This window comes from Salmo trutta, chromosome 10 (assembly GCF_901001165.1).
Source record: "Salmo trutta chromosome 10, fSalTru1.1, whole genome shotgun sequence".
NCBI lineage: Eukaryota > Metazoa > Chordata > Actinopteri > Salmoniformes > Salmonidae > Salmo > Salmo trutta.
Window position 1 is genome coordinate 46,181,467 of NC_042966.1, and position 143,273 is coordinate 46,324,739.

A 143,273-nucleotide genomic window follows, 5' to 3' on the forward strand; every position below is an offset into this window, starting at 1 on the left:
AATGCAAACGTCAAATAAGGATTGGTAAAGTGTTTGGTGTCTCTCACTATGCTGTGTGTGTGTCTTTTTCTGGTGGGGCTCACAACTACCCCCTAGTGTTATAACATGGTCATTACCACCCCCTAGTGTTGTAACATGGTCATTACCACCCCCTAGTGTTGTAACATGGTCATTACCACCCCCTAGTGTTATAACATGGTCATTACCACCCCCTAGTGCTATAACATGGTCATTACCACCCCCTAGTGCTGTAACATGGTCATTACCACCCCCTAGTGTTGTAACATGGTCATTACCACCCCCTAGTGTTATAACATGGTCATTACCACCCCCTAGTGTTATAACATGGTCATTACCACCCCCTAGTGTTATAACATGGTCATTACCACCCCCTAGTGTTATAACATGGTCATTACCACCCCCTAGTGTTATAACATGGTCATTACCACCCCCTAGTGTTATAACATGGTCATTACTACCCCCTAGTGTTATAACATGGCCATTACCACCCCCTAGTGTTATAACATGGTCATTACCACCCCTAGTGTTGTAACATGGTCATTACCACTCCCTAGTGTTGTAACATGGTCATTACCACCCCCTAGTGTTATAACATGGCTATTACCACCCCCGGGGGGTAACATGGTCATTACCACCCCCTAGTGTTATAACATGGTCATTACCACCCCCTAGTGTTATAACATGGTCATTACCACCCCCTAGTGTTGTAACATGGTCATTACCACCCCCTAGTGTTGAAACATGGTCATTACCACCCCCCCCAGTGTTGTAACATGGTCATTACCACCCCCTAGTGTTGTAACATGGTCATTACCACCCGCTAGTGTTGTAACATGGTCATTACCACCCCCCAGTGTTGTAACATGGTCATTACCACCCCCTAGTGTTGTAACATGGTCATTACCACCCCCTAGTGTTGTAACATGGTCATTACCACCCCCTAGTGTTGTAACATGGTCATTACCACCCCCTAGTGTTATAACATGGTCATTACCACCCCCTAGTGTTGTAACATGGTCATTACCACCCCCTAGTGTTATAACATTGTCATTACCACCCCCTAGTGTTATAACATGGTCATTACCACCCCATAGTGTTGTAACATGGTCATTACCACCCCCTAGTGTTATAACATGGTCATTACCACCCCCTAGTGTTGTAACATGGTCATTACCACCCCCTAGTGTTATAACATGGTCATTACCACCCCCTAGTGTTGTAACATGGTCATTACCACCCCCTAGTGTTATAACATGGTCATTACCACCCCCTAGTGTTATAACATGGTCATTACCACCGCCTAGTGTTGTAACATGGTCATTACCACCCCCTAGTGTTGTAACATAGTCATTACCACCCCCTAGTGTTGTAACATGGTCATTACCACCCCCTAGTGTTGTAACATGGTCATTACCACCCCCTAGTGTTATAACATGGTCATTACCACCCCCTAGTGTTAGAACATGGTCATTACCACCCCTAGTGTTGTAACATGGTCATTACCACCCCCTAGTGTTGTAACATGGTCATTACCACCCCTAGTGTTGTAACATGGTCATTACCACCCCCTAGTGTTGTAACATGGTCATTACCACCCCCTAGTGTTAGAACATGGTCATTACCACCCCCTAGTGTTATAACATGGTCATTACCACCCCCTAGTGTTATAACATGGTCATTACCACCCCCTAGTGTTGTAACATGGTCATTACCACCCCTAGTGTTGTAACATGGTCATTACCACCCCCTAGTGTTGTAACATGGTCATTACCACCACATTTAACAATTTTATTCGTATTTACAGATGATGACATTAAGGCACATGAAAGTTCACATGTTCGAGAAGGCATTTCTGCCAAAAAACGCATTTTGATTTTTAAAAAAAAATTACGTTCAAAAGGCTCTCCTGTGAAGTCATGACTTGCGACATATGCCTAGTTTCCTGAATCGTGTCACATATAATGTCTTGACACACTTGACAGTGCATGTCAGAGCAAAAACCAAGCCATGAGGACGAAGGAATTGTCCGTAGAGCTCCAGACAGGATTGTGTCGAGGCACAGATCTGGAGAAGCGTACCAAAACATTTGTGCAGCATTGAAGGTCCCCAAGAACACAATGACCTCGATGAATCTGAAATGGAAGAAGTTTGGAACCACCAAGACTCTTCCTAGAGCTGGCCGCCCGGCCAAACTGAGCAATCGGGGGAGAAGGGCATTGGTTAGGAAGGTGACCAAGAACCCAATGGTCACGCTGACAGAGCTCTAGAGGTCCTCTGTGGAGATGGGAGAACCTTCCAGAAGGACAAACATCTCTGCAGCACTCCACCAATCAGGCCTTCATGATAAAGTAGCCAGACAGAAACCACTCCTCAGTAAAACGCACATGACAGCCCGCTTAGAGTTTGCCAAAAGGCACTTAAATGACTCTCAGACCATAATAAAGAAGATTCTCTGGTCTGATGAAACCAAGATTGAACTCTTTGGCCTGAATGCCAAGTGTCACATCTGGAGGAAACCTGGCACCATCCCTACGGTGAAGCATGGTGGTGGCAGCATCATGCTGTGGGGATGTTTTTCAGCGGTAGTGACTGGGAGACTAGTCAGGATTGAGGGAAAGCAAAGTACAGATAGCACTCAGGACCTCAGACTGGGGAGAAGGTTCACCTTCCAACAGGACCACGATCCTAAGCACACAGCCAAGATAATGCAGGAGTGGCTTCGGGACAAGTCTCTCAATGTCCTTGAGTGGCCCAGCCAGAGCCCGGACTTGAACCCGATCGAACATCTCTGGAGAGACCTGAAAATAGCTGTGCAGCGACGCTCCCCATCCAACCTGACAGAGCTTGAGAGGATCTGCAGAGAGGAATGAGAGAAATTCCCCAAATACAAGTGTGCCAAGCTTGTAGTGTCATACCCAAGGAGACTCAGGGCTGTAATTGCTGCCAAAGGTTCTTCAACAAAGTACTGAGAAAAGGGTCTGAATACTTATGTAAATGAGATTTCCAAATTTGCTAAAATGTCTAAACTTGTTTTTGCTTTGTCATTATGGGGTATTGTGATGTCATTATGGGGTATTGTGTGTAGATTGTTGAGGGAAAAAAACTATTCAATCCATTTTAGAACAATGTTGTAACGTAACCAAATGTGGAAAAAGTTGAGGGGTCTGAATACTTTCCGAATGCACTGTATAGTTAAGAAAACATTACTATGCTTGTTGTCAACCAGCACATCAAGTACATGAAGTCGGTAAGTAAGAAGTGGTTTCCATTTCCCGTGTAACATCAATATGAGTAACATTAATATTGCTACACAAAAAACAACAGATAAAATACATAAACATCCCACTCCTTAGGTCACAGTCCAATCCAAAGCTAATCCCTACACGGGCTCAGGCGCCTGGGAGGGGGGACATTTTCATTCAGTATTCCCTGCAATGTTTCGGCTGTTAAAACAACACATTTCACTGCACCTATCTGGTGTATGTGACAATAAAAACCTCTATTCATTCCTGCAGACCCAAAAACCTTTCAGACGTACCTACAATTCTGTCCAGTTTCTTAGACTTTTTGTTTGTTTGGGCAGTACAATTAATCCCCTGCGCAATAAATGCCACAAAATCAACCTTCTTTACAATCAATGTAGAGTATTAGTATCTCTCAACAGTTGAGCGACATTCTGAATCAGTTGCGGGTCATCCACTGCCATAGCTTCCTCAGCTCCTTTTGCGGGTCATCCACTGCCATAGCTTCCTCAGCTCCTCTTCCAGGTCATCCACTGCCATAGATTCCTCAGCTCCTCTTCCAGGTCATCCACTGCCATAGCTTCCTCAGCTCCTCTGGCAGGTCATCCACTGCCATAGCTTCCTCAGCTCCTGTTGCGGGTCATCCACTGCCATAGCTTCCTCAGCTCCTTTGGCAGGTCATCCACTGCCATAGCTTCCTCAGCTGCTCTGGCAGGTCATCCACTGCCATAGCTTCCTCAGCTCCTGTTGCGGGTCATCCACTGCCATAGTTTCCTCAGCTCCTCTTGCGGGTCATCCACTGCCATAGCTTCCTCAGCTCCTGTTGCAGGTCATCCACTGCCATAGTTTCCTCAGCTCCTCTTGCGGGTCATCCACTGCCATAGCTTCCTCAGCTCCTCTTCCAGGTCATCCACTCCCATAGCTTCCTCAGCTCCTCTTCCAGGTCATCCACTGCCATAGCTTCCTCAGCTCCTGTTGCAGGTCATCCACTGCCATAGCTTCCTCAGCTCTTGCTGCGGGTCATCCACTGCCATAGCTTCCTCAGCTCCTCTTGCGGGTCATCCACTGCCATAGCTTCCTCAGCTCCTCTTCCGGGTCATCCACTGCCATAGCTTCCTCAGCTCCTCTTCCAGGTCATCCACTGCCATAGCTTCCTCAGCTCCTCTTCCAGGTCATCCACTGCCATAGCTTCCTCAGCTCCTCTTCCAGGTCATCCACTGCCATAGCTTCCTCAGCTCCTGTTGCAGGTCATCCACTGCCATAGCTTCCTCAGCTCTTGTTGCGGGTCATCCACTGCCATAGCTTCCTCAGCTCCTCTTGCGGGTCATCCACTGCCATAGCTTCCTCAGCTCCTCTTCCAGGTCATCCACTGCCATAGCTTCCTCAGCTCCTCTTGCGGGTCATCCACTGCCATAGCTTCCTCAGCTCCTGTTGCAGGTCATCCACTGCCATAGCTTCCTCAGCTCCTGTTGCAGGTCATCCACTGCCATAGCTTCCTCAGCTCCTGTTGCAGGTCATCCACTGCCATAGCTTCCTCAGCTCCTGTTGCAGGTCATCCACTGCCATAGCTTCCTCAGCTCCACTTGCTCCATCAACTATTTCCTGCACCTCTGTAGGAGACCTGTTGTACATCTGGAACTGGCTCTCATGAGGACCGCCACAGGAAAGGAAGACTGCAGAGGATAAGTTCATTAGAGTCACCAGCCTTATAAATTGCAGCCCAAATAAATGCTTCACAGAGTTCAAGTAACAGACACGTCTCAACATCAACTGTTCAGAGGAGACTGTGTGAATCAGGCCTTCATGGTCGAATTGCTACAAAGAAACCACTACTAAAATACACCAATAAGAAGAAGAGACTTGCTTGGGCCAAGAAACACAAACAATGGACATTAGACCAGTGGAAACCTGTCCTTTGGTCTGATGAATCCAAATGTAAGATTTTCGGTTCCAACCGCCCTGTCTTTATGAGATGGGTAGGTGAACGGATGATCTCCGCATGTGTAGTTCCCACCATAAAGCATGGAGGAAGAGTTGTGATGGTGTGGGGGTGCATTGCTGGTGAAACTCTCGGTGATTTACTTAGAATTCAAGGCACACTTAACCAGTATAGCTACCACAGCATTCTGCAGCGATACATCATCTGGTTTGCGCTTAGTGGGACTATAATTTGTTTTTATCCAGGACAATGACCCAACACACCTCCAGGCTGCGTAAGGGCTATTTGACCAAGAAGGAGAGTGCATCAGATGACCTGGCCTCCACAATCACCAGACCACAACCCAATAGAGATGGTTTGGGATGAGTTGGACCACAGAGTGAAGGGAAATCAGCCAACAAGTGCTCAGCATATGTGGGAACTCCTTCAAGACTGTTAGAAAAGCATTCCAGGTGAAGCTAGTTGAGAGAATTCCAAGAGTGTGCAAATCTGTCATCAAGTGTGGCTACTTTGAAGAATCTAAAATATATTTTGATTTGTTTAACACTTTTTTGGTTACTACATGATTCCATATGTGTTATTTCATAGTTTTGATGTCTTCACTATTATTCTACAATGTAGAAAATAGTAAAAATATAGATAAACCCTTGAATGAGTAGGTGTGTCCAAACTTTTGACTGGTACTGTATATTCTGATAAAACTGGACAACATCCTTTTGGATTTTCATTGGGAGTATTATTGATCATTCATTTACATATGGATATAATTTCACTTGCCCATTTCTCTAAATGAAATAAATATTTTGTATTTTTCTCTCCTTCCATTCATTTTCGTGTTGATCTTCCTAACACTCCTCTGGACTTTTCCTTGTAGATACAGTCTAACTGCATTTGCAGTGATGATCACTCCAGTAATTCCTGATAGGTAGATCAGATAATCCATTATTCCCTTTATGATTTCATATTCTTTCTCTCTTGGCACAAGCAATTTCTTTTGCTATTGAAATAGACAAAAGCCTTATATCAAATTTCATCAGTTCCCAGTAACTTCCAGAAGTATTCATAACACGGGCACAGTTCTAATATTTATCAATAATTCCTGCTACTTCCACCTAAAAAAAAATATTCAGCTTCCAGTAACCTTTATTAACTATTAAAATAGCGCCACCTGCTGACCGATTAGTACCAAATGAAAACCAAATATCATTCCCCCATTGACACTTCCATAACGCAGTATCTGTGGAACAGGCATGAGTTTCTTGAATGAAGTAAAAGTTAGCATTTTTATTTTTACAATACAACAATACAGATTTTCTTTCCAAAATATTACAGATTCCCCTGGCATTAATAGAAAACACCTGAAATGTACATTTACTACCACAGTGACCATATGAAGAATATGAAACGTGTTCTCACAAAAGCAAACGTTCTTGCTAGTTGCAAATAAAAACAGTTATTTGTACCTCGCAGTTGCTAGATCTAAAGTGAAAATGATTTTTTTTTTTCCATTTGCAAATAAAATCTGATATTTGTACCATGCATTGATAACACCAATAGCCATCAAGCTACGTTAATGTTCAGTGTCAGTGTTAAGTGTCAGTGTTAATGTTCAGTGTTAATGTTGTCAGTGTTAATGTTCAGTGTTAGTGTTAATGTTCAGTGTCGGTGTTAATGTTCAGTGTCAGTGTTAATGTTCCATAAAAAAATCTCACACAAAGAATGCACTTTACTCACAAAATAAAATGTTTTACCAGTGGCAAATAAGATCAGTCCTGCACCTCACTTGGTAAATCCAGTAAATTTCAAGCTAGGCCTCAGAGTAAATTTCCCTGCCAAGAACAAAAGCCTTGACTCCCGCCAAGTATGCACTTTTCCCCTCCTTCCTTGCTCTCTCAATCATCAGTCACAGATGATTCCGAGCTTCTTTATCAAATTCTGTCACTTCCTCCTTGAACCTCAGGTTGTTGTGTTTAGATAGTCATTCTGTCACTTCCTCCTTGAACCTCAGGTTGTTGTGTTTAGATAGCCATTCTGTCACTTCTTTGCCTACCCAGGTGGTTCACCACATCCAGGGAACCTGCAACAACACTCCGCTCGGCCTCTGGGACTATTGCCCTGCAAATGTCCTTCACCTTTGCTTTGATGTTCTGGTTGGATCTTTTGGCGATTCCGTAAATTAGAAGATTCCATCTCCAACTGTACCGATCAGTCTCGTTAACATTGGACTCCATTTTCAGAGAGTTTCTTCTCCTCCTTCCTGAGCGGTGTGACGGCTGCGTGGTCCCATGGTGTTTATACTTGCGTACTATTGTTTGTACAGATGAACGTGGTACCTTCAGGCGTTTGGAAATTTCTCCCAAGCATGAACCAGACTTGTAGAGGTCTAGGCTGATTTCTTTCGATTTTCCCATGATGTCAAGCAAAGAGGCACTGAGTTTGAAGGTAGGCCTTGAAATACATCCACAGGTACACCTCCAATTGACTCAAATGATGTCAATTAGCCTATCAGAAGCTTCTAAAGCCATGACATCATTTTCTGGAATTTTCCAAGCTGTTTAAAGGCACAGTCAACTTTGTGTATGTAAACTTCTGACCCACTGGAATTGTGAAATAATCTGTCTGTAAACAATTAATGGAAAAATGACCTGTGTCATGCACAAAGTAGATGACCTAACCAACTTGCCAAAACTATAGTTTGTTAACAAGAAATTTGTGGAGTGGTTGAAAAGCGAGTTTTAATGACTCCAACCCAAGTGTATGTAAACTTCCAACTTGTCATGGTTGTCGTAGGAACGGGTTCAAGGCGCAGCGTGATTGGAGTTCCACATCTTTATTTAGTGAAACTTAAAACAAACCAAGAAACAAACAACGACCGTGCAGTACTGAGGTGCAACATGCAATCACTCAAAAACATATCCCACAAAGCAGGTGGGAAAATGGAACCCTTAAGTATGATCCCCAATTAGAGACAACGAACATCAGCTGCCTCTAATTGGGAACCATACCAAGAGCACCAACATAGAAATATATATAACCTAGAACACCCCCCTAGTCACGCCCCGACCTACTACACCATAGAGAACCAAGGGCTCTCTATGGTCAGGGAGTGACACAACTTCAACTGTAAGTCATGTCAAGCCTTATTCATACAGTTTTGTTGAATAGGAAAAACGTTATATAAAATATTTCATATTTTTATCATATTTGTACTGTGTACTTAAACTTGTGTCTTTAAAAGTGACTACACCTCAGCAATGTATAACTATTTGAACCTTTCTTGGAGTATGCAAAATTACTAGTTATTGTTTATGTCCCTGTCATTATAAATAAGTATTTTGGGGGATTACATAGATTTAATTTTTTTAAATTACATTTAGTTACATTTAATAGTTTTTTTTACGCAGAAATGAAAGGATAATGACAACGTTTAGTGTTTGAATCTCGTCACGGACAACCTTAATATTTCAGCTAATTAGCTACTTTTAAACTACTTAACTTTTTTGCTACTTTGCAACTACTTAGCATGTTAGCTAACCCTTCCCTTAACCCTAACCTTAACCCTACCCCTAACCCTAACCTTAACTCTTTAACCTAACTCCTACCCCTAACCCTAAACTTAACCCTTTAACCTAACTCCTAACCCTAACCTTAACCTTTCAGCTAACCCTTCCCCAAACCCGAACCCTAACCTTAACTCTTTAACCTAACTCCTACCCCTAACCCTAAACTTAACCCTTTAACCTAACTCCTAACCCTAACCTTAACCTTTCAGCTAACCCTTCCCCAAACCCGAACCCTAACCTTAACTCTTTAACCTAACTCCTACCCCTAACCTTAACCCTTTAACCTAACTCCTAACCCTAACCTTAACCCTTTCAGCTAACCCTTCCCTTAACCCTAACCTTAACCCTTTAACCTAACTCCTAACCCTAACCTTTCAGCTAACCCTTCCTCTTACCCTAACCTTAACCCTTTAACCTAACTCTTAACCTTAACCGATTTACGTACAGAGCAATACGAAATGCTCTGAGACTAGGTTGTGTCCTGCCATGGGTTATGAGGTCATAAGTCTAGGTCTGCTGATCAGACAGCTGGTTGGTTTGATCTGCCCGGGGACAGTAAGTGGCTCTAAACCATGTAGGACAAGGTCTTAGAACTGCATGGGCCAGCCATTTTGCCTTAATTAGACAGTCACTAGACATGGAACAGGCAGCCTTAATCCCCTGAAGGGCAACCCAGTCAGGGCACCAGAGTCCCAATACAGAGACAGAGGATAAGGTCAGTAACAAAGACCTACTGTTGTGTCGGCTGACTGACTAATTGACTGCTCTGACTGTCAAATCCCTTGTCTAGAAACACGACTGGGAGGCGGTGACCAGTGAAGCTGGGTGACAGAGGGCTCTGGGGATGGAACACAGTGAAAAGAAACTCTATGGCGGGGCAAGGAGACTTTCTCCATGGGAAGTAAAGCCTTGAAGGCAATATTTTCCGCAGTAGCCTATGTTATTCATAATGATATCGACAGAATAAAGCAACACAATTTGACAAAGTTTCCATGACAAAAATTTATTTAAAAATATCTTACCATGGAATCATTATTGGATACAGTGTTGCTTATTCTAAATGGATTTATAAGGAGTCATCGTCCAATTGGACGAATGCCTATTCCACCAACCTGGTCTCAGAGAAATTCGTATTATTCCATTTGTAAATCCGAGGCACTCCATGTTGTATGATATGCTATGTTTCGTATGGAATGTATTAATTTGTGGATGTTCATCATCTATTTCGTTACGAATTACAATTTGTATGATATGTTACAAATTGCAATTCGTACAATATGTTAGGAATTTACAAAATGTACAATATGTTACATATTTGCAAAACGTATGTTAAGTTACAAATGACAATTTGTTGTGGCTAACGTTGGCTAGGTGGCTAATGTTAGCTAGCTGGCTAACGTTAGCTTTAGGGTTTAGGGGTTAAGGTTAGGAGTTAGGTTAAAGGGTTAAGGTTAGGTTTAGATGAAGGGTTAGCTAACATGTTAGGTTTAGATGAAGGGTTAGCTAACATGTTAAGGTTAGGTGAATGGTTAGCTAACATGTTAAGGTTAGGTGAAGGGTTAGCTAACATGTTAAGGTTAGGTGAAGGGTTAGCTAACATGTTAAGGTTAGGTGAAGTGTTAGCCAACATGTTAGGGTTAGATGAAGGGTTAGCTAACATGTTAAGGTTAGATGAAGGGTTAGCTAACATGTTAGGGTTAGGTGAAGGGTTAGCTAACATGTTAGGGTTAGGTGAAGGGTTAGCTAACATGTTAAGTTTAGATGAAGGGTTAGCTAACATGTTAAGGTTAGATGAAGGGTTAGCTAACATGTTAGGGTTAGATGAAGGGTTAGCTAACATGTTAAGGTTAGATGAAGGGTTAGCTAACATGTTAAGGTTAGGTGAAGGGTTAGCTAACATGTTAAGGTTAGATGAAGGGTTAGCTAACATGTTAAGGTTAGGTGAAGGGTTAGCTAACATGTTAATTAAGGTTAGATGAATGGTTAGCTAACATGTTAAGGTTAGATGAAGGGTTAGCTAACATGTTAAGGTTAGGTGAAGGGTTAGCTAACATGTTAGGGTTAGATGAAGGGTTAGCTAACATGTTAAGGTTAGGTGAAGTGTTAGCTAACATGTTAAGGTTAGGTGAAGGGTTAGCTAACATGTTAGGGTTAGGTGAAGGGTTAGCTAACATGTTAAGGTTAGATGAATTGTTAGCTAACATGTTAAGTAGTTGCAAAGTTGCTAAAGTTGTTTGTGATGAGATTCAAACACACAACCTTTGGGTTATACACTCATCCACCCTTTTGCTTTTACCTTTTTCTTAAAACCAGTTAAATGTAATTAAATGTCATTTAAAATGTAATCTACACAATCCCCAAAAGTAATTATTTATCATGAGAGGCCATGAACAATAACTAGTAATGCTGCATACTCACAAAAAGGTAAAAATGGCACCTTTCTGGTCATTTTTTTAAATAAATTGCTGAGGTGTAGTCACTTTTGAGGACACAAGCTCAAGTACATAATACAAATATAATACAAATGTGAAAATATTAAATATATGATTATGTATTTCCAACTCATACAAAACTGTATTAGTAAGGCCTGAAATTACTGACATGCTTTCTAAATATAGTAAAATCAATGTATAAAACGACTAACTATAAGGTTTCACCTTCCTTATAACTGTAAAATAGATATTTGTTTAGTGTTGGAGAAAATTGTCATTTTTTCTAAAGGTCTCTCTTGATCAAACGTCTGCCCCCATCACTGTGAACGTCTACGTCTCACAACGCTCTAGCTTGGCTTCCTGGACCACTGTGTCGATGAGAGCCAGGGCTATCGCTCAGGGCAAGCCATTTGGATATACGGTGTCCACAGAGCTTCCTGAACCACTGTGTCAGAGAGAGCCAGGGCTATCGCTCAGGGCAAGCCATTTGGATATACGGTGTCCACAGAGCTTCCTGGACCACTGTGTCGGTGAGAGCCAGGGCTATCGCTCAGGGCAAGCCATTTGGATATACGGTGTCCACAGAGCTTCCTGAACCACTGTGTCAGAGAGAGCCAGGGCTATCGCTCAGGGCAAGCCATTTGGATATACGTGTCCACAGAGCTTCCTGAACCACTGTGTCGGTGAGAGCCAGGGCTATCGCTCAGGGCAAGCCATTTGGATATACGGTGTCCACAGATCCATTTATCGGAACCGGTAACTACGCAGGTCCCCTAAACAGGGAACTTTACGTCTAACAGGTCCTTTTATCTCATGTAACCATACCAAACATAACATATACTACGGAATTAAATGTACTATGTTATGTCTAGTCTATGAGACCAGTCTGGTTGCGCACTAGAATACATCAATAATACAGTTGGCGACAACAATATTATTAAAATGTTATTATAAGTCAATAACCATGCATTTCTGTAAACTATTATATCTCAGCATTGTCAGCTATTGGCTCTTGTCTTGCCCTTTTAAAGGCGGCCTGAAGGCGAAGGAGTCAAATTCCGTCCCACGTAGGAAGCAGCGGAGCAGCTCCTCACGTTCCTCCGTTCCTCCAACACGACACATAACGGGTCCGCGTCAACAGGCACAATAAGGGAGAGCTTTATTCCTCTTCGGGTCGGGTGGATTAGAACGGTATTGACACACGCTACGGTAATCCACTTTTATAACAATAGCGCATTTTCTAGAGTTTTATCGTTTTGAACGAGTTGTTTCCCATTTTATCTGAAAGGAACCTTTTTTTCTATGGTTGTCAAAGTTTATCTCGATGCAACGGAGTGAATTGACGCCCAAGAGGAATCAAACAGAACTTGATATTTTAACGGTTTTCGACACATAGCAGACTATTTGATTACGGACATGTAAGCATTTCACGGTAAGGTCTACACCTGTTATATTCGGCGCATGTGACAAATACAAATGGATTTGATTTGATATGAGGAACAAGCGAAGAGAGGGAGAATCGAACAGCCTGCTACTTTCCCCAGCGGAAATGAGCTCAGCCCGGGGTTTTTCCATCTTTTAGAGCATGACGGGTTTCAGCCACCTCTTGCTGCCGGTGGAACCCTGAAGCTTCTCATTTCACAACCAACATCTTTGCAGGGCTGATTCGGATGGAAGGGCAAAGTAACTGAAATGATCTACAACTACACGGACCGCAGCGACACGCAACATAATCATCACCACTGGGAAGGAGGAATGGAAGGTAACCAACCATAACAACCTACATTCATTATTATCACCTTGCCAGACTATTTATATAAGTTGTTTGCATTTATACTATGTAGTTGTAGCTTCATATACATAGGCTAACATACGGACGGACTAAGGGTAGACCACATTATACCCAGCGGTTATTTCGGTAACGACGTGACCTCATTGGAAGGTGGTGTCTCTGAATCTTAACAGCTTCTATTCATAGTGATCGATTGTTCTTGGTATCATGATATTGACATAAGGGATGGATGGATAGAAGGATGTGGTATTAGATAGGCCCGCAGTAGGAAACATTTGTCAGTGTTATGTGTTAGTATAGATCCACACTGTTATGTAGCTGTTCACTCAATGAGGAGTGATGACAGTATCAATAGTTCTGTTTCCATGACTCTTTGTCTTTCATATCCTTGATTTGTTTTACATTAATTTACCCTCCAGTCTTTCCTAATAGATTAAATACATCTCGAGTGTTGCACAATGGAGTGGTCTTGGTAGCCTATAATAAGCCAATCATTTACAATATGAATACAGGTCAGACCAAACTAAAACATAACCTATCTGTCTGTCTGTCTGTCTGTCTGTCTGTCTGTCTGTCTGTCTGTCTGTCTGTCTGTCTGTCTGTCTGTCTGTCTGTCTGTCTGTCTGTCTGTCTGTCTGTCTGTCTGTCTGTCTGTCTGTCTGAGGCCTCTGGTTAATCTGATTTGCTTTAGTCGACTAGCTATGTAGTGAGCTTTGTTGAAGCACACCATGGGGGCTACCAAAAAGACGAGAGAGAGAGGATGACAGAATGAAGATGTCTCTGAACCGTTTAGATGTGACAGATACAAATATAACGGTGACATCTTGTTAGAAAATGATCCTCACATTTCTTCAGTAAGAATGTTCTCAGGAGAAGCTGGCCCTTTGTAGTCCCAGATCTCTGAAAGAACAGGAGGCTGAGAAGTGCTTTTCAGATCAAATATTATTCCTACCCCAGCAAGGCTGCTTTGGACCGCAAATCTAACAAATAGCTGTAACCCCAGATTTTTTACTTTTGGAAAAATACTTTGTGAAAGTGTTTCTGTTCTCTGATTCTATCATAGACGGTTGTGTATTTACAGTGCATTCGGAAAGTATTCAGACCCCTTTACTTTTGGCACATTTTGTTACGTTACAGCCTTATTCTAAAATGGATTTAAAAAAACATAAGTATTCAGACCCTTTGCTATGAGACTCGAAATTGAGCTCAGGTGCATCCTGTTTCCATTGATCATCCTTGAGATGTTTCTACAACTTGATTGGAGTCCAGCTGTGATAAATTCAATTGATTGGACATGATTTGGAAAGGCACACACCTGTCTATATAAGGTCCCACAGTTGACAGTGGATGTCAGAGCAAAAACCAAACCATGAGGTTGAAGGGATTGTCCGTAGAGCTCAGAGGCAGGATTGTGTCGAGGCACAGATCTGGGGAATGGAACCAAAACATCAGGCCTTTATGGTAGAGTGGCCAAACAGAAGCCACTCCTCAGTAAAAGGCACATTACAGCACGCTTGGAGTTTAGCAAAAGTCACCTAAGACTCTCAGACCATGAGAAACAAGATTCTCTGGTCTGATGAAACCAAGATTGAACTCTTTGGCCTGAATGCCAAGCATCAAGTCTGGAGGAAACCTGGCACCGTCCCTACGGTGAAGCATGGTGGTGGCAGCATCATGCTGTGGGGATGTTTTCAGCAGGAGGGACTGGGAGACTAGTCAGGATCAAGGGAAAGATGAACTGAGCAAAGAACAGAGAGATCCTTGATGAGAACCTGCTACAGAGCGCTCAGGACCTCAGACTGGGGAGAAGGTTCACCTTCCAATAGCACAACAGCCAAGACAATGCAGGAGTGGCTTCGGGACAAGTCTCTCAATGTCCTTGAGTGGCCCAGCCAGAGCCCGGACTTGAACCCGATCGAACATCTCTGGAGAGACCTGAAAATAGCTGGGCAGCGACGCTCCCCATCCAACCTGACAGAGCTTGAGAGGATCTGCAGAGAAGAATGGGAGAAACTCCCCAAATACAGGTGTACCAAGCTTGTAGCGTCATACCCAAGAAGACTCGAGGCTGTAATCACTACCAAAGGTGCTTCAACAAAGTACTGAGTAAAGGGTCTGAATACTTATGTAAATTAGATATTTCATTTCTCCATTTTAGAAATTTGCAAAAATTTCTACAAACCAATTTTTGCTTTGTCATTATGGGGTATTGTGTGACGTTTGATGAGGTAAAAAAACAATTGACTAAATTTTAGAATAAGGCTGTAACCTAACAATATGTGTAAAAAGTCAAGGGGTCTGAATACTTTCCTAATGCACTGCATATACTGTATAAAGTTACGTTAGCCTACATGGGGAAAAACCAGATGGGAAACTACATGAGTAGCAGTGGAAGCTATTGTATGTTGTGTGGACCAGGACGCAGCACATTAGTAGTGGATGTCACTGTGTTCAGAGAGGCTTGATGGGCCACCAGGTAACAGGGGGACTAGATCAGTGGAGTGGTCATCCCCCCAGGATAACCATATCACCATGGAGTGGTCACCCCCCCCCCCCCAGGATAACCATATCACCATGGAGTGGTCATCCCCCCCCCCAGGATAACCATATCACCATGGAGTGGTCATCCCCCCTCCCCAGGATAACCATATCACCATGGAGTGGTCATCCCCCCTCCCCAGGATAACCATATCACCATGGAGTGGTCATCCCCCCTCCCCAGGATAACCATATCACCATGGAGTGGTCATCCCCCCCCCCCAGGATAACCATATCACCATGGAGTGGTCATCCCCCCTCCCCAGGATAACCATATCACCATGGAGTGGTCATCCCCCCCCCCCCAGGATAACCATATCACCATGGAGTGGTCATCCCCCCTCCCCAGGATAACCATATCACCATGGAGTGGTCATCCCCCCCCCCAGGATAACCATATCACCATGGAGTGGTCATCCCCCCAGGATGTTCATCGTTACATTACTGACCCATGTGACAACATGTACACAGCAGCAACCCAGATGAGATGGTGTGTGTGTGTCAGCATGCATGTGTGTGCGAGTGTGCGTGAGTGTGTGCTTTTCTAGTGTGTGTGTGCGTTTCTAGTGTGTGTGAGTATCATTATTTTCAGCTGGTTTATGTGTCCCATGTGACAGTACAGGAAGTGTGTGTCTGGGCCAACCCTACCTCGACTGCTGCTGTTAAATTTCATATGATGCAGTTTCAGGAACAGTTTCAGATGCAGTTTCAGGAACAGTTTCAGATGCAGTTTCAGGAACAGTTTCAGGAACAGTTTCAGATGCAGTTTCAGATGCAGATTCAGATGCAGTTTCAGATGCAGTTTCAGGAACAGTTTCAGATGCAGTTTCAGGAACAGTTTCTCAACAATCCTCACAGGCATAGCAATGTCTGTCCATTAGGATGTGAGAGCTAAATGTAATTCCCTTCCACAAAAGCCAAGATTGAATGAGATTCTGAATAGAGGCCAAAATGGTAAAAGCAACATTAGGAGAGAGCTACTGTTCACCCGGTGCCTTTGTTAATGTTTTTGTTTTGTTCATGAAACAGAGGAGAGGAGAGGAGGAGGAAGAGGGAGAGGAGAGGAGGAGGAGAGGAGAAGGAGGAGAGGAGGAGGAGAGGAGAGGAGAGGGGAGCAGAGGAGGAGAGGAGGAGGAGGAGAGGGGAGCAGAGGAGAGGAGAGGAGGAGAAGAGAGGAGAGGAGCAGGAGAGGAGAGAAAATGCAGTCCATATTCTGCTGTTCTATCACGAGCGCAATGATGTCAGAGAGAAAAAACTGTGTTTGTTGTTTACAGTAACTTCTTTGTTGTAATATTACAAACAGATGTGGCAATTTCACCAATTAAGGATTCTAACTTTAAGTTATGTATTTTTTCCACTTCGTTTTGTCTCATTCACCGCACTCCAGTGTAATTTAGACAAACAGAGGATCTATTCTGGAGTGGAATTAGATGAAATAAACAGTTATGTTGCTGACTGTTTAGAGTGATGAACACGTCTGGAGAGGCTGAAAGTTGACTTTCACTTCCTCTAATGTTCTGTGGAATCTGTGGTCAGTCAGTCAGAGTCACTGTGGCAGATCCTAGCTGTCTCTGGGAGAGATTAGCTCTGCAGCTCCCCAAACCTTTGTTTTTATGACATTCTCTGCATTCCTGTTCGCCTCCCTCAACCAATGGAAAGCTGTGTTTAACATCCTGAACTGAAGTGAGCCAATGGGAACTGTGTTTAACATGAGGGGGTCGCCGACAGACATGGAAGCTCTGCTTCTAGCTTCTAAGACATGACAGACATGGAAGCTCTGCTTCTAGCTCCCAAGACATGACAGACATGGAAGCTCTGCAACTAGCTCCCAAGACATGATAGACATGGAAGCTCTGCTTCTAGCTCCTAAGACATGACAGACATGGAAGCTCTGCAACTAGCTCCTAAGACATGACAAACATGGAAACTGTTTGCTGGACCCTAGGAAGAGTAGCTGCTGCATTGGCAGGAACTAATAGGGATCCATAATAAACCCCAGGAAGAGTAGCTGCTGCCTTGGCAGGAACTAATGGGGATCCATAATAAACCCAAGGAAGAGTAGCTGCTGCCTTGGCAGGAACTAATGGGGATCCATAATAAATACAAATACTGGGGCCAAGCTTCCTGCCATCCAGGACCTATATACTAGGCAGTGTCAGAGGAAAGCCCAAAGAATTGTCAAAGATTCCAGTCACCCAAGTCATAGACTCTTCTCTCTGCTACCGCAGGACCAAGCCTTAATAAGACTGCTGAACAATTAATCGAATTACTATTTACATTGACACCCCACCACCCGTTTGCTTTTACTCTGCTGCTACTCTCTGTTTATTATCTATGCATAGTCACTTCACGCATGTGACAAAGTTTGATTTGATTTGCTACTCTGTTTATTTTCTATCCTGATTGCCTAGTCACTTTTACCCCTACCTACAGTGGAAGTCGAAGAACACCATCCCAACTGTGAAGCATGGGGGTGGCAGCATCATGTTGTGGGGGTGCTTTGCTGCAGGAGGGACTGGTGCACTTCACAAAATAAATGGCATCACGAGGGGGGGAAATTATGTGGATATATTGAAGCAACATCTCAAGACATCAGTCAGGAAGTTAAAGCTTGGTCGCAAATGGGTCTTCCAAATGGACAATGACCCCAAGCATACTTCCAAAGTTGTGACAAAATGGCTTAAGGACAACAAAGTCAAGGTATTGGAGTGGCCATCACAAAGCCCTGACCTCATTCCTATAGAAAATGTGTGGGCAGAACTGAAAAAGTGTGTGTGAGCAAGGAGGCCAACAAACCTGACTCAGTTACACCAGCTCTGACAGGAGGAATGGGCCAACATTCACCTAACTTATTGTGGGATAAACATTAACAAAGGCACCGGGTGAACAGTAGCTCTGTTTTCCCTAATGTTGCTTTTACCATTTTGGGCTCTATTCTGAATCTCATTCACCACCTTCCGGAGACACCTGAAACCCCACCTCTTTAAGGAATACCTGGGATAGGATAAAGTAATCCTTCTAACCCCCCCCCCAAAAGATTTAGATGCACTATTGTAAAGTGGTTGTTCCACTGGATATCATATGGTGAATGCACCAATTTGTAAGTCGCTCTGGATAAGAGCGTCTGCTAAATGACTTAAATGTAAATGTACATGTGGGAAGCTTGTGGAAGGCGACCCGAAACGTTTGACCCAAGTTAAACAATTTGAAGGCAATACTACCACATACTAATTGAGTGTATTTAAACTTCTGATCCACTGGGAATGTGATGAAAGAAATAAAAGCGGAAATAAATCATTCTCTCTACTATTATTCTGACATTTCACATTCTTAAAATAAAGTGGTGATCCTAACTGACCTAAAACAGGGAATTTTTACTAGGATTAAATGTCAGCAATTGTGAAAACTGAGTTTAAATGTATTTAGCTAAGGTGTATGTAAACTTCTGACTTCAACTGTACATACTATATTACCGTAATTACCTCAACTCCCTGGTACCTCTGCACATTGACTCAGTAATGGTCCCCCTTGTACAGCTGGTGTGTGATATCTATGGAAGTCTCAAGGTTTTGCTCGCCTGAGGTAGAGTATCTCATGATAAGCTGTAGACCACACTACCTACCTAGAGAGTTTTCATCTGTATTTTTCGTAGTTGTCTACATTCCACCACAGACCGATGTTGGCATTAAGACCGCACTCAATGAGCTGTATACCGCCATAAGCAAACAGGAAAACGCTCATCCAGAGGCAGCGCTCCTAGTGGCCGGGGACTTTAATGCAGGGAAACTTAAATCCGTACAAAGCACTCCCTCGCCCTTCATTTGGCAAATCTGAACATAATTCTATCCTCCTGATTCCTGCTTACAAGCAAAAATTAAAGCAGGAAGCACCAGTGACTCTGTCTATAAAAAAGTGATCAGATGAAGCAGATGCTAAACTACAGGACTGTTTTGCTCAGACTGGAACATGTTCTGGGATTCTTCCGATGGCATTGAGGAGTACAACACATCAGTCACTGGCTTCATCAATGTGTATCGATGACGTCATCCCCACAGTGACTGCACGTACATACCCCAACCAGAAGCCATGTATTACAGGCAACATCCGCACTGAGCTAAAGGGTATAGCTGCCCCTTTCAAGGAGCGGGACTCTAACTCTGTACCGGTACCCCCTGTATATAGCCTCCACATTGACTCTGTACCGGTACCCCCTGTATATTGCCTCCACATTGACTCTGTACCGGTACCCCCTGTATATAGCCTCCACATTGACTCTGTACCGGTACCCCCCTGTATATAGCCTCCACATTGACTCTGTACCGGTACCCCTTGTATATCGCCTCCACATTGACTCTGTACCGGTACCCCCTGTATATAGCCTCCACATTGACTCTGTACCGTAATACCCTGTATATAGCCTCCACATTGACTCTGTACCGGTACCCCCTGTATATAGCCTCCACATTGACTCTGTACCGGTACCCCCTGTATATAGCCTCTACATTGACTCTGTACCGGTACACCCTGTATATAGCCTCCACATTGACTCTGAACCGGTACCCCCTGTATATAGCCTCCACATTGACTCTGTACCGGTACCCCCTGTATATAGCCTCCACATTGACTCTGTACCGGTACCCCCTGTATATAGCCTCCACATTGACTCTGTACCGGTACCCCCTGTATATAGCCTCCACATTGACTCTGTACCGGTACCCCCTGTATAAAGCCTCCACATTGACTCTGTACCGGTACCCCCTGTATATAGCCTCCACATTGACTCTGTACTGGTACCCCCTGTATATAGCCTCCACATTGACTCTGTACCGGTACCCCCTGTATAAAGCCCCGTTATTGTTATTTATGGCTGCTCTTTAATTTTTTGTTACTTTCATTTCATTATTCTTATTTTCTTACGTTTTTTTTTTAAACTGCATTGTTGGTTAAGTGCTTGTAAGTAAGCGTTTCACTGTAAATTCTACAATTGTTGTATTCGGCGGATGTGACTAATAACATTTGATTTGATTATATAGCCTCATTGTTGTTTTTATTGTGTTACTATTCCTTTTTATTTAGCAAATATTTTTCTTACTTTTTAACTCTGCGATGTTTAGAATGGGCTCGTAAGCCTTTAATTGTAAAGTATACACCTGTTGCTTTCAGCGCATGTGACAAATAAAAGTAGATTTTGATTTGATGGTCCTGAAACATGCTCTCTGCTACTGCTAACAGCCTGTCTGTCCTCTCAGCCGTCCACATGGTCCTGAAATATGCTCTCTGCTACCGCTAACAGCCCGCCTGTCCTCTCTAGCCCCCCACATGGTCCTGAAACATGCTCTCTGCTACCGCTAACAGCCCGCCTGTCGTCTCTAGCCCCCCACATGGTCCTGAAACATGCTCTCTGCTACCGCTAACAGCCTGTCTGTCGTCTCTAGCCGTCCACATGGTCCTGAAACATGCTCTCTGCTACCGCTAACAGCCCGTCTGTCCTCTCTAGCCGTCCACATGGTCCTGAAACATGCTCTCTGCTACCGCTAACAGCCCGCCTGTCTTCTCTAGCCGTATACATGGTCCTGAAACATGCTCTCTGCTCTCTGCTACCGCTAACAGCCTGTCCTCTCTAGCCGTCCACATGGTCCTGAAACATGCTCTCTGCTCTCTGCTACCGCTAACAGCCTGTCGTCTCTAGCCCCCCACATGGTCCTGAAACATGCTCTCTGCTACCGCTAACAGCCTGTCTGTCCTCTCAGCCGTCCACATGGTCCTGAAATATGCTCTCTGCTACCGCTAACAGCCCGCCTGTCCTCTCTAGCCGTCCACATGGTCCTGAAACATGCTCTCTGCTACCGCTAACAGCCTGTCTGTCCTCTCTAGCCGTCCACATGGTCCTGAAACATGCTCTCTGCTACCGCTAACAGCCTGCCTGTCTTCTCTAGCCGTCCACATGGTCCTGAAACATGCTCTCTGCTACTGCTAACAGCCCGCCTGTCCTCTCAAGCCGTCCACATGGTCCTAAAGCCACCCCTGTAAAAGGCTAAACTGCATTTGCCTGTTAATGGGGATTGGAATGATTTTAGAAGCCTATTTTAAATTGTTCGTGTGGAAGTAGGGTATGGTGCCATTTATTTATTTTTATTGAACCTTTATTTAACTAGGCAAGTCAGTTAAGAACAAATTGTTATTTACAATTAAAGAGCCATATTCTCAAACTGGACAATTTTATCTCAATCTCTTCATTCAAAGACTCAATCATGGACACTCTTACTGACAGTTGTGGCTGTTTTGTGTGATGTATTGTTGTCTCTACCTTCTTGCCCTTTGTGCTGTTGTCTCTGCCCAATAATGGTTGTACCCTGTGCTGCTGTCATGTTGTGTTGCTACCATGCTGTGTTGTCATGTGTTGCTACCATGCTATGTTGTTGTCTTAGGTCTCTCTTTATGTGGTGTTGTCTCTCTTGTGTTTTGTCCTATATTTTAATGTAATTTATTTTTTATTTTTAATCCCAGCCCCCCGTCATTGTAAATAAGAATTTGTTCTTAACTGACTTGCCTAGTTAAATAAAGGTTAAATTCTGCCATACTCTGCCGTACCCAATTGACGCCCCTTGTGTTGAGACTTTGCTCTGTTTCGTTTCTTCCTGATTTCCTGCTGAACTATTTTAGCCGGCTGCTAACAGGAAGTTGTATGAACATAGTTTAAGTGCTGCAAGCAGCCACAGTGTGTGTGTGTTATTCTGCCTCACAATGGAGCTACTGGGGGGTGTTTCCTTCTCCTTTCAGAAGAGTCTTTCCTTTCTGTGTCCAATCATAGGAGATATTACTATCAGCCTCCTATCGGCCACCTATCGGCCACCTATCGGCCACCTATCGGCCTCCTATCGGCCACCTATCGGCCACCTATCGGCCTCCTATCGGCCTCCTATCAGCCTCCTATCAGCCTCCTATCAGACACCTGTCATCCAAAATATGATTTGCTAAGTATCATATGGACTTACTGTACAACCTGGGAGTAACCTTTAGTAACCCCCTCTACACAGGGCCTTTAATCACCCCCTCCATACAGGTCCTTTAATCACCCCCTCCATACAGGGCCTTTAATCACCCCCTCCATACAGGGCCTTTAATCACCCCTCCATACAGGGCTTTTAATCACCCCCTCCATACAGGGCCTTTAATCACCCCCTCCATACAGGGCCTTTAATCACCCCCTCCATACAGGGCCTTTAATCACCCCCTCCATACAGGGCCTTTAATCACCCCCTCCATACAGGGCCTTTAATCACCCCCTCCATACAGGGCCTTTAATCACCCCCTCCATACAGGGCCTTTAATCACCCCCTCCATACAGGGCCTTTAATCACCCCCTCCATACAGGGCCTTTAATCACCCCCTCCATACAGGGCCTTTAATCACCCCCTCCATACAGGGCCTTTAATCACCCCCTCCATACAGGGCCTTTAATCACCCCCTCCATACAGGGCCTTTAGTAACCCCCTCTACACAGGGTCTTTAATCACCCCTCCATACAGGACCTCACCCTGTCTCTCCCCTAATCTATGTCTTTCTGTCTCTCCCCTAATCTATGTCTTTCTGTCCTTTAAGTATTCTCTCCATCTTTCCTCTTTAATGTCCTTCCTTCTCTCTGTCTCTGCAACATGTTTGTGCCATGAGAGCATCTGAGCTGAGGGTCATGAAGGTTAGTTTGGTAATGTGGAAGCTTTGTGAGACGGACTGGTCTTGCGTGCCTTGGAGAAAGGGAGAGAGAGACAGAAGAGAGAGATATGGAAGAGAGAGAGAGACGGAAGAGAGCGACATAAATCCAATGAAAGGGCTGAAGTATTTTCCTATACCAAAAGCCTTTTCAATATGAATACAAGGAAATAAGTTGTCAAATGATGATATGTAAAAAGATGGGTTGTGTGAAGGACTTTCTAAACAGATATAACCATCTCTGTGAGCTATCCTTTCTAGTGCCAGCTCTTCTGAATGAACCCACTGTGTGGTAGGCCTCTTGTCTTCCAGTACAACTGACAGCGAAGAGAGAGAGAGTGAGCAGCACAGCTGTGCACAAAGGATCTGTTGAAGGCTTCAGATTTCCATGCACTCCTCTCGCCCTTGGTTGGGTCTAATTGTGTTGCTCTCCTGGGGCTCTGTGGGGTCTGTTTGTGTTTGTGAACAGAGCACCAGGACCAGATTGCTTAGGGGGCTCTTCTCCAGGTTCATCTCTCTGTATGTGATGGCTTTGTTATGGAAGGTTTGGGAATCGCTTCTTTTTAGGTGGTTGTAGATTTGGTGTTTGTTCTTCCATTCTTAAATGGAAGAAGTTTGGAACCACCAAGACTCTTCCTCGAGCTGGCCCCCCGTCGAAACTGAGAAATCGGGGAGAAGGGCCTTGGTCAGGGAGGTCAGGGACCAAGAAGGCGATGGTCACTCTAACAGAGCTCTAGAGTTTCTGTGTGGAGATTGGAGAACCTTCCAGAAGGACAACCATCTCTGCAGCACTCCACTAATCAGGCCTTTATGGTAGAGTGGCCAGACGGAAGCCACTCCTCAGTAAAAGGCACATTACAGCCCGCTTGGAGTTTGCCAAAAGGCACCTAAAGACTCTCAGACCATGAGAAACAAGATTCTCTGGTCTGATGAAACCAAGATTGAACTCTTTGGCCTGGTTTCCTCATCTGGAGGAAACCTGGCACCATCCCTACGTTGAAGCATGGTAGTGGCAGCATCATGCTGTGGGGGATGTTTTTCACTGGCAGGGACTGGGAGACTAGTCAGGATCGAGGCAAAGACAAACGGAGCAAAGTATAGAGAGGTCCATGATGAAAACCTGCTCCAGAGCGCTCAGGACCTCAGACTGGGGCGAAGGTTCACCTTCCAACAGGACAACGACCCTAAGCACACAGCCAGACAATACAGAAGTGGCTTCGGGACAAGTCTCTGAATGTCCTTGACTGGCCCAGCCAGAGCCTGGACTTGAACCCGATCAAACATCTCTGGAGAGACCTGAAAATAGCTGTGCAGCAATGCTCCCAATCCAACCTGACAGAGCTTGAGAGGATCTGCAGAGAAGAATGGGAGAAACTCCCCAAATACAGGTGTGCCAAGCTGGCTGTTTTTGCTTTGTCATTATGGGGTATTGTGTGTAGATTGATGAGGGGGAAAAAAACAATTTAATACATTTTAGAATAAGGCTGTAACCTAACAGAATGTGGAAAAAGTCAAGGGGTCTGAATTCTTTCCGAAGGCACTGCACGTGATACTCAAATGTTCCCTATACCCATCATGAGGTTGCTACAACCTAGCCTATTAATTAAAGTATAAAATGTAGGTGCACAGGTCGAGACGAGCGCAGACGGCCGCGACCGGGAGACCCATGGGGCGGTGCACAATTGGCCCAGCGTTGTCCGGGTTAGTGGAGGGTTTGGCCGGCAGGGATGTCCTTATCCCATCGTGCACTAGCGACTCCTGTGGCGGGCCGGGCGCCGTGCACGCTGACACGGTCGCCAGGTGTACGGTGTTTCCTCCGACACATTGGTGCGGCTGGCTTCCGGGTTAAGTGGGCATTGTGTCAAGAAGCAGTGCAACTTGGTTGGGTTGTGTTTCGGAGGACGCACTGCTCTCAACCTTCGCCTCTCCCGAGTCCGTACGGGAGTTGCAGCGATGAGACAATACTGTAACTACCAATTGGATGCCACAAAATTGGGGAGAAAAAGGGGGGAAAAAAGATTCAGCGTAATGAGTACACCCCTGATCCAGTGCTTCATCTGAGCCGGAACCTGCCGGAACAGGATCCGACAGCTCTGTGTTTTGGACCGTTTTGTGTGCGGAACCTATTTGGCCGGATCCGGTACCTCTCGTGGCATGAAAATGGGGTATGTGTTCCGGTACCTCGGAGCTCACAAGGTCACCCCACTCTAGTGCTCACTGTTTGTTCCGGCACCTCCCGATTTACAAATTAAGCACTGGCCGGGTCACACGCAAACACAGTTTACTTTCATAGCAGCCACATACAAACAGCATGATCCCTTTCATAGCAGCCACATACAAACAGCATGATCACTTTCATAGCAGCTACATACAAACAACATGATCCCTTTCATAGCAGCCACATACAAACAGCATGATCACTTTCATAGCAGCTACATACAAACAACATGATCACTTTCATAGCAGCCACATACAAACAGCATATATCATTTCAAATATCATTTCAATTCAAAGGGCTTTATTGGCATGGAAAACATATGTGAAATAAACAATAAAAAATTAACAGTAAACATTACACTCTCGAAAGTTCCAGTGTTGTAACGATGTTAAAATAATTAAAGTACAAAAGGGAAAATAATAAACATAAATATGAGTTGTATTTACAATGGTGTTTGTTCTTCACTGGTTGACCTTTTCTTGTGGCAACAGGTCACACATCTTGCTGCTGTGATGGCACACTGTGGTATTTCACCCAATAGATATGGGAGTTAATCAAAATTGGATTTGTTTTCAAATTCTTTGTGGGTCTGTGTAATGTGAGGGAAATATGTGTCTCTAATATGGTCATACATTTGGCAGGAGGTTAAAAGTTCAGCTCAGTTTCCACCTCATTTTGTGGGCAATGTGCACATAGCCTGTCACATAGACCTTCCAATTACTATGGAAGGTGCTGAGAACCATGAGCCTCCTAGGTTTTGTATTGAAGTCAATGTACCCAGAGGAGGACGGAAGCTAGCTGTCCTCCGGCTACACCATGGTGCTGCCCTAAACAGGGCTGTTCAGGCTACTGTAGAACTTCACTGCGAAAATGTATTTTAATAAATGATTTGGTCATGTGAATATATTTAGTATAGTTTTATGTAAAAAGGATAACTTTTTAAGTGTTTTACTTTTTTTATTTGTATGAAATTCACTGAGGAGGATGGTTCTCCCATTCCTCCACTGCTGCAGAGTCTTTGTGTTGCCCCCTACAGGACAGGAGGAGTGGGAGCACAGACCTTCACACTAACTAGCCTTATCTGGAAATACCACTTAGTTTTAACGTCTCTGTTAGTTGACCCTGCTTATTTTATTTTATTGCTGTGTGCTTACACCAATGTTGATAATTTCATTCAATCATTTGGTATTTAATTTCTTAGTTCTGTAAAGTTTATCATACTGTAATCTAAAATGAATCTATTCAAACCCCAGATTAAACCTGCAGCATTTGTTGTCTTGGCAGTTTGTATGCATAAACAGCTGTGATGGATTCTAGCATAGAGCTGGAGGTGACAGCCCTGCTCTCGCCCTTATCCTGGGATATCAGACCTCCACATGGTCGTTACATCAGACCTCCACATGGTCATTACATCAGACCTCCACATGGTCATTACATCAGACCTCCACATGGTCATTACATCAGACCTCCACATGGTCGTTACATCAGACCTCCACATGGTCGTTACATCAGACCTCCACATGGTCGTTACATCAGACCTCCACATGGTCGTTACATCAGACCTCCACATGGTCGTTACATCAGACCTCCACATGGTCATTACATCAGACCTCCACATGGTCATTACATCAGACCTCCACATGGTCGTTACATCAGACCTCCACATGGTCGTTACATCAGACCTCCACATGGTCGTTACATCAGACACACTGACAGACGTCAATGCAGTGTAACAATAGTGATGTCCTAGTTACTCTGTATTGTGTTGTGTTACTCTGTGTTGTGTTGTGTTACTCTGTGTTGTGTTACTCTGTATTGTGTTGCTCTGTGTTGTATTGTGTTGCTCTGTATTGTGTTACTCTGTGTTGTGTTACTCTGTGTTGTGTTGTGTTACTCTGTATTGTGTTACTCTGTGTTGTGTTTCTCTGTATTGTGTTACTCTGTATTGTGTTACTCTGTGTTGTATTGTGTTACTCTGTGTTGTTACTCTGTGTTGTTACTCTGTGTTGTGTTGCTCTGTGTTGTGTTGCTCTGTGTTGTGTTACTCTGTGTTGTGTTGTGTTGCTCTGTGTTGTATTGTGTTACTCTGTATTGTGTTACTCTGTGTTGTTACTCTGTGTTGTGTTGTGTTACTCTGTGTTGTGTTACTCTGTGTTGTTGCTCTGTGTTGTATTGTGTTACTCTGTATTGTGTTGCTCTGTGTTGTGTTACTCTGTGTTGTGTTACTCTGTGTTGTATTGTGTTACTCTGTTGTGTTGTGTTACTCTGTGTTGTTACTCTGTATTGTGTTGTGTTACTCTGTGTTGTTACTCTGTATTGTGTTGCTCTGTGTTGTGTTGCTCTGTGTTGTGTTACTCTGTGTTGTGTTGTGTTACTCTGTGTTGTGTTGTGTTACTCTGTATTGTGTTACTCTGTGTTGTTACTCTGTGTTGTGTTGTGTTACTCTGTGTTGTGTTACTCTGTGTTGTGTTACTCTGTGTTGTTGCTCTGTGTTGCTCTGTGTTACTCTGTGTTGTATTGTGTTACTCTGTGTTGTATTGTGTTACTCTGTGTTGTATTGTGATGCTCTGTGTTGTGTTACTCTGTGTTGTTACTCTGTGTTGTTACTCTGTGTTGTATTGTGTTGCTCTGTGTTGTGTTGCTCTGTATTTTGTTACTCTGTGTGGTGTTGTTGCCAACCTGCAGCCTAGTTTAATGGCTAATCTAATCTCCCTCTCGACAGGTGGCTTGGGCAAACCCACGTCATCAGCTGGCAGCTCCACCTGCAAGAGGCTCCAGCAGCACCGTCGGCCAGAGTACCTGAGGACAGAGTTACCCAGGCTACAGAGCACCCTGGCTGGGGAGGAGGGGAGGACAGCCTGCCTGACCAACGGAGCATCTGGACGTCATGGGATGAACAGGCAGAACGGTCACAGTGATGTCATGAATACGAGCACCACCCTGAGACGACATGTACCACCAGCTGGCTCAGTCAGCCAGCTGCTCTCTCCTCTGGACACATACAGCTCAGAAGCATACAAACCATCCCTAAGTTACCAAAACAACCACTTAATTTCCTCCTCTCCCACTCTTCCTCTCCTCTCCTCCTCTCCTCCTCTTCTCCTCTCCTCTCCCACCCCTCCTCTCCTCTCCTCCTCTCCCACTCCTCCTCTCCTCTCCTCCTCCTCTCCCACTCTTCCTCTCCTCTCCTCCTCCTCTCCCACTCTTCCTCTCCTCTCATCCTCTCCTCCTCCTCTCTCACAGGAAGAGGGGTGTTGTGTCACTAAGTTTAAATCATCCGACCCTCAGGCCAGTTTCCCCAGCCCTCAGAGTGACTTCAGGTTGACCCCAGGGTCAATCCCCCTACAGCCCTGCCTCTTGAGCCCTAACCCCAGGTCTAGTTCTGCTGCCTCTGCCACTCAGTTCTGCCCTCCTAACTCCAGACCCAGGTCCCCTAACTCCAGGACCTGTCCTTCTGGTTCCACTGGATCCAGGTCCCCCCAGCCTACCTGCCACTCCACGCCACCTCCTTCAGGGGACACCCCCTTCAGCTCCTCTTTCAGCTTCATCCAACAGTCACTGAGCCTTGATTCACTGAGCTCCAGTCACAGGACAGATACAGACACTGCATCTGGTGAGAGGCCCCCAGGCCTAAACCCAGACCCACAACCACTGAACAGCTCCCCTGGCCTAAACCCAGACCCACAACCACTGAACAGCTCCCCTGGCCTAAACCCAGACCCAGACCCACTGAACAGCTCCCCTGGCCTAAACCCAGACCCACAACCACTGAACAGCTCCCCTGGCCTAAACCCAGACCCAGACACAGTGAACAGCTCCCCTGGCCTAAACCCAGACCCACAACCACTGAACAGCTCCCCTGGCCTAAACCCAGACCCACAACCACTGAACAGCTCCCCTGGCCTAAACCCAGACCCAGACCCACTGAACAGCTCCCCTGGCCTAAACCCAGACCCAGACCCAGTGAACAGCTCCCCTGGCCTAAACCCAGACCCACAACCACTGAACAGCTCCACTAGTCTAGACCGACACCCGCTGGATCAGTCCTCAGCAAGGTCGTTAAGAACTGGATCTGTCCCATCCCACTCAGAACCACTGGAGTGGTCTGGGTCCGTTCCACCCTGCCAACTGGTATCAGCCCCCCATGACCAATTATTATCTGGCTCCAGCTCCAACCAATCACGACTAGGAGTTTTGGGTCTCTCTTTGGGGCTTTCTGTTTCAAAACTGTCAACTCCGAGTCGTGTTCAATCAGAGCCAGGCTCCGTCCCTCACAGCCAATCAGACGGAGTACGGGACCGGCTCTCACCTTGGGTGTGGCAGGACCGCCACTGGGAGGGCCGGGAGAGGGCCGGACCAGGTCTGCAGGCGGAGTTACCTTCCTCTGTGACCTCTGACATGGCGGAGGTGGAGCCTGACTGTGACTCCTCCTCTCTGGACACAGAAGCCTCCTCCTCCCTGTCAGTAGCGGAGGACTCTGACGCTGCCACTGCCTCGTCCCTCACCTCAGGGTATGAGAGTGCCACGCCCACTACTGCCACTGCCTCGTCCCTCACCTCAGGGTATGAGAGTGCCACGCCCACTACTGCCACTGCCTCGTCCCTCACCTCAGGGTACGAGAGTGCCACGCCCACTACTGCCACTGCCTCGTCCCTCACCTCAGGGTACGAGAGTGCCACGCCCACTACTGCCACTGCCTGGAACGGCTGCGTTCCAGACCAGGACCAGGGCTGGGACCAACTGGTCAAGAAGTACGAGGGTGTCCTTCAAGACTGCCTGCACAACAACCGTACTAATACTAAAGTATGTCTTGGACCATAGACGTCTTATTACTGTCAGTGATGTAAAGCAACACTGGTATCAGTCTTATTACTGTCAGTAATGTAAAGCAACACTGGTATCAGTCTTATTACTGTCAGTAATGTAAAGCAACACTGGTATCAGTCTTATTACTGTCAGTGATGTAAAGCAACACTGGTATCAGTCTTATTACTGTCAGTAATGTAAAGCAACACGTTGACCTGGTATCAGTCTTATTACTGTCAGTGATGTAAAGCAACACTGGTATCAGTCTTATTACTGTCAGTGATGTAAAGCAACACTGGTATCAGTCTTATTACTGTCAGTAATGTAAAGCAACACTGGTATCAGTCTTATTACTGTCAGTAATGTAAAGCAACACGTTGACCTGGTATCAGTCTTATTACTGTCAGTAATGTAAAGCAACACGTTGACCTGGTATCAGTCTTATTACTGTCAGTAATGTAAAGCAACACTGGTATCAGTCTTATTACTGTCAGTAATGTAAAGCAACACTGGTATCAGTCTTATTACTGTCAGTAATGTAAAGTAACACTGGTATCAGTCTTATTACTGTCAGTAATGTAAAGCAACACTGGTATCAGTCTTATTACTGTCAGTAATGTAAAGCAACACGTTGACCTGGTATCAGTCTTATTACTGTCAGTAATGTAAAGCAACACTGGTATCAGTCTTATTACTGTCAGTGATGTAAAGCAACACGTTGACCTGGTATCAGTCTTATTACTGTCAGTGATGTAAAGCAACACTGGTATCAGTCTTATTACTGTCAGTAATGTAAAGCAACACTGGTATCAGTCTTATTACTGTCAGTAATGTAAAGCAACACTGGTATCAGTCTTATTACTGTCAGTAATGTAAAGCAACACTGGTATCAGTCTTATTACTGTCAGTGATGTAAAGCAACACTGGTATCAGTCTTATTACTGTCAGTAATGTAAAGCAACACTGGTATCAGTCTTATTACTGTCAGTGATGTAAAGCAACACTGGTATCAGTCTTATTACTGTCAGTAATGTAAAGCAACACTGGTATCAGTCTTATTACTGTCAGTAATGTAAAGCAACATGTTGACCTGGTATCAGTCTTATTACTGTCAGTAATGTAAAGCAACACTGGTATCAGTCTTATTACTGTCAGTAATGTAAAGCAACACTGGTATCAGTCTTATTACTGTCAGTAATGTAAAGCAACACGTTGACCTGGTATCAGTCTTATTACTGTCAGTAATGTAAAGCAACACTGGTATCAGTCTTATTACTGTCAGTGATGTAAAGCAACACTGGTATCAGTCTTATTACTGTCAGTAATGTAAAGCAACACTGGTATCAGTCTTATTACTGTCAGTAATGTAAAGCAACACTGGTATCAGTCTTATTACTGTCAGTAATGTAAAGCAACACTGGTATCAGTCTTATTACTGTCAGTGATGTAAAGCAACACTGGTATCAGTCTTATTACTGTCAGTGATGTAAAGCAACACTGGTATCAGTCTTATTACTGTCAGTAATGTAAAGCAACACTGGTATCAGTCTTATTACTGTCAGTAATGTAAAGCAACATGTTGACCTGGTATCAGTCTTATTACTGTCAGTAATGTAAAGCAACACTGGTATCAGTCTTATTACTGTCAGTGATGTAAAGCAACACTGGTATCAGTCTTATTACTGTCAGTAATGTAAAGCAACACGTTGACCTGGTATCAGTCTTATTACTGTCAGTAATGTAAAGCAACACTGGTATCAGTCTTATTACTGTCTGTGGCAGATGTTTCACAGTGCTTTGACTACTGAACTACTGTATTTTGTCATGTCTCTCTGTTCCCGTCTCAGATTGAGTCCATGATGGTGAAGCTGCAGAGACTAAAGCAGAAGGCTATCCTGGAGGATGAGTATGATTCAGGTGAGGGAACATTGAGATAAAGGCTTTGTGTGACACGAAGACATTTGCTCATTTTATGTTGTCTCAGGGCCGGTGTTATAGGTGGCCTTAGGTGGCCCGCCCTACCGTACCTCCTTACCCATCTGATGCTGTCTGGACAGTGAAACAGCACCTCTCTGTCTCAGTATGTGTAGACCATGTATCTGATGCTGTCTGGACAGTGAAACAGCTCCTCTCTGTCTCAGTATGTGTAGACCATGTATCTGATGCTGTCTGGACAGTGAAACAGCACCCCTCTGTCTCAGTATGTGTAGACCATGTATCTGATGCTGTCTGGACAGTGAAACAGCTCCTCTCTGTCTCAGTATGTGTAGACCATGTATCTGTCGTGCCCTCTTCACGACTGTCTTGGTGTGTTTGGACCATTCTAGTTTGTTGTTGATGTGGACACCAAGGAACTTGAAGCTCTCAACCTGCTCCACTACAGCCCCGTCGATGAGAATCACGGATGCCATGATTGCCCTTAGTTTGAAGATGTAATCCAGAGACAGTTGTTTTATACAACAGCCTCCTGTGTGTTCTCTTTTCGATTCTGTCCGCATATTTGCAATCAAAAGCCAGAATTTTCTCCATCTCCTTAGCTATCATACTCTCCTTCCACAGGACATTCCACTGATTGTAAAACTCGGTCCTCCAGAAAGTGGAGAGCGTTAGCAAAACTTTTTTAATTCTTCTTTAATAAAAGCAGTGTTAGAAAAGATGACCTACACATACTGAGCTGCTCATGTTATAGACAGAAGCATGCTACAACAGGTTCCTGCCTTTTTCCAAGGCTAAACCAACTGGGCTTGTAATTTAACAATTGTATTCATATTTACAAATGGCATACAAGATTGTTATTAAGGCACATGAAAGTTCACATGTTCCATAAAAAACACATTTTGATAAAAAAAATGTATGTTTACGTACAAATGCCTCTCCTGTGAAGTAGTGACGTGCGCTTAGTTTCCTGAAACGAGTCACAAATGGTAGAGGGAGCAAACTAGCTAGCTAATGTTAGTAAGGTCTAGAACATTACATCACTGCTAGCTAGCTCACACAGCAATCATTTCATTGTTACCTCTCTTTATGGGACTTCATATTTCTAACAACGTTGAGGCTGTTGTAATTGCATCAGTGATTTTAGACATGTATTACAAATTGCAGCCCTTTTTCCCCAACCACCACATAGTCTTTGAAACAGAAATCGCTGATTTTTGGGACTGATCCAGATGATGTCATGAATTGACTAACTAATGTCAGAGAAACAAATCAATCAGATTGGTCACATACACATGGTTAGCAGATGTTATTGGTCACATACACATGGTTAGCAGATGTTATTGGTCACATACACATGGTTAGCAGATGTTATTGGTCACATGGTTATCAGATGTTATTGGTCACATACACATGGTTAGCAGATGTTATTGGTCACATACACATGGTTAGCAGATGTTATTGGTCACATACACATGGTTAGCAGATGTTAATGTGAGTGTAGAGAAATGCTTGAGCTAACAAGTAATCTACCAATTCCCCAACAACTACCTAATACACACAAATCTAAAGGGGTGAATGAGTATATGTGCATGTAAGTGTATGGATGAGTAATGGCTGAGCAGCATTGGCAAGGTGCAATAGATGGTATAAAATACAGTATATACATACAGTGGCTTGCGAAAGTATTCACCCCCCTTGACATTTTTCCTATTTTGTTGCCTTACAACCTGGAAGTAAAATAAATTTTTTGGGGGTTTATATCATTTGATTTACACAACATGCCTACCACTCTGAAGATGAAAAATCATTTTTATTGTGAAACAAACAAGAAATAAGACAAAACAACTGAAAACTTGAGCGTGCATAACTATTGACCCCCCCCCCCCATTCTTCAAGGCAAAACTGCTCCAGTTCCTTCAAGTTGGATGGGTTCCGCTGGTGTACAGAAATCTTTAAGTTATACCACAGATTCTCAATTGGATTGAGGTCTGGGCTTTGACTAGGCCATTCCAAGACATTTAAATGTTTCCCCTTAAACCACTCAAATGTTGCTTTAGCAGTATGCTTAGGGTCATTGTCCTGCTGGAAGGTGAACCTCCGTCCCAGTCTCAAATCTCTAGAAGACTGAAGCAGGTTTCCCTCAAGAATTTCCCTGTATTTAGCGCCATCCATCATTCCTTCAATTCTGACCAGTTTCCCAGTCCCTGCCGATGAAAAACACCCCCACAGCATGATGCTGCTGTGGAGATGAGAGGTGTTGGGTTTGCCCCAGACATAGCGTTTTCCTTAATGGCCAAAAAGCTCAATTTTAGTCTCATCTGACCAGAGTACCTTCCTCCATATGTTTGGGGAGTCTCCCACATGCCTTTTTGTGAACACCAAACATGTTTGCTTATTTATTTCTTTAAGCAATGGCTTTTTTGGCCACTCTTCCATAAAGCCCAGCACTGTGGAGTGTACGGCTTAAAGTGGTCCTATGGACAGATACTCCAATCTCCGCTGTGGAGCTTTGCAGCTCCTTTGGATGGCCCTCTCTTGGCAGGTTTGTTGTAGTGCCATATTCTTTCCATTTTTTAATAATGGATTTAATGGTGCTCCATGGGATGTTCAAAGTTCCGGATATTTTTTTATAACCAAACCCTCATCTGTACTTCTCCACAACTTTGTCCCTGACGTGTTTGGAGAGCTCCTTGGTCTTCATGGTGCCGCTTGCTTGGTGGTGGCCCTTGCTTTGTGGTGTTGCAGGCTCTGGGGCCTTTCAGAACAGGTGTATATATACACTGAGATCATGTGACAGATCATGTGACACTTAGTTGCAAACAGGTGGACTTTATTTAACTAATTATGTGACTTTTGAAGGTAATTGGTTGCACCAGATCTTATTTAGGGGCTTCATAGAAAAGGGGGTGAATACATATGCACGCACCACTTTTCCATTTGTAATATTTTTACATTTTTTGAAACAAGTAATTTTTTTTATTTCACTTCACCAATTTGGACTATTTTGTGTTTGTCCATTACATGAAATCCAAATAAAAATCAATTTAAATTACAGGTTGTAATGCAACAAAATAGGAAAAATGCCAAGGAGGATGAATACTTTTGCAAGGCACCGTATGATATGAGTAATGTACAATGTGTAAACATTATTTAAAGTGGCATTATTTAAAGTGGCATTGTTTAAAGTGACCAGTGATCCATTTATTAAAGTGATTGGGTCTCAATGTAGGTAGCAGCAGTTAGTGATGGCTGTTTATCAGTCTGATGGCCTGGAGATAGAAGCTGTTTAATAGTCTGATGGCCTGGAGATAGAAGCTGTTTATCAGTCTGATGGCCTGGAGATAGAAGCTGTTTAATAGTCTGATGGCCTGGAGATAGAAGCTGTTTATCAGTCTGATGGCCTGGAGATAGAAGCTGTTTACCAGTCTGATGGCCTGGAGATAGAAGCTGTTTATCAGTCTGATGGCCTGGAGATAGAAGCTGTTTATCAGTCTGATGGTCTGGAGATAGAAGCTGTTTAACAGTCTGATGGTCTGGAGATAGAAGCTGTTTAACAGTCTGATGGCCTGGAGATAGAAGCTGTTTAACAGTCTGATGGCCTGGAGATAGAAGCTTTTTTTCAGTCTCTCGGTCCCAGCTTTGATGCTTTGATGCACTGACGAGATGATCTCCACTCTTAACAATAGTAGTTGTTGTTCCAAAGGTGAGACGGCAGGTGGTCTGCTCATCATTCTGCTCATCACTGTACTCCCGCATGGACAGATTTTGACAGGAGTGGACCCTCTCGCCTCTTTCTGTCTGCTAGCGTTGACAGATACAGTTTGAGTGACATCGAGAAATGTTGTTTTTCCCCAACTCCGCCCACTGGTTGAGATCTGTGGAGGTTGGTTGGCGAATAACAGAAGGTGCTGTGAGAGGACAGGAGGTGACAGGATGAGAGGAGGGTGATGCCTTTTGGGAAATCTTAACAAGTCTCTAGAGTCTCTCGAGTCATACAGCTCAAGTCCATGACGGGGGCAAGTCTTTTTAATTTTGTCAAGTCTCAAGTCGCAAAATGTGCGACTGGCGTAGTAGTCGAGTCCAAGTCACTTGACTCGAGTCCACCTTTCTGAATACTGTAGTATTTAACCATAGTATACTGTAGTATTTAACCATAGTATACTGTAGTATTTAACCACAGTATACCGTAGTATTTAACCATAGTATACTGTAGTATTTAACCATAGTATACTGTAATATTTAACCATAGAATACCATAGTATTTAACCATAGAATACCGTAGTATTTAATCATAGTATACTGTAGTATTTAACCATAGTATACTGTAATATTTAACCATAGTATACTGTAGTATTTAACCATAGTATACTGTAGTATTTAACCATAGTATACTGTAGTATTTAACCATAGAATACTGTAATATTTAACCATAGAATACCGTAATATTTAACCATAGAATACCGTAGTTTTTAACAACAGTATACCGTAGTATTTAAACATAGTATACTGTAATATTTAACCATAGTATACTGTAGTATTTAACCATAGTATACTGTAGTATTTAACCATAGTATACTGTAGTATTTATTCATGTTGGCTGACCTAATGCAACTTCCTGTCTGACTTTCGGCCATATGGAGATCATTTTGGTAATGTAGTGTATGTGGACAGCTGCTAGTTGAGCATCTCATTCCAAAATCATTGGTATTAATATGGAGTTGGTCCCCCTTTGCTGCTATAACAGCCTCCACTCTTCTGGGAAGGATTTCATATAGAGTTGGTCCCCCCTTTACTGCTATAACAGCCTCCACTCTTCTGGGAAGGATTTAATATAGAGTTGGTCCCCCCTTTACTGCTATAACAGCCTCCACTCTTCTGGGAAGGATTTAATATAGAGTTGGTCCCCCCTTTACTGCTATAACAGCCTCCACTCTTCTGGGAAGAATTCATATGGAGTTGGTCCCCCCTTTACTGCTATAACAGCCTCCACTCTTCTGGGAAGGATTTAATATAGAGTTGGTCCCCCCCTTTACTGTTATAACAGCCTCCACTCTTCTGGGAAGTCATTAATATGGAGTTGGTCCCCCTTTGCTGCTATTACAGCCTCCACTCTTCTGGGAAGGATTTAATATAGAGTTGGTCCCCCCTTTACTGATATAACAGCCTCCACTCTTCTGGGAAAGATTTAATATTGAGTCGGTCCCCCCTTTGCTGTGATAACAGCCTCCACTCTTCTGGGAAGGCTTTAATATGGAGTTGGTCCCCCCTTTACTGCTATAACAGCCTCCACTCTTCTGGGAAGGCTTTCCACTAGATCTTGGAACGTTGCTTCCATTCAACCAAGAGTTGGACGATTAGGCCTGGCTCGCAGTCGGCGTTCCAATTCATCCCAAAGGTGTTCGATGGGGTTGAGGTCAGGGCTCTATGCAGGCCAGTCAAGTTCTTCCACACCGATCTCGACAATCCATTTCTGTATGGACCTCGCTTTGTGCACGGGGGCATTGTCATGCTGAAACAGGAAAGGGCCACAAAGTTTGAAGCACAGAATTGTTTAGAATGTCCTTGTATGTTGTAGCGTTAAGATTTCCCTTCACTGGAACTAAGGGGCCTAGACCATTATTCCTCCTCCACCAAACTTTACAGTTGGCACGATGCATTGGGGCAGGTAGCGTTCTCCTGGGATCTGCCAAACGCAGATTCGTCCATCGGACTGCCAGATGGTGAAGCGTGATTCATCACTCCAGAGAACGCCTTTCCACTGCTCCATAGTCCAATGGCGGCGAGCTTTACACTACTCCAACCAACGCTTGGCATTGCGCATGGTGATGTGTGCGGCTGCTCGGCCATGGAAACCCATTTCATGAAGGATCCGGCGAACAGTTCTTACGCTGATGTTGCTTCCAGAGGAAGTTTGGAAGTGAGTATTGCAACTGAGGACAGGCTATTTTTACGTGCTATGCATATCAGCACTCTGCATTCCCGTTCTGTTAGCTTGTTTGGCCACTTTGAGTAGTTGTTGCTTCTAGACGTTTCCACTTCACAATAACAGCACTTACAGTTGACCGGGGCAGCACTATCGGGGCAGACATTTGATGAACTAACTTGTTGGAAAGGTGGCATCCTATGTTGAAAGTCACTGAGCTCTTCAGTAAGTCCATTCTACTGCCAATGTTTCCCTATGGAGATTGCATGGCTGTGTGCTCAATTTTATAAATAGCTGATTCTACCAATTTGAAGGGGTGTCCATATACTTTTGTATATATAGTGTGTCTCTCCTCCTGAATGTTGATGTTGTCTCAGACAGACTAAGGCTGTCTGTCCTCCTGTATGTTGATGTTGTCTTAGACAGACTAAGGCTGTCCCTCCTCCTGGATGGTAATGTTGTCTCAGACAGACTAAGGCTGTCTCTCCTCCTGGATGGTAATGTTGTCTCAGACAGACTAAGGCTGTCCCTCCTCCTGGATGGTAATGTTGTCTCAGACAGACTAAGGCTGTACCCTGACCTGTTTCCATGCCAGGGCTGTGTGACTGAAAACTAGCACCAACTAGTGCTGCTCTAATCTCCAGTTATTTATGTTCACTGTGTGTGAATACCTTAAGTGGGTCAGTAAGAGCTGTTCTGTGAATACTTTGTGTGGGTCAGTAAGGGCTGTTCTGTGAATACTTCATGGGAGAGGCCAGTAGTAGGGGAGAGGCCCGTAGTAGTGGAGAGGCCCGTAGTAGTGGAGAGGCCCGTAGTAGTGGAGAGGCCCGTAGTAGTGGAGAGGCCCGTAGTAGTGGAGAGGCCCGTAGTAGTGGAGAGGCCCGTAGTAGAGGAGAGGCCCGTAGTAGAGGAGAGGCCCGTAGTAGAGGAGAGGCCCGTAGTAGAGGAGAGGCCCGTTGTAGAGGAGAGGCCAGTTGTAGAGGAGAGGCCAGTTGTAGAGGAGAAGCCAGTTGTAGAGGAGAAGCCAGTTGTAGAGGAGAGGCCAGTTGTAGAGGAGAGGCCAGTTGTAGAGGAGAGGCCAGTAGTAGTGGAGAGGCCAGTAGTAGTGGAGAGGCCAGTAGTAGTGGAGAGGCCAGTAGTAGTGGAGAGGCCAGTATTAGTGGAGAGGCCAGTATTAGTGGAGAGGCCAGTAGTAGCGGAGGAGAGGCCAGTAGTAGCGGAGGAGAGGCCAGTAGTAGCGGAGGAGAGGACAGTAGTAGCGGAGGAGAGGACAGTAGTAGCGGAGGAGAGGACAGTAGTAGCGGAGGAGAGGACAGTAGTAGCGGAGGAGAGGACAGTAGTAGCGGAGGAGAGGACAGTAGTAGCGGAGGAGAGGCCAGTATTAGTGGAGAGGCCAGTATTAGCGGAGGAGAGGACAGTAGTAGCGGAGGAGAGGACAGTAGTAGCGGAGGAGAGGACAGTAGTAGCGGAGGAGAGGCCAGTAGTAGTGGAGAGGCCAGTAGTAGTGGAGAGGCCAGTAGTAGTGGAGAGGCCAGTAGTAGTGGAGAGGCCAGTAGTAGGGGAGAGGCCCGTAGTAGTGGAGAGGCCCGTAGTAGTGGAGAGGCCCGTAGTAGTGGAGAGGCCCGTAGTAGTGGAGAGGCCCGTAGTAGAGGAGAGGCCCGTAGTAGAGGAGAGGCCCGTAGTAGAGGAGAGGCCCGTAGTAGAGGAGAGGCCCGTAGTAGAGGAGAGGCCAGTTGTAGAGGAGAGGCCAGTTGTAGAGGAGAGGCCAGTTGTAGAGGAGAGGCCAGTAGTAGTGGAGAGGCCAGTAGTAGTGGAGAGGCCAGTAGTAGTGGAGAGGCCAGTAGTAGTGGAGAGGCCAGTAGTAGTGGAGAGGCCAGTAGTAGTGGAGAGGCCAGTATTAGTGGAGAGGCCAGTAGTAGTGGAGGAGAGGCCAGTAGTAGCGGAGGAGAGGCCAGTAGTAGCGGAGGAGAGGCCAGTAGTAGCGGAGGAGAGGCCAGTAGTAGCGGAGGAGAGGCCAGTAGTAGCGGAGGAGAGGACAGTAGTAGCGGAGGAGAGGCCAGTATTAGTGGAGAGGCCAGTATTAGTGGAGGAGAGGACAGTAGTAGCGGAGGAGAGGACAGTAGTAGCGGAGGAGAGGCCAGTAGTAGCGGAGGAGAGGCCAGTAGTAGCGGAGGAGAGGCCAGTAGTAGCGGAGGAGAGGCCAGTAGTAGCGGAGGAGAGGCCAGTAGTAGCGGAGGAGAGGACAGTAGTAGCGGAGGAGAGGCCAGTAGTAGCGGAGGAGAGGACAGTAGTAGCGGAGGAGAGGCCAGTAGTAGCGGAGGAGAGGACAGTAGTAGCGAAGGAGAGGCCAGTAGTAGCGGAGGAGAGGCCAGTAGTAGCGGAGGAGAGGACAGTAGTAGCGGAGGAGAGGACAGTAGTAGTGGATTGTTTCTGGTCTGTGACCCAGATATGTGTGCTGTTGTTTCAGCTGAGCATTTTGGTAAGAAGTTGGAGGAGCTGGGTAGAGAGAGGAGTTCACTGAGGCTGGGTCTCCCCTCCAGACAGCCCAGCGTGGCTCTGTTCCTCCAGAGACTCAGAGAGGCAGTACACAGCGCCCTCGCCAGGATGGAGGACCATAGGTTAGTACCATTACCACACCACACCACCCCACAACACACCACACCACAACACACCACCACAACACACCACACCACAACACACCACACACCACACCACACCACACCACAACACAACACACCACACACCCCACACCACACCACACCACACACCACAACACACCACACCACACCACCACACCACAACACACCACAACACAACACACCACACCACACCACAACAGACCACACCACAACAGACCACACCACAACACACCACACACCACAACACACCACACCACACCACAACACAACACAACACAGCACACCACACCACACCACCCCACACCACACCACCCCACCTGAGTAACAGAACAGCGCTGCTACAGTGAGGGAAAAAAGTATTTGATCCCCTGCAGATTTTGTACGTTTGCCCACTGACAAAGAAATGATCAGTCTATAATTTTAATGGTAGGTTTATTTGAACAGTGAGAGACAGAATAACAACAAAAAAATCCAGAAAAACACATGTCAAAAATGTTATAAATTGATTTGCATTTTAATGAGGGAAATAAGTATTTGACCCCTCTGCAAAACATGACTTAGTACTTGGTGGCAAAACCCTTGTTGGCAATCACAGAGGTCAGACGTTTCTTGTAGTTTGCCACCAGGTTTGCACACATCTCAGGAGGGATTTTGTCCCACTCCTCTTTGCAGAGCTTCTCCAAGTCATTAAGGTTTCGAGGCTGACGTTTGGCAACTAGAACCTTCAGCTCCCTCCACAGATTTTCTATGGGATTAAGGTCTGGACACTGGCTAGGCCACTCCAGGACCTTAATGTGCTTCTTCTTGAGCCACTCCTTTGTTAGTCTTGGCCGTGTGTTTTGGGTCATTGTCATGCTGGAATACCCATCCACGACCCATTTTCAATGCCCTGGCTGAGGGAAGGAGCTTCTCACCCAAGATTTGATGGTACATGGCCCCGTCCATCGTTCCTTTGATGCGGTGAAGTTGTCCTGTCCCCTTAGCAGAAAAACACCCCCAAAGCATAATGTTTCCACCTCCATGTTTGACGGTGGGGATGGTGTTCTTGGGGTCATAGGCAGCATTCCTCCTCCTCCAAACACGGCAAGTTGAGTTGATGCCAAAGAGCTCCATTTTGGTCTCATCTGACCACAACACTTTCACCCAGTTGTCCTCTGAATCATTCAGATGTTCATTGGCAAACTTCAGACGGGCATGTATATGTGCTTTCTTGAGCAGGGGGACCTTGCGGGCGCTGCAGGATTTCAGTCCTTCACGACGTACTGTGTTACCAATTGTTTTCTTGGTGACTATGGTCCCAGCTGCCTTGAGATCATTGACAAGATCCTCCCGTGTAGTTCTGGGCTGATTCCTCACCGTTCTCATGATCATTGCAACTCCATGAGGTGAGATCTTGCATGGAGCCCCAGGCCGAGGGAGATTGACAGTTCTTTTGTGTTTCTTCCATTTGCGAATAATCGCACCAACTGTTGTCACCTCACCAAGCTGCTTGGCGATGGTCTTGTAGCCCATTCCAGCCTTGTGTAGGTCTACAATCTTGTCCCTGACATCCTTGGAGAGCTCTTTGGTCTTGGCCATGGTGGAGAGTTTGGAATCTGATTGATTGATTGCTTCTGTGGACAGGTGTCTTTTATACAGGTAACAAGGTGAGATTAGGAGCACTCCCCTTAAGAGTGTGCTCCTAATCTCAGCTCGTTACCTGTATAAAAGACACCTGGGAGCCAGAAATCTTTCTGATTGAGAGGGGGTCAAATACTTATTTCCCTCATTAAAATGCAAATCAATTTATAACATTTTTGACATGCATTTTTCTGGATTTTATTATAGACTGATAATTTCTTTGTCAGTTGGCAAACGTACAAAATCAGCAGGGGATCAAATACTTTTTTCCCTCACTGTAGGATCCCAACATAACTGTTATTGTCTTTTATTCTTTCTGGTTTTGACGTGTTAAAGGGATGAGGTGGAGAGTGATGGAGGGGAAGTGGCTGAAACCGTCCAGGGTCCACTGCAAAGGAGAGAGTGTTTGCTGCAGGAGAAACGCATGGTGGAGGTGAGTAGATTTAGTTAGGTAGCGATTACTGAAAATAACAAGGGCTTTTGGACACTTTTGGCCTGTTTGAATTCATCACATCGATTTGTGCAATGCCCCCAATACATTCCCATTGTGTACACTCAACAATTAGTATTGTAGAATGAAGTAGTTAGATAGGCCTGCAACAGAAATACTACAGGAAATACCCAGTTGTGCCCATGAAGATCCTGTCATACACTGGTTGAATGAAGAAATGTCCCATGCCCTGTAAAATGTTGAATGGAGATCCAGTAGAAGTGCTGCTCTCAGATCAGGTCTCCTGTCTGTATAATCATATTTATTATTATCTAGAAGTCAGAACTGATCCTAGATCAGCACTCCTACTCTGAGACTACTCTTTACGAATGCTCTCTGCCCCCAGGCGGAGATGGCAGAGCTGCAGTGGAGACTAGGAGAGCTGCAGTCTCGGAGTTGCAGCCTGGAGCACCAGATCCAGCAGGAAGAGGAGGATCTACAGACAGAGGAGGTTGAAGGACCTGCCCTGCGCAGCTGTAGCCACACCCAGCTCAGAGACATGGGCAATGCCCTCAACGACCTGGTGACATCACAGAGCAGGACCAGGATTCGTGTCTCTCCCCCTGAAGCCATACTCAGGTCAGTACTAATCCTAACTTCTCCAGGATCACTGTCTCTCCCCCTGAAGCCATATTCAGGTCAGTACTAATCCTAATCCTAATTTCTCCTGGATTCGTGTCTCTCCCCCTGAAGCCATATTCAGGTCAGTACTAATCCTAATCCTAATTTCTCCAGTGTCACTGTCTCTCCCCCTGAAGCCATATTCAGGTCAGTACTAATCCTAATCCTAATTTCTCCAGTGTCACTGTCTCTCCCCCTGAAGCCATATTCAGGTCAGTACTAATCCTAATCCTAACTTCTCCAGGATCACTGTCTCTCCCCCTGAAGCCATATTCAGGTCAGTACTAATCCTAATCCTAACAGTACTAATCCTAATCCTAACTCCAGGATCACTGTCTCTCCACCTGAGAAAATCTGTACTAATCTTATCAAACCAAGGTAGGAATAAAAAATAAAAAAAGAAGATATGTTTCAATATAACATCTCCACAGGACCTATCTTCCCTATCGGCCGACAATAAAATACAACCACTAGATGTTTCAATATAACATCTCCACAGGACCTATCACTGAGTCTGTCCATAACATTCGTCCTGTCTTCCTCTTCCCTTGCAGGAACACTGAGTCTGTCCATAACATTCGTCCTGTCTTCCTCTTCCCTTGTAGACTCCAGGATCAGGAACAAACACTGAGTCTGTCCATTAAAGATGCTACGGCTAAAGTAAGGTTATTTTTATATTGACATTTAGCAAACACTCTAATACAGAGTGACACAGTTTCAGTTGCAGTCACCACGACCCGTCCTTTGTGGCATGGCAACTCAACCATTCCTCCCAGAGCAGTCCATATTTACAGATTGCTTTATGAACGCTGTGTGAACGCTGTGTGAACGCTGTGTGAACGCTGTGTGAACGCTGTCTGAACGCTGTCTGAACGCTGTGTGAACGCTGTCTGAACGCTGTCTGAACGCTGTCTGAATGTAAATTGTTTCTGAATAGTTGTCACGGCTGTCGAAAGGAGCGGACCTAGGTGCAGCGTGTTTGTAGTTCCACATTTTATTAAATCCGTGAAACCTTGCAAAACATAAATAACTGAATTTGACAAAACAACAAACCGTGACACAGAGAGAAACAAACACTACTCAAAATATATATTAACCCACAAAAACCCAGGTAGAAAAACCCCTACTTAAATATGATCTCCAATCAGAGACAACGAGGAACAGCTGCCTCCAATTGGAGATCAACCCAAAAAACCCAACATAGAAATAGAAACCTAGAACATAAACATAGAAATAGAAAACATAGAAAACCACCCAAAACACCTCCTGTCACGCCCTGACCTACTCTACTATAGAAAATGACATCTTACTAGGGTCAGGACGTGACAATAGTGAATTAACACAGAGATGTGAACTGACTGATCTTGGCTCCAGAGTACTAGAGAAGGCTTGCCGGCTAGATACAGTACAGTAACACTACAGTACTACTGGGTCAGTCAGTCTCTGTTTCTCAACTAGATACAGTACAGTAACACTACAGTACTAATGGGTCTGTCATCCTATTCTCTGTTTCATCCTATTCTCTGTTTCATCCTATTCTCTATTCTCTATTCTCTGTTTCATCCTATTCTCTATTTCATCCTATTCTCTATTCTCTATTTCATCCTATTCTCTATTTCATCCTATTCTCTATTCTCTATTTCATCCTATTCTCTATTTCATCCTATTCTCTATTCTCTATTTCATCCTATTCTCTATTTCATCCTATTCTCTATTCTCTATTTCATCCTATTCTCTATTTCATCCTATTCTCTATTTCATCCTATTCTCTATTCTCTATTCTCTATTTCATCCTATTCTCTATTCTCTATTCTCTATTTCATCCTATTCTCTGTTTCATCCTATTCTCTGTTTCATCCTATTCTCTATTCTCTATTCTCTGTTTCATCCTATTCTCTATTCTCTATTCTCTATTTCATCCTATTCTCTATTTCATCCTATTCTCTATTTCATCCTATTCTCTATTCTCTATTCTCTGTTTCATCCTATTCTCTATTCTCTATTTCATCCTATTCTCTATTCTCTATTCTCTATTTCATCCTATTCTCTATTCTCTATTTCATCCTATTCTCTGTTTCATCCTATTCTCTATTCTCTATTCTCTGTTTCATCCTATTCTCTATTCTCTATTCTCTGTTTCATCCTATTCTCTATTCTCTATTTCATCCTATTCTCTATTCTCTATTCTCTATTTCATCCTATTCTCTATTCTCTATTTCATCCTATTCTCTGTTTCATCCTATTCTCTATTCTCTATTCTCTATTTCATCCTATTCTCTATTCTCTATTCTCTATTTCATCCTATTCTCTATTCTCTGTTTCATCCTATTCTCTATTCTCTATTCTCTATTCTCTATTTCATCCTATTCTCTATTCTCTATTTCATCCTATTCTCTATTTCATCCTATTCTCTGTTTCATCCTATTCTCTATTCTCTGTTTCATCCTATTCTCTATTTCATCCTATTCTCTATTCTCTATTTCATCCTATTCTCTATTCTCTATTCTCTATTTCATCCTATTCTCTATTTCATCCTATTCTCTATTCTCTATTCTCTATTTCATCCTATTCTCTATTCTCTATTCTCTATTTCATCCTATTCTCTATTCTCTATTCTCTATTTCATCCTATTCTCTATTCTCTATTTCATCCTATTCTCTATTCTCTGTTTCATCCTATTCTCTATTCTCTGTTTCATCCTATTCTCTATTCTCTATTCTCTATTTCATCCTATTCTCTATTCTCTATTCTCTATTTCATCCTATTCTCTATTCTCTATTTCATCCTATTCTCTATTCTCTATTCTCTATTCTCTATTTCATCCTATTCTCTATTTCATCCTATTCTCTGTTTCATCCTATTCTCTATTCTCTATTTCATCCTATTCTCTATTCTCTATTCTCTATTTCATCCTATTCTCTATTTCATCCTATTCTCTGTTTCATCCTATTCTCTATTCTCTATTCTCTATTCTCTATTTCTATGTAGGAAAGTAGGAAAGTAAAGTAAAGTACAGCAGAGGAGGGAGAACAGTTACACAGAAACAGGAAGTGAAGTGCGTGTTGGAAATGTTCCTTCCTGCATTCAAAGTGAATCAGTTCTAATGATCACACAACACGGTATTCAGGAATGGATATGAAGAATATCACGAGAATAGAATAGCAAACAATAAGAACATGAAAGGGGATTGTAAATCTGTTCCTAGTGTCCAAAGCAGCAGAGCTTCTACATATATCATACACCTCTACACATATCATACACCTCTACACATATCATACACCTCTACAGATATCATACACCTCTACACATATCATACACCTCTACACATATCATACACCTCTACACATATCATACACCTCTACACATATCATACACCTCTACACATATCATACACCTCTTACTCTACATATATCATACACCTCTACATATATCATACACCTCTACATATATCATACACCTCTACCTCTACATATATCATACACCTCTACATATATCATACACCTCTACATATATCATACACCTCTACCTCTACATATATCATACACCTCTACATATATCATACACCTCTACTTCTACATATCATATACCTCTACATATATCATACACCTCTACCTCTACATATATCATACACCTCTACTTCTACATATATCATACACATCTACTTCTACATATATCATACACCTCTACCTCTACATATATCATACACCTCTACCTCTACAGATATCATACACCTCTACATATATCATACACCTCTACTTCTACATATATCATACACCTCTACTTCTACATATATCATACACCTCTACCTCTACATATATCATACACCTCTACTTCTACATATATCATACACCTCTACCTCTACATATATCATACACCTCTACCTCTACAGATATCATACACCTCTACATATATCATACACCTCTACCTCTACAGATATCATACACCTCTACATATATCATACACCTCTACTTCTACATATATCATACACCTCTACTTCTACATATATCATACACCTCTACCTCTACATATATCATACACCTCTACCTGTACATATATCTTACACCTCTACATATATCATACACCTCTACATATATCATACACCTCTACATATATCATACACCTCTACCTCTACATATATCATACACCTCTACTTCTACATATATCATACACCTCTACCTCTACATATATCATACACCTCTACCTCTACAGATATCATACACCTCTACATATATCATACACCTCTACTTCTACATATATCATACACCTCTACTTCTACATATATCATACACCTCTACCTCTACATATATCATACACCTCTACCTGTACATATATCTTACACCTCTACATATATCATACACCTCTACATATATCATACACCTCTACATATATCATACACCTCTACCTCTACATATATCATACACCTCTACATATATCATACACCTCTACCTCTACATATATCATACACCTCTACCTCTACATATATCATACATCTCTACATATATCATACACCTCTACATATATCATACACCTCTACCTCTACATATATCATACACCTCTACCTCTACATATATCATACACCTCTACATATATCATACACCTCTACTTCTACATATCATACACCTCTACATATATCATAAACCTCTACTTCTACATATATCATACACCTCTACCTCTACATATATCATACACCTCCACCTCTATCATACACCTCTACATATATCATACACCTCTACATATATCATACACCTCTACATATATCATACACCTCTACCTCTACATATATCATACACCTCTACACATATCATACAACTCTACACATATCATACACCTCTACACATATCATACACCTCTACACATATCATACACCTCTACACATATCATACACCTCTACAGATATCATACACCTCTACACATATCATACACCTCTTACTCTACATATATCATACACCTCTACATATATCATACACCTCTACATATATCATACACCTCTACCTCTACATATATCATACACCTCTACATATATCATACACCTCTACATATATCATACACCTCTACATATATCATACACCTCTACATATATCATACACCTCTACTTCTACATATCATACACCTCTACATATATCATACACCTCTACTTCTACATATATCATACACCTCTACCTCTACATATATCATACACCTCTACCTCTACATATATCATACACCTCTACCTCTACATATATCATACACCTCTACTTCTACAAATTTCATACACCTCTACCTCTACATATATCATACACCTCTACATATATCATACACCTCTACTTCTACATATCATACACCTCTACATATATCATACACCTCTACTTCTACATATATCATACACCTCTACCTCTACATATATCATACAGCTCTACCTCTTACATATATCATACACCTCTACCTCTACAGATATCATACACCTCTACCGCTACATATATCATACACCTCTACATATATCATACACCTCTACTTCTACATATATCATACACCTCTACATATATCATACACCTCTACCTCTACATATATCATACACCTCTACAGATATCATACACCTCTACATATATCATACACCTCTACTTCTACATATATCATACACCTCTACTTCTACATATATCATGCACCTCTACTTCTACATATATCATGCACCTCTACTTCTACATATATCATGCACCTCTACCTCTACATATATCATACACCTCTACCTCTACATATATCATACACCTCTACCTCTACATATATCATACAGCTCTACCTCTACATATATCATACACCTCTACTTCTACATATCATACACCTCTACATATATCATACACCTCTACCTCTACATATATCATACACCTCTACATATATCATACACCTCTACTTCTACATATATCATACACCTCTACATATATCATACACCTCTACATCTACATATATCATACACCTCTACATATATCATACACCTCTACTTCTACATATATCATACACCTCTACATATATCATACACCTCTACTTCTACATATATCTTACACCTCTACCTCTACATATATCTTACACCTCTACCTCTACATATATCTTACACCTCTACCTCTACATATATCATACACCTCTACCTCTACAAATATCATACACCTCTACTTCTACATATATCATACACCTCTACATATATCATACACCTCTACCTCTACATATATCATACACCTCTACCTCTACATATATCTTACACCTCTACCTCTACATATATCTTACACCTCTACCTCTACATATATCATACACCTCTACATATATCATACACCTCTACCTCTACATATATCATACACCTCTACCTCTACATATATCTTACACCTCTACCTCTACATATATCATACACCTCTACTTCTACATATATCTCTACATATATCATACACCTCTACCTCTACATATATCATGCACCTCTACATATATCATACACCTCTACTTCTACATATATCATACACCTCTACATATATCATACACCTCTACCTCTACATATATCATACACCTCTACATATATCATACACCTCTACCTCTACATATATCTTACACCTCTACCTCTACATATATCATACACCTCTACTTCTACATATATCATACACCTCTACATATATCATACACCTCTACCTCTACATATATATTCCACCTCTACCTCTACATATATCATACACCTCTACCTCTACATATATCTTACACCTCTACTTCTACATATATCATACACCTCTACATATATCATACACCTCTACATATATCATACACCTCTACACATATCATACACCTCTACACATATCATACACCTCTACCTCTACTTATATCTTACACCTCTACATATATCATACACCTCTACATATATCATACACCTCTACCTCTACATATATCATACACCTCTACCTCTACAGATATCTTACACCTCTGCATATATCATACACCTCTACACATATCATACACCTCTACAGATATCATACACCTCTACCTCTACATATATCTTACACCTCTACATATATCATACACCTCTACCTCTACATATATCTTACACCTCTACATATATCATACACCTCTACATATATCTTACAGCTCTACTTCTACATATATCATACACCTCTACATATATCATACACCTCTACACATATCATACACCTCTACCTCTACTTATATCTTACACCGCTACATATATCATACACCTCTACATATATCATACACCTCTACCTCTACATATATCATACACCTCTACATATATCATACACCTCTACCTCTACATATATCATACACCTCTACCTCTACAGATATCTTACACCTCTACATATATCATACACCACTACACATATCATACACCTCTACAGATATCATACACCTCTACCTCTACATATATCTTACACCTCTACATATATCATACACCTCTACATATATCTTACAGCTCTACTTCTACATATATCATACACCTCTACATATATCATACACCTCTACTTCTACATATATCTTACACCTCATCAACCTGTTTCTAATGTCCAAAGCAGCAGAGCTGGTTTTAAAAGGCTGTATTGGTTTGTTCTCAACCACTAGTCCTTCCTCCTCTGAGTAAAATCTGTATAGTGAACTCTCTATAAGGAGTGTATAAAACATTAAGAAAACCTGCTCTTTCCATGACAGACTGACCAGGTGAATCCAGGTGAAAGCTATGATCCCTTGTTGATGTCACCTGTTAAATCCACTTCAATCAGTGCAGATGAAGGGGAGGAGTCAGGTTAAATAATCCTTTTTAAGCCTTTTGATAATTGAGACATGGATTGTATGAGTGTGCCATTCAGAGGGTGAATGGGCAATACAAAAGATTTAAGTGCCTTTGAACTGGGTACGGTAGTAGGTGCCAGGCTCACCGGTTTGTGTCAAGAACTGCAAAGCTGCTGGATTTTTCACACTAAACAGTTTCCCGTGTGTATCAAGAATGGTCCACAACCCAAAAGACATCCAGTCAACTTGGCACAATTGTGACCGACCGCCTTGATTCGGTCTTACGTAGCAAAATTAGAAATTGTGTTTTTTACATTGGATAAAAGCAGAGACACAGCTTCAAATTGTATATCACACACTGCATTTAAGGAACAATGGGAAATTAATTATGCTTTGAAAGGTGATAAACTTGTTACCTCACTTTTGAGAAAATGGCCTTTGAATGTTTTGGTACCTACTGGAGACCTCTCCTTTGTCTACACCCAATCAGCATCGTTCACACCATCTTAAGCCCCACCCATCTCGTTACATTTACATTTACATTTAAGTCATTTAGCAGACGCTCTTATCCAGAGCGACTTACAAATTGGAAGGTTGATCCGAGCGTTCTGCCTTAACAACAGCAGTCAAGCACCCAAACTAACTGGCTAACGTTGGTTAGCTTGCTAGCTAATTCCAAACCATAATGAGAGAACACCCCACTCTGACCATTTTACTCTCCCTAGCAGAGCTGGTTAGGCTGTTTTCATGTTATTCAGAGTTTTTTTAATGTTTACTGACACCGGCCATGTTGAGCGTTTGTAAATGTGTCAGTTATTCTGCACACTCAGATAAGATCATACACGCAATGTTAGCTAGGGAGCCAGCCAGCTAACGTTAGCTAGCTAGCTAACAGTACACTTTAGCTTGAAATTAAACCACTTTGTCAAAATTAGAAACAGATAATATCTGAAAACGTAGCTAGCTAACGCTAGACTATCTTACCTGTATACATCATCATACATCATGGACGCGTCTCCCTGTCAGGGACGCCATGCCATGGTTGCCCTTAGTTTGAAGATGTAATCCAGAGACAGGTGTTTTCTCCATCTCTTTAGCTATCATACTCTAATTCCACTGATTTCAAAACTCAGTCCTCCAGAAAGTGGAGAGCAACACTTATGCAGTTCTACTATGTGATATATATTTTTAAAAGTCGTGTTAGACAGGATTACCTAGACATACTAACCAGCTCAAATAGATAGAAGCCCTCTATATGGCAGACCAATCCGAACTCATCTCTCGGCATGTCCAGCCCACTCATTATCTCAGCCATTCATGGCTAGCGAGAAGGTTGCTGACTTTTTCTTTAGCTAAACCAACTAGAACTGTAATATAACAATTGTATTTGTATTTACAGATGGTGTACAAGTTTGTAATTAAGGCACATGAAAGCTCACATGTTCCAGAAGGCATTTCTGCCAAAAAAATGAATTTTGATAAAAATAAAGTTTACATTCAATTAGCTCTCCTGTGAAGTAGTGACATGCTCCTAGTTTCCTGAAACGAGTCACAAATGTGGGAAGCATTGGAGTCAACATGGACCAGCATTCCTCTAGAATGCTTTCAAACAACTTGTAGAGTCCACGCCATGGCAAATTGAGTCTGTTCTGAGGTTAAAAAGAGGTGCAACTCAATATTAAGAAGGTGTTATATACTGTACTATAATGAAAGGTGTGTCATTTGACCCTCCCTCTCTTCTTTCCTTCATCCCTCTCTAGGTAGTGATGAGTCAGAGGTTGGGAGGAAGTCTGAGAAGGAAAGTCAGTGAGACAGAGACTCAGCTCCTGGCTCTACATGAAGCCAAGCTAGCCGCCATCTCAGGTACCTGGCTATACAGATATCATACACCTCTACCTCTATATATATCACACACCTCTACATATATCATACACCTCTACATATATCATACACCTCTACAGATATCATACACCTCTACAGATATCATACACCTCTACATATATCATACACCTCTACAGATATCATACCTCTACATATATCATACACCTCTACCTCTACAGATATCATACACCTCTACATATATCATACACCTCTACCTCTACATATATCATACACCTCTACATATATCATACACCTCTACCTCTACATATATCATACACCTCTACATATATCATACACCTCTACCTCTACATATATCACACACCTCTACCTCTACATATATCATACACCTCTACATATATCATACACCTCTACATATATCATACACCTCTACAGATATCATACACCTCTACAGATATCATACACCTCTACAGATATCATACACCTCTACCTCTACAGATATCATACACCTCTACCTCTACATATATCATACACCTCTACATATATCATACACCTCTACATATATCACACACCTCTACATATATCATACAACTCTACATATATCATACACCTCTACCTTTACAGATATCATACACCTCTACCTCTACATATATCATACACCTCTACCTCTACATATATCATACACCTCTACATATATCATACACCTCTACATATATCATACACCTCTACAGATATCATATACCTCTACCTCTACAGATATCATACACCTCTACATATATCATACACCTCTACCTCTACATATATCATACACCTCTAACTCTACAGATATCATACACCTCTACATATATCATACACCTCTACCTCTACATATATCATACACCTCTACCTCTACATATATCATACACCTCTACCTCTGCATATATCATACACCTCTACATATATCATACACCTCTACATATATCATACACCTCTACATATATCATACACCTCTACCTCTACATATATCATACACCTCTACAGATATCATACACCTCTACCTCTACATATATCATACACCTCTACATATATCATACACCTCTACCTCTGCATATATCATACACCTCTACAGATATCATACACCTCTACATATATCATACACCTCTACAGATATCATACACCTCTACATATATCATACACCTCTACCTCTACATATATCATACACCTCTACATATATCATATTGTTATACAGATATCTATATATACAGTTCTAGTCAAACATTTTGACACACCTACTCATTCCAGGGTTTTTCTTTATTTTTATTATTTTCTACATTGTATAATATTAGTGAAGACATCAAAACTATGAAATAACACATATGGAATCATTTAGTAACCAAAAAAGTGATGTTAAACACTATTATTGCACACAGTCCATGCAACTTATTATTTAACTTTTTAAGCAAATGTTTTCTCCTGAACTTATTTAGTCTTGGCATAACAAAAGGGTTGAATACTTATTGATACTAAAGCTTTTCATTTTTTATTCATTTGTTAAAATGTGTAAAAACATATTTACAGTTTGACCTCATGGGATATTGTGTATGGATGTGGGTAACAGATACACTCACTTCCTTACCGTACAGTACCATCCCCTCTAACAGATACACTCACTTCCTTACCGTACAGTACCATCCCCTCTAACAGATACACTCACTTCCTTACCGTACACTACCATCCCCTCTAATAGATAGACTCACTTCCTTACCTACACTACCATCCCCTCTAACAGATACACTCACTTCCTTACCGTAGACTACCATCCCCTCTAACAGATACTCACTTCCTTACCGTAGACTACCATCCCCTCTAACAGATACACTCACTTCCTTACCGTAGACTACCATCCCCTCTAACAGATTATGCTGAGAGCTGTGTTGTTATGTTGCAGGTAATGACTTCAGCATTATGCTGAGCTGAAGGCAGAGATGAGAGCTGTGTTGTTATGTTGCAGGTAATGACTTCAGCATTATGCTGAGCTGAAGGCAGAGATGAGAGCTGTGTTGTTATGTTGCAGGTAATGACTTCAGCATTATGCTGAGCTGAAGGTAGAGATGAGAGCTGTGTTGTTATGTTGCAGCTAGTGACTTTAGCATTATGCTGAGCTGAAGGTAGAGATGAGAGCTGTGTTGTTATGTTGCAGGTAATGCCTTCAGCATTATGCTGAGCTGAAGGTAGAGATGAGAGCTGTGTTGTTATGTTGCAGCTAGTGACTTCAGCATTATGCTGAGCTGAAGGCAGAGATGAGAGCTGTGTTGTTATGTTGCAGGTAATGACTTCAGCATTATGCTGAGCTGAAGGTAGAGATGAGAGCTGTGTTGTTATGTTGCAGGTAATGCCTTCAGCATTATGCTGAGCTGAAGGTAGAGATGAGAGCTGTGTTGTTATGTTGCAGCTAGTGACTTCAGCATAATGCTGAGCTGAAGGTAGAGATGAGAGCTGTGTTGTTATGTTGCAGCTAGTGACTTCAGCATTATGCTGAGCTGAAGGTAGAGATGAGAGCTGTGTTGTTATGTTGCAGGTAATGCCTTCAGCATTATGCTGAGCTGAAGGCAGAGATGAGAGCTGTGTTGTTATGTTGCAGGTAATGACTTCAGCATTATGCTGAGCTGAAGGCAGAGATGAGAGCTGTGTTGTTATGTTGCAGGTAATGCCTTCAGCAGTGCTAAGGAGCTGAAGGTAGAGATTAGAGCTGTGTTGTTATGTTGCAGGTAATGCCTTCAGCAGTGCTAAGGAGCTGAAGGCAGAGATGAGAGCTGTCTACGGAGAAAGAGACAGGTTGGAGCTGCTAGTGAAGAGACTCCACAGGCTGAGCTTCGGAAACAGCCAGGATCTGGCCAAGATGAAAACACAACAACAACAGCTGAAACTGGAGCTGGAGGCCAGACAGGCCCAACATGGTGAGTAGATGAGGCCAGACAGGCCCGACATGGTGAGTAGATGAGGCCAGACAGGCCCGACATGGTGAGTAGATGAGGCCAGACAGGCCCGACATGGTGAGTAGATGAGGCCAGACAGGCCCGACATGGTGAGTAGATGAGGCCAGACAGGCCCGACATGGTGAGTAGATGAGGCCAGACAGGCCCGACATGGTGAGTAGATGAGGCCAGACAGGCCCGACATGGTGAGTAGATGAGTCCAGACAGGCCCGACATGGTGAGTAGATGAGGCCAGACAGGCCCGACATGGTGAGTAGATGAGGCCAGACAGGCCCGACATGGTGAGTAGATGAGTCCAGACAGGCCCGACATGGTGAGTAGATGAGGCCAGACAGGCCCGACATGGTGAGTAGATGAGGCCAGACAGGCCCGACATGGTGAGTAGATGAGGCCAGACAGGCCCGACATGGTGAGTAGATGAGGCCAGACAGGCCCGACATGGTGAGTAGATGAGGCCAGACAGGCCCGACATGGTGAGTAGATGAGGCCAGACAGGCCCGACATGGTGAGTAGATGAGGCCAGACAGGCCCAGCATGGTGAGTAGATGAGGCCAGACAGGCCCGACATGGTGAGTAGATGAGGCCAGACAGGCCCAACATGGTGAGTAGATGAGGCCAGACAGGCCCAGCATGGTGAGTAGATGAGGCCAGACAGGCCCAGCATGGTGAGTAGATGAGGCCAGGAGGGTGGTGGTTGGTGGGGTACAACCCAGCGGAGCCTCTCTGGGATGGGAGACGAGTTTGGATGTGGATGATGGTCTTTCAGGTAACAGGGTCAACTACCTGTTCTCCACTTCCTGTTCCCCACACATACAGGACTGGGTGTGTTCTCCACTTCCTGTTCCCCACACATACAGTTGACATTGTGTTTCCGAATGACAGAGTAGATTGGAGACAGAGAGAGGGGAGGACTGAGGACAGAGTAGATAGGGGACAGAGAGAGGGGAGGACTGAGGGCAGAGTAGATAGGGGACAGAGAGAGGGGATGACTGAGGGCAGGGATATTGTAACTCTGATATGATATAAACTTTTAATAACTCTCTGTTTCTGTCTTTTCTCCACAAAAGAACGGACTCTGAAAGAGAATATTGTCAAGTACATTGAGCTACTGGAAGACAGACTGCACAGGTGAACTTTTTTTTCTCTCTCTCTCTGTTTCTCTGTCTCTCTGTCTCTCTCTGTCTCTCTCTCTCTGTCTCTCTGTCTCTGTTTCTCTCTCTGTCTGTTTCTCTCTCTGTCTCTGTCTCATAATCTCTCTCTCTGTCTCTCTGTCTCTGTCTCTCTGTCTCTGTCTCTCTGTCTCTGTGTCTGAATCTCTGTCTCTCTGTCTATGTTTCTCTCTCTGTCTCTGTCTCTGTTTCTCTCTGTGTCTGTCCGTCCGTCCGTCCGTCCGTCTCTCTCTCTCTCTCTGCCTCTCTGTCTCTCTCTCTCTCTCTCTCTCTCTCTGCCTCTCTGTCTCTCTCTCTCTCTCTCTGCCTCTCTGTCTCTCTGTCTCTCTCTCTCTGTCTCCGTCTCTCAATTCAATTCAAGGGGCTTTATTGGCATGGGAAACATATGTTAACATTGCCAAAGCAAGTGAGGTAGATAATATACAAAAGTGAAATAAACAATTACACTCACAGAAGTTTCAAAATAATAAAGACATTACAAATGTCATATTATGTCTATATACAGTGTTGTAACGATGTGCAAATAGTTAAAGTACAAAAGGGAAAATAAATAAACATAAATATGGGTTGTATTTACAATGGTGTTTGTTCTTCACTGGTTGACCTTTTCTTGTGGCAACAGGTCACACATCTTGTTGCTGTGATGGAACACTGTGGTATTTCACCCAGTAGATATGGGAGTTTATCAAATCGGGTTTGTTTTTGTATTCTTTGTGTATCTGTGTAATCTGAGGGAAATATGTGTCTCTAATATGGTCATACATTTGGCAGGAGGTTAGGAAGTGCAGCTCAGTTTCCACCTCATTTTGTGGGCAGTGTTGCACATAGCCTGTCTTCTCTTGAGAACAGTTCCTGAGAATGGAGTTAAGGTGGAGGAGATGCTGTCGTTACGGCATGGATTCAGGTGTGTTCCTGAGAATGGAGGTAAAGTAGAGGAGACGCTGTCGATACGACATGGATTCAGGTGTGTTCCTGAGAATGGAGGTAAGGTGGAGGAGATGCTGTCGTTACGACATGGATTCAGGTGTGTTCCTGAGAATGGAGGTAAGGTGGAGGAGATGCTGTCGATACGACATGGATTCAGGTGTGTTCCTGAGAATGGAGTTAAGGTGGAGGAGATGCTGTCGTTACGACATGGATTCAGGTGTGTTCCTGAGAATGGAGTTAAGGTGGAGGAGATGCTGTCGTTACGACATGGATTCAGGTGTGTTCCTGAGAATGGAGTTAAGGTGGAGGAGATGCTGTCGTTACGACATGGATTCAGGTGTGTTCCTGAGAATGGAGGTAAGGTAGAGGAGGTTCTGCTCGCGGTCGGTGAACAGGTAGGAGCTGAATTTATACATTCTGCATCTAGAATGAACAAAGCTGTTGTGGTGTTCATGAAAAGAGCAGATTTGGTTGGTAGGCTAATTGCTAGTGGAATATTTGTAAGGGATGTGTTGGTGCCAGTTTCACCTCTCTCTACCCCTTCGACCAGAGTGGTTGTTGCAAATTTGCCTCCGTTTATTACGGATGATTGAATCAGGAAAGAGCTGAGTGGTTTTGGTAAGTTTGCTAGCGGTTTTCGTGTCGGCAGGTTTTCGTGTCGGCAGGTTTTCAGGCAGATGCCGTTAAGCACGTTGTTTCGTTCCGGAGGCAAGTGTTTATGTTTCTGAGTAACAATGAGCAACAGCTAAATGTGCATTTTAAAGTGAGGCATGGGGACGGGCTCTATGCAGGGTTTGCCAGCACAGATAGTCTACGGTGTTTTGAGTGTGGGGATTTGGGGCATAAGAGCTTTGCATGCCAACATAAAGGCCGTAGACAAGGTGAGGGTACAAGCGCCAGTGGGGGAAATCGAGGTCAACGTGCAGGGGGTAATGAGATGCAGACAGCAAAGGCTGGGCCTAGTCATGCAAGAGATGGTGGTGTAGATGAGGCTGGGTCTAGTCAGGTTATAGATGGTGGTGGTGTAGATGAGGCTGGGTCTAGTCAGGTTATAGATGGTGGTGGTGTAGATGAGGCTGGGTCTAGTCAGGTTATAGATGGTGGTGGTGTAGATGAGACTGGGTCTAGTCAGGTTATAGATGGTGGGGTAGATGAGGCTGGGTCTAGTCAGGTTATAGATGGTGGTGTAGATGAGGCTGGGTCTAGTCAGGTTATAGATGGTGGTGTAGATGAGGCTGGGTCTAGTCAGGTTATAGATGGTGGTGGTGTAGATGAGGCTGGGTCTAGTTAGGCTATAGATGGTGGTGTAGATGAGGCTGGGTCTAGTCAGGTTATAGGTGGTGGTGTAGATGAGGCTGGGTCTAGTCAGGCTATGGATGGTGGGGTAGATGAGGCTGGGTCTAGTCAGGCTAGAGGTGGTGGGGTAGCTGAGGCTGGGTCTAGTCAGGCTATAGATGGTGGTGTAGATGAGGCTGGGTCTAGTCAGGTTATAGATGGTGGTGTAGATGAGGCTGGGTCTAGTCATGCAAGAGATGGTGGTGTAGATGAGGCTGGGTCTAGTCAGGTTATAGATGGTGGTGGTGTAGATGAGGCTGGGTCTAGTCAGGTTATAGATGGTGGTGGTGTAGATGAGGCTGGGTCTAGTCAGGTTATAGATGGTGGGGTAGATGAGGCTGGGTCTAGTCAGGTTATAGATGGTGGTGTAGATGAGGCTGGGTCTAGTCAGGTTATAGATGGTGGTGGTGTAGATGAGGCTGGGTCTAGTCAGGTTATAGATGGTGGTGTAGATGAGGCTGGGTCTAGTTAGGCTATAGATGGTGGTGGTGTAGATGAGGCTGGGTCTAGTCAGGCTATGGATGGTGGGGTAGATGAGGCTGGGTCTAGTCAGGCTAGAGATGGTGGGGTAGCTGAGGCTGGGTCTAGTCAGGTTATAGATGGTGGTGTAGGTGATGCTGGGCCTATCACGGACAACTTGTTCTTAATCAGGGACATGTTGGACTTGTCGAGAGGTTCTAATGTGAACTTTGGACTGGTCTCTTTAGATCAAGAGACGGCTTTTGATAGAGTGGACCATGAGTATCTGTTTAATGTGATGTCTGTGTTTGGGGTTGGGAAGAGTTTTTTGACCTGTGTGTCACGCCCTGACCTTAGAGAGCCTTTTTATTCTCTATTTTGGTTAGGTCAGGGTGTAACTAGGGTGGGTACTCTAGTTTTTTGTATTTCTATGTTGGCCTGGTATGGTTCCCAATCAGAGGCAGCTGTCTATCGTTGTCTCTGATTGGGGATCATATTTAGGCAGCCTTTTCCCACCGGTTGTTTGTGGGATCTTGATTTTGTATTGTATCTTTTAGCCCTACAAAACTGTACGTTTCGTTGGTTTGTCTTTATTGTTTTGTTTCCGGTTATCATAAATAAATATGATTAACCTATAATACTGCCCCCTACCCTAGAGAGGTTAACCTAACCCACGCTGCATCTTGGTCCGAACATCATTACAACGACGTTCGTTACACTGTGTGAAGCTGTTGTATGCTGGGGCGTCATGTATGGTCAAGGTGGGAGGGGGGCTCAGTAGGCCAATCTGGGTGAGACGGGGCATTAGACAAGGATGCCCTCTATCTGGGCAGTTATACACATTAGCCATTGAGCCTTTTTTGGGACTGCTACGCAGGAGACTGCAAGGAGTGTCCTGGACAGGCATGGATGTGGTGACAGGCATAGCAGTGTCAGCATATGCAGATGATGTTTCTGTGAAGGTCAGGGATGGTCAAGATATGCAGGCACTAGAGACCAGTCTGAAGGTGTATGAGGGAGCTTCATCAGCTAAGGTAAACTGGGGCAAGAGCAAAGCTCTGTTATGTGGGGCATGGGGGGATAGGGCTCCTCCTCTGCTTCCAGGGGGTTTGCAGTGGGGTTGTGAAGGGCTTAAAGTGTTGGGGGTGTACCTGGGCTCGGCGAAGTGGGTCAGGAAGAACTGGGAGGGGCTGTCCCAGGCAGTGGTGTCAAGACTGGCCAGGCGGAGGTGGCTCCTGTCCCATGTGTCATATAGAGGGAGGGTGCTGATAATCAACAACCTGGTGGCATCTTCCCTGTGGCATAAACTGCTCTCAGACCTGCAGCGCAAGCTGGTGGACTTTTTCTGGTCGGGTCATCACTGGCTGAGGGCGGCAGTGTTGTACATGACCGTCCACGAAGGAGGACAGGGCCTGGTGGAACTGGAGAGCAGGGTGGCTGCTTTTCGGCTAAAGGCGGTGCAGAGACTGCTGTACCATACTGATGTTGGCTGGAGGGAACCAGCATGCGCGCTGCTGAGGAGAGCTGGCGGATTAGGGTTGGACCGGCAGCTGTTCCTCATGAAGCTGGAGAGGCTGAGTACAGCAGGTCTCTCTGATTTTTACTCTGCAATGCTGAGGGCTACACGAGAAGGGGGTGTGGAGCCTGGGCTGTGGGTGTGGGAGGAGCCTATCTGGAAAGAGAGGTGGAAAACCCCGGAAGTCTTGGCACAACAAACAGGAATAACGTCTCTTAGGCTTCTGGAGAGATTCCTTCTCATGATGCCATCTATTTTGTGAAGTGAACCAGTCCCTCCTGCAGCAAAGCACCCCCACAAAATGTGCTTCACGTTTGGGATGGTGTTCTTCGGCTTGCAAGCCTCCCCCTTTTTCCTCCAAACAAAACAATGGTCATTATGGCCAAACAGTTCCATTTTTGTTTCATCAGACCAGAGGACGTTTCTCCAAAAAGTACGATCTTTGTCCACATGTGCAGTTGCAAACCGCAATCTGGCTTTTTTATGATGGTTTTGGAGCAGTGGCTTCTTCTTTGCTGAGTGGCCTTTCAGGTTATGTCGATATAGGACTGGTTTTACTGTGGATATAGATACTTTTGTACCTGTTTCCTCCAGCGTCTTCACAAGGTCCTTTGCTGTTGTTCTGGGATTGATTTGCACTTTTCGCACCAAAGTATGTTCATCTCTAGGAGACAGAACACGTCTCCTTCCTGAGCGATATGATGGCTGTGTGGTCCCATGGTGTTTATACTTGCGTACTATTGTTTGTACAGATGAACGTGATACCTTCAGGCGTTTGGAAATTGCTCCCAAGGATGAACCAGACTTGTGGAGGTCTACAATTTTTTTTCTGAAGTCTTGTCTGATGTGTGTTGATTTTCCGATGAGATCAAGCAAAGATGCACTGAGTTTGAAGGTAGGCCTTGAAATACATCCACAGATACACCTCCAATTGACTCAAATGATGTCAATTACCCTGTTTAAAGGCACAGTCAACTTAGTGTATGTAAACTTCTGACCCACTGGAATTGTGATACAGTAAATTATAAGTTAAATAATCTGTCTGTAAACAATTGTTGGAAAAAGTACTTGTGTCATGCACAAAGTAGATGTCCTAACTGACTTGCCAAAACTATAGTTTGTTAACAAGAAATTTGTGGAGTGGTTGAAAAACGAGTTTTAATGACTCCAACCTAAGTGTATGTAAACTTGACAGACCTGGGCCCTGACAGATCTGGGCCCTGACAGTAAATCTCAGTAAGACAGAAATAATAGTGTTCCAAGAAAGGTCTGAGAGACAAAGCAAGAAGAGCCTTCTATGCCATCAAAAGGAACATCAAATTTGACATACCAATTAGGATCTGGCTAAAAATACTTGAATCAGTTATAGAACCCATTGCCCTTCATGGTTGTGAGGTCTGGGGTCGCTCACTAACCAATAATTCACAAAATGGGACAAACCAAATTGAGATTCTGCATGCAGAATTCTGCAAAAACATCCTCTGTGTACAACGTAAAACACCAAATAATGCATCCAGAGCAGAATTAGGCCGATACCCGCTAATTATCAAAATCCAGAAAAGAGCCGTTAAATTCTACAACCACCTAAAAGGAAGCTATTCCCAAACCTTCCTTAACAAAGCCATTACCTACAGAGAGATGAACCTGGAGAAGAGTCCCCTAAGCAAGCTGGTCCTGGGGCTCAGTTCACAAACACAAACAGACCCCATAGAGCCCCAGGACAGCAACACAATTAGACCCAACCAAATCATGAGAAATCAAAAAGATAATTCTTTACAATGTGTCAAGTAATTAACAAAAAACTGAGCAAACTAAAATGCTATTTAGCCCTAAACAGAGAGTACACAGTGGCAGAATACCTGACCACTATGACTGACCCAAACTTAAGAAAAGCTTTGACTATGTACAGACTCATTGAGCATAGCCTTGCTATTGAGAGAGGCTGCCGTAGGCAGACCTGGCTCTCAAGAGAAGACAGGCTATGTGCAACACTGCCCACAAAATGAGGTGGAAACTGAGCTGCACTTCCTAACTTCCTGCCAAATGTATGACCATATTAGAGACACATGTTTCCCTCAGATTACACAGATCCACAAAGAATTTGAAAACAAACCCGATTTTGATAAATACCAATATATGCTATTGTTCAAAAGTTTGGGGTCACTTATAAATGTCCTTGTTTTAAAAGAAAAGCACATTTTTTGTCCATTAAAATAACATCAAATTGATCAGAAATACAGCGTAGACATTGTTAATGTTGTAAATGACTATTGTAGCTGGAAATGGCAGATTTTTTATGGAATATCTACATAGGCGTACAGAGGCCCATTATCAGCAACCATCACTCCTGTGTTCCAATGGCACGTTGTGTTAGCTAATCCAAGTTTATAATTTTAAAAGGCTAATTGATCATTAGAAAACCCTTTTGCAATTATGTTAGCACAGCTGAAAACTGTTGTTCTCATTTAAATAAGCAATAAAACTGGCCTTCTTTAGACTAGTTGAGTATCTGGAGCATCAGCATTTGTGGGTTTGATTACAGGCTCAAAATGGCCAGTCTATTCTTGTTCTGAGAAATGAAGGCTATTCCATGCGAGAAATTGCCAAGAAACTGAAGATCTCGTACAACGCTGTGTACTACTCCCTTCACAGAACAGCGCAAACTGGCTCTAACCAGAAAAGAAAGAGAAGTGGGAGGCCCTGGTGCACAACTGAACATGAGGACAAATCAAATCAAATTTATTTATATAGCCCTTCGTACATCAGCTGAAATCTCAAAGTGCTGTACAGAAACCCAGCCTAAAACCCCAAACAGCAAGCAATGCATGTGAAAGAAGCACGGTGGCTGGGAAAAACTCCCTAGGAAAAACTCCTGAGAAAGGCCAAAAACCTAGGAAGAAACCTAGAGAGGAACCAGGCTATGAGGGGTGGCCAGTCCTCTTCTGGCTGTGCCGGGTGGATATTATAACAGAACATGGTCAAGATGTTAAAATGTTCGTAAATGACCAGCATGGTCAAATAATAATAATCATAGTAATTGTCGAGGGTGCAACAAGCACGTCCGGTGAACAGGTCAGGGTTCCGTAGCCGCAGGCAGAACAGTTGAAACTGGAGCAGCAGCATGGCCAGGTGGACTGGGGACAGCAAGGAGTCATCATGCCAGGTAGTCCTAGGGCTCAGGTCCTCCGAGAGAAAGAAAGAAAGAAAGAAAGAAAGAAAGAAAGAAAGAAAGAAAGAAAGAAAGAAAGAAAGAGAGAATTAGAGAGAGCATATTTACATTCACACAGGACACCGGATAAGACAAGAGAATACTCCAGATGTAACAGACTGACCCTAGCCCCCCGACACATAAACTACTGCAGCATAAATACTGGAGGCTGAGACAGGAGGGATCAGAAGACACTGTGGCCCCATCCGATGATACCCCCGGACAGGGCCAAACAGGCAGGATATAACCCCACCCACTTTGCCAAAGCACAGCCCCCACACCACTAGAGGGATATCTACAACCACCAACTTACCGTCCGAAGACAAGGCCGAGTATAGCCCACAAAGATGTCCGCCACGGCACAACCCAAGGGGGGGGCGCCAACCCAGACAGGAAGACCACGTCAGTGGCTCAACCTACTCAAGTGACGCACCCCTCCCATGGACGGCATGGAAGAACACCAGTAAGTCAGTGACTCAGCCCCTGTAAAAGGGTTAGAGGCAGAGAATCCCAGTGGGAAGAGGGGAACCGACAAGGCAGAGACAGCAAGGGCGGTTCGTTGCTCCAGCCTTTCCGTTCACCTTCACACTCCTGGGCCAGACTATACTTAATCATAGGACCTACTGAAGAGATAAGTCTTCAGTAAAGACTTAAAGGTTGAGACTGAGTCTGCGTCTCTCACATGGGTAGGCAGACCATTCCATAAAAATGGAGCTCTATAGGAGAAAGCCCTACCTCCAGCCGTTTGCTTAGAAATTCTAGGGACAATTAGGAGGCCTGCGTCTTGTGACCGTAGCGTACGTGTAGGTATGTACGGCAGGACCAAATCGGAAAGATAGGTAGGAGCAAGCCCATGTAATGCTTTGTAGGTTAGCAGTAAAACCTTGAAATCAGCCCTTGCCTTAACAGGAAGCCAGTGTAGGGAAGCTAGCACTGGAGTAATATGATCAAATTTTTTGGTTCTAGTCAGGATTCTAGCAGCCGTATTTAGCACTAACTGAAGTTTGTTTAGTGCTTTATCCGGGTAGCCGGAAAGTAGAGCATTGCAGTAGTCGAGCCTAGAAGTAACAAAAGCATGGATTAATTTTTCTGCGTCATTTTTGGACAGAAAGTTTCTGATTTTTGCAATGTTACGTAGATGGAAAAAAGCTGTCCTTGAAGCAGTCTTGATATGTTCTTCAAAAGAGAGATCAGGGTCCAGAGTAACGCCGAGGTCCTTCACAGTTTTATTTGAGACGACTGTACAACCATCCAGATTAATTGTCAGATTCAACAGAAGATCTCTTTGTTTCTTGGGACCTAGGACAAGCATCTCTGTTTTGTCCGAGTTTAAAAGTAGAAAATTTGCAGCCATCCACTTCCTTATGTCTGAAACACAGGCTTCTAGCGAGGGCAATTTTGGGGCTTCACCATGTTTCATTGAAATGTACAGCTGTGTGTCGTCCGCATAGCAGTGAAATTTAACATTATGTTTTCGAATGACATCCCCAAGAGGTAAAATATATAGTGAAAACAATAGTGGTCCTAGAACGGAACCTTGAGGAACACCGAAATTTACAATTGATTTGTCAGAGGACGAACCATTCACAGAGACAAACTGATATCTTTCCGACAGATAAGATCTAAACCAGGCCAGAACTTGTCCATGTAGACCAATTTGGGTTTCCAATCTCTCCAAAAGAATGTGGTGATCGATGGTATCAAAAGCGGCACTAAGATCTAGGAGCACGAGGACAGATGCAGAGCCTCGGTCTGACGTCATTAAAAGGTCATTTACCACCTTCACAAGTGCAGTCTCAGTGCTATGATGGGGTCTAAAACCAGACTGAAGCGTTTCGTATACATTGTTTGTCTTCAGGAAGGCAGTGAGTTGCTGCGCAACAACTTTTTCAAAAATTTTTGAGAGGAATGGAAGATTCGATATAGGCCGATAGTTTTTTATAATTTCTGGGTCAAGATTCGGCTTTTTCAAGAGAGGCTTTATTACTGCCACTTTTAGTGAGCTTGGTACACATCCGGTGGATAGAGAGCCGTTTATTATGTACATTAGAGTGTCTAGTTTGTAGCTGGAAACTGGCAGCTTCATTAAATAGTACCCACAAAACACCAGTCTCAACGTCAACAGTGAAGAGGCGACTCCGGGATGCTGGCCTTCTAGGCAGAGTTCCTCTGTCCAGTGTCGGTGTTCTTTTGCCCATCTTAATCTTTTCTTTTTATTGGCCAGTCTGAGATATGGGTTTTTCTTTGCAACTCTGCCTAGAATGCCAGCATCCCGGAGTCGCCTCTTCACTGTTGATGTTGAGACTGGTGTTTTGGTGGAAATTTCTAAGTCACCCCAAACTTTTGTAACAGTATTTTTATTGGAGTTTCACAATTTTCACCCATATTAAGAGATACAACAACAAAGACAAAGCAAAAAACAGCACACCTGCATATATATATATGTATATATATATATATATATATATATATATATATATATATATATATATATATATATATATACATATATATATATATATATATATATATATATATATATATATATATATATATATATATATATATATATACATATATACATATATATATATATATACATATATACATACACACATGTACATACATACACACACGTACATATATATATATATATATATATATATATATATATATATATATATATATACATACATACATACATACATACATACATACATACATACATACATACATACATACATGCTATTGCTTCCAAGACTGTTCCTATCTTAACATCGATCACTTTAGTAATGTTATCCGTCATCCTTTGAATCACCAGGTCCATTGTGCCTGGATCAGCAGTGGTGTTAGCTTCGCTAACGTTAGCTAGCTCCTCCTGCACATCTACAGGGATGGTGGTTTTGGTCGAGGTCTTAGTAGTTCTGCTGGGCATGTTGGAGATTTTTGAGAAATAGCCGTCAAGACTCATTGTAGGGTAACTTATTTAGCCAATTCTACCACTTTTTCAAGCTAGGAGATTAATGTAAGAATATAAATTTACGAATGCCACGTGAGCTCGCTGAAATCAAAATCAAATCAAATCAAATCAAAATCAAATCAAATCAAAATCAACACCATGTTCTCTCTACGGCACCATTTTTCTCCCCCCACCCCAAACTTTTGAACGGTAGTGTATATTGGGTGAAAAACCACAGTGTTCCATCACAGCAGCAAGATGTGTGACCTGTTGCCACAAGAAAAGGTCAACCAGTGAAGAACAAACACCATTGTAAATACAACTCATATTTATGTTTATTTTCCCTTTTGTACTTTAACTATTTGCACATCCTTACAGGACTGTATAAAGACATAATATGACATTTGAAATGTCTTTATTCTTTTGGAACTTCTGTGAGTGTAATGTTTACTGTTAATTTTTATTGTTTATTTCACTTTTGTTTATTATTTAATTCACTTGCCAATAAAACCCCTTAAATTGAAATTGGATTGACAGAGAGCGAGAGAGACAGGAAGAGCGAGACACACAAAGAGAGAGAGAGAGACAGAGAGAGAGACAGAGATGTCTGTGTAGATGATGATGACAGAGACAGAGAGATGATGTCTGTGTAGATGATGATGACAGAGAGAGACAGAGAGATGATGTCTGTGTAGATGATGATGGCTCTCTGATGTCTGTGTAGATGATGATGTCTCTCTGTTGTCTGTGTCTCTCTCTGTAGTTGTGGCTGTCCTCCTCTGCAGCGTATCTGGGAGGCTGATCTAGAAGCCTGTCACCTCCTCCTCCGAGGCATCCAGCTGCGTACCCCATTCTGTGGTGGTCCGGCCCCTGCCACAGTGGTACTACCCAACCCCCAACTAGCCACTAAAAAAGAAGCAGATCTGCAGGAATGTGCCATGTTGACGGCTCTGGGGGGGCGCTGGTGCCCTGAGGCCAACCTACAGAACTCAGAGTTCACCAAGGTAACTAACACAACCTCATGTTCCATTTGTAGTGCACTACTTCTGCCCAGAGCCCTATGGGGAATAGGGTGCCATTTGTAGTGCACTACTTCTGCCCAGAGCTCTATGGGGAATAGGGTGCCATTTGTAGTGCACTACTTCTGCCCAGAGCCCTATGGGGAATAGGGTGCCATTTGTAGTGCACTACTTCTGCCCAGAGCTCTATGGGGAATAGGGTGCCATTTGTAGTGCACTACTTCTGCCCAGAGCCCTATGGTGAATAGTGTGCTATTTGTAGTGCACTACTTCTGCCCAGAGCCCTATGGGGAATAGGGTGCCATTTGGAACACATTGTGGTTTGTTATACATTTGGTATTTTTTTACCTTACAGATCAAATCAAATGTAATTCCTCACATGCGCTGAATACAACAGGTGTAGTAGACCTCACAGTGAAATGCTGAATACAACAGGTGTAGTAGACCTTACAGTGAAATGCTGAATACAACAGGTGTTGTAGACCTCACAGTGAAATGCTGAATACAACAGGTGTAGTAGACCTTACAGTGAAATGCTGAATACAACAGGTGTAGTAGACCTCACAGTGAAATGCTGAATACAACAGGTATAGTAGACCTTACAGTGAAATGCTGAATACAACAGGTGTAGTAGACCTCACAGTGAAATGCTGAATACAACAGGTGTAGTAGACCTCACAGTGAAATGCTGAATACAACAGGTATAGTAGACCTTACAGTGAAATGCTGAATACAACAGGTGTAGTAGACCTTACAGTGAAATGCTGAATACAACAGGTGTAGTAGACCTTACAGTGAAATGCTGAATACAACAGGTGTAGTAGACCTCAGAGTGAAATGCTGAATACAACAGGTGTAGTAGACCTTACAGTGAAATGCTGAATACAACAGGTGTAGTAGACCTTACAGTGAAATGCTGAATCCAACAGGTGTAGTAGACCTCACAGTGAAATGCTGAATCCAACAGGTGTAGTAGACCTCACAGTGAAATGCTGAATACAACAGGTGTAGTAGACCTCACAGTGAAATGCTGAATACAACAGGTGTAGTAGACCTCACAGTGAAATGCTGAATACAACAGGTGTAGTAGACCTCACAGTGAAATGCTAAATACAACAGGTGTAGTAGACTTTACAGTGAAATGCTGAATACAACAGGTATAGTAGACCTCACAGTGAAATGCTGAATACAACAGGTGTAGTAGACCTCACAGTGAAATGCTGAATACAACAGGTGTAGTAGACCTCACAGTGAAATGCTGAATACAACAGGTGTAGTAGACCTTACAGTGAAATGCTGAATACAACAGGTGTAGTAGACCTCACAGTGAAATGCTGAATACAACAGGTGTAGTAGACCTCACAGTGAAATGCTGAATACAACAGGTGTAGTAGACCTCACAGTGAAATGCTGAATACAACAGGTGTAGTAGACCTCACAGTGAAATGCTGAATACAACAGGTGTAGTAGACCTCACAGTGAAATGCTGAATACAACAGGTGTAGTAGACCTCACAGTGAAATGCTGAATACAACAGGTGTAGTAGACCTCACAGTGAAATGCTGAATACAACAGGTGTAGTAGACCTCACAGTGAAATGCTGAATACAACAGGTGTAGTAGACCTCACAGTGAAATGCTGAATACAACAGGTATAGTAGACCTTACAGTGAAATGCTGAATACAACAGGTATAGTAGACCTCACAGTGAAATGCTGAATACAACAGGTGTAGTAGACCTTACAGTGAAATGCTGAATACAACAGGTGTAGTAGACCTCACAGTGAAATGATGAATACAACAGGTATAGTAGACCTCACAGTGAAATGCTGAATACAACAGGTGTAGTAGACCTCACAGTGAAATGCTGAATACAACAGGTGTACTAGACCTCACAGTGAAATGCTGAATACAACAGGTGTAGTAGACCTCACAGTGAAATGCTGAATACAACAGGTGTAGTAGACCTTACAGTGAAATGCTGAATACAACAGGTGTAGTAGACCTCACAGTGAAATGCTGAATACAACAGGTGTAGTAGACCTCACAGTGAAATGCTGAATACAACAGGTGTAGTAGACCTCACAGTGAAATGCTCAATACAACAGGTGTAGTAGACCTCACAGTGAACCAACAGTGCAGTTCCAGAAATATAATTAATAAAATATGTATTAAATATATGGTTCCCTACCCTGACAGAAGTCTATGGGCCAGGAGAAACACACTGGGTTGCATCCCAAATGGCACTCTATTCCCTATATAGTGCACTACTTTAGACCAGAGCCCTATGGGCCCTATTCCCTATATAGTGCACTACTTTAGACCAGAGCCCTATGGCACTCTATTCTCTATATAGTGCACTACTTTAGACCAGAGCCCTATGGCACCCTATTCCCTATGTAGTGCACTACTTTAGACCAGAGTCCTATGGGCGCTGGGAAACATTTAGGACACAGCCTCCACGTCTTATTTAGGACACAGCCTCTACGTCTTATTTAGGACACAGCCTCTACGTCTTATTTAGGACACAGCCTCTACGTCTTATTTAGGACACAGCCTCTGTCTTATTTAGGACACAGCCTCTGTCTTATTTAGGACACAGCTTCTACGTCTTATTTAGGACACAGCCTCCATGTCTTATTTAGGACGCAGCCTTCATGTCTTATTTAGGACACAGCCTTCATGTCTTATTTAGGCCACAGCTTCTACGTCTTATTTTGGATGCAGACTGTCTTATTTAGGACGCAGCCTCTGTCTTATTTAGGACACAGACTCTACGTCTTATTTAGGACACAGACTCTACGTCTTATTTAGGACGCAGCCTCTGTCTTATTTAGGACGCAGACTCTACGTCTTATTTAGGACACAGACTCTACGTCTTATTTAGGACGCAGCCTCTGTCTTATTTCGGACATGTTCATGCAAACTAGAAAAACACAATCTGATGTTTACTGTCAGTGATTTAGAAGCAGTTCATGCCTTTGAATTGAAATAGTATAATGTTGATGTGGGTATATAGTTTCCACTGTGGCCTTTTTGTTTCTTCATAGTATAATATATATCATGTAGCCTGTATTTATCCAGGAAGGGCAGATTATATTAACATCTGGTCTGGTACACCTGGCGTCTTAACATGAAAACCTGACTCGACCTGAAAGTGCCTTTGCAAAACAGTGTTTTAATTCAGTCAAGTGTAGTAATTCTTGTTAGCGTTCAACAGTAGTTACATGTATTCCAAAGTTCATATAGCCCGTAATTATCCAGGAAACGTGTGGCCGGTGAAAACATGACCTGACCTCAAAGAGCCCCTCACTCACAGTCCTCTTAATATGGAGAGAAACCTGACTTTAAATCAAGCATTAATATGGAGAGAAACCTGACTTTAAATCGAGCATTAATATGGAGAGAAACCTGACTTTAAATCGAGCATTAATATGGAGAGAAACCTGACTTTAAATCAAGCATTAATATGGAGAGAAACCTGACTTTAAATCAAGCATTAATATGGAGAGAAACCTGACTTTAAATCAAGCATTAATATGGAGAGAAACCTGACTTTAAATCAAGCATTAATATGGAGAGAAACCTGACTTTAAATCAAGCATTAATATGGAGAGAAACCTGACTTTAAATCAAGCGCTGTTGGCCAGTGGTGTAGTCAGTGACACGGTGTAGTCGGTGTAGTCAGTAACACGGTGTAGTCAGTGATACGGTGTAGTCGGTGATACGGTGTAACGGTGTAGTCGGTGATACGGTGTAGTCAGTAACACGGTGTAGTCAGTGACACGGTGTAGTTGGTGATACGGTGTAGTCGGTGATACGGTGTAGTCGGTGATACGGTGTAGTCAGTGACACGGTGTAGTCGGTGTAGTCAGTGTAGTCAGTGATACGGTGTAGTCAGTGGTACGGTGTAGTCGGTGATACGGTGTAGTCGGTGTCACGGTGTAGTCGGTGTCACGGTGTAGTCAATGACACGGTGTAGTCAGTGACCAGTGTAGTCGGTGTACATTACATTTACATTTTAGTCATTTAGCAGACGCTCTTATCCAGAGCGACTTACAGTAGTGAATGCATACATTTCATACAATTTCATACATTTTTTTTTTTTTTTCCTGTGCTGGCCCCCCGTGGGAATCGAACCCACAACCCTGGTGTTGCAAACACCATGCTCTACCAACTGAGCTACAGGGAAGGCATACGGTCAGTGATACGGTGTAGTCAGTGATATGGTGTAGTCAGTGATACGGTGTAGTCAGTGACACGGTGTAGTCAGTGATATGGTGTAGTCAGTTATGCGGTGTAGTCAGTTATACGGTGTAGTCAGTGACACGGTGTAGTCAGTGATACGGTGTAGTCAGTGATACGGTGTAGTCAGTGATATGGTGTAGTCAGTTATACGGTGTAGTCAGTGACACGGTGTAGTCAGTGATACGGTGTAGTCGGTATAGTCAGTGACACGGTGTAGTCAGTGACACGGTGTAGTCGGTGTAGTCAGTGACACAGTGTAGTCAGTGACACGGTGTAGTCAGTGATACGGTGTAGTCAGTGCTAACGTAGCTAGCTAATACAGCCTGATACCAGTACTGGTGGAGGCTTAAATCAGCATGTTGCTTGTGCAACAGTATCTTCTAAATCAAAGAGGAATAGGTGAAGCATGAATATGTTGGCTTTATGAATAACGATTTAATGTAGCCACAGATTATAGGGTCCCCTAGGAAACACTGAACAACACTTTGGTTCCTACCCTGTCACAATAACTTGTCCATGGCATTTTCATTTGTTGTCATATCAAACACTGTATTCAAAGTGCCCACTATAATTTATATTCTAACTATAGAATTATAATCAACATTCTATTTCCATGATTCCAAAAGTTCAGCCCAGTGTTCTGATCTAAATTGTTATTGCAACATTTGGTTAAAAATAAAGCCTGGTATTATTGCCCATATTGTGGCAGTGTGGAAACGATCTCAAATGAGTGCAGGAAATGGATGGAAATACAGGAAAATATTTTAGGTTGAAGTTGAATTGAACAGTATAAACCAATCAGAATGGAGAAAGACCCATTGAAATAATGTAGAATATATGTGTTGCCAGCCCGGATGAAGCAAATGTAGAACTTTTTATTATTCAAAAACATAAAATACCGTCAAATACGTCATACCGTCAAATACGTCATACTGTCAAAAAATAAGAAAATACCATGCTATGATATTTTGTCCACATCGCCCAGCCCTACTCCAGGTAGGTGTTTGTCCCCCTGTGTTCTGAGGGTGTCAGGTTATTGTCCAGTTCTGGCATTTAGGTCGCCACAGACTAGTACATGACCCTGGGCCTGGAAATGATTGATTTCCCCCTCCAGGATGGAGAAGCTGTCTTCATTATAGTATGGGGATTCTAGTGGGGGGATATAGGTAGGATGGAGAAGCTGTCTTCATTAAAGTATGGGGATTCTAGTGGGGGGATATAGGTAGGATGGAGAAGCTGTCTTCATTAAAGTGTGGGGATTCTAAATCAAATCAAATCAAATTTATTTATATAGCCCTTCGTACATCAGCTGAAATCTCAAAGTGCTGTACAGAAACCCAGCCTAAAACCCCAAACAGCAAGCAATGCATGTGAAAGAAGCACGGTGGCTGGGAAAAACTCCCTAGGAAAAACTCCTGAGAAAGGCCAAAAACCTAGGAAGAAACCTAGAGAGGAACCAGGCTATGAGGGGTGGCCAGTCCTCTTCTGGCTGTGCCGGGTGGATATTATAACAGAACATGGTCAAGATGTTAAAATGTTCGTAAATGACCAGCATGGTCAAATAATAATAATCATAGTAATTGTCGAGGGTGCAACAAGCACGTCCGGTGAACAGGTCAGGGTTCCGTAGCCGCAGGCAGAACAGTTGAAACTGGAGCAGCAGCATGGCCAGGTGGACTGGGGACAGCAAGGAGTCATCATGCCAGGTAGTCCTGAGGCATGGTCCTAGGGCTCAGGTCCTCCGAGAGAAAGAAAGAAAGAGAGAAAGAGAGAATTAGAGAGAGCATATTTACATTCACACAGGACACCGGATAAGACAAGAGAATACTCCAGATGTAACAGACTGACCCTAGCCCCCCGACACATAAACTACTGCAGCATAAATACTGGAGGCTGAGACAGGAGGGATCAGAAGACACTGTGGCCCCATCCGATGATACCCCCGGACAGGGCCAAACAGGCAGGATATAACCCCACCCACTTTGCCAAAGCACAGCCCCCACACCACTAGAGGGATATCTACAACCACCAACTTACCGTCCGAAGACAAGGCCGAGTATAGCCCACAAAGATGTCCGCCACGGCACAACCCAAGGGGGGGGCGCCAACCCAGACAGGAAGACCACGTCAGTGGCTCAACCTACTCAAGTGACGCACCCCTCCCATGGACGGCATGGAAGAACACCAGTAAGTCAGTGACTCAGCCCCTGTAAAAGGGTTAGAGGCAGAGAATCCCAGTGGGAAGAGGGGAACCGACAAGGCAGAGACAGCAAGGGCGGTTCGTTGCTCCAGCCTTTCCGTTCACCTTCACACTCCTGGGCCAGACTATACTTAATCATAGGACCTACTGAAGAGATAAGTCTTCAGTAAAGACTTAAAGGTTGAGACTGAGTCTGCGTCTCTCACATGGGTAGGCAGACCATTCCATAAAAATGGAGCTCTATAGGAGAAAGCCCTACCTCCAGCCGTTTGCTTAGAAATTCTAGGGACAATTAGGAAGCCTGCGTCTTGTGACCGTAGCGTACGTGTAGGTATGTACGGCAGGACCAAATCGGAAAGATAGGTAGGAGCAAGCCCATGTAATGCTTTGTAGGTTAGCAGTAAAACCTTGAAATCAGCCCTTGCCTTAACAGGAAGCCAGTGTAGGGAGGCTAGCACTGGAGTAATATGATCACATTTTTTGGTTCTAGTCAGGATTCTAGCAGCCGTATTTAGCACTAACTGAAGTTTGTTTAGTGCTTTATCCGGGTAGCCGGAAAGTAGAGCATTGCAGTAGTCGAGCCTAGAAGTAACAAAAGCATGGATTAATTTTTCTGCGTCATTTTTGGACAGAAAGTTTCTGATTTTTGCAATGTTACGTAGATGGAAAAAAGCTGTCCTTGAAGCAGTCTTGATATGTTCTTCAAAAGAGAGATCAGGGTCCAGAGTAACGCCGAGGTCCTTCACAGTTTTATTTGAGACGACTGTACAACCATCCAGATTAATTGTCAGATTCAACAGAAGATCTCTTTGTTTCTTGGGACCTAGGACAAGCATCTCTGTTTTGTCCGAGTTTAAAAGTAGAAAATTTGCAGCCATCCACTTCCTTATGTCTGAAACACAGGCTTCTAGCGAGGGCAATTTTGGGGCTTCACCATGTTTCATTGAAATGTACAGCTGTGTGTCGTCCGCATAGCAGTGAAATTTAACATTATGTTTTTGAATGACATCCCCAAGAGGTAAAATATATAGTGAAAACAATAGTGGTCCTAAAACGGAACCTTGAGGAACACCGAAATTTACAATTGATTTGTCAGAGGACGAACCATTCACAGAGACAAACTGATATCTTTCCGACAGATAAGATCTAAACCAGGCCAGAACTTGTCCATGTAGACCAATTTGGGTTTCCAATCTCTCCAAAAGAATGTGGTGATCGATGGTATCAAAAGCGGCACTAAGATCTAGGAGCATGAGGACAGATGCAGAGCCTCGGTCTGACGTCATTAAAAGGTCATTTACCACCTTCACAAGTGCAGTCTCAGTGCTATGATGGGGTCTAAAATCAGACTGAAGCGTTTCGTATACATTGTTTGTCTTCAGGAAGGCAGTGAGTTGCTGCGCAACAACTTTTTCAAATTTTTTTGAGAGGAATGGAAGATTCGATATAGGCCGATAGTTTTTTATAATTTCTGGGTCAAGATTCGGCTTTTTCAAGAGAGGCTTTATTACTGCCACTTTTAGTGAGCTTGGTACACATCCGGTGGATAGAGAGCCGTTTATTATGTTCAACATAGGAGGGCCAAGCACAGAAAGCAGCTCTTTCAGTAGTTTAGTTGGAATAGGGTCCAGTATGCAGCTTGAGGGTTTGGAGGCCATGATTATTTTCATCATTATGTCAAGAGATATAGTACTAAAACACTTTAGTATCTCCCTTGATCCTAGGTCCTGGCAGAGTTGTGCAGACTCAGGACAATGGAGCCCTGGAGGAATACCCAGATTTAAAGAGGAGTCCGTAATTTGCTTTCTAATGATCATGATCTTTTCCTCAAAGAAGTTCATAAATTTATTACTGCTGAAGTGAAAGCCATCCTCCATTTGCGAATGCTGCTTTTTAGTTAGCTTTGCGACAGTGTCAAAAAGAAATTTCGGATTGTTCTTATTTTCCTCAATTAAGTTGGAAAAATAGGATGATCGTGCAGCAGTGAGGGCTCTTCGATACTGCACGGTACTGTCTTTCCAAGCTAGTCGGAAGACTTCCAGTTTAGTGTGGCGCCATTTCCGTTCCAATTTTCTGGAAGCTTGCTTCAGAGCTCGTGTATTTTCTGTATACCAGGGAGCTAGTTTCTTATGACAGATGTTTTTAATTTTTAGGGGTGCAACTGCATCTAGGGTATTGCGCAAGGTTAAATTGAGTTCCTCGGTTAGGTGGTTAACTGATTCTTGTCCTCTGACGTCCTTGGGTAGGCAGAGGGAGTCTGGAAGGGCATCAAGGAATCTTTGGGTTGTCTGAGAATTTATAGCACGACTTTTAATCTTCCTTGGTTGGGGTCTGAGCAGATTATTTGTTGCAATTGTAAACGCAATAAAATGGTGGTCCGATAATCCAGGATTATGAGGAAAAACATTAAGATCCACAACATTTATTCCATGGGACAAAACTAGGTCCAGAGTATGACTGTGGCAGTGAGTAGGTCCAGAGACATGTTGGACAAAACCCACTGAGTCGATGATGGCTCCGAAAGCCTTTTGGAGTGGGTCTGTGGACTTTTCCATGTGAATGTTAAAGTCACCAAAAATTAGAATATTATCTGCTATGACTACAAGATCCGATAGGAATTCAGGGAACTCAGTAAGGAACACTGCATATGGCCCAGGAGGCCTGTAAACAGTAGCTATAAAAAGTGATTGAGTAGGCTGCATAGATTTCATGACTAGAAGCTCAAAAGACGAAAACGTCATTGTTTTTTTTTTGTAAATTGAAATTTGCTATCGTAAATGTTAGCAACACCTCCGCCTTTGCCGGATGCACGGGGGGTATGGTCACTAGTGTAACCAGGGGGTGAGGCCTCATTTAACACAGTAAATTCATCAGGCTTAAGCCATGTTTCAGTCAGGCCAATCACATCAAGATTATGATCAGTGATTAGTTCATTGACTATAACTGCCTTGGAAGTGAGGGATCTAACATTAAGTAACCCAATTTTGAGATGTGAAGTATCACAATCTCTTTCAATAATGGCAGGAATGGAGGAGGTCTTTATACTAGTAAGATTACTGAAGCGAACACCGCCATTTTTAATTTTGCCCAACCTAGATCGAGGCACAGACACGGTCTCAATGGGGAAAGCTGAGCTGACTACGCTAACTGTGCTAGTGGCAGACTCCACTAAGCTGGCAGGCTGGCTAACAGCCTGTTGCCTGGCCTGCACCCTATTTCATTGTGGAGCTAGAGGAGTTAGAGCCCTGTCTATGTTCGTAGATAAGATGAGAGCACCCCTCCAGCTAGGATGGAGTCCGTCACTCCTCAGCAGGCCAGGCTTGGTCCTGTTTGTGGGTGAATCCCAGAAAGAGGGCCAGTTATCTACAAATTCTATCTTTTGGGAGGGGCAGAAAACAGTTTTCATCCAGCGATTGAGTTGTGAGACTCTGCTGTAGAGCTCATCACTCCCCCTAACTGGGAGGGGGCCAGAGACAATTAATCGATGCCGACACATCTTTCTAGCTGATTTACATGCTGAAGCTATGTTGCGCTTGGTGACCTCTGACTGTTTCATCCTAACATCGTTGGTGCCGACGTGGATAACAATATTCTAGTGGGGGGATATAGGTAGGATGGAGAAGCTGTCTTCATTAAAGTATGGGGATTCTAGTGGGGGGATATAGGTAGGATGGAGAAGCTGTCTTCATTAAAGTATGGGGATTCTAGTGGGGGGATATAGGTAGCACACAGGAGGAAATTTCTCTCTGTTGAGATAATTTCCTTTTGAATTTCTAGACAGATGTAAAATGTTTCTGTTTTGAGTTCCTTCCCTGTTTCCCACCTGGTAGTGTGGTGGATGGGACTACCAGCTCTCTGTAACCTAGAGGGCAACCAGTGGGTCCATCTCCTCTATACCACCTGGTAGTGTGGTGGATGGGACTACCAGCTCTCTGTAACCTAGAGGGCAACCAGTGGGTCCGTCTCCTCTATACCACCCACCTGGTAGTGTGGTGGATGGGACTACCAGCTCTCTGTAACCTAGAGGGCAACCAGTGGGTCCGTCTCCTCTATACCACCCACCTGGTAGTGTGGTGGATGGGACTACCAGGTCTCTGTAACCTAGAGGGCAACCAGTGGGTCCATCTCCTCTATACCACCCACCTGGTAGTGTGGTGGATGGGACTACCAGCTCTCTGTAACCTAGAGGACAACCAGTGGGTCCGTCTCCTCTATACCACCCACCTGGTAGTGTGGTGGATGGGACTACCAGCTCTCTGTAACCTAGAGGGCAACCAGTGGGTCCATCTCCTCTATACCACCCACCTGGTAGTGTGGTGGATGGGACTACCACATCTCTGTAACCTAGAGGGCAACCAGTGGGTCCGTCTCCTCTATACCACCCACCTGGTAGTGTGGTGGATGGGACTACCAGCTCTCTGTAACCTAGAGGACAACCAGTGGGTCCGTCTCCTCTATACCACCTGGTAGTGTGGTGGTGGCTGGTGGTGTTGGTTGGGGGGGTAGTGTGTATGTAGCTGGTGGTGTTGATTGGTTGGGGGGGTAGTGTGTATGTGGCTGGTGGTGTTGATTGGTTGGGGGGGGTAGTGTGTATGTAGCTGGTGGTGTTGATTGGTTGGGGGGTAGTGTGGATGTGGCTGGTGGTGTTGATTGGTTGGGGGGGTGTTGATTGGTTGGGGGGGTAGTGTGTATGTGGCTGGTGGTGTTGATTGGTTGGGGGGTAGTGTGTATGTAGCTGGTGGTGTTGATTGGTTGGGGGGTAGTGTGTATGTAGCTGGTGGTGTTGATTGGTTGGGGGGGTAGTGTGTATGTGGCTGGTGTTGTTGATTGGTTGGGGTGGGTAGTGTGTATGTGGCTGGTGGTGTTGATTGGTTGGGGGGGTAGTGTGTATGTGGCTGGTGTTGTTGATTGGTTGGGGTGGGTAGTGTGTATGTGGCTGGTGTTGTTGATTGGTTGGGGGGGTAGTGTGTATGTGGCTGGTGGTGTTGATTGGTTGGGGTGGGTAGTGTGTATGTGGCTGGTGGTGCTGATTGGTTGGGGGGGTAGTGTGGATGTGGCTGGTGGTGTTGATTGGTTGGGGTGGGTAGTGTGTATGTGGCTGGTGTTGTTGATTGGTTGGGGGGTAGTGTGTATGTGGCTGGTGGTGTTGATTGGTTGGGGTGGGTAGTGTGTATGTGGCTGGTGGTGCTGATTGGTTGGGGGGGTAGTGTGGATGTGGCTGGTGGTGTTGATTGGTTGGGGGGGTAGTGTGGATGTGGCTGGTGGTGTTGATTGGTTGGGGGGGTAGTATGTATGTGGCTGGTGGTGTTGATTGGTTGGGGGGGGTAGTGTGTATGTAGCTGGGGGTGTTGATTGGTTGGGGGGGTAGTGTGGATGTGGCTGGTGGTGTTGATTGGTTGGGGGGGTGTTGATTGGTTGGGGGGGGTAGTGTGTATGTGGCTGGTGGTGTTGATTGGTTGGGGGGTAGTGTGTATGTAGCTGGTGGTGTTGATTGGTTGGGGGGGGTAGTGTGTATGTAGCTGGTGGTGTTGATTGGTTGGGGGGGTAGTGTGTATGTGGCTGGTGGTGTTGATTGGTTGGGGGGGTAGTGTGTATGTAGCTGGTGGTGTTGATTGGTTGGGGGGGGTAGTGTGGATGTGGCTGGTGGTGTTGATTGGTTGGGGGGGTAGTGTGTATGTGGCTGGTGGTGTTGATTGGTTGGGGGGTAGTGTGTATGTAGCTGGTGGTGTTGATTGGTTGGGGGGGTAGTGTGTATGTAGCTGGTGGTGTTGATTGGTTGGGGGGTAGTGTGTATGTGGCTGGTGGTGTTGATTGGTTGGGGGGGTAGTGTGTATGTAGCTGGTGGTGTTGATTGGTTGGGGGGGTAGTGTGTATGTGGCTGGTGTTGTTGATTGGTTGGGGTGGGTAGTGTGTATGTGGCTGGTGGTGTTGATTGGTTGGGGTGGGTAGTGTGTATGTGGCTGGTGGTGTTGATTGGTTGGGGTGGGTAGTGTGTATGTGGCTGGTGGTGTTGATTGGTTGGGGGGGGTAGTATGTATGTGGCTGGTGGTGTTGATTGGTTTGGGGGGTAATGTGGCTGGTGGTGTTGATTGGTTGGGGGGGTAGTGTGTATATGTGGCTGGTGGTGTTGTGGTCTGGATGTAGGTCCGGTGTTCTGCAGGTCTGTTGCCTTCTGTGTGTGTTATTGGGGCTGCGGTTCAGGGCACTGTCCTTCAGGGTTCGTGCCAAGGTGGGCACTGCTGCCTGGTGTAGGTGGACCTGGTCATAAAGGCTGTTCAAGTCCAGGGTGGAGTGGTGGGCCAGGTAAACATTTGGTTTTGAGGCACAGTCACGGGAAATACTTGCGTTTACCCGCTGTATGGTAGCAGGGTGGAAGTCTTTTCGTGGTAGCAGGGTGGAGATAAACACTTGTGCGTTGGGGAAAGTAGAAGAAGCTTTTCCAATCACTCCCTTCAGTGCTGTGGCCACCCTTTCCTGATGTGTTCTCAGGTCATTGGTGCCTGTGTGTATTATTATGTGGCTGGGTGACCCTAGTTGGTCCTCAGACAGAAGGTCTAGGGTGGGCTGGGTGAACCTAGTTGGTCCTCAGACAGAAGGTCTAGGGCGCTGGGTGACCCTAGTTGGTCCTCAGACAGAAGGTCTAGGGTGCTGGGTGAACCTAGTTGGTCCTCAGACAGAAGGTCTAGGGCGCGCTGGGTGTTTGGACACTGTGTGTGGGAAAAAGTAAATTTTCTTGCCTATATTTCCTGTTTGAGTCCATAAGGAGTACAATCTGTGGCTTGTTAATGTCCTCAGTGGGTGTGGGGGGGGGGTCCTCAGAGGGGGTGAGAGCCCCTGGGCTTGGGGTTCTTCATTTGTCTGTTCTGCTGTGGTGTTGAGGCTATGGTCTGGGTCTGAGATGGACTGTTCTGCTGTGGTCTGGGTCTGAGATGGACTGTTCTGCTGTGGTGTCGAGGCTATGGTCTGGGTCTGTTCTGCTGTGGTGTTGAGGCTATGGTCTGGGTCTGTTCTGCTGTGGTGTCGAGGCTATGGTCTGGGTCTGTTCTGCTGTGGTGTTGAGGCTATGGTCTGGGTCTGTTCTGCTGTGGTGTCGAGGCTATGGTCTGGGTCTGAGATGGACTGTTCTGCTGTGGTGTCGAGGCTATGGTCTGGGTCTGTTCTGCTGTGGTCAGGTTCTGTTCTGCTGTGGTGTTGAGGCTATGGTCTGGGTCTGTTCTGCTGTGGTGTTGAGGCTATGGTCTGGGTCTGTTCTGCTGTGGTGTTGAGGCTATGGTCTGGGTCTGTTCTGCTGTGGTGTTGAGGCTATGGTCATGTTCTGGGGTGGACTGTTCTGCTGGCTTCACTGCGGGGGTGGGCACCTCTCTAGTGGGTCGTTCTCTGTCACACGCCATCCCCCCTCACCCTCTCCTCCAGCAGTCTGATCCTCTCCTCTATGGCTCTGTTCTTCTCCTGCTCTTTCTCCTGTTGATGTTGTCTCACCACAGTCCAGATATGTCTCTCTCCACCTCCAGCACTCCAGGTCTGGTTAAGGGGGTGTTGTTGTGCTGGACTGTTGTCTGGGTCTGGTTAAGGGGGTGTTGTTGTGCTGGACTGTTGTCTGGTTAAGGGGGTGTTGTTGTGCTGGACTGTTGTCTGGGTCTGGTTAAAGGGGTGTTGTTGTGCTGGACTGTTGTCTGGGTCTGTCCTGACTGGAGTGTAATCACCTGCTGTTCCAGCTCCACCTGCCTTACCTCCAGCTGGGTGAATTTATCCTTCATTTCAATGAGGGAGTAGTACTCTGTGCTGGGAGGTTGAATTTCTGCTTGGGGTTGCTCGTCTGTGGGGTTGTGTAATGAAGACGTCTGGTCTGACCCACTCGGGGTGGGGTTATCTTTCCTGCTGAGCTATCTCTTTGCTGAGCTAAAACTGTTTGGGGAATTGTACCATTACTGTTCCAGATTTGTATACGTTCACATTGGCTGACTCAAAGTCCTCGTTGTCTAGTATCCTGAGATTCCACTCATCGCTAACACCCCCCCCCCCACCCCCCCACCCTCTTAACTTCTTGAGGATTAGTGGGACGCTACCGTCCCATTTCGACAATTTCCGGTGAAATTGCAGAGCGCCAAATTCAAATTAAATTACTATAAATATTACACTTTCATGAAATCACAAGTGCAATACATCAACATAAAGCTTAACTTGTTGTTAATCCAGCCGCCGTGTCAGATTTCAAAAAGGCTTTACGGCGAAAGCAAACTATGCGATTATCTGAGGACAGCGCCCAGCACACAAATGCATAACAAATCATTTTCAACCAGGGAGTTGCGACACGAAAGTCAGAAATAGCGATATAATATATGCCTTACCTTTGAAGATCTTCTTCTGTTGGCACTCCAAAAGGTCCCAGTTACATTACAAATTGTCCTTTTGTTGGATAATGTCCTTCTTTATATCCATAAAAACTCAGTTTAGCTGGCGCGCTTCAGTCAATAATCCACACGGTTTCCCTCCTTCAAAATGCATACAAAATGAATCCCAAACGTTACCAATAAACTTATCCAAACAAGTCAAGCAACGTTTATAATCAAACAATAGGTACCCTAATACGCAAATAAACGATAAAATTTAAGACGGAGAATCGTTACTGTCTTTACCGGAGAAAAATACCGAAGAACACGCTCTCATTTACACGCTTGGAAACACTACAGCCAAAATGGGAGCCATCTAGAAAAACTACAATTTCTGGCTCATTTTTCCAAAAAACAGCCTGAAACTCTTTCTAAAGACTGTTGACATCTAGTGGAAGCCCTAGGAACTGTATTCGGCACGATTTCGCCCTATTATAAAAGTGCCAGCCATTGAATTCAGTGGTAGGGTGATTATTTTTTTGGGGGGGATGGTTTGTCCTCGGGGTTTCGCCTGCCATTTCAGTTCTGTTATACTCACAGACATTATTTTAACAGTTGTAGAAACGTTAGAGTGTTTTCTATCCAAATCTACCAATTATATGCATATCCTAGCTTCTGGGCCTGAGTAACAGGCAGTTTACTTTGGGCACGCTTTTCATCCGGACGTCAAAGTACCGCCCCCTATCCCAAAGAAGTTAACAGAGGGGTAGTGTATTAATATAGCACTGTGCCATGCCAGGGGATGGTCTGTGTGGAAGATTAAGTTGCTTATGTTCCCATTTTTATATTAGTCAGCAAAAAGTGTCTCTTGATTTTATATAAGGAGCTTATTTTGTACTCTTTTCATGCCTTATATTTTTTTACATCCAGGTGGTACTGTATTGTAATGACCTCTGAACAGAGGGAGGGGGCTTCAAAGGCCTCTGCATTGGGAGGGGTAGCATGTTTGATTCTCCTGTCATTGTTGTCAAGGGCTTTGACACCTCTCAGGTCACACCTCAGTGCTAATTGAAGTTGTATCTGTTCTGTCCTAGCAAGCTTGGTAGCCTTAACTTAGCATTCAGTCCTTATAAGCTTCCTGTCATCCAGGACCTATATACTAGGCGATGTCAGAGGAAAGCCCCAAAAATTGTCAGAGACTCCAGTCACCCAAGTCATAGACTGTTTTCTTTGCTACCGCACGGCAAGCGGTACCAGAGTGCCAAGTCTAGGACCAAAAGTCTCCTTAACAGCTTCAACCCTCAAGCCATTAGACTGCTGAACAATTAATCAAATGGCCACCAGACTATTTACATTGACCCCCCCACCCCATTTGTTTTGTCCACTGCTGCTACTCTCTGTTTATTATCTATGCATAGTCACTTCACCCCTACCTACATGTACAAATTACCTCAACTAACCTGTACCCCCGCACATTGACTCGGTACCGGTACCCCCTGTATTTAACCTCATTATTGTTATATTATTGTGCTACTTTTTATAATTTTTTACTTTAGTTTATTTGGAAAAGATTTTAAATATATTAAATAAATATTAAATTGACATAGTGTTGTAGAGGGTAGTATCCTGTATATGTCCTGGTGACATAGTGTTGTGGAGGGTAGTATCCTGTATATGTCCTGGTGACATAGTGTTGTAGAGGGTAGTATCCTGTATACGTCCTGGTGACATTGTGTTGTGGAGGGTAGTATCCTGTATATGCCCTGGTGACATAGTGTTGTAGAGGGTAATATCCTGTATATGTCCTGGTGACATAGTGTTGTGGAGGGTAATATCCTGTATATGTCCTGGTGACATAGTGTTGTGGAGGGTAGTATCCTGTATATGTCCTGGTGACATAGTGTTGTAGAGGGTAGTATCCTGTATATGTCCTGGTGACATAGTGTTGTAGAGGGTAGTATCCTGTATATGTCCTGGTGACATAGTGAAGGGTAGTATCCTGTATATGTCCTGGTGACATAGTGTTGTAGAGGGTTGTATCCTGTATATGTCCTGGTGACATAGTGTTGTGGAGGGTAGTATCCTGTATATGTCCTGATGACATAGTGTTGTAGAGGGTAGTATCCTGTATATGTCCTGGTGACATAGTGTTGTGGAGGGTAGTATCCTGTATATGTCCTGGGGACATAGTGTTGTAGAGGGTAGTATCCTGTATATGTCCTGGTGACATAGTGTTGTGGAGGGTAGTATCCTGTATATGTCCTGGTGACATAGTGTTGTAGAGGGTAGTATCCTGTATATGTCCTGGTGACATAGTGTTGTAGAGGGTAGTATCCTGTATATGTCCTGGTGACATAGTGTTGTAGAGGGTAGTATCCTGTATATGTCCTGGTGACATAGTGTTGTAGAGGGTAGTATCCTGTATATGTCCTGGTGACATAGTGTTGTAGAGGGTAGTATCCTGTATATGTCCTGGTGACATAGTGTTGTGGAGGGTAGTATCCTGTATATGTCCTGGTGACATAGTGTTGTGGAGGGTAGTATCCTGTATATGTCCTCGTGACATAGTGTTGTAGAGGGTAGTATCCTGTATATGTCCTGGTGACATAGTGTTGTGGAGGGTAGTATCCTGTATATGTCCTGGTGACATAGTGTTGTGGAGGGTAGTATCCTGTATATGTCCTCGTGACATAGTGTTGTAGAGGGTAGTATCCTGTATATGTCCTGGTGACATAGTGTTGTGGAGGGTAGTATCCTGTATATGTCCTCGTGACATAGTGTTGTAGAGGGTAGTATCCTGTATATGTCCTGGTGACATAGTGTTGTGGAGGGTAGTATCCTGTATATGTCCTGGTGACATAGTGTTGTGGAGGGTAGTATCCTGTATATGTCCTGGTGACATAGTGTTGTAGAGGGTAGTATCCTGTATATGTCCTGGTGACATAGTGTTGTGGAGGGTAGTATCCTGTATATGTCCTCGTGACATAGTGTTGTAGAGGGTAGTATCCTGTGTAAATCTATATGTTTGTAAAAACATACTGAAAAATGTGGGAGTTCATCTGCTCATAACCTCTCTATCTCTCTGTCTGTCTCTCTCTCTATCTCTCTCTCTGGCTCTCTCTCTGTCTCTCTCTCTCTCTGGCTCTGTCTCTCTCTTTATCTCTCTCTCTGTCTCTGTCTCTCTCTTTATCTCTCTCTCTCTGCTGTTTGTCCTTTCTTTTCCTGCAGCCTGGCCTGTCCTCCTAACCTCTATTCAGGACAATGAAGGTGAGACAAGGACATCCATCTTCCCTCCCTCTCTTGTCTCTCTGCCTTGTATTCCACCTTTCTCTTCTCCCGACCAAACCCTGTCAAACCACTAACAGCGAATATCTACAGCTCTTCTAAAGACAGAGACAAAGAGGTAGTCTGTCTATACATGTAGGTAGACGTTAGTCTGTCTATACATGTAGGTAGAGGTAGTCTGTTTATACATGTGGGTAGAGGTAGTCTGTCTATACATGTAGGTAGAGGTAGTCTGTCTATACATGTAGGTAGAGGTAGTCTGTCTATACATGTAAGTTGAGGTAGTCTGTCTATACATGTAGGTAGAGGTAGTCTGTCTATACATGTAAGTTGAGGTAGTCTGTCTATACATGTAGGTAGAGGTAGTCTGTCTATACATGTAGGTAGAGGTAGTCTGTCTATACATGTAGGTAGAGGTAGTCTGTCTATACATGTAGGTAGAGGTAGTCTGTCTATACATGTAGGTAGAGGTAGTCTGTCTATACATGTGGGTAGAGGTAGTCTGTCTATACATGTAGGTAGAGGTAGTCTGTCTATACATGTAGGTAGAGGTAGTCTGTCTATACATGTAGGTAGAGGTAGTCTGTCTATACATGTAGGTAGAGGTAGTCTGTCTATACATGTAGGTAGAGGTAGTCTGTCTATACATGTAGGTAGAGGTAGTCTGTTTATACATGTGGGTAGAGGTAGTCTGTCTATACATGTGGGTAGAGGTAGTCTGTCTATACATGTAGGTAGAGGTAGTCTGTCTATACATGTGGGTAGAGGTAGTCTATACATGTAGGTAGAGGTAGTCTGTCTATACATGTAGGTAGAGGTAGTCTGTCTATACATGTAGGTAGAGGTAGTCTGTCTATACATGTAGGTAGAGGTAGTCTGTCTATACATGTTGGTAGAGGTAGTCTGTCTATACATGTAGGTAGAGGTAGTCTGTCTATACATGTGGGTAGAGGTAGTCTGTCTATACATGTAGGTAGAGGTAGTCTGTCTATACATGTAAGTTGAGGTAGTCTGTCTATACATGTAGGTAGAGGTAGTCTGTCTATACATGTAGGTAGAGGTAGTCTGTCTATACATGTAGGTAGAGGTAGTCTGTCTATACATGTGGGTAGAGGTAGTCTGTCTATACATGTAGGTAGAGGTAGTCTGTCTATACATGTAGGTAGAGGTAGTCTGTCTATACATGTAGGTAGAGGTAGTCTGTCTTTACATGTAGGTAGAGGTAGTCTGTCTATACATGTGGGTAGAGGTAGTCTATACATGTGGGTAGAGGTAGTCTGTCTATACATGTAGGTAGAGGTAGTCTGTCTATACATGTAGGTAGAGGTAGTCTGTCTATACATGTAGGTAGAGGTAGTCTGTCTATACATGTAGGTAGAGGTAGTCTGACTGAACACGTACAGAACCACAACTACAGTACTGTAGACAGACTGAACACGTACAGAACCAGAAGGTCATTCATGTTTTAATGTATTTTAATGTGTGCGTGTGTGTGTGTGTGAATCAGGTAATTTTGGATGCAGTTACACACACACACACACACACACACATACACATACAAAGCATCATTATGTTTTCAATAATTCATGAGGTTGTTATGATTGTTGCTTCAACAAAATGTTTACCTTTTGTTGCAGAAATTGGAAGAGTTTTTATTCTGCATGGAGGATGTTCTCCCGGAGGTAGGCACGAATTCTCTTTCACTCTACTCTACTGTATGCTAAAGCTAAACATTATTCTAAAGCTAACGATAAAGATCAATATTATTTTAAAGCTATTGATAAATATTATTCTAAAGCTAATGATACATTTTATTTTAAAGCTATTGATAAATATTATTCTAAAGCTAATGATAAATATTATTTTAACGATAAAGATTATTCTAAAGCTAATGATAAATATTATTTTAAAGCTAATGATAAATATTATTCTAAAGCTAATGATAAATATTATTCTAACGATAAAGATTATTCTAAAGCTAATGATAAAAATTATTCTAAAGCTAATGTTAAAAATTATTCTAAAGCTAATGCATCAGACCAGCAGGCTTGTCTTATTGTGGCATTGAGGTGGTTTGAACCCTGATCTGACCTCAGTGTAAACATGACCTAAAGATGGCACCGAAGAACATGGCTGACGTTTTTATATTTTCCCAACCAATTGTGCTATTTTTTTTGCGTTCTGTGTAACTTATTTTTTTACTTATTGTGTACATAATGTTGCTGCTACTGTCTCATTTGACCAAAAATAAATTCTGGACATCAGAAAAGCGATTATTCACATGTGGACTGGAAGGAACTTTTTCCGATAACAAGTCCGGCGAGTCCGACGGGAAGGATATCCTGCTTTCACTGAAACAGGCCCAGATCCATGCCTTTTGCGTGAAGAAAAGATGCCGGAAAAGGGGCCGCAGATCAGGCATCCTCCGAGAGAGTAAACTCCCACTGCCATCCATTCTTCTCGCTAACAGGCAATCATTGGACAATAAAATGGATGACCTATGATTAAAATTATCCTACCAACGGGACATTAAAAACTGTAACATCTTATGTTTCACCGAGACATGGCTGAACGAAGATACGGACAACATAGAGCTAGCGGGATTTTCAATGCACTGGCAGAAGAGACGCTACGTCTAGCAAGACGAGGGGTGGGTGTGTGTGTCTATTTGTCAATAACAGCTGGTGCGCGATGTCTAATATTAAATAAGTCTCGAGGTATTGCTCACCTGAGGTAGAGAACCTTATAATAACATTTAGACTGCACTATCTACCAAGTGAGTTCTCATCTATATTATTCGTAGCCGTCCATTTACCACCACAAAACGAAGCTGGCACTAAGACCCACTCAACCAGCTGTATAAGGCATAAGCAAACAAGAAAATGCTCACCCAGAAGCGACGCTCCTGGTGGCCAGGGACTTTAATGCAGGCAAACTTAAATCAGTTTTACCAAATTTTACCAAAGCTCTCCCCCACCCTCCATTTGGCAAATCTGACCATAATTCTATCCTCCTGATTCTTGCGTACAAGCAAAAACTAAAGCAGGAAGTACCAGTGACTCGCTCAATACGGAAGTGGTCAGATGACACGGATGCTACACTACAGGACTGTTTTGCTGCACAGACTGGAATATGTTCCTGGATTCATCCAATGGCATTGAGGAGTACACCACCTCAGTCATCGGCTTCATCAATAAGTGCATCGATGACATCGTCCCCACAGTGACTGTACATACATACCCCAACCAGAAGCCATGGATTACAGGCAACATCCGCATTGAGCTAAAGGCTAGAGCTGCCGCTTTCAAGGAGCGGGAGACTAATCCGGATGCTTATAAGAAATCCCGCTATGCCCTCAAGACGAACCATCAAACAAGCAAAGCGTCAATACAGGATTAAGATTAAATCCTACTACACCTGATCTGACGCTTGTCGGATGTGGCAGGGCTCAAAAACTATTACGGACTACAAAGGGAAACCCAGACGCGAACTGCCCAGTGACGCGAGCCTACCAGATGAGCTAAATGCCTTTCATGCTCACTTCGAGGCAATCAACACTGATGCATGCACGAGAGCAACAGCTGTTCTGGATGACTGTGTGATAACGCTCTTGGTAGCCGATGTGAACAAAATCTTTAAACAGGTCAACATTCACAATGCCACTGGGCCAGATGGATTACCAGGACGTGTACTGAAAGCATGCGCGGACCATTTTCAAGCTCTCCCTGACCAAGTCTGTAATACCTACATGTTTCAAGCAGACCACCATAGTCCCTGTATCCAAGGAAGCGAAGGTAACCTGCCAAAATGATTACCACCCCGTGGCACTCAAGTCGGTAGCCATGAAGGCTGGTCAGGGCTCACATCAACAGCATCCTCCCGGACACCCTAGACCCACTCCAATTCGCATACCGCCCCAACAGATCCACAGATGACGCAATCTCAATCGCACTCCACACTGCCCTTTCCCAGCTGGACAAAAGGAACACCTATGTGAGAATGCTGTTCATTGACTAGAGCTCATTGTTCAACACCATAGTGCCCACGAAGCTCATCACTAAGCTAAAGACTCTGGGACTAAACTCCTCCCTCTGCAACTGGATCCTGGACTTCCTGACGGGCCGCCCCAAGGTGGTAAGAGTAGGCAACAACATCTGCCACGCTGACCCTTAACACTGGGGCCCCTCAGGGGTTTGTACTTAGTCCCCTCCTGTATTCCCTGTTCACCCACGACTGCATGACCAAACACGACTCCAACACCATCATTAAGTTTGCTGATGACACAACAGTGGTAGGCCTGATCACCGACAACGATGAGACGGCCTATAGGGAGGAGGTCAGAGAACTGGCAGTGTGGTGCCAGGACAACAACCTCTCCCTCAATGTGAGCAAGACTAAGGAGCTGATCGTGGACTACAGGAAAAGGCAGGCCGAACACGCCAACATTAACATCGACAGGGCTGTAGTGGAGTTGGTCGAGAGTTTCAAGTTCCTTGGTGTCCACATCACCAACGAGCTATCATGGGTCAAACATACCAAGACAGTCGTGAAGAGGGCACGACAAAACCTTTTCCCCTCAGGAGACTGAAAAGATTTGGCATGGGTCCCCAGATCCTCAAAAGATTCTACAGCTGCACCATCGAGAGCATCTGGACAAGGTGTATCACCGCCTGGTATGGCAACTGCTCAGCATCTGACCACAAGGCGCTACAGAGGGTAGTGCGAATGCATCTGACCCGAATGCATCTGACCCAATACATCACTGAGGCCAAGCTTCATGCCATCCAGGACTTATATAATAGGTGGTGTCAGGGGAAAGCCCATAAAATTGTCAGAGACCCCAGTTATTGACTGTTTTCTCTGCTACCGCACGGCAAGCGGCACCGGAGCGCCAAGTCTAGGACCAAAAGGCTCCTCAACAGCTTCTACCCCCAAGCCATAAGACTGCTGAACAATTCATTAAATCGCCACCAGACGATTTACATTGACCCCCCCCTTTTGTACACTCGCTGTTTGTTTGTTAGCAATGCATAGTCACTTCGCCCCTACCTACATGTACAGATTACCTCAACTAGCCTGTACCCCTGCACTCTGACTCGGTACCGGTGCCCCCTGTATATAGCCTCATTATTGTTATTGTGTTACTTTTATTATTACTTTTATTTTATTTTATTTAAAATATTTTCTTCTTCTTGAACTGCACTGTTGGTTAAGGGCTTGTCAGTAAGCATTTCACGGTAAAGTCTACACGTATTCGGCGCATGTGACAAATATAATTTGATTTAACCTTCAATTTAACCCTGATCTGACCTCATTGTCAACATGTTCTCCTCTATAACCCTGATCTGACCTCATTGTCAACATGTTCTCCTCTATAACCCTGATCTGACCTCATTGTCAACATGTTCTCCTCTATAACCCTGATCTGACATTTACATTTACGTCATTTAGCGGACGCTCTTATCCAGAGCGACTTACAAATTGGTGCATTCACCTTATGATATCCAGTGGAACAACCACTTTACAATAGTACATCTATATCTTTTTTGGGGGAGGGTAGGGGGGGAGGGTTAGAAGGATTACTTAATCCTATCCCAGGTATTCCTTAAAGAGGTGGGGTTTCAGGTGTCTCCGGAAGGTGGTGATTGACTCCGCTGTCCTGGCATCGTGAGGGAGCTTGTTCCACCATTGGGGTGCCAGAGCAGAGAACAGTTTTGACTGGGCTGAGGGGGAACTGTGCTTCCGCAGAGGTAGGGAGGCGAGCAGGCCAGAGGTGGATAAACGCAGTGCCCTTCTTTGGGTGTAGGGACTGATCAGAGCCTGAAGGTACGGAGGTGCCGTTCCCCTCACAGCTCCGTAGGCAAGCACCATGGTCTTGTAGCAGATGCGAGCTTCAACTGGAAGCCAGTGGAGTGTGCGGAGGAGCGGGGTGACGTGAGAGAACTTGGGAAGGTTGAACACCAGACGGGCTGCGGCTTTCTGGATGAGTTGTAGGGGTTTAATGGCACAGGCAGGGAGCCCCGCCAACAGCGAGTTGCAGTAATCCAGACGGGAGATGACAAGTGCCTGGATTAGGACCTGTGCCGCTTCCTATGTGAGGCAGGGTCGTACTCTGCGAATGTTGTAGAGCATGAACCTACAGGATCGGGTCAGCGCCTTGATGTTAGCAGAGAACGACAGGGTGTTGTCCAGGGTCACGCCAAGGCTCTTAGCACTCTGGGAGGAGGACACAATGGAGTTGTCAACCGTGATGGCGAGATCATGGAACGGGCAGTCCTTCCCCGGGAGGAAGAGCAGCTCCATCTTGCCGAGGTTCAGCTTGAGGTGGTGATTCGTCATCCACACTGATATGTCTGCCAGACATGCAGAGATGCGATTCGCCACCTGGTTATCAGAAGGGGGAAAGGAGAAGATGAATTGTGTGTCGTCTGCGTAGCAATGATAGGAGAGACCATGTGAGGATATGACAGAGCCAAGTGACTTGGTGTATAGCGAGAATAGGAGAGGGCCTAGAACTGAGCCCTGGGGGACACCAGTGGTGAGAGCACGTGGTGCGGAGACGGATTCTTGCCACGCCACCTGGTAGGAGCGACCTGTCAGGTAGGACGCAATCCAAGAGTGAGCCACGTCGGAGATGCCCAACTCGGAGAGTGTGGAGAGGAGGATCTGATGGTTCACAGTATCAAAGGCAGCAGATAAGTCTAGATGGATGAGAGCAGAGGAGAGAGAGTTAGCTTTAGCAGTGCGGAGAGCCTCCGTGACACAGAGAAGAGCAGTCTCAGTTGAATGACCAGTCTTGAATCCTGACTGATTTGGATCAAGAAGGTCATTCTGAGAGAGATAGCAAGAGAGCTGGCCAAGGACGGCACGCTCAAGAGTTTTGGAGAGAAAAGAAAGAAGGGATACCTGTCTAGTTGTTGACATCGGAGGGATCGAGTGTAGGTTTTTTGAGAAGGGGTGCAACTCTCGCTCTCTTAAAGATGGAAGGGACGTAGCCAGCGGTCAAGGATGAGTTGATGAGCGAGGTGAGGTAAGGGAGAAGGTCTCCGGAAATGGTCTGGAGAAGAGAGGAGGGGATAGGGTCAAGCGGGCAGGTTGTTGGGCGGCCGGCCGTCACAAGTCGCAAGATTTCATCTGGAGAGAGAGGGGAGAAAGAGGTCAAAGCACAGGGTAGGGCAATGTGAGCAGGACCAGCGGTGTCGTTTGACTTAACAAACGAGGATCGGATGTCGTCAACGTTCTTTTCAAAATGGTTGACAAAGTCATCCGCAGAGAGGGAGGAGGGGGGGAGGAGGATTCAGGAGGGAGGAGAAGGTGGCAAAGAGCTTCCTAGGGTTAGAGGCAGATGCTTGGAATTTGGAGTGGTATAAAGTGGCTTTAGCAGCAGAAACAGAGGAAGAAAATGTGGAGAGGAGGGAGTGAAAAGATGCCAGGTCCGCAGGGAGGCTAGTTTTCCTCCATTTCCACTTGGCTGCCCGGAGCCCTGTTCTGTGAGCTCGCAATGAGTCGTCAAGCCACGGAGCAGGAGGGGAGGACCGAGCCGACCGGGAGGATAGGGGACATAGAGAGTCAAAGGATGCAGAAAGGGAGGAGAGGAGGGTTGAGGAGGCAGAATCAGGAGATTGGTTGGAGAAGGATTGAGCAGAGGGAAGAGATGATAGGATGGAAGAGGAGAGAGTAGCAGGAGAGAGAGAGCGAAGGTTGCGACAGCGCAATACCATCTGAGTAGGGGCAGAGTGAGTAGTGTTGGAGGAGAGCGAGAGGGAAAGGATACAAGGTAGTGGTCGGAGACTTGGAGGGGAGTTGCAGTGAGATTAGTAGAAGAACAGCATGAGGTCAAGCGTATTGCCTGCCTTGTGAGTACGGGGGGACGGTGAGAGGGTGAGGTCAAAGAGGAGAGGAGTGGAAAGAAGGAGGCAGAGAGAAATGAGTCAAAGGTAGACGTAGGGAGGTTAAAGTCACCCAGAATTGTGAGGGGTGAGCCATCCTCAGGAAAGGAACTTATCAAGGTGTCAAGCTCATTGATGAACTCTCCAAGGGAACCTGGAGGGCGATAAATGATAAGGATGTTAAGCTTGAATGGGCTAGTGACTGTGACAGCATGGAATTCAAAGGAGGAGATAGACAGATGGGTCAGGGGAGAAAGAGAGAATGTCCACTTGGGAGAGATGAGGATTCCAGTGCCACCACCCCGCTGACCAGATGCTCTCGGGGTATGCGAGAACACGTGGTCAGACGAGGAGAGAGCAGTAGGAGTAGCAGTGTTTTCTGTGGTAATCCATGTTTCCGTCAGCGCCAAGAAGTCGAGGGACTGGAGGGTAGCATAGGCTGAGATGAACTCTGCCTTGTTGGTCGCAGATCGGCAGTTCCAGAGGCTGCCGGAGACCTGGAACTCCACGTGGGTCGTGCGCGCTGGGACCACCAGGTTAGAGTGGCAGCGGCCATGTGGTGTGAAGCGTTTGTGTGGCCTGTGCAGAGAGGAGAGAACAGGCATAGACAGACACATAGTTGACAGGCTGCAGGAGAGGCTACGCTAATGCAAAGGAGATTGGAATGAAAATTAACTAAACAACTGGGAATTCGAGAGAGCAGGGCCTTCCTCACTAACCATTCACTGAAACGCTCAAATATAACTTTTCCAAATTCCTCTTTAGAAATGATAAATGATGTAAACTACAGTGGTTCAATGTTTCCAGGAATAGGCTCAAACTTAGTTTATTCAGCTAGATAACTTGGTACAGTATTCTTCTGTGAAACCCACCCAGTGCACCGTATCCTATGACGCCGTAGCTAACTAGCATGTTAGAATCCAATAACACACGGTTAGCACCAATACTTGGTTACAACAAACTACCAATGGATCATTCGTGTCCGTGTCTAGTTCCTTTCATAATGCAGAAGTAATTAAACGTTGGCTAGCTAACACAAAGTCAGTCCTGCTAGCTTCACAAGTGGACTACACAACTCGAAAGTTCAGAAAGTTAAGCTTACATTGCAAAAATCTTATTGACTAAAAATGGTACAGTACTGCTAGCTGGTAGAGTTGGCTAGCTAGCAGTGGCTGCGTTTACCTTTATCTTTTATCTTTGATACATAGACAACTATGTAGCTAGCTAACATTACACTAATCAAATCGTTCCGTTGTAATGTATTTAGTTTCTACAGTACTGCTAGTTGGTAAAGTTGGCTAGCTAGCAGTGGCTGTGGTGTTGTGGTGTTGGACGCCGTTTGGAAAACGGCGCGAATGAACGAATACAGCTGGCTAGCTAACCTTGTTAGTTTCTCAAAGTTAGTGTGGAGTTTCTCAGAGTCAGTGTGGAGGCTATATACAGGGGGTACCGGTACAGAGTCAATGTGGAGACTATACAGGGGGCACCGGTACTGAGTCAGTGTGGAGGCTATATACAGGGGGTACTGGTACAGAGTCAATGTGCGGGGGTACAGGTTAGTTGAGGTAATTTGTACATGTAGGTGGGGTGAAGTGACTATGCATAGATAATAAACAGCGAGTAGCAGCAGTGTACAAAAGGGGGGGGCAATGTAAACAGTCCGGTGGCAATTTGATTAATTGTTCAGCAGTCTTATGACTTGGGGGTAGAAGCTGTTTAGAAGCCTTTTGGTCCTAGACTTGGAGCTCTGGTACCACTTATATAGGTCCTGGATGGCAGGAAGCTTGGCCCCAGTGATGTACTGGGCCGTACGCCCTACCCTCTGTAGCACCTTACAGTCGGATACCGAGCAGTTGCCATACCAGGCAGTGATGCAGCCGGTCAGGATGCTCTCGATGGTGCAGCTGTAGAACATTTTGAGAATCTGGGGACCCATGCCAAATCTTTTCAGTCTCCTGAGGGTACTAATCATTTAGGCAGGTTACCTTCGCTTCCTTGGATACAGGGACTATGGTGGTCTGATTGAAACATGTTGGTATTACAGATTTGGGCAGGGAGAGGTTGAACATATCAGTGAAGACACTTGACAGTTGGTTCGCGCATGCTTTGAGTACACGTCCTTGTAGTCCGTCTGGCCCAGCGGCTTTGTGAATGTTGACCTGATTAAAGGTTTTGTTCACATCGGCTACCGAGAGCGTTATCACACAGTCATCCAGAACAGCTGGTGCTCTCATGCATGCTTCCGTGTTATATATTGTGTGGTCAGCGTTTGTTTGGGGTGGTCTTAGCTGGTTTGGGTGTGGCTCATGATGCTGTGTTTTGGGTGGGTTGTCTCGGTGCAGGTCCTTCAGGAGGGCGTCTTGCAGGTCTGGGAGGGTGTCTCGCTAGTCTGGGCGGGGTGTCCGTTGCTCTGTTGCTCCTCTGTGAGGTGCTGGGGCTACGGTTGATGGTGACGTCCTTCAGGGTCCTGGCAAATTTTGGGATTGCTGCCTTGTGGAGGTGGACTTGGTTGTAAAGGCTGTTCAAGTCGAGGGTAGAGTGGTGGGCCAGGTAGACATTAGGTTTTGAGGCACAGTCCCGGGAAAAGCTTGCATTCACCTGCTGTATGGTGGCAGGGTGAAAATCTTTTCGTGGTAGCAGGGTGGAGATAACCACTTGTGTGTTGGGGAAAGTGGAAGAAGATTTTTCAATCACTCCCTTGAGTGCTGTGGCCACCCTTTCCTGCTGGGCCCTCAGGTCATTTGTACCCATGTGAATTATGATGTGTCTGGGGGACCCTAGTCAGCTTCAGGGCATGCCTAGTGTTTGGGCACCAGAGTTTAGCCACTTTGTGTTTGTGAAAAAGTGTATCCTCTTGAATGTATTTGCCATTTGAGCACAATCTCTGGCTTTTGTGTGTGGGGGGGTTGTCAAGAGAGCTATCAGGTGAGCTGATATGGGGGCTGTTAGGAGGGTGGTTGGGTTGGTGGGTCCTGTGTTGTTCTGTTGGGTCGGTGGGTCCTGTGTTGTTCTGTTGGGTTGGTGGGTCCTGTGTTGTTCTGTTGGGTTGGTGGGTCCTGTGTTGTTCTGTTGGGTTGGTGGGTCCTGTGTTGTTCTGTTGGGTTGGTGGGTCCTGTGTTGTTCTGTTGGGTTGGTGGGTCCTGCGTTGTTCTGTTGGGTTGCTGGGTCCTGTGTTGTTCTGTTGGGTTGGTGGGTCCTGTGTTGTTCTGTTGGGTTGGTGGGTCCTGTGTTGTTCTGTTGGGTTGGTGGGTCCTGTGTTGTTCTGTTGGGTTGCTGGGTCCTGGTGGGTCCTGTGTTGTTCTGTTGGGTCGGTGGGTCCTGTGTTGTTCTGTTGGGTGGGTGGGTCCTGTGTTGTTCTGTTGGGTCGGTGGGTCCTGTGTTGTTCTGTTGGGTTGGTGGGTCCTGTGTTGTTCTGTTGGGTCGCTGGGTCCTGTGTTGTTCTGTTGGGTCGCTGGGTCCTGTGTTGTTCTGTTGGGTTGGTGGGTCCTGTGTTGTTCTGTTGGGTCGGTGGGTCCTGTGTTGTTCTGTTGGGTTGGTGGGTCCTGTGTTGTTCTGTTGGGTCGGTGGGTACTGTGTCGTCTGTCCCATTGTGGTGTTGAGGTCTGGGTCTGAGGTGGGCTGTTCTGCTGGCTTCTCTGGGGGAGTGTCCTGCTCTCTGTCACAACTCAGCTTTGTCCCCTCCTCCTTCAGTGCCATGTGTGCCTCTTTAAGTTCTCTCACCTCAGTCCGTAAAGCAGCCAGCTCTCTCAGACAGCCGTCCATCTCCACTTTCTGCCCTCCGGGTGTTGTTGGGGGTGGTGTTGTTGTGCTGGTCTGTTTTGTGGGTTTGTTCTGTCTGTATTGTGTGGACTAGCTGTCTGAGCTCCACCATGTCTCTCTCCAGCTCTCTGAGCTCCACCACGTCTCTCTCCAGCTCTCTGAGCTCCACCACGTCTCTCTCCAGCTCTCTGAGCTCCACCACGTCTCTCTCCAGCTCTCTGAGCTCCACCACGTCTCTCTCCAGCTCTCTGAGCTCCACCACGTCTCTCTCCAGCTCTCTGAGCTCCACCACGTCTCTCTCCAGCTCTCTGAGCTCCACCACGTCTCTCTCCAGCTCTCTGAGCTCCACCACGTCTCTCTCCAGCTCTCTGAGCTCCACCACGTCTCTCTCCAGCTCTCTGAGCTCCACCATGTCTCTCTCCAGCTCTCTGAGCTCCACCACGTCTTTCTCCATCTCTCTGAGCTCCACCACGTCTCTCTCCATCTCTCTGAGCTCCACCATGTCTCTCCCCATCTCTCTGAGCTCCACCATGTCTCTCTCCATCTCTGTGAATGTATCCCTCTCAATGATGGAGTAGCAGTGCAGTTGTGGGACCTAGGTGTGTTCATTTCCTCAATGTCTAATATTCTGAGTTTCCACCCTGGGCCAATACCCTCTCTAATGACATAGGGGTAGTGTGCTCTTATAGCATTGTGCCAGGGGATGGTCTGGTTAATATAGCACTGTGCCATGCCAGGGGATGGTCTGGTTAATATAGCACTGTGTCATGCCAGGGGATGGTCTGGTTAATATAGCACTGTGCCAGGGGATGGTCTGGTTAATATAGCACTGTGTCATGCCAGGGGATGGTCTGGTTAATATAGCACTGTGCCATGGGATGGTCTGGTTAATATAGCACTGTGCCATGCCAGGGGATGGTCTGGTTAATATAGCACTGTGTCATGCCAGGGGATGGTCTGGTTAATATAGCACTGTGCCAGGGGATGGTCTGGTTAATATAGCACTGTGTCATGCCAGGGGATGGTCTGGTTAATATAGCACTGTGCCATGGGATGGTCTGGTTAATATAGCACTGTGCCATGCCAGGGGATGGTCTGGTTAATATAGCACTGTGTCATGCCAGGGGATGGTCTGGTTAATATAGCACTGTGTCAGGAGATGGCCTGGTTAATATAGCACTGTGTCATGCCAGGGGAGGGTCTGGTTAATATAGCACTGTGCCAGGGGATGGTCTGGTTAATATAGCACTGGGTCATGCCAGGGGATGGTCTGGTTAATATAGCACTGTGCCATGCCAGGAGATGGTCTGTGTTAATATAGCACTGTGTCATGCCAGGGGATGGTCTGGTTAATATAGCACTGTGTCATGCCAGGGGATGGTCTGGTTAATATAGCACTGTGCCAGGGATGGTCTGGTTAATATAGCACTGTGCCATGCCAGGGGATGGTCTGGTTAATATAGCACTGTGTCATGCCAGGGGATGGTCTGGTTAATATAGCACTGTGCCAGGGGATGGTCTGGTTAATATAGCACTGTGTCATGCCAGGGGATGGTCTGGTTAATATAGCACTGTGCCAGGGGATGGTCTGGTTAATATAGCACTGTGCCAAGGGATGGTCTGGTTAATATAGCACTGTGCCAGGGGATGGTCTGGTTAATATAGCACTGTGCCAGGGGATGGTCTGGTTAATATAGCACTGTGCCAGGGGATGGTCTGGTTAATATAGCACTGTGCCAGGGGATGGTCTGGTTAATATAGCACTGTGTCATGCCAGGGGAGGGTCTGGTTAATATAGCACTGTGCCAGGGTATGGTCTGGTTAATATAGCACTGTGTCATGCCAGGGGATGGTCTGGTTAATATAGCACTGTGCCATGCCAGGGGATGGTCTGTGTTAATATAGCACTGTGTCATGCCAGGGGATGGTCTGGTTAATATAGCACTGTGCCATGCCAGGGGATGGTCTGGTTAATATAGCACTGTGTCATGCCAGGGGATGGTCTGGTTAATATAGCACTGTGCCAGGGATGGTCTGGTTAATATAGCACTGTGCCATGCCAGGGGATGGTCTGGTTAATATAGCACTGTGTCATGCCAGGGGATGGTCTGGTTAATATAGCACTGTGCCAGGGGATGGTCTGGTTAATATAGCACTGTGTCATGCCAGGGGATGGTCTGGTTAATATAGCACTGTGTCATGCCAGGGGATGGTCTGGTTAATATAGCACTGTGCCATGGGATGGTCTGGTTAATATAGCACTGTGCCATGCCAGGGGATGGTCTGGTTAATATAGCACTATGTCATGCCAGGGGATGGTCTGGTTAATATAGCACTGTGCCATGCCAGGGGATGGTCTGGTTAATATAGCACTGTGCCAGGGGATGGTCTGGTTAATATAGCACTGTGCCAGGGATGGTCTGGTTAATACAGCACTGTACCAGGGATGGTCTGGTTAATATAGCACTGTGCCAGGGATGGTCTGGTTAATATAGCACTGTGCCAGGGATGGTCTGGTTAATATAGCACTGTGTCATGCCAGGGGATGGTCTGGTTAATATAGCACTGTGCCATGCCAGGGGAAGGTCTGGTTAATATAGCACTGTACCAGGGGATGGTCTGGTTAATATAGCACTGTGTCATGCCAGGGGATGGTCTGGTTAATATAGCACTGTACCAGGGGATGGTCTGGTTAATATAGCACTGTGCCAGGGGATGGTCTGTTTAATATAGCACTGTACCAGGGGATGGTCTGGTTAATATAGCACTGTGTCATGCCAGGGGATGGTCTGGTTAATATAGCACTGTGCCAGGGGATGGTCTGGTTAATATAGCACTGTGTCATGCCAGGGGATGGTCTGGTTAATTTAGCACTGTGCCAGGGGATGGTCTGTTTAATATAGCACTGTGCCATGCCAGGGGAAGGTCTGGTTAATATAGCACTGTACCAGGGGATGGTCTGGTTAATATAGCACTGTACCAGGGGATGGTCTGGTTAATATAGCACTGTGCCAGGGGATGGTCTGGTTAATATAGCACTGTGTCATGCCAGGGGATGGTCTGGTTAATATAGCACTGTGCCATGCCAGGGGATGGTCTGGTTAATATAGCACTGTGCCATGCCAGGGGATGGTCTGGTTAATATAGCACTGTGTCATGCCAGGGGATGGTCTGGTTAATATAGCACTGTGCCATGCCAGGGGATGGTCTGGTTAATATAGCACTGTGTCATGCCAGGGGATGGTCTGGTTAATATAGCACTGTGCCATGCCAGGGGATGGTCTGGTTAATATAGCACTGTGCCATGCCAGGGGATGGTCTGGTTAATATAGCACTGTGCCATGGGATGGTCTGGTTAATATAGCACTGTGTCATGCCAGGGGATGGTCTGGTTAATATAGCACTGTACCAGGGGATGGTCTGGTTAATATAGCACTGTACCAGGGGATGGTCTGGTTAATATAGCACTGTGCCATGCCAGGGGATGGTCTGGTTAATATAGCACTGTGCCAGGGGATGGTCTGGTTAATATAGCACTGTGCCATGGGATGGTCTGGTTAATATATGGATTGTGGGTGGGTGGCTGTGAAACCCTTCTGCCATTGTTGGGCTCAATGATTTTCACACCTCTCACTTCACACTGAAGGTGCAGCCAGGTCAGTTCTGTCCTAGCAGCTTGGTAGCTCAGTAGTCTTAATTATTAAGCTTTATATAACAAAATTATTGTCTTTTAAAAAACTTTTTTGTTCCAAAATCAAGGTTTTAGGTATGGAATTGTGATTTTGATTGAGGGTTTTGATGATGAGGTCAGTATCCTATAGAAGACCTCTCTCTCTGATGATGAGGTCAGTATCCTATAGAAGACCTCTCTCTCTGATGATGAGGTCAGTGTCCTATAGAAGACCTCTCTCTCTCTGTCTCTCTCTCTGATGATGAGGTCAGTATCCTGTGGAAGACCTCTCTCTCTGTCTCTCTCTCTCTCTGATGATGAGGTCAGTATCCTATAGAAGACCTCTCTGTCTCTCTCTCTCTCTGATGATGAGGTCAGTATCCTATAGAAGTACTCTCTCTCTCTGATGATGAGGTCAGTATCCTATAGAATACCTCTCTCTGTCTCTCTCTCTGATGATGAGGTCAGTATCCTATAGAAGACCTCTCTCTCTCTGATGATGAGGTCAGTATCCTATAGAATACCTCTCTCTGATGATGAGGTCAGTATCCTGTGGAAGACCTTGTTAATCTACATTTATCCAAATCTATTTCTATCTTTTTGCAGAAGAACTCAGGATCCCAGGAGCTCACTATCTCTCTTTCTCTGTGTCTTTCTCTCTCAATTCAATTCAATTTGCTTTATTGGCATGACGTAACAATGTACATATTGCCAGAGCTTACTTTGGATATTTACAATATTAAAATAATAAGAATTAAAATTGTCAACGGAACAACAGTAACAACAATAACCAAGGGTCAAAATAACCGTACATTCAACAATAACAATAAGCATACAGTAGAGGACATGTGCAGGTTGATTGGTCTGTCAGACACTGTCCCTCAACTTATGGCAGGCAGCAATGTAGTGCGCTGCCAACCCACAGCTCTCTGCGTCCTACCCCAACAGGACGGGTAGCCTATCCTCATCAGAGAGGTCTTTGAAACCTTGATGTTTCCAAAACTGAATTGCTCTTTTTTGAGTTTTTATTATTAGTGGATATTGGCCTAATTCTGCCCTGCATGCATTGTTTTTAGTTTTCCTCTGGACATGTAGGAGAATCTTAAAGAACTCTGCATGCAGGGTTTCAATGGGATGTCTGTCCCATTTGGTGAAATCTTGTTTTGCAAGTGGACCCCACACCTCGCTGCCATAAAGTGCAATTGGTTCAATGACACATTGAACACACACAATTTTTATAGGTATTTTAATTTTAATTTGTTTTTTAATGGTGTAGAATGCCCTGCATGCTTTCTCTCTCAGTTCATTCACTGCCTCATTAAGGTGTCCAGTTGAGCTTATTTTTAAACCTAAGTAATTTTAGTGTGTGCAGTACTCTATATATTTTGTACCAATTGAGAACTTTGGTCTAATTCCCTGAGATCTGGATCTTCTCTGGAAAATTGTTATTTTTGTCTTTTTGGGGTTTACTGCCAGGGCCCAGGTCTGGCAGTACTGCTCTTGCGGGTCCAGGCTCTGCTGTAGGCCATGTGTTGTGGGTGACAGCAGGCATAGGTCATCTGCGAAGAGTAGGCATTTAACTTCTGAATTGTGGAGACTAACACCAGGGGCTGAGGATTTTTCTAGAATGGTGGCCAGTTCGTTGATGTAAATATTGAAGAGTGCAGGGCTCAGATTGCAACCCTGGCGAAGGCCCCGCCCCTGGTTAAAGAATTCTGTTCTTTTCTTTCCAATTTTAATGCTGCACGTATTGCCAGTATACATTGATTTCATTATCTCGTATGCTTTACCCCCTACACCACTTTCAATAACTTTGTAGAACAGTCCTGTATGCCAAATAGAATCAAATGCTTTTTGGAAGTCGATAAAGCAAGCATATATTTTGGTATTATTTTGGTGGACATGTTTATCTATCAGGGTGTGTAGGGTGTAAATATGATTGGTCATGCCATGTTTTGGTATAAATCCAATTTGTCTTTTACTCAAGACATTGTGTGTCACGTCCTGACTATAGAAAGCCTTTATTTTCTATGGTAGAGTAGGTCAAGGCGTGACTAGGGGTTTAGTCTAGTTTATATTTTCTATGTGGGGTTCTAGTTTGTTTTTTCTATGTTGGTTATTTTAGTATGATTCCCAATTGGAGGCAGCTGGCTATCGTTGTCTCTAATTGGGGATCATACTTAAGTAGCATTTTCCACCTGTGTGTTATGGGATATTGTTTTGAGTTAGTGCACGTAGCATCGCTGTAGTCACGCTTCGTTGTTTGTTTACTTGTTTTTGTCTTTGCTTAGTTTCACTTTCTAATAAATTATGTGGAACTCAACATTCGCTGTGCCTTGGTCTGACGTTTATTACAGCGAACGTGACATTGTGCTTATTCAGGAAGTTTAGAACTCTTATTTATAATACTACAGAAAACCTTCCCCAGGTTACTGTTCACACAAATGCCTCTGTAATTGTTAGGGTACATTTGGTCTCCGTTCTTAAAGATTGGGGTTATGAGTTCTTGATTCCAGCTGTCTGGGAAATAATCTACACTCAGGATCAAATTAAACAGTTTTAATATAGCCAATTTAAATTTCCCTTACTCCCTCTCTCACACTCTCTCTCTCTCTCTCTCTCTCTCTCTCTCTATCTTACCCTCTCTCTGTCCCTCTCTCTATCTTACTCCCTCTCCCGCCCTCTCTCTTGCCCTCTCTCTCTATCTTACCCCCTCTCTCTCACCCTCTCTCTCAACCCCTCTCTCTCTCTCTCTCTCTCTCTCTCTCTCTATCGTACTCCCTCTCTCACCCTCTCTCTTACCCTCTCTCTCTCTCTCTCTCTCTCTGTCCCTCTCACCCTCTCTCTCATCCTCTCTCTCTATCTTACTCCCTCTCTCACCCTCTCTCTATCTTACCCTCTCTCTATCTCTCTCCCTCTCTCTGTCCCTCTCTCTGTCCCTCTCTATCTTTGTTTCTCAGGAGGACAGTGGCAGTGAAGCAGCAGAGCTAACAGCAGATGTGACTATAGAGCTGACCGACCAGTGTGAGGAGATCAGTGATAGGCTGTTGGTTCTGGAGGATGACCTCCAGAGAGCCATACTGAACAAAGACCAGGATCTCACTCATATCCTTTACCTGTTACTGTACAGTGTGTGTGAGTTACCAGAGGGGGTGTGAGTTACCAGAGTGGGTGTGTGAGTTACCAGAGTGGGTGTGTGAGTTACCAGAGGGGGTGTGTGTTACCAGAGGGTGTGTGTGAGTTACCAGAGGGTGTGTGTGAGTTACCAGAGGGTGTGTGTGAGTTACCAGAGGGTGTGAGTGTGAGTTACCAGAGGGTGTGTGTGTGAGTTACCAGAGGGTGTGTGTGAGTTACCAGAGGGTGTATGTGAGTTACCAGAGGGTGTGTGTGAGTTACCAGAGGGTGTGTGTGAGTTACCAGAGGGGGTGTGTGAGTTACCAGAGGGGGTGTGTGAGTTACCAGAGGGTGTGTGTGAGTTACCAGAGGGTGTGTGTGAGTTACCAGAGGGGGTGTGTGAGTTACCAGAGGGGGTGTGTGAGTTACCAGAGGGGGTGTGTGTGTGTGAGTTACCAGAGGGGGTGTGTGTGTGTGAGTTACCAGAGGGTGTGTGTGTGTGTGAGAGTTACCAGAGGGGGTGTGTGTGAGTGTGTGAGTTACCAGAGGGGGTGTGTGAGTTACCAGAGGGTGTGTGTGTGTGTGTGTGTGAGTTACCAGAGTGTGTGTGTGTGAGTTACCAGAGTGTGTGTGTGAGTTACCAGAGTGTGTGTGTGAATTACCAGAGGGTGTGTGTGTGAGTTACCAGAGGGTGTGTGTGTGAGTTACCAGAGGGTGTGTGTGTGAGTTACCAGAGGGTGTGTGTGTGAGTTACCAGAGGGTGTGTGTGAGTTACCAGAGGGTGTGTGTGTGTGTGTGTGAGTTACCAGAGGGGGTGTGTGTGTGTGTGTGTGTGTGTGTGTGTGTGTGTGTGTGAGTTACCAGAGGGGGTGTGTGAGTTACCAGAGGGTGTGTGTGAGTTACCAGAGGGGGTATGTGTGTGAGTTACCAGAGGGGGTGTGTGTGTGAGTTACCAGAGGGTGTGTGTGAGTTACCAGAGTGTGTGTGTGAGTTACCAGAGGGGGTGTGTGTGTGTGAGTTACCAGAGGGGGTAAGGGAGGGAGGGAGGGAAGAAGGGAGGGAGGGGGGAAGAAGGGAGGGAGGGAGTGTTTGTGTAAGTATATCAGCTATGTTCTATTCCTTTAACCACAACACCACAGTCCCTGGAGCAGGAGGTGAGGGTGGTGAAGGCTACTCTACACACCATGCTGACACAGCTTAGTGAGGAGGAGGAGGAGGAGAAAGATAATGAGATCATGGAGGAGGAGAATGAGGAGGAGGAGGAAGAGGAGGAAGACCAGTATTTCAGTGACAGCTGGGAGATTTGATACGGGGGTCTCGGGTTTCTCTTGTGTTTTATGACCACTCCATCCCAGAGAGCCCCTCTCTGGTGGCTGTCCTCGGACCACTCCATCCCAGAGAGCCCCTCTCTGGTGGCTGTCCTCTGACAAAGCCCTGACCTCAAACCCATGAACCTGAGAGGTTGACATCAGCTCTGCAGCAGAGAGGACTCAATCATATTCATTTCCTGTAGCTCCATCTCCTGTACAATCAGACTCTGTTGTGTTGCTGGACAATATACCACTATCAGTTTTTATATCTTATGGGAAGACACTTTGATACAAATCTTGTCATTTCTAAATATGTTTATGATAGCAGTTATGTCCAAGTTTGATTTGGGAGAAAAACATAGGATATTTTTATATAAATCTTCTAAATATTTTTGACTGTTGTAGTTAGTTTAACCAGGCTGAAACACAGCAGTGCCTTAGGCAGATAACACACGTAACAAAATGTTGTAACTGCTAGAAGACATGGAGACGCTGGTTTCCTCTCAACATTTTATAGGAATCAGAACAGACTGGACAGCTTTTCATAGTAATAATGTTGAACATTCCATCCCAATAATGTTGAACGTTGATTTTGATGTATATGGGGTCTCTCCAATAAGACCTCTGCTCCATCTGTAATATGTGACAGTAAGAGAAGAACCAAATGGACCAACAGGAGAGAAGAACCAAATGGACCAACAGGAGAGAAGAACCAAATGGACCAACAGGAGAGAAGAACCAAATGGACCAACAGGAGAGAAGAACCAAATGGACCAACAGCAGAGAAGGACCAACAGGAGAGAAGAACCAAATGGACAAACAGGAGAAAAGAACCAAATGGACCAACAGGAGAAAAGAACCAAATGGACCAACAGGAGATAAGGACCAATCCCACAGTGTTTTCTGCAACAGTCTTCTAAAGATGCTAAATGCTAACCACAGTAGTGTGTGTGATGCTAATTGTTATAACTCATTATGATTGGTTTATAGAATTTTTTTGTAATTTTTCTTTTCATTTCAACCCCCTTTTTATTCCCCAATTTTGTTATTATAATCTTGTCTCATTGCTGCTGCTCCCCAACGGGCTCGGGAGAGGGTGAAGGTCAAGTCTTGCGTCCTCCGAAACATGACCCCGCCAAGCCGCGCTTCTTAACACCCGCTCGCTTAACCTGGAAACCAGCTGCACCAATGTGTCGTAGGAAACCCAGTTCAACTGAAGTCAGCCTGCAGGCATCTGGCCCTCCACAAGGAGTCGCTAGAGCGCAATGAGCCAAGTAAAGCCCCCCCCGGCCTAACATTCCCGTAACCCGGACGACGCTGGGCCAATTGTGTGCCGCCCTATGGGACTCCCGGTCATGGCCGGTTGTGACACAGACTGGGATCGAACCCCAGGCTGTAGTGATGCCGCAACACTGTGATGCAGTATCTTAAACCGCTGCGCCACTCGGGAGGCCAGAATTTTGTGTTTTAGTCGATGATATGACTTCTCCAGTGTAGTGCCACAGAGGAGAGGTGAAGCTAAATTGATACTCTGTCTGTGTCTTCAGTTAAGGAACTGGGGACGTGGTAAGATCCATAGAAATATAATGAATAGTTCAAGTAAATGAGGGCAGAATGGATGGACCGGCGACCATTACGACTGTACCCATAGGAGCAAAGCAGGAAGTAAAATATCTTCTGTGATTTGTTCATTCAACTCAACTTTGTTGTTTGTTATATGTGTTGCTTTTGACAGGAAATGTGTTGCTTTTGACAGGAAATGTGTTGCTTTTGTTTAATGAAGGATTGTTCAGACACTGAGCTACAACATGTTTATTTCACTGGGTACCACTTTGTGTGACTGTGCTCTCGGTATTTAACCATAAAGTCTTTGTCTGCATCCAAAGTGGCAATATGCCATATATTTTTATTTACATGTTTTTTTTTGTCATTCACTTTTATTTCTACAGCGTGGGGAACCATTGAGATCAGGGTCTCATTTACAAGGGAGCCCTGTAACTTAAAATAATATCTATACAATCAATACAACAAGATTAATCCAAACAAACAACTCCCCTCCCTTAATCTAAACTGTTCAATGGAGACCAGTGAGTCTAACTTCAAGGTGGCCTGAAGGCTATTCGATGAGCTGGGAGAATAGAAACTAAAAGCATTTTCCCCAGATCAGGGGAGACCTGTGGGACCCACAGAACCAGACAGTCCAGAGAGTGGGTCTGAAAATTGCTGGATCTCCAATTTAATATGTGAGCTTTTATATAAACAAGTAGCCTGTGCTGGGCCCTTCTGTTAGTCAAACACTCCCAGCCAACAGAACTATACAAAATGCAGTAATGTGTACTAAATGGTCCCCAGTGCTAGACTGAATCTAAAGGTTTTTAACAGAGCCTGCTGAATGCATGTAGATTATACAGTAACACCATAATCAAGTACTACGAGAAACATTGTTTCAACACTACTTTTTAAAATGTAATTAGGCAAGTCAGTTAAGAACAAATTCTTATTTTCAATGACAGCCTAGGAACAGTGGGTTAACTGCCTTGTTCAGGGGTGAACAACCAACTTGTACCTTGTCAGCTTGGGGATTTGAACTTGCAACCTTTCAGTTATTACCCCAACGCTCTAACCACTAGGCTACCCTGCCACCCACCAGGGCTCTGGTGTAAAGTAATGCACAATATTTATTTATTTTTTATTTAACCTTTATTTAACCAGGAAAAGCCCATTGAGACCCGGAGTCTCTTTTTCGAGGTAGACCTGGCCAAGAAGGCAGCAACAATCAATACATTACAGAATAAAAACATACAACAATACAATACAACATGATCCAGCCTAAATAAAGCATTTACACTCCTCTGTAACAGAGTCTCCCATTAATATTTTAAATGAATTCAGTGGCACTAACATATCTAGATGAAGCATGGATTGTAGACTATTCCATGCCTCTGGTCCACAAGAAGAGAAGGCAGTCTTCCCTAATACTGTGAACGTCCTGGGGACTTTAAGTAGCAACCACCTAGCAGACCGGGTATGGTAACATAGCAACCGCCTAGCAGACCGGGTATGGTAACATAGCAACCACCTAGCAGACCGGGTACGGTAACATAGCAACCACCTAGCAGATCGGGTACGGTAACATAGCAACCACCTAGCAGACCGGGTATGGTAACATAGCAACCACCTAGCAGACGGGGTACGGTAACATAGCAACCACCTAGCAGACCGAGTATGGTAACATAGCAACCACCTAGCAGACCGGGTATGGTAACATAGCAACCACCTAGCAGACCGAGTATGGTAACATAGCAACCACCTAGCAGACCGGGTATGGTAACATAGCAACCACCTAGCAGACCGGGTATGGTAACATAGCAACCACCTAGCAGACCAGGTATGGTAACCGCTGATTGTGAAGGAGACCAGAATACAGAGGGAGTTTACCTGCTGGTGGTGAAGGAGACCAGACTACAGAGGGAGTTTACCTGCTGGGGGTGAAGGAGACCAGACTACAGAGGGAGTTTACCTGCTGGTGGTGAAGGAGACCAGACTACAGAGGTAAAGAGGGAGTTTATCTGCTGGTGGTGAAGGAGACCAGACTACAGAGGGAGTTTACCTGCTGGTGGTGAAGGAGACCAGACTACAGAGGGAGTTTACCTGCTGGGGGTGAAGGAGACCAGACTACAGAGGGAGTTTACCTGCTGGTGGTGAAGGAGACCAGACTACAGAGGGAGTTTACCTGCTGGTGGTGAAGGAGACCAGACTACAGAGGGAGTTTACTTGCTGGTGGTGAAGGAGACCAGACTACAGAGGTAAAGAGGGAGTTTACCTGCTGGTGGTGAAGGAGACCAGACTACAGAGGTAAAGAGGGAGTTTACCTGCTGGTGGTGAAGGAGACCAGACTACAGAGGTAAAGAGGGAGTTGACCTGCTGGTGGTGAAGGAGACCAGACTACAGAGGTAAAGAGGGAGTTTACCTGCTGGTGGTGAAGGAGACCAGACTACAGAGGGAGTTTACCTGCTGGGGGTGAAGGAGACCAGACTACAGAGGGAGTTTACCTGCTGGTGGTGAAGGAGACCAGACTACAGAGGTAAAGAGGGAGTTTACCTGCTGGTGGTGAAGGAGACCAGACTACAGAGGGAGTTTACCTGCTGGTGGTGAAGGAGACCAGACTACAGAGGGAGTTTACCTGCTGGTGGTGAAGGAGACCAGACTACAGAGGTAAAGAGGGAGTTTACCTGCTGGTGGTGAAGGAGACCAGACTAGAGGTGAAGAGGGAGTTTACCCAAAATAGCTTTGTAGATGAACACATACACATGTATCTTTCTGCGCATATAAAGTGAGGTCCAACCTACCATTTGGTACAATGTACAATGGTGGGTGAGTGACTTGGCATTTGTAATAAAGCCCAAGGATGCATGATAAACAGAGTCCAGTCTCTGTAAGACGGAGGAGGCTGCATGCATATACAACAAGTCACCGTAATCAATTACAGAGAGAAAAGTGGCCTGAACAAACTTCTTTCTAGCCATAAGCGGGAAGCAAGCCTTATTACGAAAATAAAAACCCAATTTCAATTTAAGCTTCCTCACAAGATTATCCATATAAACTTTAAAGGACAACTTGTCATCCAACCATATATCTATTTATTTGTAGGATGTATAGGGAGTATTTGTATTTTATATTTACTATGGATCCCCATTCCTGCCAAGGCAGCAGCTACTCTTCCTGGGGTTTATTATGGATCCCCATTAGTTCCTGCCAAGGCAGCAGCTACTCTTCCTGGGGTTTATTATGGATCCCCATTAGTTCCTGCCAAGGCAGCAGCTACTCTTCCTGGGGTTTATTATGGATCCCCATTAGTTCCTGCCAAGGCAGCAGCTACTCTTCCTGGGGGTTTATTATGGGATCCCCATTAGTTCCTGCCAAGGCAGCAGCTACTCTTCCTGGGGTTTATTATGGATCCCCATTAGTTCCTGCCAAGGCAGCAGCTACTCTTCCTGGGGTCCAAACATATTTAAGCACTTACATTACATATAAAACAAGAGATAAAACAGTTCATCATATAACATTATTTCACCACTACATATCTACAATACAAAATGTTTAATACCACCATACAACAATATTGCAATGAATGCGTATGCATCTGTCTGTACCTTTGTGTTTGTCTCTTCACAGTCCCTGTTTTTCCATAAGGTGTATTTTTACCTGTTTTTTAAATCTGATTCTACTGCTGCATCAATTACCTGATGTGGAATAGAGTTCCATGTAGTCATGGCTCTATGTAGTACTGTGCAACTCACATAGTCTGTTCGGGACTTGGGGACTGTGAAGAGACCTCTGGTGGCATGTCTTGTGGGGTATGCATGGGTGTCTGAGCTGTGTGCTAGTAGTTTAAACAGACAGCTTGGTGCATTCAACATGTCAATACCTCTCATAAATAAAAGTAGTGATGAAGTCAATCTCTCCTCCACTTTAAGCCAGGAAAGATTGACATAGCCTTCCCTGTAGCTCAGTTGGTAGAGCATGGTGTTTGCAACACCAGGGTTGTGGGTTCGATTCCCACGGGGGGCCAGCACAGAAAAAAAAATGTATGATATGTATGAAATGTATGCATTCACTACTGTAAGTTGCTCTGGATAAGAGCGTCTGCTAAATGACTAAAATGTAAATGTAAAAATGTCATTAATGTTAGCTCTCCATGTACTTTTATTAAGTGCCAGCCGTACTGCCCTGTTCTGAGACAATTGTAATTTTCCCTCTTTGTGGAACCTGACCACACTACTGAACAGTAGTCCAGGTGCGACAAAACTAGGGCCTGTAGGACCTGCCTTGTTGATAGTGTTGTTAAGAAGGTAGAAACTAGGGCCTGTAGGACCTGCCTTGTTGGTAGTGTTGTTAAGAAGGTAGAAACTAGGGCCTGTAGGACCTGCCTTGTTGATAGTGCTGTTGAAAAGGCAGAGCAGCGCTTTATTATGGACAGAGCCATCGTAGCTACTGTTGTATCAATATGTTTTGACCAGGACAGTTTACAATCCAGGGTTACTCCAATCCGTTTAGTCATCTCAACTTGCTCAATTTCCACATTATTTATTAGAAGGTGTAGTTGAGGTTTAGCGTTAAGTGAATGATTTGTCCCAAATACAGTGCTTTTAGTTTTGGAAATATTTAGGGCTAACTTATTCCTTACCACCCATTACAAAACTAACTGCAGGTGTTTGTTAAGTGTTGCAGTCATTTCAGTCCCTGTAGTAGCTGACGTGTATAGTGTTGAGTCATCCGCATACATAGACACTCTGGCTTTACTCAAAGCCTGTGGCATGTCATTAGTAAAGATTGAAAAATGTAAGGGGCCTAAACAGCTGCCCTGGGGAATTCCTGCATCTACCTGGATTATGTTTGAGAGGCTTCCATTAAAGAACACCCTCTGTGTTCTGTTAGACAAGTAACTCTTGATCCACCTTATAGCAGGGGGTGTAAAGCCATAACACATACGTTTTTCCAGCAGCAGACTATGATCGATAATGTCGAAACCTGCACTGAAGTCTAACAAAACAGCCCCCACAATCACATTATCATCAATTTCTCTCAGCCAATCATCAGTTATTTGTGTAAGTGCTGTGCTTGTTGAGTGTCCTTCCCTATAAGCGTGCTGAAATTCTGTGGTCAATTTGTTTACTGTAAAATACCATTGTATCTGGTCAAACAGAAGTTTACTAAGTGTTGGTAACAGGCTGAGTAGGATGCCATTTCAATTGAATATTTATGTCGATCCTATTAACAATTGTTTTTTTGTTTTAGTTTTTTTTACAGCCCAGGTCTTTTTTTATTCTTCTTTCATATTTATTCATAATGTAGCAGCTCACTGAAGACCCCGTTAAAATCAGTACTCTGCTGTGTTCTGGTTTCTGCATGTGGGTGAGGTCAGAACAACAGGCCCGTAGTCTGGCTTCCATCTAACTTACGTCAAGAGGAATTAAATCAGACTGATATCCTCCTATCAAAAAGACTGATCTCCTGTTAGTCAGTAGTTAGTTGCATTAGTCAGAATCCACATGCTAACTTAGTCATATGTCCATCATTTCACTGAGCTAAAACACTGTTAAAACAGCTACAAGACAGGCAGACACATCTAGCGTGAAACATTTGGATCATACAGCCATAAGCAGCATGATAGCTCAGTCCTATACTGCTTACTGACAAAGTAAATTCAATCATAAATCTACCAATGTGAAAGAGTAAACCATTACATTCATTGTAGCAGACTGAAACGTGTGCGTAGGTAAAAATCTGTCTTTCTGCCCCTGAGCAAGGCAGTTAACCCACTGTTCCCAGGGTGCCGAAGACTGGTGTAGACACGTCTGAAGGCAGAGACCAGTCAGTGTGTAGGAAGGAACAGCCTAGTGGAGACGTCTGGAGGAACAGACCAGTCAGTGTGTAGGAAGGAACAGCCTAGTGGAGACGTCTGGAGGAACAGACCAGTCAGTGTGTAGGAAGGAACAGCCTAGTGGAGACGTCTGGAGGAACAGACCAGTCAGTGTGTAGGAAGGAACAGCCTAGTGGAGACGTCTGGAGGAAGAGACCAGTCAGTGTGTAGGAAGGAAAAGCCTAGTGGAGACGTCTGGAGGAACAGACCAGTCAGTGTGTAGGAAGGAAAAGCCTAGTGGAGACGTGGCTGGTCACCTTGTCATCACATTCAGCAGCATCTTTTGCGCATCACATAACCACCTGCACGTTAAGACCCGGAAGCCTTTTTCTGTTCACATACTTGAAATCGTGTGGGTGCCGTCTCTTTCTCAGTTCGTATTTTGGAAACCCATCGATGTCATCATGGCAAAGAAACCCCTCTTGACTTCACCTGTTGTGCGATGGTGTATGGAAATTGTACGTCACTGTTCATTTTGCTGATGATTGCATCCAAAAAAATTGTCTCATCGTGGGGTGTGAGATGCCGATCGGCAAGCTCCCACTGAAAAGGGCTGGTTGCCAAAAACCCAAGGGTTGATAGCACTTGGATGCCTACGTGAAGTAGGTCTTAAATCCTTGCAAAAATCCTGTAAGATTAGTTTGGGGAAATTATATCTGATCTGTACTTTCTGCAAATTGTCCCACCTGTCTCTAAAAATGTATTTTCTGCAAAATGCAGTGTGTACCAAATGTCCCACCTGTCTCTAAAAATGTCTTCTCTGCAAAATGCAGCGTGTACCAAATGTCCCACCTGTCTCTAAAATGTCTTTTCTGCAAAATGCAGCGTGTACCAAATGTCCCACCTGTCTCTAAAAATGTATTTTCTGCAAAATGCAGCGTGTACCAAATGTCCCACCTGAGCAACATCAGCCTCTCTCCGTGGATTTCCATTATCTCAGTCTTTTATAGTATTTACTCAATGGTTTCCCTTTCACACGTACCTCTAATTTACTGGACTTTATATGGATTATTGACATGCCTAATGTGGTCATAATATATATATAGCCTGTCAGGATTTCATAATGGAAATACAATGAAATTGAAGAATGATCTAATTATTAATCTCACAATTTCACACATTTTTTACATATATTTTACCCATTCACGAGGCTACGCTTGACAAGCTGTTCCCTTATTCCACCACTTGGCACTGTGCGTACATTTATGCACAGTCAAGCAAACTTTCATATTGATTAATCTCACCCTTTGCTTGGAAAATATCCCATGCATCTTTTATGCATCTTCTCTGCCTCTAGCCCTATTACAGGGGCTGAGTCACTGACTTACTTGTGTTCTTCCATGCCGTCCATGGGAGGGGTGCGTCACTTGAGTAGGTTGAGTCACTGACGTGGTCTTCCTGTCTGGGTTGGCGCCCCCCCCCTTGGGTTGTGCCATGGCGGAGATTTTTGTGGGCTATACTCGGCCTCGTCTTCGGACGGTAAGTTGGTGGTTGTAGACATCCCTCTAGTGGTGTGGGGGCTGTGCTTTGGCAAAGTGGGTGGGGTTATATCCTGCCTGTTTGGCCCTGTCCGGGGGTATCATCGGATGGGGCCACAGTGTCTTCTGATCCCTCCTGTCTCAGCCTCCAGTATTTATGCTGCAGTAGTTTATGTGCCGGGGGGCTAGGGTCAGTCTGTTTCATCTGGAGTATTCTCTTGTCTTATCCGGTGTCCTGTGTGAATTTAAATATGCTCTCTCTAATTCTCTCTTTCTTTCTTTCTCTCGGAGGACCTGAGCCCTAGGACCATGTCTCGGGACTACCTGGCATGATGACTCCTTGCTGTCCCCAGTCCACCTGGCCATGCTGCTACTCCAGTTTCAACTGTTCTGCCTGCGGCTACGGAACCCTGACCTGTTCACCGGACGTGCTTGTTGCACCCTCGACAACTACAATGATTATTATTATTTGACCATGCTGGTCATTTATGAACATTTTAACATCTTGACCATGTTCTGTTATAATATCCACCCGGCACAGCCAGAAGAGGACTGGCCACCCCTCATAGCCTGGTTCCTCTCTAGGTTTCTTCCTAGGTTTTTGGCCTTTCTAAGGAGTTTTTCCTAGGGAGTTTTTCCTAGCCACCGTGCCTCTTTCACATGCATTGCTTGCTGTTTGGGGTTTTAGGCTGGGTTTCTGTACAGCACTTTGAGATTTCAGCTGATATACGAAGGGCTATATAAATAAATTTGATTTGATTTGATGCACATTTTTGTGCCTACTCATGATTGATAAATGAGTCCCTGGCCTTCATCACGATGGTCATGAATTGTGCTACGCAAGAAGAACGCAGGTCACAGAAAATGTACATTGATGTGAAAGTGACAAACTTTCTGGAAGTTCCAGAAACATCTGCAGAGGAGCTACATGGAATGTTGGGAAAAAGTGAGTTTTGTTGTCAGTGAGACAATTGCAATGCCAAAGACACAACAGAATGGCTTTCCAAGAGGGGTTGAGTGTTCCTGAAGGCTCTAGTCTTAGTCCTTACTTAAATTTGCTTGAAAATCAGAGACAAGGTTTGAATATTGCTGTCTATCAATGATTCCCCAAAAGGTTTTCTGAGCTTGAGCAATTTTGACAAAAACTAAGGATACATGTTGCCCTAAGAGTTGTGCAAAGTTGGTAAAATCTTGTTCAAAATTAGTGTCCCCATGAGTGACAGAACACTGAGCCAATCACGGTGCAGCTAGAGAACATTACCAACCCCTACGCTCTGTATTTTCCGCTGGCTGCCCCACCACCACAGGAAGCACTGAGCTGGGCTGAAACACCTGCATTATGGAGCTGCCCCTCCACCACAGGAAGCACTGAGCTGGACTGAAACACCTGCATTTAGGAGCTGCCCCTCCACCATAGGAAGCACTGAGCTGAAACACCTGCATTATGGAGCTGCCCCTCCACCACAGGAAGCACTGAGCTGGGCTGAAACACCTGCATTATGGAGCTGCCCCTCCACCACAGGAAGCACTGAGCTGGGTTGAAACACCTGCATTTAGGAGCTGCCCCTCTACCACAGGAAGCACTGAGCTGGGCTGAAACACCTGCATTATGGAGCTGCCCCTCCACCACAGGAAGCACTGAGCTGAAACACCTGCATTATGGAGCTGCCCCACCACCACAGGAAGCACTGAGCTGGGCTGAAACACCTGCATTATGGAGCTGCCCCACCACCACAGGAAGCACTGAGCTGGGCTGAAACACCTGCATTTAGGAGCTGCCCCTGCACCACAGGAAGCACTGAGCTGAAACACCTGCATTTAGGAGCTGCCCCTCCACCACAGGAAGCACTGAGCTGGGCTGAAACACCTGCATTTAGGAGCTGCCCCTCCACCACAGGAAGCACTGAGCTGAAACACCTGCATTTAGGAGCTGCCCCTCCACCACAGGAAGCACTGAGTTGGGCTGAAACACCTGCATTATGGAGCTGCCCCTCCACCACAGGAAGCACTGAGCTGGGCTGAAACACCTGCATTTAGGAGCTGCCCCTCCACCACAGGAAGCACTGAGCTGAGCTGAAACACCTGCATTATGGAGCTGCCCCTCCACCACAGGAAGCACTGAGCTGGGCTGAAATACCTGCATTTAGGAGCTGCCCCTCCACCACAGAAAGCACTGAGCTGGGCTGAAACACCTGCATTATGGAGCTGCTTTACTCAAGAAAGAGACCATGTTTGTATACGTCTTTATTAACTTTTTTTTGTACATTGTTTGCAAACTGATATGTGATAAAATAACATTAAAAAAAAGGCAAAACATATATATTTCTTTGCTAAACAGGTGGGGCTCCAAACAGACGTGGCTCTGATGGTACATACAGCATTGAAACATTACCATACAGCGATTCACCATAGTTTAATATACATGCTAAATCAGTAACATGTAAATCTTGGTGGGGAAAACTCCCCAAAAATGTTTTAGATGCATGCCAGCAAATCCACTACACAACACAACACTAAACAATACATTAATTACACTATAATGGTGACAAACGGTGCCCACAAGCTGTTAGGGCCTCTACATAAAGCTGTTAGGGCCTCTACAGGGCCTCTACATAAAGCTGTTAGGGTCCTCTACATAAAGCTGTTAGGGCCTCTACATAAAGCTGTTAGAGCCTCTACATAAAGCTGTTAGGGCCTAAAGCTGTTAGGGCCTCTACATAAAGCTGTTAGGGCCTCTACAGGGCCTCTACATAAAGCTGTTAGGGCCTCTACAGGGTCTCTACATAAAGCTGTTAGGGCCTCTACAGGGCCTCTACATAAAGCCGTTAGGGCCTCTACAGGGCCTCTACATAAAGCTGTTAGGGCCTCTACATAAAGCTGTTAGAGCCTCTACATAAAGCTGTTAGGGCCTCTACATAAAGCTGTTAGAGCCTCTACATAAAGCTGTTAGGGCCTCTACAGGGCTTCTACATAAAGCTGTTAGGGCCTCTACAGGGCCTCTACATAAAGCTGTTAGGGCCTCTACAGGGCCTCTACATAAAGCTGTTAGGTACTCTACATAAAGCTGTTAGGGCCTCTACATAAAGCTGTTAGGGCCTCTACATAAAGCTGTTAGGGCCTCTACATAGGGCCTCTACATAAAGCTGTTAGGGCCTCTATATAAAGCTGTTAGGGCCTCTTAGGGTCTCTACATAAAGCTGTTAGAGCCTCTACATAAAGCTGTTAGGGCCTCTACATAAAGCTGTTAGGGCCTCTTAGGGCCTCTACATAAAGCTGTTAGGGCCTCTACAGGGCCTCTACATAAAGCTGTTAGGGCCTCTACATAAAGATGTTAGGGCCTCTACATAAAGCTGTTAGGGCCTCTACATAAAGCTGTTAGAGCCTCTACATAAAGCTGTTAGGGCCTCTACATAAAGCTGTTAGGCCTACATAAGCTGCTTAGGGCCTCTACATAAAGCTGTTAGGGCCTCTACATAAAGCTGTTAGGGACTCTACATAAAGCTGTTAGGGCCTCTACATAAAGCTGTTAGGGCCTCTACATAAAGCTGTTAGGGCCTCTACATAAAGCTGTTAGAGCCTACATAAAGCTGTTAGGGCCTCTACATAAAGCTGTTAGGGCCTCTACATAAAGCTGTTAGGGCCTCTACATAAAGCTGTTAGGGCCTCTATATAAAGCTGTTAGGGCCTCTACATAAAGCTGTTAGGGCCTCTACATAAAGCTGTTAGGGCCTCTACATAAAGCTGTTAGGGCCTCTGTTAGGGCCTCTACATAAAGCTGTTAGGGCCTCTACATAAAGCTGTTAGGGCCTCTACATAAAGCTGTTAGAGCCTCTACATAAAGCTGTTAGGGCCTCTACATAAAGCTGTTAGGGCCTCTACATAAAGCTGTTAGGGCCTCTACATAAAGCTGTTAGGGCCTCTACATAAAGCTGTTAGAGCCTATATAAAGCTGTTAGGGCCTCTACATAAAGCTGTTAGGGCCTCTTCATAAAGCTGTTAGGGCCTCTACATAAAGCTGTTAGGGCCTCTACATAAAGCTGTCAGGCTCTCCACATAAAGCTGTTAGGGCCTCTACATAAAGCTGTTAGGGCCTCTACATAAAGCTGTTAGGGCCTCTTAGGGCCTCTACATAAAGCTGTTAGGTTCTCTACATAAAGCTGTCCCAAGAGGCTTTGGAGCATTACCAGAGATTTACCATAATTGTTCGGCATTTGCACTTCAAGTGGTCTTAAATTAAAGCTGATTCTCGACATAAAAAGTAAATAAGATATATTATACATCTCCACAATGTCCAGGAAGTTCTTAATCACACAGCATAATTACAGTCAAATGAACTGACAACTTACACAGACATGGTGGTGTAGGAGGAACATCGGAGTCCTGTAAACTAAGCAGTTGTGAGTTCAAATCCCAGGAGAGGACATGTTGAACAATCATTTTCGGATAAATAAAAATGCACAATGTAATCATGTATGTCGAATATGTCAGTTGAAAATACTGTATGTCAAAAGAACTGTGTTTGAGTGTCCCTAACCGACAGGCAAAGAGCTATGAATGCGTCAGTGCTTTGCCAATCAGGGCCTTGATGGGCATGGCAACAGTAACAAGGTGTGATGTGTAATGAATTTTTTTTTTTGGGGGGGGTGACATTTCTTTGGGAATGGCGACAACTGATACACAGATTTGTTCTTGCAACGTTCCCATGAAACGTTTCTAGAACATAAATATTGTACATTCTGAGAACATTGTAACCATGTTCTCGATAAGTTCTGTTTTACATTAAGGGAATGTTCATGTCAAATTGTAACACCAAAACATTCTATAAAGGTTCTCAGAAGGTTTTTGTTAACATAGATAGAATGTTCCCTTAACTAACAGAGAACTGGACACTCAAACAAAAGGGGAACATTGCGGGGAACATTATAAAAATGTTATTTCTCCCTAGAATTGTTAGCTGGGTTCATGTCCATCATGGACTACTAACACCCCTTGTGGACGACTAACACCCCTTGTGGACTACTAATACCCATCATGGACTACTAATACCCATCGTGGACTACTAATACCCATCATGGACTACTAATACCCATCATGGACTACTAATACCCATCGTGGACTACTAATACCCATCATGGACTACTAATACCCATCGTGGACTACTAATACCCATCGTGGACTACTAATACCCATCATGGACTACTAATACCCATCGTGGACTACTAATACCCATCGTGGACTACTAATACCCATCGTGGACTACTAACACCCCTTGTGGACTACTAATACCCATCGTGGACTACTAATACCCATCATGGACTACTAATACCCATCGTGGACTACTAATACCCATCATGGACTACTAATACCCATCGTGGACTACTAATACCCATCATGGACTACTAATACCCATCGTGGACTACTAATACCCATCGTGGACTACTAATACCCATCATGGACTACTAATACCCATCGTGGACTACTAATACCCATCATGGACTACTAATACCCATCGTGGACTACTAATACCCATCATGGACTACTAATACCCATCGTGGACTACTAATACCCATCATGGACTACTAATACCCATCGTGGACTACTAATACCCATCGTGGACTACTAATACCCATCGTGGACTACTAATACCCATCGTGGACTACTAATACCCATCGTGGACTACTAATACCCATCATGGACTACTAATACCCATCGTGGACTACTAATACCCATCATGGACTACTAATACCCATCATGGACTACTAATACCCATCGTGGACTACTAATACCCATCATGGACTACTAATACCCATCGTGGACTACTAATACCCATCGTGGACTACTAATACCCATCATGGACTACTAATACCCATCGTGGACTACTAATACCCATCGTGGACTACTAATACCCATCGTGGACTACTAATACCCATCGTGGACTACTAACACCCCTTGTGGACTACTAACACCCCTTGTGGACTACTAATATCCATCGTGGACTACTAACACCCATCATGGACTACTAATACCCATCATGGACTACTAATACCCATCATGGACTACTAACACCCCTCGTGGACTACTAACACCCATCATGGACTACTAATATCGTAGAAATGTGGAAGTAGTAAGTGTATGAACTTATGCTCATTTTCCAAAATATGTAGCAAAATTTGATCTACACAGGCCGCTCACACTCACTCACAAACACCTTGACACCAAACCCTGCAAGCGCAACCGCATGCCTAAACAGCAGTAGTCTTGACAATGTCAAACAAATGGGAAAGCTTTACTGGTGAAATGAAATTGATTGCCCACACCACTCCAAAGTTCACATTTTCACGTCTATCACCATTTATATTCTACATATTGTTTTTTCATTCCAGTCCATATTTGAATAAAAAACAAAAGATTTTGCATTTCCTAATTATGATCCTACATATTCATGTGTTATTATACGGATTAGGTGCGTTAGGTATTGGCTAGCCTTTCTGTTTTAGCCTCTTCATGATAATAAATAAACAAGACTTAGCCCAACAATAGGCTACTTTGCGCTCTGGTGGCAATGAAACATTTTCCGACATAGAGTGAGTGTAAACCAGTGATGTTCTTTTTAACATTAACAGACACGTTTTTTGTCTCTTACCTTAAAATGTGAACTGGGTAATATTCTCACAGCTGACTCCCACTATCCTGGGAAGCTTTTATATTCTCACAGCTGACTCCCACTATCCTGGGAAACTTTTATATTCTCACAGCTGACTCCCACTATCCTGGGAAGCTTTAATATTCTAACTCCCACTATCCTGGGAAGCTTTAATATTCTAACTCCCACTATCCTGGGAAGCTTTAATATTCTAACTCCCACTATCCTGGGAAGCTTTAATATTCTAACTCCCACTATCCTGGGAAGCTGTGGCTTGGAGCTGCTGATGTTGTTGTAGTTGATGTTTTTAGATTTTTCTGGTCACTGTGACAGGGGGTCTTCCCGGTCCTGGTCCCATACTGACCACCCTGTGGTCTAACTCCTCCTGTCTCCTCCAGGAGCTGTACTCCTTCTCAATGACCACCTTGTGCTCTGAGTCCTCCTGTCTCCTCCAGGAGCTGTCCTCCTCCTCAGGGCTTCCAGAGATGGAAATCTTCCTGATGGATCTGGATGCAGTGGTGGGAGAGACAGACATGAGAGAGATGGCGTTCTGATTGGAGATGGTAGTGAGAGAGACATACACGGGAGAGAAAGACACAGGAGACACAGACATGGGAGAGAAAGACAAGACACGGGAGACACAGACACGGGAGATACAGACAAGACACGGGAGACACAGACAAGGCAAGGGAGACAGACACAGGAGACACAGACATGGGAGAGAAAGACAAGACACGGGAGACACAGACACGGGAGAGAAAGACAAGACACAGGAGACACAGACATGGGAGAGAAAGACAAGACACGGGAGACACAGACACGGGAGACACAGACAAGACATGGGAGACACAGACAAGGCAAGGGAGACAGACACGGGAGACACAGACACAGGAGAGACAAAGACACGGGAGAGACAAAGACACGGGAGGGACAGACATGGGAGAGACAGACACGGGAGAGACAGACAAACAGACACGGGAGAGACAGACAGACAGACACGGGAGAGACAAAGACACGGGAGACACAGACACGGGAGAGACAGACAGACAGACACGGGAGAGACAGACAGACAGACAGACACGGGAGAGACAGACAGACACGGGAGAGACAGACAGAGACACGGGAGAGACAGACAGACAGACACGGGAGAGACAGACAGACAGACACGGGAGAGGCAGACAGACAGACACGGGAGAGACAGACAGACAGACACGGGAGAGGCAGACAGACAGACACGGGAGAGACAGACAGACAGACAGACAGACACGGGAGAGACAGACACGGGAGAGACAGACACGGGAGAGACAGACACGGGAGAGACGGGATTCCAGTTGAGGTGTTCCTGGCCTGAGAGGTACATGTCCTCCTGCTTCCTCTGTCTGACAGGGACTGGGGTCGAGGTGGTCTGTTTGGCAAGGGGCTTGATGTACTTGTCTAGGGCCGCTAGGGGGAGGGTGGTCTGTTTGGCAAGGGGCTTGATGTACCTGTCTAGGGCCACTAGGGGGAGCGGTGGTCTGTTTGGCGAGGAGCTTGATGTACAGGGCCAGGGCCGCTAGGGGTGGGGTGGTCTGTTTGGCAAGGGGCTTGATGTACGGGGCCAGGGGCGCTGGGGCCGAGGGGCTTGATGTACAGGGCCAGGGGCGCTAGGGGCTTGATGTACAGGGCCAGGGCCGCTAGGGGCGAGGGGCGAGGGGCTTGATGTACAGGGCCAGGGGCGCTAGGGGCGAGGGGCTTGATGTACAGGGCCAGGGGCGCTTGGGGGAGGGGCTTGATGTACAGGGCCAGGGGCGCTAGGGGCGAGGGGCTTGATGTACAGGGCCAGGGGCGCTAGGGGCTTGATGTACAGGGCCAGGGCCGCTAGGGGCGAGGGGCTTGATGTACAGGGCCAGGGGCGCTAGGGGCTTGATGTACAGGGCCAGGGCCGCTAGGGGCTTGATGTACAGGGCCAGGGGCGCTAGGGGCTTGATGTACAGGGCCAGGGGCGCTAGGGGCGAGTGGCTTGATGTACAGGGCCAGGGCCGCTAGGGGCGAGGGGCTTGATGTACTGGGCCAGGGGCGCTAGGGGCGAGGGGCTTGATGTACAGGGCCAGGGGCGCTACACGAGGAGCAACCACACATACCTGCACCTGGCTGAGGTAGAGGGAGACTTGGTCGTGGAGGTTGGTCTGCAGGGTGATATTATCCAGAGTCCCAATCTGGCAGGAGGGCTTCTGGGGGAAGTCTGGACCTGGTAGCAGATCCAGAGACAGACAGCCTGGTCCCGATGGTGAAAGGTTGGACCTCCCTGACGATGCTTTCTGACGTAGTCAGCACCAGCCCAGCGGTCCGATACAGTCTCATTCACCTGAATCTGGGCGCTTTGCTCTGAGCACTCCAGTCAGAAAAATACTACAGTCCAAATGAGCTCGAATGAAAAGTCTGAAACCCTCTTTTCCTCTCTTGTTCTCTCTCTCCCTCCGGCAGTAAACAAGTGGAGGTTGAGTGAACAGAAAGGAAAGTGGAGAGAGCTCAGTAGAGAGAGCTTCCTCTCTTCCCAAGTCTCTCTTGTTCTCTCTCTTGTTCTCTCTCTCTTGTTCTCTTGTTCTCGTTCTCTCTCTTCCTCTCTCTTGTTCTCTCTCCCTCTCTCTTGTTCTCTCTCTCGTCCTTTCTCTTTTTCTTTCTGAAGAGGAAGAAAAGCCAAGAGAGTGACTCAGTGAGACTCAGCTGCTGGCTGATCCACCTTCTTGTGCATGTTAAGGAGACACAGCACACAGCCCAGGATGGCTTCTTTAGACTCCTGAGAGCTGATCCTGTCCCAGATGTATCTCAGCGCGGCTCCCACGTGGCTGAAGGTTGAGGACAAAGTTCTCCTGAGGAACTGGAGCAGGGATCCTATCATTCTACTGGAAAGGAGGGTTCTGAGCAGGAGGAACACTGCAGGCATAATGCTGCTGCCACACCCTGACACACAGAGAGAGATGAGGAGGAGGAAAACAGAGGGGAAAGAGAGGAAGAGCACGGGAATGAAGTCTCCACCTCTCTGGGAGCGTGAGCGCGTCTTACTCTTCTCTCTCTCTCTTACAGGGATTCTCTCTCTCGCAGCGATTCTCTCTCTCAGGGATTCTCTCTCTCGCAGCGATTCTCTCTCTCTCAGGGATTCTCTATCTCTTGCAGGGATTCTCTCTCTTGCAGGGATTCTCTCTCTCGTAGCGATTCTCTCTCAGGGATTCTCTCTCCCTTGCAGCGATTCTCTCTCAGGGATTCTCTCTCAGGGATTCTCTCTCAGGGATTCTCTCTCTCTCTCAGGGATTCTCTCTCTCGCAGGGATTCTCTCGCAGGGATTCTCTCTCTCGCAGGGATTCTCTCTCTCTCGCAGGGATTCTCTGGCAGGGATTCTCTCTCTCGCAGGGATTCTCTCTCTCGCAGGGATTCTCTCGCAGGGATTCTCTCTCTCGCAGGGATTCTCTCTCTCGCAGGGATTCTCTGGCAGGGATTCTCTCTCTCTCAGCGATTCTCTCTCTCTCTCTCGCAGGGATTCTCTCGCAGGGATTCTCTCTCTCGCAGTGATTCTCTGGCAGAGATTCTCTTTCTTTCACAGGATTCTCTCTCTCTGAGCGTGTTCAGGGCAGGAGGGGACAGGAGGCTGACCCAGAACAGAGAAGAAGCTCAGATAAGAGTTAAGGTTAGAGGCTGGAAGCCCTCTGTCTGATCTCAATCACTCAGAGCTTCCCTAGAATGAGGTAATTCTACCTTCGACCTAAACACACACACCACTCCTCCTAGACCTATAAATTACACCCCCCTGCCTAACGCAAATCTGCCTCACTCTTTTACTCCTGTAATGAAGGAGAGGTGAGCACAAAAAAAGGTGTCTGTCTGTCGTTCTCAGTTCCCCGCAAGGTGAAAACAGCAGTAGTGTTAAAGCTCCAGTCCAGATTGTGGTAACGACTTGTAGAACAAAAAGGCTTCAGCGTGAGAGGGTACAGTAGGTATGCGTGCCGTCCCTCCGTTCAAGAGTGAATGTGTCAACTCTAGCTCTCTGTCTCCCCACTCCTCTTTCCCAGCTGTCCCCCAGCCACAGGTCCAGGAACAGCTGTCAGGAGGCTGTAGATCTACCAGGAGGCTGTTAGTGGCAGAGACAGCTGGCACTGTGCCTCACTACTTTGTAACAGTTGGCCAACGTGAGGACATCACAGAGAGCAGTCAGCTGGGCTGTAGAACTCTAATCACAGCAGAACAGATATCATGAACTTCACTACACTAGCTAGCTAGACGGAGTATTCAGCATGGAGTGGACCGGCATTGGTAGCATCCCTGCCTTTGGTTTCATGTGGATTGATTTGAGACTGGTTCAGCCAGAAAGCAGACACTAGCTATCGAACGCAACACATTAGATACAGTACCAATTACAGTACCAACATTTCATAAATACTGATTCTACCACCACAAAACAGCTTAGCTAGATGTAGAATTAGGTAGTAAAGACTTGCTTATGAAGAGAAAACGTCAATATTAGCTACAGGTTTGTAGTTTTTGGTAAGATCAGCTCTGACTTGAGGATGGAAGGGGGTTCAGTGGTCGATGTCACCGCGGTAACGGTTTTTTAATGTTACGACAGCATTAGCATATTGTAACCAAACATCTTTTTAGCTATCCCATGAGTGTTTGTGAGTTATCAGACAAATCAGTGCAGACGCCCATCACACTGAGACAATGGGGGCTGTTAGTGGGAGGATAGTGCCGGGTCTGACCCCCTGTCCCTAGATGGTTAGATCAAATCATTGTAGGGGCTGCTGGGAGAGCCAATGGTCTGGCTATTTAGAATGACAGAAGGGGGATGGGCTGTTGAGTTGACAGCACAGCAGAGAAAACATTTACAGGGAGGAGAGGAGAGGAGAGGAGAGGAGAGGAGAGGGGAGGGGAGGGGAGGGGAGGGGAGGAGAGGAGAGGAGAGGAGAGGAGAGGAGAGGAGAGGAGAGGAGAGGAGAGGAGAGGAGAGGAGAGGAGAGGAGGGAGGAACTTTCTCACTTGGCCTTTGGCCTTTGACCTGACCTTAACACCTGGTGGCCAGGTGGATGAAAACAAGCTGCTTCAGAACCTTTTAGAAATATTGTTTTGCCATTTTGAATTCGACAATTTATGCTTTAAATTTATATGAATCATGTTGTACAGTATTACTGTACCTGTGACTTCTAGAACAAGACAACCAGTAGCAGATTGGTCCTCACCTGGTAGGAACCAGTAGCAGCTTGGTCCTCACCTGGTAGGAACCAGTAGCAGATTGGTCCTCACCTGGTAGGAACCAGTAGCAGATTGGTCCTCGCCTGGTAGGAACCAGTAGCATCTTGGTCCTCATCTGGTAGGAACCAGTAGCAGCTTGGTCATCGCCTGGTAGGAACCAGTAGCAGATTGGTCATCGCCTGGTAGGAACCAGTAGCAGATTGGTCATCGCCTGGTAGGAACCAGTAGCAGATTGGTCCTCACCTGGTAGGAACCAGTAGCAGCTTGGTCCTCGCCTGGTAGGAACCAGTAGCAGATTGGTCATCGCCTGGTAGGAACCAGTAGCAGATTGGTCATCGCCTGGTAGGAACCAGGAGCAGATTGGTCCTCGCCTGGTAGGAGACTACTCAGCCACTCAGCAGCCGACCATACGGCTGTTAGCTCCTTGGGTCTAACATGGGTAATGATGCTTTTAAAACAGGTCATCCTAGGAAGACGTTTACTGTGTTGCAGCTTGATATTAGAGATACTGTAGACTCTGAACAGTGAGGGGTAGTGGGGGGGGGGGTTCCTGGGTTTACAGCAGTGGTTCCCAAACTATGGGTCGCGACCCCATGTGGGGGATAGCAGGAGAATTTCCAAAATCCTGAAGAAAAAAAATATATATATACAAAAATATATCTATTATAATATTGTCTTTGTATCTAAAAATTATTGTAATGTGGTTAACCTTAAAAATCTAAATGAAAAGGGAATCACCCCTGCAGCAAGAGCGACATCGTTGATATATGCAGAGAAAAGAGTCGGCCCAAGAATTGAACCCTGTGGCACCCCCATAGAGACTGCCAGAGATCCGGATAACAGGCCCTCCGATTTGACACACTGAACTCTGTCAGAGAAGTAGTTGGTGAACCAGGCGAGGCAGTCATTTGAGAAACCAAGGCTGTTGAGTCTGCCGGTAAGAATACGGTGATTGACAGAGTCGAAAGCCTTGGCCAGGCCGATGAAGACGGCTGCACAGTACTGCCTTTTATCGATGGCGGTTATGATATCGTTTAGTACCTTGAGTGTGGCTGAGGTGCACCAGTGACCAGCTCAGAAACCAGATTGCACAGCGAAGGTACGGTGGGGTTCAAAATGGTCGGTGATCTGTTTGTTAACTTGGCTTTCGAAGACTTTAGAAAGGCAGCTCAGGATGGATATAGGTCTATAACAGTTTGGGTCTAGAGTGTCGCCCCCTTTGAAGAGGGGGATGACCACGGCAGCTTTCCAATCTTTGGGAATCTCAGACGATACGAGAGGTTGAACAGACAAGTAATAGGGGTTGAAACAACGGCGGCAGATAATTTTAGAAAGAGAGGGTCCATATTGTCTAGCCCAGCTGATTTGTATGGGTCCAGATTTTGCAGCTCTTTCAGAACATCAGCTATCTGGATTTGGGTGAAGGAGAACCTGGGGAGGCTTGGTCAAGTTGCTGCGGGGGGGTGCAGAGCTGTTGGCCAGGGTAGGGGTAGCCAGGAGGAAAGCATGGCCAGCCGTAGAGAAATGCTTATTGAATTTCTCAATATTGTGGATTTATCAGTGGTGGATTTATCAGTGTTTCCTAGCATCAGTGCAGTGGGCAGCTGGGAGGAGGTGCTCTTATTCTCCATGGACTTTACAGTGTCCCAGAACTTTTTGGAGTTAGAGCTACAAAATGCAAATTTCTGTTTGAAAAAGCTAGCCTTTGTTTTCCTAACTGACTGCGTGTATTGGTTCCTTACTTCCCAGAAAAGTTGTATATCGCGGGGACTATTCGATGCTATTGCAGTCCGCCACAGGATGTTTTTGTGCTGGTCGAGGGCAGTCAAGTCTGGAGTGAACCAAGGGCTATATCTGTTCTTAGTTCTACATTTTTTGAATGGGGCATGCTTACTTAATTACTTTTAAAGAACAACCAGGCATCCTCTACTGACGGGATGAGGTCAATATCCTACCAGGATACCCGGGCCAGGTCGATTAGAAAGGCCTGCTCGCAGAAGTGTTTTAGAGAGCGTTTGACAGTGATGAGGGGTGGTCGTTTGACCGCGGACCCATAACAGATGTGGACAATGAGGCAGTGATTGCTGAGATCCTGATTGAAAACAGTAGAGGTGTATTTGGAGGGCAAGTTGGTCTGGATAATATTTATTAGGGTGCCCATGGTTACGGATTTAGGGTTGTACCTGGTGGGTTCCTTGATGATTTTTGTAAGATTGAGGGCATCTAGCTTAGATTGAGAACGAACTCTGAAGATAAATTGGGGGCAATCAATTCACATATGGTGTCCAGGGCACAGCTGGGAACTGAGTGGGGTCTATAACAGGCGGCAACAGTGAGAGACTTATTTCTGGAGAGATTCATTTTTAAAATTAGAAGCTCGAACTGTTTGGGCATAGACTTGGAAAGTATGACAGAACTTTGCAGGCTATCTCTGCAGTAGATTACAACTCCTCCCCCTTTGGCAGTTCTATCTTGACGGAAAATGTTGTAGTTGGGGATGGAAATCTCTGAATTTTTGGTGGCCTTCCTAAGCCAGGATTCAGACACGGCAAGGACATCAGGGTTGGCGGAGTGTGCTAAAGCAGTGAGTAAAACAAACTTAGGGAGGAGGCTTCTGATGTTAACATGCATGAAACCAAGGCTTTAACGGTTGACAGGCTAGGATAGGCTACTGCCTTAATCACTAGCATTAACAGGCTATGTTAGGCTACTGTCTTAATCACTAGCATTAACAGGCTAGGTTAGGCTACTGTCTTAATCACTAGCATTAACAGGCTAGGTTAGGCTACTCTCTTAATCACTAGCATTAACAGGCTAAGTTAGGCTACTGTCTTAATCACTAGCATTAACAGGCTAGGTTAGGCTACTCTCTTAATCACTAGCATTAACAGGCTAAGTTAGGCTACTGTCTTAATCACTAGCATTAACAGGCTAGGTTAGGCTACTGCCTTAATCACTAGCATTAACAGGCTAGGTTAGGCTACTCTCTTAATCACTAGCATTAACAGGCTAAGTTAGGCTACTGTCTTAATCACTAGCATTAACAAGCTAGGTTAGTCTACTCTCTTAATCACTAGCATTAACAGGCTAGGTTAGGCTACTGCCTTAATCACTAGCATTAATAGGCTAAGATAGGCTACTGCAGGGGTGTCAACCTCATTTTAGCTCAGGGACCACATGGAGGAAAATCTATTCCCAAGTGGGCCGGACCGGTAAAATCATGGTATATATAACTTAAAAACAACAACTTCAGATTGTTTTCTTTGTTTTAATACGATCAACATAAAACATAAAGCTGGAGCCTGAGGACAGTGTGTCCACAATAGTACAAGCACAACATCACTATTAATCATAAAACACCTCAAGTTTATTTGAAAATTCTAAAGAAAAAGAACACACAAACACACAATGCCTCAGTGATTCACAGAAGTATATCACAGATCACAGAACTATATCAGGGTGTCTCATGCAGCACTTTAAGTGGGGTTGCATAGTTTATTTGACTCCTGATACCTGGCATCTTTTAGCTTTCACCAGCGCATCAATATCAGGCGTCACATCCTGAGTGGCAGCCAACTTCAGGATGTGATTCAAGTGCTTGTGCCTTGAGCGCAGATTTGTTTTATTTATGCTCATTACAGAGAACTTGCTCACAAAGATATGTGGTTCCAAACATGCACAACAGTTTTGCAGCGAGGGCTGTCAAGTTGGGGTAACCTGGCAAGAGATTCTGATAAAATGTGTCTAAGCCAGCTGCGGCAAATTTGCCCTTCATATCCGAGTCACACGGCAAGTCTATTATTTCAAGTTGGATGCTGACGGGCAGATCAGAGGGATTCACGGTGAATGGCGAGCAAAAAACGTTGAAGTCTTTCTCCAGTTCACCAAAAATCTGAAAGCGTTGCTCAAACTCCCGTAACAGTCCCGTTATTTTATCTTTGAACCGCTTCATGTCTGCCACATGTTGGGTCGCGCACACATTTTTCAGACAGGGGAAGTGAGCTGCATCACCACCGGCGAGTTGCGTCTCCCACAATGACAGCTTCAACTTGAAAGAACGTATGCTGTCATAATACTGCGTGACGACTTTGTTGCGCCCTTGCAGCTGTTTGTTCAAGTTATTCAGGTGCTCTGTAACATCCACCATAAATGCAAGGTCCTGCATCCATTCTGCGGAATGAAATTCTAACACTGGTTTGCCCTTTTCTTCCATGAACTGTTCAATTTCTTCTCGTAAATCAAAGAAACGCCTAAGCACAGCACCTCGGCTTAACCATCTTACCTCAGTGTGGTATGGCAGGCCATGGATGTGGTCTTTCTCTCTGAGAAGGCTGTCAAACTGACGGTGATTCAGGCTTCTGGATCGGATGAAATTAACAGTTTGGATGACCACCTTCATGACGTTATCCATCTTTAATGACTTGCAACACAAAGCCTCCTGGTGCAAAATACAGTGAAAAGTCCAAAAATCACGTCCTCCATTTGCAGATTGCACTTTCTCTCTGAACTTTGTCACAACGCCTGCTTTTTTCCCGATCATTGAGGGCGCACCATCTGTAGCCAGGCTGACAGCGCGGGACCAGTCCACTCCGATCCTGTCCAGCGCGCCGACGAGTGCGGTGAAAATATCAGCTGCTGTCGTTGTATCTGTCATCGGCACCAACTCCACGAACTCCTCGGTGACGGTCAATGTGTCATCAACTCCGTGGATGAAAATGGCCAGTTGTGCAACATCTGTAATGTCCGTGCTTTCATCAATTGCAACTGAAAACCCAATAAATGACTTTACTTTTGCTTCAACTGGCTGTCCAAATCCACTGAAAGATCGGAAATCCTGTCTGCAACTGTGTTTCTTGTCAGGCTGATATTTGCAAAAGCCTGGCGCTTTTCAGGGCACACAATCTCCGCTGCCTTCATCATGCATGTTTTTACAAATTCACCCTCACTAAATGGTTTTGAAGGCACTGCGATTTCATTAGCAATGAGGTAGCTAGCTTTCACTGCAGCGTCACTGATCTCTCGGCTGTGAGTAAACACAGACTGCTGTTTCTTCAGACCCGCCAACTGTTCATTCACCTTCTCTCTTCTCCGCTGTCCTTGAAAGTTGTCATATTTGTCGGCATGAAGACTCACATAGTGGCGACGAAGGTTATACTCTTTCAGCACTGCAACATGCTGTGAACACACCAAACATACTGCTTTCCCATTCAATTCCATGAATAAATAGGAGGATGACCATTTTTCTTGGAACACTCTGCACTCTGCGTCCACTTTTCTCTTTTTTGACAGAGACATATTGGGGCAATGAGGGTGCCAAAGCACATAATGTTAAAAGTAGAAGCCGTAATAAATATCGCGGGCAAAACAAAGTAGCTCATCCGGACTGGCTGCACTTGCTTGACCTACTTGCTCTGCTCCGGTATAAACGGTTTTCTTGCTTAACACAATTGCTATTGCGCCATCCAGTGGACGCAATTGGAACAGCAGTTTCTTTTATTGAAAAATTGCAGCTCATTTTTAAACTTTACAAAATCATCTCTCTCTTTGACACCCCTGGGCTACTGTCTTAATCACTAGCATTAACAGGCTAGGATAGGCTACTGTCTTAATCACTAGCATTAACAGGCTAGGTTAGGCTACTGCCTTAATCACTAGCATTAACAGGTTATTTTGGGTTACTGCCTTAATCACTGACTGTCTTTGTCACACACAAACATGAAAAACAATACAATCATTTGCCGCCATGAATTCAAGTGCGCCGTAAACGGCCTCAAAATCTTGCCCAATGGGAGGGCCGGCCCTGTTTTCAGTGTGCTGCGTGGCTATACTGATGAAAAACAGATTCCATGGGATCGAATGGTGGGCTTTTGCATAGACGGGTCTCCATCTATTACGGGATAGAGGACAGGCCTCTACACTATAGTTATGGATGGGTCTCCATTACGGGACGGAGGACAGGCCTCTACACTATAGTTATGGATGGGTCTCCATCTATTACGGGACGGAGGACAGGTCTCTACACTATAGTTATGGATGGGTCTCTATTACAGGACGGAGGACAGGCCTCTACACTATAGTTATGGATGGGTCTCCATCTATTACGGGACGGAGGACAGGTCTCTACACTATAGTTATGGATGGGGCTCTATTACAGGACGGAGGACAGGCCTCTACACTATAGTTATGGATGGGTCTCCATCTATTACGGGACAGAGGACAGGCCTCTACACTATAGTTATGGATGGGTCTCCATTACGGGACGGAGGACAGGCCTCTACACTATAGTTATGGATGGGTCTCCATTACGGGACGGAGGACAGGCCTCTACACTATAGTTATGGATGGGTCTCCATTACGGGACAGAGGACAGGCCATTACACTATAGTTATGGATGGGTCTCCATCTATTACAGGACAGAGGACAGGCCTCTACAATATGGTTATGGATGGGTCTCCATCTATTACGGGACGGAGGACAGGCCTCTACACTATAGTTATGGATGGGTCTCCATCTATTACGGGACGGAGGACAGGCCTCTACACTATCGTTATGGATGGGTCTCCATCTATTACAGGACGGAGGACAGGCCTCTACACTATAGTTATAGATGGGTCTCCCTCTATTACAGGACGGAGGACAGGCCTCTACACTATAGGTATGGATGGGTCTCCCTCTATTACGGGACGGAGGACAGGCCTCTACACTATAGTTATGGATGGGTCTCCATTACGGGACGGAGGACAGGCCTCTACACTATAGTTATGGATGGATCTCCATCTATTACAGGACGGAGGACAGGCCTCTACACTATAGTTATGGATGGGTCTCCATTACGGGACGAAGGACAGGCCTCTACACTATAGTTATGGATGGGTTTCCCTCTATTACGGGACGGAGGACAGTTCTCTACACTATAGTTATAGATGGGTCTCCATCTATTACTGGACGGAGGATAGGCCTCTACACTATAGTTATGGATGGGTCTCCATCTATTACTGGACGGAGGACAGGCCTCTACACTATAGTTATGGATGGGTCTCCATCTATTACGGGACGGAGGACTGGCCTCTACACTATAGTTATGGATGATTCTCCATCTATTACAGGAAGGAGGACAGGCCTCTACACTATAGTTATGGATGGGTCTCCATCTATTACAGGACGGAGGACAGGCCTCTACACTATAGTTATGGATGGGTCTCCATCTATTACAGGATGGAGGACAGGCCTCTACACTATAGTTATGGATGGGTCTCCATCTATTACAGGACAGAGGACAGGCCTCTACACTATAGTTATGGATGGGTCTCCATTACGGGACGGAGGACAGGCCTCTACACTATAGTTATGGATGGGTCTCCATCTATTACAGGACGGAGGACAGGCCTCTACACTATAGTTATGGATGGGTCTCCATTACGGGACGGAGGACAGGCCTCTACACTATAGTTATGGATGGGTCTCCATTACGGGACAGAGGACAGGCCTCTACACTATAGTTATGGATGGGTCTCCATCTATTACAGGATGGAGGACAGGCCTCTACACTATAGTTATGGATGGATCTCCGTCTATTACAGGACGTAGGACAGGCCTCTACACTATAGTTATGGATGGGTCTCCATCTATTACAGGATGGAGGACAGGCCTCTACACTATAGTTATGGATGGGTCTCCATCTAGTACAGGACGGAGGACAGGCCTCTACACTATAGTTATGGATGGATCTCCATCTATTACAGGATGGAGGACAGGCCTCTACACTATAGTTATGGATGGGTCTCCATTATGGGACGGAGGACAGGCCTCTACACTATAGTTATGGATGGGACTCCCTCTATTACGGGACGGAGGACAGGCCTCTACACTATAGTTATGGATGGGTCTCCCTTACGGGACGGAGGACAGGCCTCTACACTATAGTTATGGATGGGTCTCCATCTATTACGGGACGGAGGACAGGCCTCTACACTATAGTTATGGATGGGTCTCCCTCTATTACAGGACGGAGGACAGGCCTCTACACTATAGTTATGGATGGGTTCTCCCTCTATTACAGGACGGAGGACAGGCCTCTACACTAAAGTTATGGATGGGTCTCCATCTATTACGGGACGGAGGACAGGCCTCTACACTATAGTTATGGATGGGTCTCCATCTATTACGGGACGGAGGACAGGCCTCTACACTATAGTTATGGATGGGTCTCCATTATGGGACGGAGGACAGGCCTCTACACTATAGTTATGGATGGGACTCCATTACGGGACGGAGGACAGGCCTCTACACTATAGTTATGGATGGGTCTCCATCTATTACAGGACGGAGGACAGGCCTCTACACTATAGTTATGGATGGATCTCCATCTATTAAAGGACGGAGGACAGGCCTCTACACTAAAGTTATGGATGGGTCTCCATCTATTACAGGATGGAGGACAGGCCTCTACACTATAGTTATGGATGGGTCTCCATCTATTACAGGACGGAGGACAGGCCTCTACACTATAGTTATGGATGGGTCTCCCTCTATTACAGGATGGAGGACAGGCCTCTACACTATAGTTATGGATGGGTCTCCATCTATTACAGGACGGAGGACAGGCCTCTACACTATAGTTATGGATGGGTTTCCCTCTATTACAGGACGGAGGACAGGCCTCTACACTATAGTTATGGATGGGTCTCCATTACGGGACGGAGGACAGGCCTCTACACTATAGTTATGGATGGGTCTCCATTACGGGACGGAGGACAGGCCTCTACACTATAGTTATGGATGGGTCTCCATCTATTACAGGACGGAGGACAGGCCTCTACACTATAGTTATGGATGGATCTCCATTACGGGACGGAGGACAGGCCTCTACACTATAGATATGGATGGGTCTCCATCTATTACTGGACGGAGGACAGGCCTCTACACTATAGTTATGGATGGGTCTCCATCTATTACAGGACGGAGGACAGGCCTCTACACTATAGTTATGGATGGGTTTCCCTCTATTACAGGACGGAGGACAGGCCTCTACACTATAGTTATGGATGGGTCTCCATTACGGGACAGAGGACAGGCCTCTACACTATAGTTATGGATGGGTTCCTCTCTATTACGGGACGGAGGACAGGCCTCTACACTATAGTTATGGATGGGTCTCCATCTATTACGGGACGGAGGACAGGCCTTTACACTATAGTTATGGATGGGTCTCCATTACGGGACGGAGGACAGGCCTCTACACTATAGTTATGGATGGGTCTCCATCTATTACAGGACGGAGGACAGGGCTCTACACTATAGTTATGGATGGGTCTCCATCTATTACGGGACAGAGGACAGGCCTCTACACTATAGTTATGGATGGGTCTCCATTACAGGACGGAGGACAGGCCTCTACACTATAGTTATGGATGGGTCTCTATCTATTACAGGACGGAGGACAGGCCTCTACACTATAGTTATGGATGGGTCTCCATCTATTACGGGACAGAGGACAGGCCTCTACACTATAGTTATGGATGGGTCTCCCTTACGGGACGGAGGACAGGCCTCTACACTATAGTTATGGATGGGTCTCCATCTATTACGGGACGGAGGACAGGCCTCTACACTATAGTTATGGATGGGTCTCCCTCTATTACAGGACGGAGGACAGGCCTCTACACTATAGTTATGGATGGGTTCTCCCTCTATTACAGGACGGAGGACAGGCCTCTACACTAAAGTTATGGATGGGTCTCCATCTATTACGGGACGGAGGACAGGCCTCTACACTATAGTTATGGATGGGTCTCCATCTATTACGGGACGGAGGACAGGCCTCTACACTATAGTTATGGATGGGTCTCCATTATGGGACGGAGGACAGGCCTCTACACTATAGTTATGGATGCGACTCCATTACGGGACGGAGGACAGGCCTCTACACTATAGTTATGGATGGGTCTCCATCTATTACAGGACGGAGGACAGGCCTCTACACTATAGTTATGGATGGATCTCCATCTATTAAAGGACGGAGGACAGGCCTCTACACTAAAGTTATGGATGGGTCTCCATCTATTACAGGATGGAGGACAGGCCTCTACACTATAGTTATGGATGGGTCTCCATCTATTACAGGACGGAGGACAGGCCTCTACACTATAGTTATGGATGGGTCTCCCTCTATTACAGGATGGAGGACAGGCCTCTGCACTATAGTTATGGATGGGTCTCCATCTATTACAGGACGGAGGACAGGCCTCTACACTATAGTTATGGATGGGTTTCCCTCTATTACAGGACGGAGGACAGGCCTCTACACTATAGTTATGGATGGGTCTCCATTACGGGACGGAGGACAGGCCTCTACACTATAGTTATGGATGGGTCTCCATTACGGGACGGAGGACAGGCCTCTACACTATAGTTATGGATGGGTCTGCATCTATTACAGGACGGAGGACAGGCCTCTACACTATAGTTATGGATGGATCTCCATTACGGGACGGAGGACAGGCCTCTACACTATAGATATGGATGGGTCTCCATCTATTACTGGACGGAGGACAGGCCTCTACACTATAGTTATGGATGGGTCTCCATCTATTACAGGACGGAGGACAGGCCTCTACACTATAGTTATGGATGGGTTTCCCTCTATTACAGGACGGAGGACAGGCCTCTACACTATAGTTATGGATGGGTCTCCATTACGGGACAGAGGACAGGCCTCTACACTATAGTTATGGATGGGTTTCTCTCTATTACGGGACGGAGGACAGGCCTCTACACTATAGTTATGGATGGGTCTCCATCTATTACGGGACGGAGGACAGGCCTCTACACTATAGTTATGGATGGGTCTCCATTACGGGACGGAGGACAGGCCTCTACACTATAGTTATGGATGGGTCTCCATCTATTACAGGACGGAGGACAGGGCTCTACACTATAGTTATGGATGGGTCTCCATCTATTACGGGACAGAGGACAGGCCTCTACACTATAGTTATGGATGGGTCTCCATTACAGGACGGAGGACAGGCCTCTACACTATAGTTATGGATGGGTCTCTATCTATTACAGGACGGAGGACAGGCCTCTACACTATAGTTATGGATGGGTCTCCATCTATTACGGGACAGAGGACAGGCCTCTACACTATAGTTATGGATTGGTCTCCATTACGGGACGGAGGACAGGCCTCTACACTATAGTTATGGATGGGTCTCCCTCTATTATGGGACGGAGGACAGGCCTCTACACTATAGTTATGGATGGGGCTCCATTACGGGATGGAGGACAGGCCTCTACACTATAGTTATGGATGGGTCTCCATCTATTACAGGACGGAGGACAGGCCTCTACACTATAGTTATGGATGGGTCTCCATTACGGGACAGAGGACAGGCCTCTACACTATAGTTATGGATGGGTCTCTATCTATTACGGGACGGAGGACATGCCTCTACACTATAGTTATGGATGGGTCTCCCTCTATTACGGGATGGAGGACAGGCCTCTACACTATAGTTATGGATGGGCCTCCATTAAGGGACGGAGGACAGGCCTCTACACTATAGTTATGGATGGGTCTCCATCTATTACGGGACGGAGGACAGGCCTCTACACTATAATTATGGATGGGTCTCCCTCTATTACAGGACGGAGGACAGGCCTCTACACTATAGTTATGGATGGGTCTCCATCTATTACGGGACGGAGGACAGGCCTCTACACTATAGTTATGGATGGGTCTCCATCTATTACGGGACGGAGGACAGGACTCTACACTATAGTTATGGATGGGTCTCCATTATGGGACGGAGGACAGGCCTCTACACTATAGTTATGGATAGGTCTCCATTACGGGATGGAGGACAGACCTCTACAATATAGTTATGGATGGGTCACCATCTATTACAGGACGGAGGACAGGCGTCTACACTATAGTTATGGATGGGTTTCCCTCTATTACAGGACGGAGGACAGGCCTCTACACTATAGTTATGGATGGGCCTCCATTACGGGACGGAGGACAGGCCTCTACACTATAGTTATAGATTGGTCTCCATTACGGGACAGAGGACAGGCCTCTACACTATAGTTATGGATGGGTTTCCCTCTATTACGGGACGGAGGACAGGCCTCTACACTATAGTTATGGATGGGTCTCCATTACGGGACGGAGGACAGGCCTCTACACTATAGTTATGGATGGGCCTCCATTACGGGACGGAAGACAGGCCTCTACACTATAGTTATGGATGGGTTTCCCTCTATTACAGGACGGAGTACAGGCCTCTACACTATAGTTATGGATGGGCCTCCATTACGGGACGGAGGACAGGCCTCTACACTATAGTTATGGATGGGTTTCCCTCTATTACGGGACGAAGGACAGGCCTCTACACTATAGTTATGGATGGGTCTCCATTACGGGACGGAGGACAGGCCTCTACACTATAGTTATAGATGGGTCTCCATCTATTACTGGACGGAGGACAGGACTCTACACTATAGTTATGGATGGGTTTCCCTCTATTACGGGACAGAGGACAGGCCTCTACACTATAGATATGGATGGGTTTCCCTCTATTACAGGACGGAGGACAGGCCTCTACACTATAGTTATGGATGGGTCTACATCTATTACAGGACGGAGGACAGGCCTCTACACTATAGTTATGGATGGGTTTCCCTCTATTACAGGACGGAGGACAGGCCTCTACACTATAGTTATGGATGGGTCTACATCTATTACGGGACGGAGGACAGGCCTCTACACTATAGTTGTGGATGTGTCTCCATTATGGGAAGGAAGACAGGCCTCTACACTATAGTTATGGATGTGTCTCCGTTACGGGACGGAGGACAGGCCTCTACACTATAGTTATGGATGGGTCTCCATTACGGGACGGAGGACAGGCCTCTACACTTTAGTTATGGATGGGTCTCCATCTATTACGGGATGGAGGACAGGCCTCTACACTATAGTTATGGATGGGTCTCCATTACGGGACGGAGGACAGGGCTCTACACTATAGTTATGGATGGGTCTCCCTCTATTACGGGACGGAGGACAGGCCTCTACACTATAGTTATGGATGGGTCTCCATCTATTAAGGGACGGAGGACAGGCCTCTACACTATAGTTATGGATGGGTCTCCATCTATTACGGGACGGAGGACAGGCCTCTACACTATAGTTATGGATGGGTCTCCCTCTATTACAGGACGGAGTACAGGCCTCTACACTATAGTTATGGATGGGTCTCCCTCTATTACAGGACGGAGGACAGGCCTCTACACTATAGTTATGGATGGGTCTCCATCTATTACGGGACGGAGGACAGGCCTCTACACTATAGTTATGGATGGGTCTCCATTAAGGGACGGAGGACAGGCCTCTACACTATAGTTATCGATGGGTCTCCATCTATTTCAGGATGGAGTACAGGCCTCTACACTATAGTTATGGATGGGACTCCATTACGGGATGGAGGACAGGCCTCTACACTATAGTTATCGATAGGTCTCCATTATGGGACGGAGGACAGGCCTCTACACTATAGTTATGGATGGGTCTCCATCTATTACAGGATGGAGGACAGGCCTCTACACTATAGTTATGGATGGGCCTCCATCTATTACAGGACGGAGGACAGGCCTCTACACTATAGTTATGGATGGGTCTCCATCTATTACGGGACGGAGGACAGGCCTTTACACTATAGTTATGGATGGGTCTCCATTACGGGACGGAGGACAGGCCTCTACACTATAGTTATGGATGGGTCTCCATCTATTACAGGACGGAGGACAGGGCTCTACACTATAGTTATTGATGGGTCTCCATCTATTACGGGACAGAGGACAGGCCTCTACACTATAGTTATGGATGGGTCTCCATTACAGGACGGAGGACAGGCCTCTACACTATAGTTATGGATGGGTCTCTATCTATTACAGGACGGAGGACAGGCCTCTACACTATAGTTATGGATGGGTCTCCATTATGGGACGGAGGACAGGCCTCTACACTATAGTTATGGATGGGTCTCCATCTATTACGGGACAGAGGACAGGCCTCTACACTATAGTTATGGATGGGTCTCCATTACGGGACAGAGGACAGGCCTCTACACTATAGTTATGGATGGGTCTCTATCTATTACGGGACGGAGGACATGCCTCTACACTATAGTTATGGATGGGTCTCCCTCTATTACGGGACGGAGGACAGGCCTCTACACTATAGTTATGGATGGGCCTCCATTAAGGGACGGAGGACAGGCCTCTACACTATAGTTATGGATGGGTCTCCATCTATTACGGGACGGAGGACAGGCCTCTACACTATAATTATGGATGGGTCTCCCTCTATTACGGGACGGAGGACAGGCCTCTACACTATAGTTATGGATGGGTCTCCATCTATTACGGGACGGAGGACAGGCCTCTACACTATAGTTATGGATGGGTCTCCCTCTATTACAGGACGGAGGACAGGCCTCTACACTATAGTTATGGATGGGTCTCCCTCTATTACAGGACGGAGGACAGGCCTCTACACTATAGTTATGGATGGGTCTCCATCTATTACGGGACGGAGGACAGGCCTCTACACTATAGTTATGGATGGGTCTCCATTAAGGGACGGAGGACAGGCCTCTACACTATAGTTATCGATGGGTCTCCATCTATTTCAGGATGGAGTACAGGCCTCTACACTATAGTTATGGATGGGACTCCATTACGGGATGGAGGACAGGCCTCTACACTATAGTTATCGATAGGTCTCCATTATGGGACGGAGGACAGGCCTCTACACTATAGTTATGGATGGGTCTCCATCTATTACAGGACGGAGGACAGGCCTCTACACTATAGTTATGGATGGGTCTCCCTCTATTACAGGACGGAGGACAGGCCTCTACACTATAGTTATGGATGGGCCTCCATCTATTACAGGACGGAGGACAGGCCTCTACACTATAGTTATGGATGGGTCTCCATCTATTACGGGACGGAGGACAGGCCTTTACACTATAGTTATGGATGGGTCTCCATTACGGGACGGAGGACAGGCCTCTACACTATAGTTATGGATGGGTCTCCATCTATTACAGGACGGAGGACAGGGCTCTACACTATAGTTATTGATGGGTCTCCATCTATTACGGGACAGAGGACAGGCCTCTACACTATAGTTATGGATGGGTCTCCATTACAGGACGGAGGACAGGCCTCTACACTATAGTTATGGATGGGTCTCTATCTATTACAGGACGGAGGACAGGCCTCTACACTATAGTTATGGATGGGTCTCCATTATGGGACGGAGGACAGGCCTCTACACTATAGTTATGGATGGGTCTCCATCTATTACGGGACAGAGGACAGGCCTCTACACTATAGTTATGGATGGGTCTCCATTACGGGACAGAGGACAGGCCTCTACACTATAGTTATGGATGGGTCTCTATCTATTACGGGACGGAGGACATGCCTCTACACTATAGTTATGGATGGGTCTCCCTCTATTACGGGACGGAGGACAGGCCTCTACACTATAGTTATGGATGGGCCTCCATTAAGGGACGGAGGACAGGCCTCTACACTATAGTTATGGATGGGTCTCCATCTATTACGGGACCGGAGGACAGGCCCTCTACACTATAATTATGGATGGGGTCTCCCTCTATTACAGGACGGAGGACAGGCCTCTACCTGATAGTTTATGGATGTGTCTCCCTCTATTACAGACGGAGGACAGGAGGCCTCTACACTATAGTTATGGATGGGTCTCCATCTATAACGGGACGGAGGACAGGCCTCTACACTATAGTTACTTGATGGGTCTCCATCTATTACGGGACGGAGGACAGGCCTTTACACTATAGTTATGGATGGGGTCTCCATTATGGGACGGAGACAGGCCTCTACACTATAGTATATGGATGGGTCTCCATTACGGACGGAGGACAGGCCTCTACACTATAGTTATGGATGGGTTTCCTCTATTACAGGACTGAGGACAGGCCTCTACCTACACTATAGTTATGGATGGGTCTCCA

General features: G+C 45.2%; 1 protein-coding gene and 1 long non-coding RNA gene across 2 annotated transcripts; one reads left to right on the plus strand and one right to left on the minus strand.

Moving 5' to 3' along the window:
- The first annotated feature begins 12,889 nt into the window (after positions 1-12,889).
- Positions 12,890-107,320, plus strand: disc1 (DISC1 scaffold protein). Its single transcript, XM_029764022.1, has 15 exons — positions 12,890-12,959; positions 28,178-28,407; positions 28,699-30,258; positions 32,109-32,178; positions 40,590-40,740; positions 42,718-42,814; positions 43,218-43,450; positions 44,098-44,152; positions 52,996-53,098; positions 55,822-56,010; positions 57,117-57,177; positions 68,386-68,626; positions 88,341-88,385; positions 104,982-105,126; positions 106,273-107,320. The coding sequence occupies exons 1-15, from the start codon at positions 12,890-12,892 to the stop codon at positions 106,440-106,442; spliced, it is 3,420 nt and encodes a 1,139-aa protein (XP_029619882.1). The 3' UTR covers positions 106,443-107,320.
- Positions 107,321-120,380: 13,060 nt separating this feature from the next.
- On the minus strand, positions 120,381-125,089 carry LOC115201778 (uncharacterized). Its single transcript, XR_003879816.1, has 2 exons — positions 124,110-125,089; positions 120,381-122,495 (listed from the first exon to the last, which is right to left on the minus strand). It is a non-coding gene; the product is annotated as an uncharacterized LOC115201778 (long non-coding RNA).
- Between the last annotated feature and the right edge of the window lie 18,184 nt (positions 125,090-143,273).

What these genes read in the sequence shown, in the direction of transcription:
- disc1 (XM_029764022.1), top strand. Translation starts at nt 12,890, where the DNA reads ATGATCTACAACTACACGGACCGCAGCGACACGCAACATAATCATCAC. An exon ending in GCCAGGATGGAGGACCATAG is followed by an intron (nt 40,741 to 42,717) that starts GTTAGTACCATT and finishes GACGTGTTAAAG; the next exon opens with GGATGAGGTGGAGAGTGATG. An exon ending in GGCCAGACAGGCCCAACATG is followed by an intron (nt 56,011 to 57,116) that starts GTGAGTAGATGA and finishes TCTCCACAAAAG; the next exon opens with AACGGACTCTGAAAGAGAAT.